Source organism: Adiantum capillus-veneris, chromosome 5, assembly GCF_014529385.1.
Source record: "Adiantum capillus-veneris isolate H3 chromosome 5, ASM1452938v2, whole genome shotgun sequence".
NCBI classification, from domain to species: Eukaryota; Viridiplantae; Streptophyta; class Polypodiopsida; order Polypodiales; family Pteridaceae; genus Adiantum; species Adiantum capillus-veneris.
Genome location: NC_140935.1, coordinates 13,087,659 through 13,231,837, shown reverse-complemented (window position 1 = coordinate 13,231,837; position 144,179 = coordinate 13,087,659). Strand labels below are relative to the sequence as shown.

Below are 144,179 nucleotides of genomic sequence, written 5' to 3'. Positions count from 1 at the left end.
TACCTAGAAATCCTTCTTGTGAGACTTCCAAAAGAGGCCTCGCTCTGATAAGGGAAGAGAAGAGGATCCGATGAAGGGCTCAAAAAATCTACTACTTGATGACGCATCTCCTTCCCAAAGGAGAACTCAAGTTTCAATGGTAGAGCCTCCACAAAAAGAATGAGAAATAAGTGAGTCTCCTGCCACCTCGACGCAAATGGCTCCACGAAGACGTTGGGAAAACTGCACTCCAACACCCCCTAAACAGAGAATACCATCACACACTTATCCACACCATAATTCAAAGAGGCACAGTAGAAAACAAGAGAAGAAAAAGGCAAGAAAGAGGTCACCCTCTTCTCCATCTTCTTAATCCTCTTCCTCTTATGAAGAAAGTGATGGTGCATACAAGGAGGAACAAGGGAAGAAAAAGGCGAGAAAGAGGTCACCCTCTTCTCCATCCTCCTCAAATTTTTCCTCTTCTGAAGAAAGTGATGGTCCAGGTTTTAAACTGGCAAAAAGAAGAGGCCATAGGAAATCCTATGCCGCATGGAAGAGGTCGTTCAAGATCAAAAAGTTCAAAGAGGGAGGAAAGAACATTTGTTTCCTTACCTACGATGGCACCTTTTGTGCTATAGACAAAGTCTTGGCCTTCATTCAACAATTTGATGTGGCATTTGGAGATGAGGGCTTCACTAAGGCCTCTAAGCTATGCCATGTAGCTATGCATTTTCAAAAGTTCACCATACAATGGTGGTCTAACCTACGGGCAAACGGTAAAGCTCCGCGAACATGGAAAGCTTTAAGAGCGTCCATCATGAAGCACTTTTTTGCTACCGATGTCAAAGACAAAGTACTCACCGAATGGCGAAGCTTGAAGCTTTCTCCCTACAAATCTATTTGCAAGTATGAAGACAAATTTTGGGACTTACATCTCAAAGCCATTTTCTTCAAAAAGAAGGATTTTTTGCGGGTCTAACTGAAGATAAGGCAGAGTATGTCAACTCCCAAAGGCCACGCACCATATCTGCGGTCATACACCATACCATAGTGGCTTCACAAATCAATTTCCAACAAGGGGCTAAGAGAAATCTTAAGCACACGGAGAACAAGGGCTGTAATAATGAGCCTAAGGGGAAGGACAATGTCCAAAAGGCTCATAAAGGCAACGTCAACAACAACAAAGCTAAGGAGAAGGGAGTTTATAAAGGCAAAAATAAACTCTCTCCTCAAGAGCTAGAGCACTATTGTAAAGATAACCGTTGTTTCAAGTGCGGGGAGCAAGGGCATGCTTATTGTGCTTGTCCCCACAAGAATACACAAAATGAGCCTCCTAGAGCTACCTTGGTCAAAATCCAAGAAGAGGATGCTCACCACAAAGGATCTCCTCTATGCCATGCTTGGGGAAAGGTAAGAGAACATGATGCTGTTATTCTCTTTGACCCTGGTTCTACTCACATTTTCATATCCACAGAGTTGGCCACCAAGCTAGGCATCCAAGCCTATGAGATGGGAGATGTCCTACCCGCCGATGGTGCTTTCAAGGGGCAAGAAGCCTCAGTCACTCCCTTAAATGCGAAATTGAGGCTCCATGTCCAAAGCTATGTGGACAAGGAGGAATTATTCATCTCTGCTCTCAAGCAAGAAGATGTAATACTAGGGGCACCATGGTTTGATCGCATGGCTGCCAATGTTAAATTCCCTGAAAGGAAAATCTACATTAGGTTCAAGGAAAAACATATATACATAGATGCTAAGGAGTTGGGTAAAACCATACCCATTGTACGTATGCAAGCTTTCAATAAGTCAATAAAGAGCTCTATTTTTGTGTCCATGATTTTTGTTAAAGATTCTCAAAATGAACCTAATGCTTTAGCAAAAAAAAATATAAACAATCACGACAAGGAATTAGAGTTATCCAAGTTTCTCAAGGGATTTCAAGATGTTTTTATTGACGACATCCCTTGTGAACTACGTCCTAAACAAGGCAATGATGACCATGCACTTGAACTTCTTCCAGGAAGTTCACCGCCTAATAAACCTCCTTATAGAGTTTCTCAAGATCAACAAGAGGAGATTATGTGGCAAGTGCATGAGTTAGTTGAGAAGGGCATGGTTAGGCCTATCTCATCTCCATTTTTTTCACCCGTGTTATTAGTGCAAAATAAAGACCACACATACCGTATATGTGTCGACTATAGAGCACTAAATAGGATCTTTATCAAGAATACGTTTCCCGTTCCACAGCTAGAAGACCTATTTGATAAGCTACAAGGGTCGACCTACTTCCGTAGGATTGACCTAAAAGTGGCTACCATCAAATAAGGATAGTTGATCAAGACATTGTAAAGACCGTGTGTCGCACTACATTTTTTCTTTATGAATACATTGTCATGCCTTTTGGCTTGACCATTGCACCAGCCACATTTAACCACTTAATGGAGAAGCTATTCAGGCCTCACTGAACCTTTAATGGAGTGTTCTTTGATGATATAATCATCTACTCTAATTCACTAGATGAACACAAGCAACATCTCCAGGTAATATTTCAAGGTTTACGAGAGAATAAACTTTATATTAATCGAAAGAAAAGTGAGTTTTTCTTACAAGAGATTCAGTATTTAGGTCACATTATCTCTCAAGATGGCATCCAAATGGATTCATCAAAGCTAGAGGTAATAAAAGGATGGCCTAATCCAAGGAATCTACATGAACTAAGAAGCTTTATAGGTATGTGTGTATACTATAGATGCTTCATAAGAAAGTTCTCACAGATCACAGGACCATTACATGACCTAACAAAGAAAAAAATTAGGTATACATGGTTTGCCAAGGAGAACAATGCTTTCAAAAGGCTTAAAGAAAATCTTATCTCTCAACCTGTGCTTACACTACCAAATCCCTCAAAGCCATTTGAGGTCCAATGTGATGCTTGTGGTGATTTCCTTGGAGCTGTTTTGCTCCAAGAAGGGCATGCCTTAGCCTATGAAAGTCAAAAGCTCGACCCTGTTGAGCCAGCTCTATGCATATATGAAAAGGAACTCCTCGCAGTTCTACATGCCTTAGACTCGTGGAAGCACTATTTATTAGGGACTCCTTTTATTCTGCGGACGGATCACCAAAGCCTTAAGTACTTCGTGACGTAGACCAAGCTCTTCAACAAACAAATGAGGTGGGTAAATTTCCTTTCCCTGGCAAGCATAATCAAGTATCCTATGCACTCTCAAGATGGAAGAGCGTGAATGTGGTTTCCATAGCCACTCAAAATTATCTTTCTTCTATGATAGATGAGTACGCTATTGATCCCAATTTTAGAGATGTGATTTTAGTCCTTGCACTAGGGAAGAAAGAGGAACCATTTACCTTACAAGATGGTTATCTTCTCTATGGAAATAAACTATGTGTTACTACCTCACTATGTGAGAAAGTAATGTATGAATCTCATGCTCCTCCTTATGCGGGGCATAGAGGGATTTAGTCTACCCTAAAAGGGGTAGAAAACATATTTCTATTGGCCTGCCATGAAAGAAAACATACAAGAGTATGTTTCTAAATGTGTGGTATTCCAAAAGACGAAGTTTGATAGAGGGAAGCAACCTGGATTGCTTCAACCTTTGCCAATCCCTAATTCACCATGGGAGAGCATATTTATGGATTTTATCTTTGGATTACCTAAGTCTATCCATGGGAATACGGAAATATGGACGATAGTAGACAAGTTCAACAAACAAGCTCATTTTATACCTATCAAAAAGACTATTAAAGCCCATCAAATGGCAACCCTCTTCAAATCACAAATCTTCAAGTACCATCGCTTGCCGATTTCCATAGTGTCGGATAGAGATCCTAGAATGACGAGTAATTTTTGGAAGGGTCTCTTTGAGAATTTAGGGATAAGGCTACACTTCTCTTCAACCTATCACCCTCAAATGGAAGGCCGAAGTTAAATAGCTAACCTAACAATTCGTGATCTACTAAAAGCCTATGTAGCCAAAGTAGATCAAAGATCCCAATGGGAGAAGTACTTACCATTATTGGAGTATGCTTACAATAATAATGTACATACCTCCACGACAAAAGCACCTTTTGAGGTAATTGACGAAATATCCAAAAATCCCCTGCTACTTAAGGTACATGGGAAGATCTTCGCTGCAGAGGAGTATAGCCGTGACCTACAAAAATCTCTCCAAAACATTAAGGATGCTATCTCTATCTCACAGCAAAGGAAAAAAGGTTGTTTTTTATATGAACAGAAGAGCCCAAGCATTTAAAGAAAATGATTGGGTCTTGCTTAAGTTTCACAAGGCTTGATTAAGGCACACAACGGGCAAGAATCCTACGGGACACCAAAAGTACTATGCTAAATTAGCACAAAGGTACTATGGTCCCTTCCAGATTCTTAGACCAATCAATGAGATGGACTATAAAGTTAAGTTGCCCAGTCATTGGCTCATACACAATGCTTTTTATGTGAGCCTACTAAAGCCTTACAAAGGAGAGCCAACTCAAGAACCAACTATTGAAGACCCACCGGAGATCGAAGACCAAGAAGAGGTGTTGCAATCCGAGTCCATTCTCCCATGAAGACAAGGTATTGAGAGGCGGTAAGATTATCCGACGGTATCTTATTAAGTTTAAGAACTATCGTTTTGAAGATGCTAGATGGATGCAAGGCATTCAATTAAAGGGTAACCTAAACCTTGTCAATGCTTACAATGCTTCCCTAGAGTAAGAAAATGTAAAAATGTTTAAAATGAACAAAATTTTGTCTTATAAGACTCTCTTTTTCTTTATTGTGCACAAATGTTAATAAGTATGCATGCTTAGGATCAAGTTTGACGTCTTCCAAACACCGAGTAGAGCTTGTCACTCTACTATGGAAGATTGATGGGACTAATGTGCAAAAATGCTTGCACCAAATGGATTAGTCATCCATTCTAGAATGATGTCATAGGGTAATATAGGGATCCTCTACCCGCTAGAAAAAAGGACTAATGACTAGGCTTTATCTTCTCTACCTCATAGTCGAGGACCACTATGATTTCAAGAGAGAGGTAATGTCATAATAACTAATATCTAATTCTCCTAAATGATTTTCTCATGTTAAATTGATCATTTAATATGGATAAGTATCAGGGGAAAAAGAGCTAGAATATTGGTTAGGTTGGCAGACCGATCACAGTAGGGATCCAAAGGAGAGAAATAGGAATCCAAAGAGGGGGGCCATCTACAAAAGAGCAATGTGCATCAATGGGATTCAAAGACCCTAAGGTTCATCCCATTAAGACTTCCAAAATGCTAAGGTTCCAAAATTCAAAGGTAATGTCCAATGGCCAAAGTGTGGGAGAATTGTATGGTCATGGGGAAGACTAAAAAGTCTTGCCACATCCCTATCTAGGAGGGGTCAAGCCATATTCGTAGGGTATGAGAGAGAAACACACACACACGCTCTCCCAAGCTCCCTTTACACAAATGGCATAGAGGACACATGTCACGTTCCTAACCCATTTGCCCCAAGGTGCATTCAAATCCTATTGGATGGCCATAGAGGTGGACCAAACAGAACTAGGCTAGAGTAAATTTATTTTAATTCATTTAAAAACACTTGATAAAAGAACCAATAAAAATTAATCTCTCTACAAGACTATTGGACAGTCTCCCAAGGGGTCCAATGAGCATTCAGTAGCCCAATGGCTTGCCTGGTTCCTATTGGCCACGAGAAGACTAAGAGGTCCAATGAGATTTTCATTGCATTATTTAAATACCTAAATCTCTCACAAAAGGGAAAAGGGGGACACATGTCACAAGGCTATCACTTTGCTTCTTAAATGTCATTGGCTAAGCTTTGCAGGGGCCAATAGGATGCCAGCATGAGCAAATAGCAAGAGAGGTTGACCAAGAGAGAGAGGGGGCTGATTTTTGCAAGGCATTATCACACACACACACTCACACAATCTCATGTGTGAAGTAAAGAAGAATGTCTCCTTCTCAAGATTTAATGGAAAGCTCATCATCTACTCCAAGCTTGTGAGAAGGGAGGCCTACACCAACAACTCTTGGCTTTGTGATGCAAATCCAACCAAGAGCCAAGCTCCAATGCATTTTCATCTCCTCTACCATGCTAATTACTAAGATATGCTAAGGTATTAAGAGTGATTATGTGAGGAGACATACTTCTTTCTCCTAACATACTCCTTCTTCCTCTCGATCTACTCTCATACCCCGCTAGCTCTCACCATCTTGAAAGGTGTGTGAGGTCTTGGGTTTGAGACTGTGAGAGAATTGATGTTGTGTTTTCAAGTGTAAGCTTGGTTGTTGAAGCTTCCATCTTCATTGCACCAGCATGTTAATGAAGGAACACAAAGTATTGTATTGTAAAATGTCTCTCTTGATGGGGAAAACCTATAATGCAAAGCCTTTTGGAGGGGGCATCGGCTCCATGTAAATCCGGTCCTCAACTATTATCAATAGCTTAATTTCTCTCTCTTTTTGAAGTATTGTTCATGCCTATCTAACTAGGTGTTATGCTTTTGTTGCTCTCTCCATCCAAGCATTCTTGCTATGCTCATTAGGAATCTATTCTAATGAAATGCTCACTATGTCTAGGTTACTTTCCGCTACACACAAGCTACTAGACCATTAAATGTTACACATGTGCCCAAGCTTAAAAGATATTGCTTTCTATAGGGCAATTGGATGATCTTGGCTACACTACAATTTTTGGTAATTTTTCTTGGCTGATCCTCAAGAACAACCTTGTCGTGATGAAAGCTCGTAAAAATGACCCTGTAATCTATGTTTGTTTTGAGTGTTGACAAACACTCTATCTATGTTGCCAAGTTGTTGTTTGACATAGTCGGCTAGGGCATATTAGCCAAAAGGGAATGAAAACACTTCAGCATTTTGGCTACTTACCTCTGTTAGATTACACGAACTTCCCATTGTGTGAGCATTGTCTATATGGAAAACATACTAGGGTGATATCTTTTCCATTGAACAAGAAACTAGGCAAACCCCTAGACTTAGTGCATAGTGATTTGTGTGGTGCAATGCCACATAAAACTCTAGGGGGGGGCAAACTGCTTTCTCATGTTCATAGGTGATACTACCAGAATGGTGTGGGTGTATCTCCTTAAGTGTAAGGAAGAGGTCTTTTCTACGTTCCAGAAATTCCTCGCCATGGTTGAGAACCAATCAAGAAAAAAGATGAAAGATGTTTGAATGGAAAATGGTGGAGAATACGTCTCCATGAAGTTCAATGATTTTTGCAATCAAAGAGGCATTTGTCGGAAATTTCCTGCTCCATACACACTTTCACAAAATGGGATAGCTGAAAGAATGAATCACACGATTCAATAGCGAGTTATCTCTATGATTTTTATGGTGAAGCTTACTCTAGAGCTTTGGGGGGAAGTTGTTCTAACGGTAGTGCACATCATCAACAGGTCACCTAGTTCTCTCCTTTGAATTTCAAAATTCAAATCAAAGGAATTATGGATTGGGAAAATGCCAAGCTATGAGCATTTACATATATTTGGATGTAAGGCATATGAACATGTGCCCAAATACTTTGCTGCAAGTTCGATCCCAGGTCACACAAATTCATTTTTATCGGCTATGGTACAAATGGAGAGATGTGGGCTATCGTCTCTGGAACCTAGAATCTTGCAAATTCATTCATAGCTCACACGTGATTTTCAATGAATAAAAAATGCATAAGAAGCCCATTAAAGAGATTCAGTACATACGCATTCGTTTTGAGGATGTAGCCTCTGAACCAACTCAATTCAGTAGTGTTGCACCTAATCCTCACGTGCAAGATACCACTATTGCTTCAAAGAGAGCAGAGTCCAGCAATCAGGCACTAAGACGCTCTGTAAGAGTATCACATGCACCCGAGAGGTTTGAGCCGGTTATATACCACAATTTGGTAACTGAGAGTGGTATATAACCGGCTACAAAGAAGCTATACAAATGGAAGATAGAATTAAGTGGGAGCAGGCTATGCAATCAGAATACAATGCAATTGTGGCTAATGAGACGTGGGATTTGATTGAATTACCAAAAGGCAAAAATGCTTTACCTTGTAAGTGGGTATACAAAAAGAAGTATAGAATGGAAGATCCCAAGCCTAGGTACAAGTCTTGTCTAGTTGCCAAGGGTTTCAAGCAGCAAAAAAGGTGTGGATTTTGATGAGATTTTCTCTTTAGCAGACAAGATGACTACACTTTGCACTATGCTTGGCTTGGTTGCTATCCAGGACATGAAACTTGTCCAAATGGGCGTGAGCACAGTATTTCTTCATGAGGATCTAGATGAATGTCTACATAAAACAACCAGAGGGTATCGTATGTGAAACCCGAAAGCCAACGAGGGTAGATTTGGTTTGTAGACTTAAAAAGGCACTCTATGGCTTCAAGCAAGGTTCAAAGCAATGGTATCAAAAATTCAACAAATTCATGCAGTCTCAGGGTTACATAAGAAGTCAAGAGGATCACTGCTTATACACAAAGAGGTTGAACTATGGTTCTTTAATCGTCTTGATCTTGTATGTAGATGATATGCTTATTTTAGGCAGATCAATTGATGAGATCAATCAGGTGAAAAAGATGCTAAGCAATTAGTTTTCCATGAAAGATTTGGGAAATTACAATCACTTTCTTGGTATGTGCATCAAGAGGGACATGCAACGTGGAATTCTTGAATTATTTCAAGAAAAGTACATCCACAAAGTCTTGCAATGTTTTAGTATGCAGGGGGGTTAGTCATTGAGTACCCCAATGCAAGCATACTCCTGACTTAGCAAGGAAGATTCTCTTAAGACAGTTGCTGAGAAAGAGGAAATGGTGAAAGTGCCATATTCTTCAGCAGTTGGCAATTTAATGTACGCTATGGTAGCCACAATACAATCCATTGCACATGCAGTGGGAGTGGTTAGTGGGTACATGTCAAACCCTAGCAAGAAGCATTGGGAAGCAGTGAATAAAATCCTCAGATACTTGAAGGGTATAGCTAGCATGTGTCTACGCTTCAAAAATAGTGATGCATTGATTGTAGATTACACTGATGCAGATTATGCGGGGTGTGTGGATCGTAGAAGATCCACATGTGGCTATGTGTTCATGTTTGCTGGAGTGGCTATCTCTTGGAGATCGTGTCTCCAAAACTGCATGTCTTCATCTACCACTGAGGTAGAATATGTTGCTACATCTAACACAAGCAAGAAAGCCATATGGTTAGCTTATCTAGTGGGAGATTTGGGCATAGTACTACATTGTGATAGTCAAAGTGCCAAATTTGCTTGGTCAAAAAATCTTGGGTTTCACTCAAAGTCAAAACACATAGAGGTCAAATATCATGTCATACGAGATGCATTGGCTGGAAAGCACATCGAGTTTGTCAAGGTTCACACTAATGAGAACCTCGTAGATGCTCTCATGAAGAGCCTAGCCTCTGAGCGATTTACACACTGCATAGAACTTATGGGTGTAGGATGAAGTCTAGGTGATGCTTCATCAACTTTGTAAAGAATAACTATAGTGATGCCACTATTGGCGACCATGACCTTCAAGTGGGGGGTTGTTGGGATGTAGGCCAAGCGGCCATGGGAAACCACCCTTACTCTTTTCTTTTCCCTAATCAATATAGGGAGAGAAAGTGAGAGAGTTTACTTCCTCTCTCACTTTGCTCTCCACTAACCCAACTTCTTGTCTGTTTGTGCTTCATCCCCTTCCCCCTTCTCATTCCCTCTCTCTTGCACACTCCGCAGCAACACCATCACCCAATAGACCCTTTGGACAAAAAACTTGAAATTTTGCTCAATTTTATCTTAGGCACACCTAAGATGGCTGCACCTATCTGTGGGGTCTACTTCAACTTTTTATCACACAATTGGGATTTCCACAGCTTGCCAAAGTCACTCCTGGTGTCAAAATGACAAAATTGCTTTTTTGGTGAGAGATTTATCTTATGTGCGCCTAAGATAAATCTTCTCTATTTCAACTTAGTTTTGGCTAATGTGACTTGAGGTGGATTCTACATGTGATTTCAATCTTGTACTAAGAGTTTCACAAGGTTTTAACAATTCACCATTGTTTTATCACTCTTTTTGATCCTATAGCCTGGTTTTTCAGTTTTCCCAGTGTTTCTACCCTTACACAGGTCCAATTAATGAAACTTTCTCAAGAGTTGTATCATGGTTTAAATAGACTCTGTGAGTTGAAATCTTGACAAAATACCCTCTCTGGAGAATTTTCTATCTTCAACGCACCTAAGATAAAACTCTACTAGGTTTTGACATTTTTCTTTTTTTCTCTTCACAGATTGATTTTCCCACAAGTTTCAGGATATATCCACACCCCGGTTTCAAGTTTTAGCATGATTTTACTTTTCCATGTTGGTTTAATCTGAAGTCTATATTTTTTTTCAATTTTGGGCTTGACCAAGTGTTTTAGTGATCCAAATGTTTCCAAAATAAAGGGAAATTCTCTAGTTAAGTTGGTCTACCACCTTGCAAGTTTAGTTTTACCATGTCAGTCCTAGAAACCCCTTGTCTATTTTAGGTGCACCTAAGAAGGATATGATAACTTTTTTGGTTTTCTTCAATGTACGTTAGATCAGATGTAGTCCTAAAGATTTTCTACTTACTCTACTCCTACTGAACATGAAAAAAGTGTATTGAAAGTAAAAGGTTCAGTCTTCAGTCTGAAATCCCTACTCATAAAATTCGGAAAGGTGTTGGTCAAGCCGAACCTAGAGGAAGTAATGGAAATTCAAGTGAATGCTTTGGGTTTTTCTCTAGTCTAAGTTGCCTCTTCCTTGGCAATGAGTTAGGTCTTCGAGTGAGCTCAACGGAGCGAGCTTTGGAGCGAGCTTTTTTTTTTTTGGAGTGTCGCCCTCTCTACCTCCCCTTCCTCCTCTTGCCGCCCATGTGCTTCCTCCTCTTCCCTTCCTCCTCCTCCTCAGCCTCCTCCTCCAAAATCTTTCCTCTCCTCCACCTCCTCTCTCCATCTACTCCTCTAACCACCTTCCCTTCCTCCAGCTCCTCCTCTAGAAACCACCATCCCTTCCCTAAAGTCCTCCTATCTCCTACTCCCTTCTTCCTCTCTCTTTTCTTAGTCGCTCTATAACCCCTCTCCTTATCCCTCCCTCTCTCTCTCTCTCTCTCTCTCTCTCTCTCTCTCTCTCTCTCTCATGCTGTCTTCCCTCTGTGCGTGTGTCTCTCTCTCGCCCGCCACCCCTCTCTCTCGTTGTCTCCCCCTCCCACCCCCTACCCCCCCGCCGCTCCTCTCTCTCTCTCTCTCTCTCTCTCTCTCTCTCTCTCTCTCTCTCTCTCTCTCTCGCCTTCCCTCCCTTCCTGGAGTGAGCTTCACCCCTCTCCCCCCCATGTCTTCTCTCTCTCTCTCTCTCTCTCTCTCTCTCTCTCTCTCTCTCTCTCTCTCTCTGTGTGTGTCACACACACACACACACACTAGGACGAGAGGGAAGGGTGGCAAGGGTAGACTCTCTCTCTCTCTCTCTCTCTCTCTCTCTCTCTCTCTCTCTCTCTCTCTCTCTAACACACACACACTAGGACGAGAGGGAAGGGTGGCAAGGGTAGAGAGAGAGAGAGAGAGAGAGAGAGGGTGCAGAGAGCTATTTAAAAAAAACAAAGCACTAGCAATATCTCTAGTGCCTCCGTTTTTTTTGTAAAAGAGAGAGAGGGGGGGAGAGAAAGAGAGAGTGATAGCGGGAGGGGAAGAGAGAGGGGGGGCATTGGGAGGGAGAGAGAGTAGGAGACTGGGAGGGAGAAAGAAAGCAAGCGCGGGTGGGGGGAGGGAGGGGTTGTATAGGGTGAGCCCGTCTTTCTTTTTAAAAAAAAAACAATACACTTCACCTCTCTCCCTCATAATTTTGTCGCCCCCTTCTCTCTCTCTCTCTCTCTCTCTCTACCCCGATGTGTTCACTATTGTCACCCATGATATTACAGGTGGAAAGGAAAGGGTTTTTTTCTTCTTTTTTTCCTTTACTTTTCCTCTTGAGCCTCAAGCAAGCCAAGGGATCTCTCCACATTCCGTCCAATCCAAACGTTTGGACTACCTATTTTTGAGCCACAACCAGTTTAACTTCAAATACCCGAAGGCTCCTAGACTTCTAGACCTGATTAAGGTAACAAAATCTAGTGATTTAAATGTCCCAGCTCACAAAAGCCTTGGCTATTTTGAGATCTTAAAAGAAGCCAAATCAAGAAGTTGCATTACCTTCTAAGTGATCATTTTTGCAAGTTGCAAATCAAGCACGTTATTTTTGCAAAACTCACCAAAGTGAGTGAGTGACGTTATATTAAACATATCAAAAAGTTACAAGACAAGTCCTGCTCACAATGCAAGCCAAGGCATCCATAGGATCATAGAGAAACACGAGACATCATAGGGCATACGACCAAAAAAGAAAGCCAGAGGTGCCACAAACCTAATCAAGACTACCACCCTTGAATGATACCACCTCCACAGATAGCTTGATATCAAGACCATAGAGGAACTTGATACATCATACGGTTGAGCATACAACCGCCAAAAAAAAAAAAAACAAGAGAGTCACATCAGCCAGACAAGGAGCCACCCTCACGACCAGAGCAAGGAAATAAGCAAGAAGAAGAATACCGCATATGGGGGGAGCCTTGACACTCTATCACAACAAGGAAAAGGAGAAAGGACCAAAACAGCAAGATGACACGGAGGACGATGAGACCACCACCAAACCAGGCCTTTAAGGAGGGCCACGCACCTTCCTAGGGAGAAGAAAGAGGAGCGAGGTGGCCACAATTTGGGATGGACTGCAACCACGAGCCCCGATCTCCTAAGGCCCCATTCCCCAAACAAATAGATCCAAGCCGTGATTTATGTCCTTTTTAAGACCTGGACGGGCAACCTCAACCAGATCCAACAAAATGGGGGGCTCGCAAGGGAAGACTACAGGCACACAAAAGGGAGCCACCCGGCAAGTCATTGCAGAGCCCACTACCCTCCATTGGCTACACACCTCTCCAACAATGACCACTAGCTCTCCGCTATGCAGCAAAACACCCCTCGTGCACCATAGCACTGTGGCCTTGTAGATTGTAGAAAGAGGATGTGCCTTTCTCCAACAAACCTTAGGTCATACGGATATCCCACTTGTAAGAGTTATATTATTGTGTCATGCATGCTATATATGATGAACAAATGATAAGAAAGAATGGGTGGTACACTTTTAAGGGTGGGGAGCTATTTTGAATATCCATTTTCTCAAAAGTAGAGATTGGTAAAAAAATTCCAAACCTATTGAGATTATTATCCCGATGCGGTTGAGGTGTCACAATGGTGAGCTGAAAATGCACTATGGGAGTTGAGGGCCGAGCTCAGTTTGGAGTTTGAGGGCAAGTTGGGCCTTATGGGAGGTTTGGGAGCTGAGGGCGAGCTAGGGCTAAAGGCGTGCGAGATTTGAGGGAGAGCAGCGACTGAGGGCAAAGTAGGGGTCGATGTCCCATGAACGTTGTCAGGTGGGTTGGATGACTCACAAGCTTGTCTCCAACTACCAGTGTGCACTGTAGTCGTTGCTCGCTTAGGAATCCTACAGCTTGCGTACTTTACTAGATCCGGGTAGCATAGCACTTTTGCGATTGTTATCTTCCAGATTGTGTGATTATTACTTTGATAAGGTAGCAACTGGTTTGGTTTGATCTGTGTGAATGGAAATAAGGTGGCAACTGGTTGTGCATCTCTCAGACCGGACATTTTATTCGCAAACATTCTTAAGGGCCCTAACTCTAAAGTCTACTTAAACATTAAATCGGATGAGTCATTAAGGGATGGAGAGATTGAAAAACCAAAAAGTTTAAAGGCTCGTCTTGGACATGAGCTCAAAAATTTCAACAGATAGATGGATTTTGGCCCAAACACTAATAAAAGATCTTTCTCTAAGGCAGATTGTAGTTGGCTTTTTGAAGACATGTTGGCAGATTGGGACTTTAGTGCTTTAAAGAGATCTCTTTCGTAGCACGTTGAGGTCACAGCGACTATTTATGCGGCGATCCTGCTAGTCTAGATTAAAAATTAGTTAGCCATGCAAGCTAAACTTACACTGGTATTTGGATTCAGTGGGAGAGTCCCGAATAGATTTGAGTTGGTTCAGTGGCTGCAAGGACCACGGGTGCTTGGGCGTGAAGGAGAAATTGAGAGCACTTCTTAAGAAACCTTGCCAAGGGGTTCTATTTCGTTAGATTCAAAGAAGACTCCGACATATCAAAGATCCTGGAAAAAGGTCCCCTTATATTTAACATGACTACTGTCTGTTCTGTGCCATCGAAGGCAGCGTTTGACTTGGCAAGATTTCTCCAAGGGTTTCATCCGATCTGGGTGGAGTTTGTGGGATTGCTTGGTTGGTTTTGGGATAATCTTAGGATGCTTCCCAGTCAGCTTGGGACCCTCTTGTTTGTGCCTAGCAAGAGAGTCCTAGGTAGGGCCTCCAACAGCGTTTGTATAGCCAGAAATGTTTCTAAGACACCACCTAAGAGCATGGAGATCAATGTTGGTGTTGGGCTGGTTTCTATTCTGCTCAATTTTGGGTCCTATTTTGGGCATGTTTTGAATGCAACAAATTTGGACACTTTGCCAAAGATTGTTCAGTGAAGGCTAAAGTGACTACAGATCCTACAGAACAGGTAGTGAAAGGGGAACCAAGGTGGAAGGGATTGACAAACAGATAAAGAGTAGCAAAGGGTCAAATTTAGGGGAGGTAAAAGAAGATATGATATGATATGCAACAAGATGATTTTGGAGAAACTAAAAACCTCTCAACAAATCCCCGAGGGCCCATGCAAAGATAATCCATTTGTTTCCTGCTTCGACCCCTAGGTTTATGATAGTGACAATTGCGTCATCTGTGAAAGTCCCAAGCTTTAAGAGGGCCAAAAGGGTGAAGGCAGTGACAATAGATTCCATGGCACTTGATGCTACAAGACCCTTAAAGGGGAAGGGCTCTACTCCAACCCCCGCCCAACTCAAAGGAGGAGCGAGTGTAGTCCCTCTACACAACCCATTTGTGATGCTACAGAAAAAGAAATCCCTAGACTAGGAACCCCCTGATTGAGGGATACGGTGATCCGCCAATATTGAAGAATTTGTCCCTCTCTCCCAATGATGGATTCTCTCGCTATCCAATCTTGAAACATGAATGGATTGAAGACCCGAAAGAAGAGTACCCTCTTCTAGGAGAAAGTTAAAAAAGAGAAGGCAGTCAGTTGTTGGGCCATCCAGGAACACCACTTGGATGCTCGTGCAAGAGAAAGTAGATGTTAGGAAAAAATCTTATTTTTTATGGAGAAAGAAGTGATAAATTCAATGGCGTTCTTCTCATTACAGATAGGGAATTGGAGTCAAAGATGGTCTTGAACCACCCCTCCGACAGAGTCCTTGGGGTTAAGATCAAGTGGGAAGATTTGCCCCTCACCTTAGTGAATATGTACGGCCCTTGCAAGGCAAAGATAGAGCTAAATTGTGGATGCCTCTTAGAGATACTCCTATTGAAGGAGAGTGGCTAATGGTTGGTGATTTCAATATGGTAGAGAAGAGAAGGGACAAAATATGTTCCGCTAGTATACTGACTCACATAGATATGGCTAAATGGCAAAGCATGTATGAGAAATAGGCTATGACCTGCATATAGTTCTTTTGGAAAAGTTGTGTGTCTATGTATCAGCTATTCATTGCTCAAATCTCAGCCAAAAAAAATTCACTAGTTATCATGAGGTACATCGATCGCGATCCATGTTTGGAAGCCAAACCGGCATTTCTTGGTATCATTAGAATCAACATGTTTATTGGATGCTATGGTATCAAATTTTTTGAATTTGGACTAGTTTTTGTCATTCAAAAGCAAGTTTTTATGTCTGTCTGCGGTTTTTGACTAGTTTACGTATTTGGCAAATTTGACCAACTTTTTTCAATTTTTTGCTATGGTCCCTTTTGGCTGAGATTTGAGCAATGGATAGCAATGGGCAAAGTTGTTTCACTAGTTATCAGGGATGTACTTGTCAAATATTAGCCCCAAATGTCAAAAAGATACATGGATTACGATCCATGTTTGGCAACATTTTTTCATGAATTTTGTTCTGCAAGTTCTCTATGCCCTGTAGAAGCCAAATCTTGCCCCTTTTTGAATTTGGATCCCAAAAGATTGAAAAAACCCAACATTTGTGTCTGCAATGCCTGTTTTGTTGTTTTTGCCCTAACAACCAATTTTCATGTGATTTTTGAGTTTTTCTTTCAAGCAAACTTGATCAGACCAGTGTCTCACTGATGCATAATGTAACTGGTCACTTTTTCCCAAAAATGGTCTCTGGGGTACATGTATCGCGATCCATGTTCCTCCACAGATTTTGGCAAGACTTTCCAGATTGCTTTTAGAGAGTATGTTGATGCCTTTGATCCACAAATTTTTGACTTTGGATCACTTTTGAGGTCTCTACCATCAAATTTTTAGAATTTCAGAGTTATGGCTATTTCCGCCAAAATATGGTTTTCACCCTTTTTCCCCTCAATTTTTTAGCCCAAATTTGATAGTGGTAGTTTCTACTTACCCTACTCCTAAGTACTAAAATGAAACATGAAACAAAAACAAACACAACAGTACAAAATAAAGTCAAAACGGAAAACAGTACAGCACTCTGAAAGCATAGAGAAAATCGAAGAATGAAATGTTTTTGGCTATCTCACCCACAACCCTCTTTACTTCTCAAGAATAGATCTAGCAAGTCCTTGACTTCTAGACTATATCAAGTACTAAACCCCGTGTCTAGCTGCTTCATTGCTAAAGTGTAAATGGAATGGAGAGACAAATACTGTCCTAAATATGCACTAGGTCACTCATCATCTAAGGATCATATCCCCGGCATCGGCGTCAATGTTAGTGGGTTGCCGCGAGACGGACGTCTGTAGCATAGCTTTCAGGCACTAACATAATGTCAATACTCAGGGAAGTGACTCGGATGGGGCACGGAGACTCTTTGAGATCATCAATCTCAAGAAGTGAACCTTAACAAGCAAACAAAACAACTCTACAAGCAAACCAACACTCAATGATCAGGGAAATCTGCCTATGTCATTTCTCACAGGTATAGGTCATCACGCCATTTCGGCACTTGAACGGACTCAAAATGCAACGAAACGTTAGGAGGAAGTATATGACACCTAGGGGAACTATCCTACCAAGTCTGGTTGCAATATGACAAAGTATCAAAATCACGATCCATCATGAAAAAGGTCCTGAAATGACAATAGAACATGTTAGAAATGTTGTCCTATGGTCTAAGAACACTCTCCTATGGTCAAAACGACTATAAACAATGATTTAAGCACTCAAATCTGCAATTATAGCTCACAGACGTTGTGAGCAGGTTGGAAACACACACAAAGCCTCTATGATAAGCTGACACACACTGTTGGAATAACACACACACACACACATTATGGGGCATCACTCAGCTTACACAACCCGCCTGGCCGAGACAAGAAACACACAGATGGAGTGAGAAGAGAGAGATTTCCCACTTGCCCACTCAACAATCACACACACACACTCATACACACACTATCAATTCAGCTCAAAGGAGGCAAATTGTTGTTGTTTAGACTCAATGAAGCTCAGCCCAACACCAATGGGGCAAATAGTTTACACAGTAGTGAGGAAATACACCAAATACAACCACAAAGTTAAGCAGAGGCTTCGCTCACCGGAGAAGATTACACAGAAAAACATGTGAAAATCTATGAGGAATTTGGCAAAATGGACAGTGCCATTGCGTCCAGAACGGCCAAAAACCCCACCCTACAATGTCACAGTGCTCAAATCCGACCTCGGATGAGCTATTTAGGGCCAAAAAATGCTCCAAAATGAGCAAAAGCTGAGTTGCAGGTATTGCTCCTCTTCTCCACGTTTTTCCTGGTCTTTCTCTTAGGGTTTTTTAGTTCTCACACTTAGCTTTATTACTTGGGCACCTTTGGCATTTTAGTTGACCTCAAACGGACCCCGAACACAGGCCAAAAAGTGGCCCCGCAGTGCATAGTTGTCACCCTGCTGCATCCATCCACACACCTGGCCCTCAACTTTTCTCAATAATTAGAATGCTTTGGTCCCGCAACCACATGAAGTAGCCCCAAAATATGTTCCTCATGATGACCTTCTTTCATAATTATCACAAGAAAACACCCATGTTGTGTCCGTACTTATCCATGTGCAAATATTGACCCCATTCGATCTCCTGACGCCACTCGATGCCATCTAACGCACCGGCATACCTCATGATGTCGGCCGGCGGATAGCTTCCTTGAGAAGTTTTACGCGCCGCAAACTCCTCTTATTATAGAAAAACACACTAATACTCATGATAATGACAATCGATGCACTATGTACACCTGCCCTACTTGTACACATGTGGGCCCCACGTAACCACCTGGCTCTGAAGAATGGGAAATTCTTTATTTTATGCACCATGCATGTGTATATACATATGCGAAATCACTCCTAACATAGTTTGCCCATCCCCTAGCCTGCTAGATCATTCATGATCAGTAGCAGCAAAAAGAGATATGAGACTCGCCGCGTCACAAGTCTCCTCATCCCTCACCAACATTACTTGCTCCACAGACAGCTGATCTTGCTCCACCATCATTAACCTGGCATGATATAATTTAAGACGCAATCCATTTACCCTTGACTTATGTAGAATCCCATCCAGGTTAGCCAACTAATATGTACCATTTGGAAAACACTCCACTACCTTGAAAGGGCCTTCCCACTTAGCTTGAAACTTCTTTTGGAAGGTGTTGTCGAGCTTACTATTGTAGCGCAAAACCAAGTCATGCTTCTTGATACCCTTACTTTTGACCTTTTCATTTATCTTTGCCAAAGCCTTATCCTGCATCTTCCCATAATGTTCCAATGCACTCATCCTATCCAGTTGAACCTCTTGTAACTGTAAGAGCCTCTCTTTGAATGCATCACTAGGCGGCCCAAGCAACTTCTCTAGCATCTTGACCGTAGGCAACTCTACTTCCACAGGCAATAGTGCTTCCTTTCCATATACTAAATGAAATGGAGTAAACCCTGTGCCTGTCTTCACCGAAGTACGGTAAGCCCATAATGCACTAGGCAATTCCAAATCCCAATTCTTTCCTTGGTGCTCTGTCACTTTTGAAAGAATTTGTACCAACTCACCATTGAATCTTTCATTTAAGCCATTACATTGTGGGTAATAAGGAGTGTCATGCTGGTGCCTAATCTTCATCTTCTCGCATAAGAAGTCTAATAGTTTAGCTCTAAATCCTGGCCCCTTATCCGAAAGTATCTCTAGTGGCACCCCAAACTTGCAACATATTTCATCGTACACAAATTTTGCCACATCCTTTGCGGTGATTTGTTTTACTGCTATAGCCTCTGCCCATCTAGAGAGATAGTCCACTGCAGTCAAAATACAGCTTTTGCCCCTGCTTGTGATAGGTAACGGGCCTATTGCATAAATCCCCCACTTTTTAAACACATCAAACGCCATAATGGTTTTTCGTAGCTCTGGCTTCAACACTCTCTTCCCAAATGCTTGACATCTATTGCAAGACCTACACCAATGGTGAACATCCTTGTGCAAACTAGGCCATACATATCCCTCTTGCAAGATCTTATGCAAGGTGATTTTTAGAGCAAAATGTCCACCACATGCACCTTCATGATTCTCTTCCAACACTCTATAAAGCTCCTCCCGCCAAGGTACACGTCTCAACACTAGATCAGCCCCTTTCATGTACAAGACATCACCAATAAATTTATACTTGGATGCTCTATGCACAAAACCATACTTCTTCATCTTATGAATGTCCTTCGGAATGATTCATGTTAGCAAAAACCTCTCTTCTTGAGCCAAACTTTCCCGGCCATGATAAAGAGGTAAGTTAGTCCTTAACACAAATAGCTCCCCAATCATGCTTTGAGCGCTTCATGTGCCTCTCCATTTAGAGCACGTTCAATGTGTCTGATGGTCCATGCTTTGAACTTCATTAACAGGCCTTTAATTCTAAAACACATTTCCTTCAATGAGGTGTTCTTGCTCTTCCACACACCCAACACTTGCTTGACCACTAACAAGGAATCTCCTTTTATGCTCAACCTTCTAATCCCATGCTTCAAAGAAATGTGTAATCCAGCTTCCAAAGTTGCATATTCAGCCTCATTGTTACTATGAGCATCCAATTTGAACCCTCTCTTGCCTACTAACTCCCCCTTTGGATCGTAGAGTGCTATACCCCCTGAAGCCGCATCATGGCTCTTTCTGTATGAGCCATCAAAGAACAAAACATGTGCATTGTTGATCTGTGGCACTTCTTCGACTACCTTTTTTACCGCCTCTTCCTTAACAATAAGGGGATTCTCCTTGTAGGTCAACAAATCGGCTAGGGTAGCTCTTGTATTGTCTTTCACTAGAAAAGAGAACTCAAACTCTTGCAGCTCATTTACCCATTTCTTGACCACATTTGATATGTTAATGCCATTAATTAATTGTGGCAAAAAAGCATAACTCTTTAAGAAAACAAAAGGTCGTGGTAGCAAGTAATGACGAAATTGTTGACAAGCAAATATAACACTGGCCATCGCTAGCTCTATTTCCGACAATTTTCTTTTTGCTACCAACTTCACTCGACTTGCACAATACATTGGCCTCATATAATGGCTGCCCTTCTCCTTTTGCAATAGCATGGCTCCAATGGCATCATCCCCTACTACTGATGGATTTACATAAAACACTTGCTCCCAATCAGGAGCCTGCATGGCTGAAAACCCCCCTAACACCTCTTTCACCTCTTGCAACACTTCTTCACACTTGTCATCCCATTGCAATGGGTCATGCTTTGCCACTTGTTTTAATGGATAAAGGAGCTGTGAAGACAATGGAATAAACCACGCCATGTACTTTACTTTGTGTATAAAGGTTGCCAGTTGCGTGTACTTGTGGGTGATGGAAGAAGAATAATAGACTTAACCTTGTTTGGATTAGCCTCAATGCCATTTTCTGACACCATGTGGCCCAATAACTTCACCCTTGGCTGTGCTAGATGAAATTTCTTTGGATTTAGTTGTCCTCCACATTCATCATATCGAGCCAATACAATCTCCATCTTCTCATGGTGTTCAGCCCTACTGCTATAGACACAAAAGTCATTCATAAAAGCTTTAACACAACTACCAATGAATGGTGCCAATACCCAATTTTCTCTCTCTTGATAGAAAGATGGTCCATTTGACAACCCAAATGGAAATACCGTGTAGCAATAACATCCCCATGGCGTAATAAAAGTTGTCTTTGTTCGGTCTTTAAGAGCAATCTTCAGTTAAAAATAACCTGGAAAACCATCACACACACTGTACCTCTCATGACCTACCACTGAATCCAAGATCTGATCGATGAATGGAAGACGATATGGGTTCTTCTTAGTGGTTGTATTTAAGGGTTTAAAAGCTACACAAATCCTCCACTTCCCATCCTTCTTTGGGCTGACTACTACTGGACCCACCCATTTTTTGGTCTCCACTGGGACTATGAACCCTGCCTTCAGTAACTTGTCCACCTCTTCCCGCAAGCCTTCCGTTTGCTCTTGACCCATCCTTCTTAGCATTTGTTGCACTGGCTCAGCACCTTCTTTTAGATCTATATGCATCTCTTCTTCCTTAAACCCTCTAATCTCTTCATATGAAGTAATGAGACAAATCAGAAAAACTAGCCAGCATGTGCAAATATATCTCCTTCTCCATAGCTGAGAGGTCTCCACTGATCATTTGTGTCATCAATTCCTACTTCTTTGATAATTCAACCTTGGTTTGCATCATCCCTTCAATCACTTCAATCTCGTTCGCAAATGCAACTAAACCAAACTCCTGGATTTCTTTGTCCATCAAAAGAAATGCAACATCAACATCCTCATCACTACAAGTAGTACTATCACTGTCCTCATCAGTCACTGTGGAATAGTCTTCATCACTAGACTCATCCTCATCTTCATAAAGCTCTTCCAATACTTTCCTTGTGTCCATATTATATAGCTTCTTGGCACCTATCTTTCCCTAAAGGCTAACCATACCACGTCTCCAATCTTGAATAGCTCCCACTGCACATAACCATGGTTTGCCCAGTATAATGGGATATGCTCCCAACCCCATTGGCATCACATGAAAATCAACCACTGTCTTTGCATCATACACCTCCACTTCTAAGCTCTTTACAGCACCCAAATATTTTACTTTTTGATGGTTTGCCAATCTGATCCGAAAGCCTGACACCCCAGTCATTGTTAGACCCATCTTCTCAATGCATGAGTGTGTTATGACACATATTTGGGCTCCGCCATCAACATAACCTTGTCCCAAATCTTTTATTTTGTGCCACACATCTACTATTTGGCAAATATCTGATAGCTCATCCATCGCCAACACCTTCACTGAACCTCTTTTTGGTTCTTTCTCCATTGGGTTAACCATTCTCTTCCACTGTCGCTTTAGCTTAGGCACCATCTCTAGTAACTGCTCAAAAGTAATATCTGCTTTCTTGTTTTTCAGATCCTCCTTCAAGTCATAGCTTAATTGCCCATCCCATAGTGGAAAATCTGAAACATGAAACTTGCGACGAGCCCTTCTTTTCCTCTTGGCCTTGACATCTTCGCCTTCATGGCTCTTTCCCTTTTTCTTACTAGGACATGGGGCACTTCTTCATTCCTTATCATGTGTGGTCCTCTTCCCAATAGGCATCACTAATGTATCCTCCAACTTTGCTGCCTTATGTCAAGGTGACCCCTTTTCCTCTTGGGTTAATCCACTGGTTCCTTCTTCTCCCTTAATTTCGATGCCATAATCATTTGACCTAGTTAGCACCTGTCTTAGCAATGGATACATGTCTCCCCCCATCCTTGGTGGCTTATCACATTGTGGGCTGATGTGGCCCAACTCTCCACAATTATAACACGTGGACGTCTGCCTCCAAGACCTACCATTGCTTTGTCCAACACCATTCCTAGGTTTTTCTTCACCTCCTGGATGATTTGCAAACCTCCCCCGACCTCGATTATTTCCCACATTACCTAGCATGTTTAGGCTGAGATTCTTCATTAAATCTACCACTTGCCTCATGTCTTGTCTTAGCCCATCATCTTGCATTGATGTAGTGACCACTGCTGGCATAACCTGAGGAGTAACAGGAACCACTGGTTCATGATGAACCCCTAGCATGCAACCTTACAAAGAATCCATAGGCTGAAACTCAGACCCCCTGGGCAAAGACGCTACTCCTAGCTGACTCAGTCTTCTCAGCTTCCACTCTTTGTTCCTCGCTACATCTAGTGCATCTTCATATGTCCTAAGCTTCTTTAGCTCCACTCTCCAACGTATATTCTCCAAAAGGCCAGCCAAGAACCTGTCCTTCTTCATCATGTCAAGTGGGGTACCTGTGGTGCTAAGGCCTTGCACATCCACTCCCATGCCAATGAAAACTTGCGTATGTACGCATCTACTGGCTCACCTTCCTTTTGCACCAAACCTTGTACTTTTTACCACACTTTGTCAGGATCTTGTATCTTCATAAACTCCACTTCCAATCCATGCCTTAGATTGTCCCAACTCAATCTTACAAGTGGATCATCCACACATAACTCCTCTTCAAATGCTTTGTACCAAACTCGTGCATCACTCTTCAATAAAATCTGGAGCAGACGTAACATCTGCACCGGGTGATGAATCTGGTTGCTAATGTAGGCAACCTCCATCTTTTCCAAAAAGTCTTCCACATCCTCATCACTTCTTCCATGAAATTCCGGATAAGAGAAAGCCATGGCTACCCAAGTTACGATGTTTTGAGAACCCCTTCCAACAAACGTGCAAGAACCCAAAACTTTTGACTGACTCAACCCCTAGAAACTTCAATGGAGCTTGTCCTTAGATAAGAACAAACACATGCACATCAAATGCATTTTCATAGTTAATCATTGAAATTACAACAGGCAAAGGGCATTCCAGTATCTCTCTTAATCTTCTTGGCCCGAACATACACTATAAGAGGTACTTAATATTAGCAACGCTCGCAGTGCGACGCTCAAATGTGAAAACCCACGGCGTTGCTATAGGCGTCGCTATGCACGTCGCTAAATTATAAGTAACTTAGAGACGCTCATAGCGATGCCGTCAGGGGTAAAAAAATAACCGAGAGCGTTCGAAAACTCAGATCTCAGATCTGAGTTTTCGTTTTCGGTGCGCGCTCAAGCAACCGAAGGTAACGCGCGCTCTCCCTCTCTCTCTCTCTCTTTCTTCTCCACACACACACACACACACGGAGAGGAAGGAGAGCCAGGTATGCTCCTTCCCTCTCCTCACTCTCATGTTCCCTTCCCCTCTTTCTCTCTCTCTCTCTCTCTCTCTCTCTCTCTCTCTCTCTCTCTCTCACACACACACACACACACACACATTGTGTTTTTGAGAGAGAGAGAGAGAGAGAGAGAGAGAGAGAGAGAGAGCACATGCATAAATAAAAAACACAAAGAATGCACACACACATTGAGAGAGAGAGAGAGAGAGAGAGAGAGAGAGAGAGAGAGCATGCATAAACCAAAAACGCACACATGCATAAACAAAGAATGCACACACACATTGAGAGAGGAAAAGAGAGAGAGAGAGAGAGAGAGAGAGAGAGAGAGAGAGAAAGAGAAAGATATAAAACAAAGAGAGAGAGAGAGAGAAGAAGAAGAAGAAGAAGAGAGTCTTAACATCGTAGGAAACTATCCCAAAAGACCTTAAAGATCTAGTCGACGAGGAGTTGAACTCAAGACCTGTTATTCATGAGGGAAATGGCACCAATCCATCACACTTGGGTGATAGAAAACTTATACCATTTTTCTCCTTTTATTGGCGTGCACACACACCCGAGAAGAAGATAGTTTAATTTAACATCGTAGGAAACTAATTCAAGAGACCTTAAAGATCTAGACGACGAGGAGTTGAACTCAAGACCTATTATTCAAGAGGGAAATGGCATAACCAACTGCCACACTTGGGTGATAGAAAGGTTATACCATTTTTCTCTTTTTATTGGCACACACACACCCACACACACACACGAGAAGAAGAGAGTTTTAACGTCATAGGAAACTATCCCAAAAGACGTTAAAGATTAGGTTAGATGTACACTTACGATTAGATTTAGGTTTATTTACGTTAGATTTAGATTTACGTTATATTATATTAGATTTAGGTTTATTTATGTTAGATTTAGATTTAGGTTTATTTACGTTATTTACCTATTATTGAAGAGGAAAATGGCATAACCAATCTACCACACTTGGGTGATAGAAAGGTTATACCATTTTTCTCTTTTTAGATAAAGTTAGATTTAGATTTGAGTTAGATAGATTTAGGTTTATTTAAGTTACATTAGATTAGATTTAGGTTTATTTTGAGTACACCGAAGGATTATACTGCCTACGTGTTTGAGAGTGGTGTCCCGGCCACTGCGTCGGAGATGCTTAGGAGTGATCCGAACACTCTGTCGGGGTCACCTAGAGGCCTGGATGATGAGCATTCATCGGACAGGGTTGCTATAGTTCACGGGAGGGACATGCCAAAGTGATATGCCTACCTCATCAATCGTATGTCCGATGAGACCATTATGACCCCTGAGGCGAAGAAAGTGATGGGCCGCATACAACAATTGTGTAAACAGGTTTTTTGACACACTGTAGTCTGTCATGGTCTCTTGGAGGGATCAGGATAAAGCCTCTAAGGATTATCTTATTGCGACAATACATCGGGGATAATCCCGTCTTGATGCAAACTCTTGCTGCGTCACTTTACTGCCACCATTTGTCTACATTGGTCATCCTCTCCTCCCTAATACATTTGACGATGCTTGGATGAGGAGACGCTTGGATCAGGAGATGCTTGGATCAAGGAGGAGAGGATGACCAATCCAGACAGATGGTGGTAGCAAAGTGACGCAGCAAGAGTTTGCATCAGACGGGATTATCCCATCACCTGGGGAGTGGCGGCTGGGCCAGCTTCGAGGAGGATTTTGTCCCATCACCTGGGTCATGGATCGACGGGGTGGAGAGGTGAGAGTATTAAAATCTTGCATTGAAGTATTTGTATATGTGAGGCCCATTCACATCTACACAGCTAGTAGCCCCATTGGTATGTCTTTTACCCTTCAATGGAGCAAATCACCACATGTTCAATTAGGTTAGATTTAAGATAAGATTTTGGATTGAGTTTTTATATTAGAGTCTACCTTTGAGATTACGGTAAAAAAATTAGAGTTAGACGAACGGTGAAAAGATGTTATGTGAAAAGATGTTAAGATGTTGTGAAATGCTACAGCTAGAGAAGAGGCAAAGGGGTTTTGTCCACTACATGCACTATCATGTAGATGTGGGTGTGTAGATTTCTTGTACCCACAAATATAGGCATTGACCAATAAAGACGAGATTATAACCCGGTGGTTCTTATCTCCATGCACCTCTAGACTGGCATAAAATGTGTCAGGTATGTTCATAGTGGAATATATCATAGTGGGAATTGTGTAACAAATTTGTGTGTGGACTTTAATATCATTGTTGCACGTGTTTTGCAGTTTATTTTATCGGTTGCCAGTGAGGGATGTTTGTCTCTTGACGTCCGTAACACAATCTACAAACTTGCGAAGTTGGTGCGGTGGTGGTTGTTGTGGGGATGCCGCCGCCGATGCTTCGACACCGCCTTGTGTTCGACGAGGCTCTTTACCCTCCCCTTCTTTGCCCGCCCCGACACCAGCCACGGCATCGACATCAACACCAGGTTTTGTGCGGCTGACTGTCATTCCTAGCGGCTACACACCACTAGCTACTCCTCCAGGAGTCACTCTAGTGGACACTCCTCGCTTCGGGGCTCCGACTCCAGTGGAGACACCTGATGTCCGTACCCTCGTCAACATGCTGCTAGAGACCCCTGCCGAGACACCCAGGTTCACGCGTCAGCGGCGAGAGGGCTTGCCTTACTCCGTCGACTTCAGCGGCGACATCATCTTGGATGATGAAGGCAAGAAGGTGATTTTGCGCATGCGCAGTCTTTGCTCTCAGGTGTTTAGACACTACATACTAAACACCTAGAGTGAAGTACCGAATGATTTAAAAGACAGAGTCATCGCATGCTTCATGATGAGTTTCCCATTCCAACACGGGATGACTGCTTCAATGAAGACGTGATGAAGGTTTGAATGCATGAATACTGCAAGCACAAGCGTTCCGAAGTGCAAAAAGCAATCAAGCATGGGTGGAATAGACCAGATTGGTTGGCCAAAGAAGATTGGAAGAATGCGAAGAAAGCATCGCGCGAGAATCCCGACAAGTGGAAGCAACAAAAGGAGGCAGCAAGAGCGCGAGTAGAGACAGGGAGCTTGCACCACTTGGGGAGCGGTGGGTGGGCATCATTTGAGGCCGATTTTGTAAGTGTTTTCGCATTGCTCTCTATGTTTGATAGTTTAGGGTTTATGGGTTTTTAAATTCTAACATAATGGATTCTTTGTATATTTTGACAGTGGTCGATGTGACAGGACGTGATCCCACACCCTACGAGTGCGAGTACGTAGGCAGGAAGGGCTTAAACGCCCTGATGGACATTCTGAGTTCTCGCGGCGGCATGGTTAGTATTAGGGTTTACTCTTTTCTATTTGTTGTATTGTTTTATAAACGTCGCTATATGTTTATACTTACAAAAAGTTGTCTTATTGTTTTTTTTTGTAGAATTCGACAGATACGCCGCTTGGACGTGATGAGACGTCTGATTAGACGACGTCAATCTAGCCTTAGCTAGATAGCATTAGTTTCTTTTTGTCATACCTTATGTATCATGAGACGACTTTTATACATCTTTTTGAAAACCATGTATATTTTTTCACTAATGACAATGGTGTTGTAACTATTACATTTGCAAAGTTTAACAATCAAGTGATTTTGCCTATGATGTGTACAATTGTCATTGATTTACTTTCATCAATTCACGCTTGTCAATTATGTATCTATATTTTGCAAACAGTACGTACTATGGATGATGGAGTTAATGGTTATATTGTCTTGTGGGTGACTATTTTGGGTCTATATCTACCTTTGCACTTTTTTTCAAAGGTGAATCAATTAATGAAACATTCAATATGGTTGATGGGTGGTAGGGCATTCAATGCCCTGCCACCAAAAAAATTTCCTCTCGGGCGTCGCTATGAACGTCGCTATATCAGGCTCTGTAGTGTCGCTATAAACGTCGCTATAGATGGCCTGCAAACGTCGTTATAATTGTCGCTATAGGCGCCGCTATATAGCGAGTTTATAGTGACGCATATAGCGACTGTTATAGCGACATTCCCGTATCGACGCTGTTAGCGACGGTCTTAGCGATGCCAGGGGTTATAAAAACCCAATGTATTTCCGTCGCTAACAGTGTCACAAGAGCACACAACCTCTTGTAGTGATAAAGACTATGCGTTGTTGAAAAAAATTCTTCCTGGACACAGGAACATTTATCTAGATTCTTTGTGTTAAATGAAAAGGAGTGAATTGAGGTCCGTTTTGATCATCCATTAAAGCCAACCATGCAGCTCCTAAGAAGGCACATCTGACTTATCCTTTGATTATGCCAGAATTTTAGCAGCGTAACAGCATAAATGGCTCAAAAGACCAAAAAACCTATCATCACAACTTGGAAAAATTTTGGCAGAGTTTCCCCATAAGTAGAGCAGTAAGAACCCAAAATATAGACTGTATATGTATGAATAGCCTGCCAATAATAGAACCCAAGCATCAAGTAGGAATCACTAGTACATAGCCTATGGCAAGGTTATGAAAAGGTTTCTCTAGCCACCTGTATCACTGAAAGGATCTCACATTTGAGAATCCCCCAGCTCAATAAAACCTCACACTATCGACGCTCTCACGAAAGCTTATGCAAATCTCGTATAGTCAAGTCTTAGAAATGACTATCTTCCACACCAAGTGTCAAAAATGATTGGGACTGCCAAATAAACCAAGTATGGCTCCACAAAGGCGTACAATGGTAGTATCCACAAGTAGCATACAATACAAGACAATGCGCTCAAACAAGTGCCAAATGATGCATACCCACAGCAACTTCAAGTGACTTCCACTGTCAATATATCACTCTACTCCATCTACTTACACCTATGTGAATCACCTCTACCTGTCCCTGTGACCTGTAACCTGTAATCTGTAATCTGCAACCTATAATCCCGAAGTTGAAGGTACTCAAAGAAGATCCTCCATGGGGGCGCCAAAAGAATGTGAGCAAGTTGGAAACACACACAAAGCCTCTATGATAAGCCGACACACACTCTTGGAATAACACATACACACAATATGGGGCACCACTCGGCTTACACAACCCACGTGGCCGAGACAGGAAACACACAGATGGAGTGAGAAGAGAGAGATTTTCAACTTGCCCACTCAACACTCACACATACACATTCAAACACATAGTATCAATTCAGCTCAAAGGAGGAAAATTGATGTTGTTTAGACTCAATGAATCTCAGCCCAACACCAATGGGGCAAATAGTTTACACAGTATTGAGGAAATACACCAGATACAACCACAAAGTTAAGCAGAGGCTTCGCTCACCGGAGAAGATTACACAGAAAAACAACAAAAAATATGTGAGGAATTGGGCAAAATGGATAGTGCCATTGCATTCGGAACGGCCAAAAACTCCACCCTACAATGTGACAGTGCTCAAATCCGACCTCAGATGAGCTGTTTAGGGCCAAAAAATGCTCCAAAATGAGCAAAAACTGAGCTACGGGTCTTCTCCACGTCTTTCTCTCATTTCAGTTCCCACACTTAGCTTTATTACTTGGGCACCTTTGGCCTTTTATTTGACCTCAAACGGACCCCGAACAGCCAAAAAGTATCCCCGCAGTGCATAGTTGTCACCCTGCTGCATCCATCCGCACACCTGGCCCTCAACTTTTCTCAATAAGGCCATAGCTTTGGTCCCGCAACCACGTGAAGTAGCCCCAAAATATAGTCCTCATGATGACCTTTTTGCATAATTATCACAAGAAAACACCCACGTTGTGTCCGTACTTATCCACGTGCAAATATTGACCCCATTCGACCTCCTGACGCCACACACTAGATGCCATCTGACGCACCTGCCTACCTCATGGCATCGGCCCACGGATAGCTTCCTCGAGAAGTTTTACGGGCCGCAACTCCTCTTATTATAGAAAAACACACTGATACTCGTGATAATGAAAATCGATGCACTATGTACACCCTGCCCTACTTGTACACATGTGGGCCCGGCCCCACGTAACCACCCGGCTCTAAAGAATGGAAAATTCTTTATTTTATGCACCATGCATGTGTATATACATATGCGCAATCCCTTGCTCCAAAAAACTCATAACAATGCATAGTCGCGAACCACAGCAAAACTGACAATGCTTACACTTGAATTAAAGAGCAAAGAGAAAGGAACACAATGCAAGTTTCGGAAATGAAATCTAATTACCTAATTGTTAGAAAACTGATCACAAGCTGGAGCAGAGTCATAGCTCAAGCGTACGTACAGCAGAGCTCTTTCTTCTTTAAAGGTAATCCTCCTTTCACATTAAGGTTATTGACATTTATACCTAGGGCATTCTAAATGGCCACTGGCCAATTCACATGGACCTTTACAATTATCATGACAGAATTACCATTTAGGGAATTGATCCACTACTCTAGAATCAGGATTTACACAGAGTATTACTACACTAGCTCGGAAAACTAATAGAGTACAAATGTGGTGTCCGGCTACGTGTCCGACCAATTGGGCGCCCGTTTAATCTGTCCTCAAACACCACCTCAAGCACAGCCCTAGCTTGCCTAAGTTCTAAAGACTTTAAACACTAACCTTTAGAGGTCTTTAATGAAGCTAAGCTTAAGGTCTTTAAGCTCCATTAGATGCACGTTGCGCTTTGATAGACTATCTCCTTTTGGACCCCTATTGAGATGTAACCATTTCTCCTCTTGGTCCCCTATTGAGATAAGTCTAGAAGCACTTATTACACATTGCTCTTTGGTAGAAAATATCCTTTTGGACCCCTACTAAGATGCAACCATCTCTTTTTGGTCCCTTGCTGAGATAGTTCTAGAAGTAACTCTTGTTCCCGTTTATTCTCCCACATTATATGATCATTTAAATATGAGAAAATCATTTGGGTTAGCTAGATATTATATTTTATGATAGTACTGCAAAGAGAGGGCCTCTGTCCAAATGAAACAAGCTCTAGGCTGTTTTTAGTAGTTGCAAAGAGAGGGCATCTCTCCAAATGAAACTTGCACCTTGAAGGCATGTGGCATTACACAAGATGCTGATATGGGGAAAAGAATTCACGATGATATTTTTTGTCAATGATTTTTGAAAGAAAATGTTGTGCTTGGCATTTGTCGTTGGTCGACAAGTATGCCAAATGTGGTGCACTTCATAAAGCACAAAAAGTGCTTGAGGAGCTTCCTTTTCGAGATGTCTTTGTCTCTTGGAATGCACTAATTGCAGGATATGCCCAACTTGGACAAGGCCAAGAATCTTTGGACTATTTTACAACAGACTCGGATGGGAAAATGGGGGTGATCGCAAAGACTATATTTACAGAAATAATCAAAACGGTGGTGAGTATAGAGGTGGCAGAGGAGGCTATGATGGTGGTAGTGCAATGCAAAATGGTGAATTCTCAATACCGCTAGAGGATGAGGAAGGTAGGTTTTTATAGGGGGGGGTCACAGTGGTGGTCGTGGAAGAGGGTGTGGTTAGTTTGGTGATGGCGAGGAACAGGAAGGAAGACGTACTTATGACTGGAGGAGTGGCTCAATACACAGAAGTGAGGTCAAGCAAGATGGTATTGGTCGTGGAAACTAGGGTGTAGAGCTAAAACAAAATGAAAAGGTTGAGGTATCTTGGTTTCATGAACACAAAGTAGCGCCAAGAAAGCAACAATATCTTCCACACAAGTAAACATGGAGGGGAAGAGAACAAGTCATTCTTTGTGAGCTCAATGGGTCCTCAATGAGCATCTTGACCGCAATGTTGTCTCATGGAGTGCACTGATTGTAGGATATGTCCAACAAGGTCAGATCAAGAAGCTTTCATCTGTTTTCAGTAGATGCAAAGAGAGGGCATTTCTCCAAATGAAATGATGTACACACAATTGGACCTTGAAGGCATGTGACTATACACAAAATGCTTATATGGGCAAAAGAATTCACGATGATAAACCCTAAACCCTAAACCCTTAACCCTAAACAATTGTGAAAGAAAGCATCGAGCTTCACATTGCCTTGGTTGATAGTATATGCCAAATGTGGTGCACTTCATAAAGCACAAAAAGTGCTTGAGGAGCTTCTTGTCCTGGATATTGTCTCTTGTAGTGTAGTGATTGCGGGATATGCCCACCTTGAGCTGTTTTCAGCAGATGTAGAGAGAGGGCATCTTTCCAAATGCAATCATGTACATTTTCACCTTGAAGGCATGTAGCATTACACAAGATGGTGATATGGGCTAAAGAATTCATGATGCTATTGTTAGTCAAGGGTTGTTGAAAGAAAATCCATATAGCACCCCCGGCGGTGGCATCATACTAGTTTTATTAAAACCAGTAGCATTGAGAATGTTGTAGGTTTAATTCCAATGTGGGTGTAAAGACATAAGCCCTCAAATATATTGCCATAGAATTGGCACAAATACCTTAATGTGCATTGAGCACTAAAGAGGCTCGAGCTCCATCCACACTTATACTCACCTAAATCCCCCTTCCCCCCGCCTTACAGGTACCACGCTAATGTTTGGGAAAAGTGTGCTCATCTTACAATGGTGATGCTTTGAAATACGAAAGTGCCGGTTGATAGGAAAGAACAAGAAAAATCCCATCTATATTTTAAGAAAATTAATGTAAAATTAGTAAAAATTAGCTCAAATCTTTAAATGGAAACTCCATAAAAAGGAAATGTGTATGCCGGTTGATAGGAAAGCAAAAGGGAAATTCCCGTCAACATTTCATGGAACATGATGTAATATTAGTAAAATTATCTTAAATTTTCCTCTTGGGAAATCCATAAAAAGGAAAGGTGTATGGTTGCAGCAATAAATTTTTCCAGACACCAAACCACGCCCATTTATAGCATGTATATGTTAGATGATTGTTTTGTTGAATCTCACAACATTTAGTATGACACACACATTTGTTATGGTTTTGTCGCATAGACGGTAGACTAGCTGTCTATTTTCCTCAACTCTCTCTCTCTCTCTCTTAGGGCACGCACATGCAGTGCCGTCGGTGTCGAAAAAGGTATAAAATCACCCTTGGCCCACTACCAACAACGCACGCACCTGTCCAGTTCAATCGCAAAGCCATCGGCAGCTGATCGTTGCCATCGGGATTGATTACCCTTGGTCCTAACGGTCACTGGCGGTGAAGCACTGTTTGCTTGGAGGGAGGGTCCTTCATTGGTGAGCCCTTTCCTGCACTGTGTCAGAGCGCTCTCTCTCTCTCTCTTCCTTTCTCTCACTAGAATGTCTGCATGTGCTCACAAGAAACCATGGCCGCCGGCAGAAAGCCACACACACATATCCCAAGGCTACTACTTAGGTCATGGTCACACAATGCACATTTACTATGACACACACATTTGTTATGGTTTTGTCTCATAGACTAGTTTTTTTTTCTCTTCAGGTCTCTCTCTCTCTCTCTCTCTCTCTCTCTCTCTCTCTCTCTCTCTCTCTCTCTCTCTCTCTCTCTCTCTCTCTCTCTCTCACACACACACACACACACACACACACACACACACACATATCCCAAGGCTAATACTAAGGGCGTGGTCACACGATGCACAATTATCAATAATTGATAATGGTGCCTACTAAGCACTTCTGCAAAAATAACAGTGGCTAGTGAGCCTTCAAGGTGGTAACACACGGTTCAGTAGAGTGAAATCACTGCCACCTAGAGGTGTAAGGGGCAAGTTCAACCAGTTAGAGCCTTGAAGGTTTTTTGAAATGTGTGGCATGCAACACGAGAGAGAGAGAGAGAGAGAGAGAGAGAGAGAGAGAGAGAGAGAGAGAGAGAGAGAGAGAGAGAGAGAGATGAAATGAAATGAAATGTTATATTAACGTCTTCAAAAGGCCAAAGTTACCTATGAGACCAGAAAGTTACAATGTGGTGGATCTAATACAAAGTCAGAGTAACAAAAATGACAAAATAAAATATACTATGGAATCCTAAACTGCTAGGTGTGAGCTAAGCAGCTAGGTGGGATAGCCAAATCACAAAATATCCAGCATCGATCGTTGGTGGATCTCATCAATCTCCTCCATGGTCAATAGCCTGATCGGGCATCGTGCATGTCGGGCCAGAGTGATCCAAATCCTCTGATGCAGCCTCCGTCAATGCTGTCTAGTTCTCTGCAGTCGTGGGTGTCTGGATCTCCCTAGCTCGGTCGCTCGATCGATCATTGTGCCTCTGGTGTGAGGCGACGAGCTCTCCTGTGGTAGCAGCTCCTTTGGGTGTGCAGTGTCTACTCTAAATAAGTCTGTGATTTGTCTCTGAGACTGGCTAGCCTCTTGCCCCATCAGGCTCTCTCTATGTCTGTGTAGCTCAAGCAAAAATAGACCCAAGCATCTCTGATCCTCGTACCCCATGACTCTAGAGAGTGGTTTGAAGCCCTCTTTGAACAAGCAGTGGAAGCAGCCACATATATCGTAGTAGATGGGGCATTGGCATGTGTTGTGCAACTCTATCTCAGGCTCCATATCACACAGGAGGCATGTCCTCACCTCTGTCGATACTCCACTGTATCTCCCAATCTCGATCCGCAGCTGGTGTAACGATGTGCGTATCTGGCCAATAGCACATCGTATCCCATGAGACAAGTGGGTGTCCATCTATCTGGGCCTCATCACAAAACCGTCCCCCGTAAGCTGGAGAAGATGCTCTTTGTAGAAAGCCATCTTCATTTCCAAATTTTGTGCTGGTTGTATCCATGTCCTCCTGGTGTCTAGATGAGTCAGGTCCTGGCGGATGATCCTGGTGATCTCGAACTGTGTAAGAGCCAGAGAGGGTGCATCCAGTGAGTACTGGAAGGGGGGCAATCTGTCTAGAACCCATGCGCCTGAAACCATGATGTCACCTCCCCATATCAGCATGTTGTATCTCCCTGCCTGGCTAACTGTCGAGAGGACTCAAGTGCAAGGCGGACATATATGTCTTTGGGAAGTTTCGACATGCGGTGTATGAAGGAGAAAAATTTGGTGAGCGCCTCCACCACTAGTGGGAGGGAAGCTAGCTCTGCCCGGGTAATGGCACGTGGTACTAAAGCCTTGGCATTAATGAGCCGCGAGATCATAGAGACTAGTGGCTTCTCCATGTCCCCTTATCCATCAATGCAACATGTCCTCCTGTGATGGTCCAATGAAGGTCCCCAAATCTCAACTCCATAGAGCAATGCAGAAGCCACCAAAGTGTCAAAGAGCCAGAGCTTCGTCCAAGGCTCCTGAAACTGAACATGTGAACACATCCTCTCCAATCTACCCAATGCTGCATGGGCTCTGATCAGTCTAGTCTCAGCTGCTCTCCTCAATGAAAATATCGGTCCACTGAAAACCAGTCCAAGGTAAGTGTAAGCATATGTATACTCCACTGTCTCCTGGCCGTATGAGAATGTGGGTGCTGACCTCCTGATCCATTGTGGGGTGGTATTAAGTACCATGACCTTGGTTTTACCAAGGTTGACAGACAAACCACTTTCATAGGCGAACCTATGCAAAGCATCCAAGTGAATACATCCCCTCCGGAGATTGGAGATCAACACAACATCATCAGCATATAACATTAGTGGAATCCATGTCCTTACCAGCTGTTGTGCACGTCTATCACCATCTCTCTCAATGCAGTCAGAAACCTCATCCACATACATACCAAATAGAGTAGGAGAGAGCCGGCAACCCTGCTTCACCCCAATAGTGGAGTAAACCGTTGTAGATAGTCCCTCAAAGGTGTGTACATGCCCCACTACTGACCTGTATAATGCCATGGACCCCCAAATAAGCTTTGTGGGTACTCCCATCTCCTGTAATCTACGCATCAAACTAGCTCTGGGTACTGTGTCAAATGCTTCGCGAAAGTCCACAAAGCTACAATAGATTCGTCTCCCATGTGATTTGTCCTCCTCAATGATGGCTCTGAGTGTCAAGATATGGTCAAGGATAGAAAAAACTCTCTTGAACCCTGCCTGCCCCGGTTACGCGTATCCTCTCTCTCTCTCTCTCTTTGCCCATTTGCTCAATTGTTGCTCAAGAATGGATGTGTACAACCGTGCCAATGTGTGTCCGATCATGATAGTGCGATAATTCCCAGGCTCCATAGGGTCTCCTGAGTTGAAGATAGGTACAATAGTAGATAGGATCCAAGTATCAGGCAAGCCCTCACACATGGCACAATTAAACATAACTGCTAGAAGCTTTGCTAGTAGATCTCTCCCATGCATGAAGTGCTCAGCCACTAAGCGATCATGATCATATTCTCTCCCAGTCCTCATCGTGTCAATGGCCTTCCTCACCATCTCATCGGTGAAAAAAGCACATGTGTGGGGGCATGGATCGGGGGGGTCGAGAAGGGGCGGTTGTCCAGGAACTATGTATAGAGGTAATGCGTACTAGCCCCAGGCCTTTGTAGAGGTAATGGCAGGGGGAGGGGGGGGGGAGTGCTCATGAAAGAGTGGCCATGCCTCATGTGAGTCCTGACTCAAGAATAGCTAGTATAGGTCCTACTCTAGGCGAGCCAAAAATGCCCTCTTCTTTCGCCGCACTAGGCGTTGGAAGTCAATCTGTGACTGTCTGTGAGTGATGTCCCCCAAAATCACTCCATCATACCAGTTGTTCTGGGGCATGCTCCCAGAACGGTGTCTCTAGGCTGAGTGTGTGGGTATGCCTCTACTCCTGCATCATGTAATGTCTGTGTCAGTATAGTAGTAAGCTCCTCCAGAGGTCGCTTTGGCTCTTCTGTACACAGGCGTCTGTAGATCCCATCTATGTATACACATTCCGTCTCCCGCGTGAAGGTGTAGCGAGTCGGGGGCTGCTGCCTGTGGCCTGTGTGCTACACTAAACTGGAAGGAGATGGTCAGTGGCACAAGAGCATGATCCACTACCACACCAACAGGTTTGGGTCCAACAGTGAGATCCTAGATACTAGAGATGAGACTCGGTTGTGCCATGGCATAGTCCAGTGTGCTGACTCCATGTCGATGTGGAAAGCATGTAAAACCCCCGCATCGAGAAATCTCTGTAGGCCATTGTGATAGTTTGGGGAGGGTCGTCTCTGCAACATCCAGCTCTCTGAGCGTCTCCTCTGAGAAGTATCATAAAAAACTGGTTGATGATGGGCAGTCCTAGCATTGAAGTCCCCTAGAATGATGATGTCACCATCTCTAGAGAACTCCCAGATGTCATCATCCAAAATAGAAAAGGGGGATTGTCCTCTGGGTGGTACATACATTGACGTACTCAAGGGGAAAGTAGCAAATAGCAATGTAAAGATATATGTTTGTCTCTGCTCTCAATCTCACTCACTTGTACCTAGCCTTCTCATCCCTGCGAGCTATATGTATCAATGGCTGCAACTCCTCCCTGAATAACACGGCCACTCCTCCTAAGCCCCGCCCTCTGTGCTCTGATCGTGTCTCTTGTCTACAGGCGATCTCCCATCTGTACCCATTAATGTGAGGCATAGACTGCCGAGGGGCCTAATGTGTCTCAGAGTAGCAGACGATGTCTCTCTCACTAAAACTTCCCTCAAAAGCACTCACATCAAGACGCATCGATCTTGGCAACCTCAATCCATTTCTCGGCCTCATCTACCTTCTGTTGAGTCTTTGTAATAACGTCCACCCAAGTGCCGCTCTTCCCCCTCTTTGATGGCTCGCACTTGCTCTTCGATCGTATTGAGCTCTTCTATTACTAAAGGTTGCAATTCTCCTTCTTCAAGTGTATTTCGTGATCATGCCTCAGCGAGCTTCCTCTTAAGTGATGCAATCTCTTCGTCTTGGGCCGTCACACGATCACCCAGTGTAGTTATCTTGCTTTCTTGGGCCAACACGCATTCGTCAAGCATTTTTATTGTGCCCAATAAGTTGCGGTTGATCTTGCAAGGCAGCGCGACAGGCGGGGCGAGGGGGGGGGGGGGGCAAGGGGGGCAGCGCGAGGGAGGAGCGCGAGGGGGCGGGGCAAAGGGGCGAGGGGTGGGTAAGGGGGGTGCGAAACCTGGGCAAGGGGCGAGGGGCAAGGCCTGGGTAAGGAGAGAGAGAGAGAGAGAGAGAGAGAGAGAGAGAGAGAGAATCATTGGCGGGCAATGATACTCCATAGGTTGCACAATCAATGAGGCGCCGTTGAAATTGGCAGTTTGCACCGTTATCATCGGGTAGAAATCCATCGCAATCGACTCTTGGTTTGGGTGATGCCATGCAACAAAACAGTTTTGTCGCACTCATTATCATGATCGGCTCCCTTTTGCAACTATGCCAAACAAGTATGCTTAGTACAACTGAGTTGGCTCAGTTATCCCCCAGATAATTGATAACGAAGCCTCGCATGAGCATTGCCTAAGATGGGATTTCCATATAACGGAACTTCTAATGGGATGGGTTCCCACAAGATAGAATGCCAAACAAAAAGTAAAACATGATGCACTTTTGCTTCTAGTAACTATTATAAATAGCATAGTTGTAATCTGTACCACCTTATAGACACAAAATATGGCTACATTATGTGCAATGAAATGGTGTGCTCCTTGTAATCCATGTAAGGAACAAGGTAGGCGTTCTAAAACAATAAAATGAAAACCAAGTAATGTTGTAAGGCCATGAAATTTTTCATGAAGGGACCTTTTTGACAAATCAGAAGCAAAAGTGACTTCGATGCTTCAAATGAAAAGGTCGGTCCAAATCGGTGGAAGAAATGATTTAATTATCGAATCTCTCTTCTTCTCTAAAACTTGAAAGGTAATAAAAATATTTAAATGCTCGATAGGGCAACAGGAGGTTTGTGATGGTTTGTCGTCTTACAAGAAAAACGTGCCTTCATGTCCAAATGTAACTGAAAGAACAAATTGAAACGTGCCTTCAAGTCCAAATGCAACAAATTGGCAGCATCTTTGGCTCCTGTTTTTTTTTTTTTTTTTGGTATAGGAAAAGGCTCCATTTTACTAGTAAAATGGTAGCTCTTTTTAAGTTTTTTTTTTTAAGCGCCTACAAATCTCTCTTTTTTTTTATCCGGTAGTGAGATTAGAGTAAGTGAAAAGTGATTACTACCCCAAGCAAATTCTCGTGAGTGGTGAACATATGGTATCTTCTACCCTTTGTTTGGAAAAACAAGTGCACCTTGCCTTGCAATTACCGCCACTTTTAAAAAAATCAAGAATGCTGGTTGAAAGCGAGAAAAGATATTCCCATCCTGAACCTTAGAAAGTGTAAAGACATACAGCATTATGTCCATTTCTATACAGGCTCCTTCTAGAAAATTTGCACAAAGGAGTTGTGTATGTCTAGGCCCTTAAGACTGGCGAGTGTTATCGAGAGCATTCATAAGTTGAATCCAAGAGAAGCCCAAATCCACATGTGTGTGTGTGTGTGTGTGTGTGTGTGTGTGTGAGAGAGAGAGAGAGAGAGAGAGAGAGTGTGTGTGGGAAGAGGAAATTGATGAGATTCGCCAATGACCGATGCTAGATCTCTTGTGATTCAGCTATCCCAACAAGCCGCCCATTTTTTGCTTAGTCTTTTGCTTGGTTCACATCGATCAACTTAGGACCCCATAGTATATATCTTTGTTTTGTACTCTTGTTAGGTTATTTTGTTATTTTGTTACTCTGACTTTGTATTAGATCCACCACTTTGTGACTTTCGGGTCTCATAGGTCATTATGGCCTTTTGAAGACGTTAATATAACATTTCATTTCATTTCTCACACAAAGGCAGATCATTTGTTGGGGGCATGAGTGCCATCTGATCCTTCGCTCCCCCTCTGAGCTCTCTCTCTCTCTTTCGCTCCCCCACTTTTGGCTTATAGCCCTCATCCCACAAAATGTGACACATGTAAAGGGTCATGGCCTCCGCCATATTATGTTGTAGATTCCGGGCGAAAAAGTAAATTCGCAGTGGCACCCACCTTGGGGCATAGGCTAACCTCTAGAACCCTCGAGGGAACCCTTGAGGGCAAATGTGACTTAGTATTCACTGTGGGGGAGTTGCAAACCTAAGGTAGCTTTGCAATTTGTGAAGAGGAGGAAACACGTGAAAGGTTAAGAGCCCAGGGCCAGACTGGAAAGTGTACCATGTGTGAGGAGAAGAGGAGGGTAGCATGGCCTGAGGAGAGGGGGAATTGGAACTGATTTGAAGCACAAGGGCTAAATGGCAAAATATAGACCTTCTAGAAAGATTTGAAATGTGTGTCCGAAAGGAAGAGAAAATAATCGACCTTGGCGCACTCAATCATCACTACTGATGATACAACTTTTATTGCCTTCTCCCTCCCCCCCCCCCCCCCCCCCCCCTCTCTCTCTCTCTCTCTCTCTCTCAATGGCTGATGAGCTCTTCACTGCACTCAGCTGAGCTCTACTCTCAGCTCCACTGTGGGCGCACATAGCCTCTCTATGGTGGTGACAACTAGGTCGGCTTCAACCTTTTTCCCCTTTCCTACAACGCCCCCTCAGAGCAGCAGGCCTTCCATCCATGACCCTTGAACCAAAACCGCACACCTGCCTGCGCATTTTGCTTGCGAAGATGAGCAAGCCCCTTTTGACATTGTCTCACCACTCTGTGTTGAAATCCGTTGATGTCCTTTCTAAAAGCAAGAAGTGCAGACAAGACACAACAAGTCCTCCAGACGCAGATGATGGTATATTCTACCTACTACTGTAGTAGCAAAAAACAAACAAACAGCTTATTGCAAGGAGAGTATATGAAGGAGAGTTCATATACTCTCGCAGAAGCTTAAGGTATCGCAAATGATACTTAAGGAGGCTCACGGAGTCCCTGAGCAATGCCAACCCTGGTCTAGCCTTGCAAAAACAGGTATATTGAAGCCACAAGCACTTCAGTAGTCGCTCGTCGCCTGATTGAAGCTGCCCCCTTCTTTGTGGTCATGGCTATGGTTGCAAAGTCTGTACTCTCCACATTGTGCGGCAACAATCTTCAACGTCAAGATGCTGAGCACTCCCTGGATGTGAGCTACCATAGTTTCTCTAGCGGCCTCTTGCCTGCTTTGGGTAGAAGCACTAGCCATCTCCACCTCAAGAGGCACACCATCTCACCTTACGACCCTCGGTACAGGTAACCTCTTTCACTCAATACATCATGCCTGCTTTCATTCCTTGTTGCTACTACCTTTATATCACTGAGCAACCATTCAGGTCACATTCATAAATCCTGGCTTGCATTTCATTAGCCTATCTATGAATGTATGAGATAAACAGAAATTCACATATGGACAAGTATGCAGCCCTTCATTTTTTCTGCACTCTCTTTGTAACAGGTGGTGGCAGAATTTCCTCGTAGTTCTGGTAGTATATTCAGCTTGGGTGTCGCCTTTTGAATTGGCATTTGAGAGGGATTTGTCCCACCATTTCGTCCGTGTGGATTATGCAGTTGACACTTTTTTTGCTATAGACATAATCACAACTTTCTTTGTGGCCTACTTGGACCCAACAACATACTTGCTGGTTGATCGAAAATCTCACATTGCTTTACGGTATTTGCAAATGCTTTCCATACATTAATTTTAAGTTCTGTGCTTATGGATGACATTGTGCTAAGAATGAAGAAATTATGCGATATTCATCTCTAAGAATGGTGGCAAAGTAATTTGTTCATTCCATATCTATAACAGGGGGCAGCCTCAAACATATATCTGCATACAATTCTCAGCACCTACAATCCATAAGAACACAAGATCTAAAGGGGTTCTCAATGATCACAATCTGCTTTTTTTTTTTTTTTTTTTTTGGGGGCCGGGGGGGGGGGGGGGGGGGGGGGGGGGGGGGGGGGGGGGGGGCCTCATCACTATATGGCGGGGGGGGGGGGGGGGGGGGGGTTATTGCCCTTTCTTAGATCAAGGATGTGCTTATATCTGCCTTCTTTTTCCCCACCCTCCATGCTTTCGTATGTGTGGGTGTTGTCACCCCATCATTGGCATAAGCTCTTTAAGTTCCTCATCCACATTATCACGATCTTTAATACCGGATATGCGTACATGCATAGACCGCGTCCTTCTCCTTTGTTCTTTCTCCTTTGATGGCTTCCTTGCCGGTGAGTATCTCCCTCTCTTCTTTTGTCATAAGGGTAGCAATAGTGCCTTCTAGAAGAGAAATTTTCTCTGTTCTTCTTCCATCTTTCTCCAAGCTTGCATTTCTATCTCCAATGTCAAAATCCGATGGTTCATGAGCGCAAATTTTGATTAGGGAAGACATTCTCCTTTCCCGGCGCACACACACACACGAGAGAGAGAGAGAGAGAGAGAGAGAGAGAGAGAGAGAGAGACTAAAAGCCAATAAACACAAACAAAACCCTAAAATCAGCAAAAAGAGAACTTATAAAAATAGCCAAAAATACATATGAAGCCTCGTCACTAATTGACACACCCTAAAGGAGGTGGGATCAATGGCCCACATTAGGCGTCGCGAGGCGGGTGCAATCCGGGCTGTCCGATCAATTTTCGAACTAAGTGTGAACTAAGAGTGAACTCGGGACGTATGTGCACCACACCAAACTTGGTGTGAACTTGAGGTGAACTAAGTGTGAGCTTGGCATGAACTTGGGAGGGTATGCACACCACACCAAATTTGGTGTGAACTCAATGTGAACTAGGTGTAAACTCATTTGCGACGATGTGATGTATAAACTTAAGACATACGCACCATTCAATGAACGTGTGACAACTTAGCGTGTGAGCTTGGCATGAACTTGGGAGGGTATGCACACCACACCAAATTTGGTGTGAACTCAATGTGAACTAGGTGTAAACTCATTTGCGACGATGTGATGTATAAACTTAAGACATACGCACCATTCAATGAACGTGTGACAACTTAGCGGTTAGCGTTGATTCCAAGGGGGAGAGAAGAAACGGGTTCAAATCCCGGATCCGAAAACGCGGGAATCCTTATACACTCCCTAGGCAATCCAACGGTCACGATCAACTGGGGATAATGAGCCATTGATCCCACCTCCCAAAAGGAGGTGTCAGTTAGTGAAAGGGGAAAGGGGGGGGGGGGGGGGGGGGGGTACCTGCTCCATCAACTGAGCAAGAGAGAGTGCTTTATTAAAGTCTTCTAGAGGCTGAAGTCAGCCAATGAGATAGGTAGATGCACTATCCGTGAGGACAAAAATACTGAAAAAAAACTTAAGAAAGAGCTACAAAATAAAGTGAGTTGACTGGGGAGGTGGGGCCTCGTGCCTATTTGACACCCCCTTGTCAGGTGGGCTCGACGGTCCATGATCTTTGGATGATGTGGACCGCCCGTTTATTCCCAAGAATAAAAAGATTCTGATCAGGTTTGCCCCCGTGACTTGAACCCACCACCTCCCACACCGGATACGTCGTCTCTCCCATTAAGCTATCAAGCGCCACTTGAAGTGGGGCTGAGAATGTAACAAAATATGGCAAAAGTGACGAGTGGGGATCTTATGGTGTTCACTTGGACTTCACTTTGGAATGGTTGGGGTCACACATTGATCACTTTGGAATAGGTGGGTTCACAAGGTAATCACATCTTAATTGGGAATCACACGAGGATCACTTGATGTTCACATCGAGTTTCCTTGGGGTTCACTTTGATTGTGATCACATGATGATCACTTGGGGATTAATTCGCCATTGGATGGCACAAAACCAATCCTATCGCTCCCAATTAATAAGGAACATTGATCCGAGTTGATAGAAGGGGTGTCAAATAATCACGGGGGAGGTGGGGGCTGGTACATACATGTGTGCGAAATGAGGGGATGCAGAAGCTATATCCTCGGGGAGTACAATCACGATATGCATATATATAGCTAGCCTCATCCGTTCCAAATAAGGGGTGAAGGATATCGTGTATGGGTGGGTCGGGAGTGACAAGTCCATGGAGAATAGCAGCAGCGTCTGAGAAGGCCTCCTCTATCTCCTCGTGTCTGACCTTCTAGTGTTGCATCTAGAGCTCTCTAATTTCTCTTTGATGTACTCTTGTTGCTCAATATGGGGAGTGAGCCTCGTCTATCTCCTCATGTCTGAGCTGCTAGTGTTTCACCCAGAGCTCTCTAACTTCCCTTTATGTACTCTTGTTGCTCGATATGAGAGAGAAGAGAAGAAGAAAAAGAAAAAGAAGAGAATTTTAAACGTCGTAGAGAGAGAGAGAGAGAGATGAAATGAAATGATAAATTAACATCTAGAAAAGGCCAAAATGACCTACGAGACCAACAAGTTACAAACTGGTGAATCTCATACAAAGTCTGTGTGCTGAAAGAAAGACTAACATCCTAAACAAAATCTTGTAGTGAAAGTGAGTGAAAGTGGGGGAAAGACTAGAGGCTGAACTTATTAACGTTCTCTAGAGGCTGAACTTAGCCTATGAGACAAAATTAATGTACAACTATAATATTTCTTCTGTAGTCCCAAAAAAAAGAAGTTGAACGACAAAACTACTAAAATGAATGCTACACTGAAACTGGAAGGGACGTGAGTGACCTTGCAGTGGGCAATTTGTAGCCTGGCTACAGGAACTACCTCAAGGGTCTAGACCAGCCACCCGTTGGCCTTGGCTCAGTCTTACCTTTTGATTCTAGACCAGGTCCACTGATCAAGTACCTCTTGAGAATGGGCCGCTCCACTGGCTAGTGGACTATCTATGCAAAGCGGTAGAGATGGGTGGTGGTAAATTAGTCACCATGGCGGTATCATTCATCGTAGGTCACTTCCTGACGAAAAGTTGCTTTGAATACCATGGCGGTATCATTCATCGTAGGTCACCATGGGCTCAGTTGAGCTTTGAGTGCCATTGTGTGTTGTCTTACTGTTATTCTCTGTCTCATGGTTATAGGTGTGGTTGGGATTGCCATTGTGTCGCGTACTTCTTTGAGAAGGAGACTTTGTGCACACTGCACTGCAAGATACCCACATTGAACACACACCACGTCAGACTTTTCCTTCCACACTCCACACCCTCCTCTAGAAGTGACTTATTAAAGAAGTGAAGTGCACCCGAAGCCTAGGAATCAAACAAAACAAAAAAAATCAAGAGAGTCTCTCTCTATTCTAGACAATAACACTGTGTCTAGGTCTTGCAAGAACCTGTGGGCACTCTTAGTCAAAGTAAAACTGTTGAACAACAAAATGAAAATGAAAAACCAAAAGAATGTTACTACATGCATTCAAAAGTAACTATTTGTGCCCCCCCAAATGTAGCCAGATGACATTATCAAATTTCACGGACACCTTATTATAGCCAAAGAAAACCCTCAGACAGATCGAGCGTCGAGGGGAGAGGATCACTGCTGAACTACACAATGACAATGAGAGACCAGGGGGAATTTACTAAATGCACTCAAAAAAAATTATTTGTGCCCAACACATCTAGCAATATTTCATAATCAAATTCTACAGAACTCTCATTTATAACCAAAGCAAAACCTCAGACAGATAGTGTCAAGGGGAAAGAATAACCCTTATGCTAAGCCAGAGGTCTGCAACTATCCACGTCTCACTGTGAGCACCACCTATAAAATTGGACAACTGCTAATACAATTTTAACATTCATCAGATCGAAAAAACCACTGCTGCAGACAATGCAAATAGTATCGAAATGTCTTGTATAAAAGATTTTATATTCTGGTTTTCCTTTTACTGACAACACCAGTAAGTTGTAAAATCTAGGCTTGTAATCACTTCAGCATGACATTTGTACATGAATGTTTCTTATAAGGTGACCCTGACTTTTGAATGAAGGATTCTTTTGAAAAAATGTGTCTTCTTGGAATCACCCTACGTTCTCGTGTTATGAAAATTTAAACAGATATGTCTCCACCTGGTTGGCATTGGATGTTGCATCCACAACTCCCTTCGAATTATTTCATATTTTTCTGAACGGAAAGCCCGGAACAGGATTAACTTATACTGTACTAAATATGCTACGATTCTGGAGACTTCGACGTGTTAGCAGTTTCTTTGGAAGGTGAGAGTTCAAAAACCTGGGAGTGCCACAAGCACACAATACATGTCTTCAGAAAATCATTTCTGGTATCATGCATTTTACCTGAAATAGGATAATAATAAACCTATTCTTTTGCATTTTGTGCTCTGCTTGACAGGCCTTTTCTTTTACATGAGTACACACATTGACATACCTGATTGTTTTTTTAAATCTTAGAATATTACCTTGGTTGCAGGCTTGAAAAGGATGTGCGCTTCAGCTATTTCTGGATTCGTTGCTTGAAACTACTTTGTGTAAGTTGGGATTGCCCATGATATAAAACTGAAAGTGCTCTCTTTCCTCTCTAACTTTCTAGACAGATGCAACAAATGCCAATGAATTCTTCTATGAGTTTCCAATATGTGTAGCTTCAGAAACAACCTTAACATAGGACTCCATGCTTATAAGGCAAGAAAGGTCGATCCTAAAATTGCAAAGAGATGCACTTGTTAGTAGCTACTTCAACTTAAGAGTGACCCAATTGCAACTATAGTTTTTTGCATGCAGTAAATATGTTACGCACACATTGCACGAATAAAAACAGATAAGGAGCATGTACTTTAACAATAGAAAAGATATTTCATGGACATGAACAGTGATTTCTCCTACTCATGACTCAAACATGGTGCAAGAATAGTCATCATAGTATGAACGTTCAAGGCATACATAGTCATCCCAAATATGAACAGACTTTCTGTAAAGATGGCTGCCAAACCCGGAACCTGAAGCAGCATATGATACCAATATTCTGTATGTTTATATATATATATATATATATATATATGTATGTGTGTGTGTGTGTGTGTGTGTGTGTGTGTATACACACACCCACACACACACCTTCATAAGTTCAGAATAGACCTAACTCACGAATTATAAGAGGGGATAAAACACTCACAAATTATCATGTTTCTCTTTGTAACCAATCTTCTCATTTTCATTTGCTCCCTCATTTTCCTTATCATCTTAAGAATGTTGTGCCCCATAAAGAGATGAATGACACTACAGAAACTACAAGCCGCAACAGAACTTGTATCCTTGGATTTCAAACTCAACTGGAAGTAGCCTATGACCATCCCTCATTGATATCCAAGGTGGCCTCTAACTCCTAAACTCAAATTACCTCTTTCTTTGAGCTTTGAGGTACGAAGATAGAGATTTGTGCATGTAATGACCAATCTCTTCGCACCCAGAGATTTAAGCATCTAACGACTGACTTCTTTGTACCCTTCTCTCGGGATAGTCTACATATCCTGTGTGTCCTGGGGATCTGAGCTGCTTTGCCAACCTCCATTTGAAGGCAGTGTGATGATACTCTAAGCTGACCAATCGCCACCCTTGCACCATGTACCTGGGTCTTCCGTCCCCTGAGATGCCCATGACGCGTTGTCTGTAGTATGCATCTTCGGTGGTAGGGGCTGCCAAAAGTTTTGTCTCAGTACTTTGTTCCTCTCGCTAGGTGAGAGGAGAATGTGCGGGGCATCCCTGCTATTCACTCCCGAGCATCATCTCAGCAGCTACTTCTCGACAAATGGCTTGAACATTGCCCTTCTTTTCTATGTACACCAATCAATTGGATTCAACATGGACGGTGCAGATCTACGCCTACAACACTTCATGTTACAGGCTTGAGCACACGAGCAGCGATAAATCAATAACAACACACGAACAGAAACTGCAAATAATTGAACTGAACTCCAATAGAGATAGAGAGAGAAGAGAAGAGTTGAATGGAACGGCGAAAAGCATCTCCCAAAAGCACTGGCTCCCAAAAATTCGGAACCCAAAGCTGGTCAAAGCTGGCGCTAAAAACTGAAGGCTGTCCGCACCTGCCTCATCAGCATAATTCTGCGATTTGCGGGCTGAGCTGCCACGTCAGCATATTGCCGCAATTTCCGCACTGGGTTTTAGGTCCCTCGGCCGGGCTTCATGAGTTGGGCAGGGTTTGAGTTTTTAAAACTCTAAACCCCTCCCCCCCCCCCCCCCCGGCCCTATGGCCTTCACTTTAAGTTTTCTTGGGTTCAATCATTGTCCTCTCAGCCAGCTCCTCGGTTGGGCACGCCACATCACCAACTCGTGACATTCTCCCCTCCTAAAAGAATTGTAATCGCCCTGGATTACACCTGCAAACAGCCAAAGGACAGAAACCAAATTATCCAGTGGACCTAGCTTACCTTTCTGTTCTTTCCCTGTGACATGTTGGTAGCCCCGCAGGCCTCCCCTGTCCCTTAGAACTTCAATAGAGATAGAGAGAGAAGAGGAGAGTCCACACAGAACGGCGGAGTTCCATCCCCAAACGCACTGGCCCCAAAGAATGGTGCCCCTTTCCGTATTTCTTTATTATTACTTCGCCAAGGTACAACTCCCGAGGGTCCTTCTCCGAGACTTTGCGTCCAAATGCTCACTAAAACGTGGCCCTCTGGGCACACTCATAAGCGTACAATGGATGCCCAAAAGCAGAGCCCCAAAAACTCTCATCCAGAAGCATTACTCCCAAAAGCACTTGCTCCCAACAGTTCTGACCCCTAAAACTGGCGCTGAAATCTGAAGGCTGTCCGTACCTGCCACGTCACCATAATTCCACAATTTGCGAGCTGATCTGCCACGTCAGCAGGCTGCCGCAATTTCCATGCTGGGTTTTAGGCCCCTGGCCGGGCTTCATAAGTTGGGTAGGGTTAAGAGTTTTTAAACTCTCTAGAGTCTAACCCACTAGGCCCTGCAGCCTTAACTTTAAGTTCTCTTGGGTTCAGTCCTTGTCCTCTCAGCCAGTTCCTCAATTGGGCACGCAACGTCACCAACTTATGACACTATATACATTTACAGATGACTTTCTCCGAAACTAATGAAGCCATCTTTGGGCCTCCAAAGGGCCAAGGAAATGACGTTCTTTCTGTTTCTCTCCACACAAAGGTATAGCGACTGCTTATGAGGGTCAGTGGACATCTTTCCCTTGCTACAGTGCTTCTAGGACACCTAGCAGCACTGCATCTTCATCATGTTGGGTAGCACAGAAAATTTGGCTCTGGTTCCTCAGACTCTCTGCATCTAGAGAAGGCAAGCATACTTAAAGCAATGTTGCTTGGAGTACTATCTGGTTGACATTAGAAATTCATAACGAAATACGAGAATGAGAGCATAGTGTTTCAGGAGGTTCTCTACTTTCCAGACGCGAGCCTCATTCCAGCCATTGGACCAGGAAGAGTTTTTTGGACACTTGCTTTATTTGTGGAGACCAATGCACGCTTGGCATTGGTTGCAGGCAGAGACAGGATGCAGCAAAGACGAGAGGCAAACTTTATGTCCCAGCCATTCCTGCCACTGTGCAGAGGTACCCCAGGGCGGAAGTATTAGCCACCTATTTGGCTTTTCTCCACTCCAGCTCAGGTAGCCTAAAGAGGTTCTTTGGGTGTGTCAGATGTGAAGATGCTCTTCTCTCACTGTACTGACATATTACGTATGTTTAATGAGAGAATCCCCTCTGAATGTACTACTGGCTTTTCATCTCCCACAAAAACCACCATTTAGTAGATTGCACTTACTATCTGTATCCAGGCACAGTAATGAAGCTACAAATGATGTGCAATGAAACATTGAGAACAATTTTAGAAATAAACTGTTCCAAGTATAATAATTATTTACACATAGCACATTTTCTCAATTGCAGGTTACCCTTTTGGCAGTACATTGTGCGGGATGTTTATACTACTTACTTGCAGAAAGACACCATGACTCCAACAGAACATGGATTGGAGCAGAGCTGCCAAACTTCAGGCACCACAGTATTTGGATTAGATATGTTTACTCGATGTACTGGTCTATTACAACCCTAACAACGGTTGGCTATGGTGATCTTCACGCTGAAAATTCAAGTGAGATGATATTCGAAATCTTCTACATGCTTTTCAATTTAGGCCTTACAGCTTACCTTATCGGCAACATGACCAATCTTGTCGTACACGTTACTGGGCGAACGCGAAGATTTGTAAGACATATTTCAGAAGGTTGCAGGGATTTTTTTAACAAAGTGTTTTTCTCTTCACATTCTTCTCATTAGTAATGTTTTGCTTTTGATAGAGGGACTCCGTTCAGGCAGTTTCTTGCTTTGCCTTTCGTAACCGTCTACCTCAAAGGTTGCATGACCAGATGATGGACCATATGAGGCTAAAGTTTCAAACCGAGAATCTTCAGCAGGAGGAGACTATGTGTGTCTTACCCAAAGCTATTCGTTCAAGTGTTGCCCAGCATCTCTTCCGTGATACTGTAGATAAAGCATACTTGTTTCGAGGAACTTCATATGACTTCATGCTGCAGTTGGTAAGCATTTTACACAATAATCAGCAATTTTTGTGCTCACAGCACCACAATCCACACAGGTATAAATAATTTTGTAGGTGACAGAAATGAAAGCTGAATATTTCCCACCCAGAGAAGACATAATTCTTCACAATGAGGCTCCCACTGAGTTCTATGTCTTAGTGTCAGGAATGGTGGTAAGCCTTGCCCTTGGTAATTTGAAATTTACAATTGCAGCAGAGCCTCATCAAAAAGTTAATAATGCAATTTTTATGCTCACAGGACCTAATTGCTTATAAAGACGGCACTGAGCAAGTAAGTCAGACCCATTGAATAGCTCTTTAAATTTTCTTGTCTACTCCTTTTACACATATTGTACAATGCAACATTTGAGTAGACTTTCATTCTTGCAATAGATATCCAAACAAACTTTTTTCAAATTTACTACACAATACGTAGCATCTTCGCCCAACTAAAATCTTAAGTTTGTATGTTTTCAAAACGTCCTTGTCCCCCCCCCACACCGTGCCCCAGCTCCCAAAAAGAAAGGGAATAACAAAATAACATTAACTAAGGCACTCTTCTCCCTGTATTGGTACTAGTTCTATGTGACACGTGTTGAGACCTAAAGATTCATGCTATTAACCATGGCTTTTGTTAGCCCCTCGTCGGATCCTTCCTACACACATGACATGACACAAGCCATATTCACACAAAGACAAGCATAGAGAGCAGACATCAAACTCATCTCCCAATCATAGAGCAGATACGGGCTCACCCCCGAGTCTAGGAGCCAACAGGCTAGCCTCTACCACAATGAAATGAATACTCGAAGAGGATCGCCCGGCTGCATAGATCACCTATAGACGCGCGTCAGACGAACCTCCCGACCATAGCCACCATCCGGCAGCACCCCCGTGTTGGGGCTAGCGTCCGAGGATGTAGGCGTGCACATGTAAGACCGAGCATCTCCTACCACCTAGCCTCACCTCCTTGAGATGACCTCGCGCACTCCTAGCCTCACTGGCTAACCACTGGCATTGTGCCAATGGGAATCGATAACTACAAATGAGGCCTTGGCCTCCCTTTCATAAAAGTGGCCGGCCACACCAGCCAGGTTCACACTATGTCCGCCCAGACACCGGACACCCATCCCGACGGTGTCTTAGACTAGATCCCCGATCCTATAAGCGGGAAATAACATCCATTGATGTCCTCATCAACGAAATGGGGATACTAAGCTTTCAAAGCTCTAGCTGATTCCTAAGTGTAGCAAACCTTTCAGATTGATCCTTCCATTTGATTAAGTACTCATCATAAGCTTTTTGGCCGAATGACGGATACGATGATCTAGAACAACCTCTCGTTCTGGAGGAATATACTCACTTTTCATATCTTGCCATACATTTTCCTCAATAGGCACAACAATGTCGACTTCACCTAATTTTTCTTTAAGACAGCTGACTCAAAACACTAGATGTACACTAACATCCGAAGGAAGAGCCAATTTATAGGCAACTTGGCCAAATTTTTCTGTGATCAAGAATGGACCACAAAATCTAGTTGAAAGCTTATAATGTTTCCCAGTTCACATGGTCTTGGTATCCTTGGGTATCTTTAGATAGACCCATTGTCCCACATCTTTTGATTAGCATAAGTGGTAACTCAATCACGAGTTATCCTCAAGGGGAGTCCTAGGAAACTTCCTAGGGGAAGCTTAAACGCCATTGATGCTTAACTTCTCCAAGGGGGAAACTTCCTATGGGGAAGCTTAACCGCCCTTGGAGGGAAACTTCATAGGAAATTTCCCAATAATGGGACAAAAATCATTCGGAAAAATATCTCTCATTCCCTATTCTCCAAAAATCACTTGCCAAATAAATATACTCCACAATGTAAAATCCCTCTTACCATGATGTTCATGCAGAGGGCACTACCATGTCCTAGGGTGGCAGCTCCCAAGGACACCTAAGCTAAAATTTGAAACACACACTAAGCAACTATGTGACTATCACTAGCACCAACCTCCACACACGAGAATCCATGTGCAAATCACAAACACACTTACCATAGATCTTCACCATCGGCTTGCATGTGCCCCCCTTGCTCTCTTGTCTTGCTAGTAGCGTCCCATACCACCCTATGCAAGAGGGTAAAGTGCTTGTAAGGCTAGGCCATCACGACCTCATGAGCTCTAATGGTTTTTTGCACGTTGCCATGACATATGTACGTGCAAAAAGAGGCTTTGATACCAATGTCAATCCCTTGTTGAATCCTTCATGCACGCATGACATGACACAAGCCATACTCACACAAAGACAAGCCTAGAGAGCGGACATCACACTCACCTCCCAACCATAGAGCCAATACAAGCTCACCCCGAGCTTGAGAGCCTGCAGCCAACCAACTAGCCTCTACCACAAGGCTTGGCGTCCATACCATCAAGCCCACACCAAGCGGGTGTGGGTAGAGCTGCCAAGGGCCTAGAGTCCAAGTGTGGTGATCACACAAGATGGCTCACAAATGAGACCTCAGTCCTATTTATGGGACTTCTTAGCCGCCCTCCTTAACCTCCCTTCAACAAAGGGTGCGTTTACATGTAGGTTTGGTTCACACTGACTGGACATAGCTCAAGCGCCCATCCTAATGTCTGAGGACATAACAACTACTTTGTTAATGTGTCTCATATTTTTTTGTATTCATGATCGTGATTCATATGGGTTGAAAGCCAAGAAACAGCAAGTAGGAACTTGGATGCCACACTGTGAATATTAATTGTGACTTGTTTGCTTGCAGAGTTTTGAGACATGGTAAAGGACAATGTGTGGTGGACATGCATGCATGTCATGTCTTGGGAAAAGTTCTCTCCTCTGCTTTAATTAGGCTGAACATGCTTTTCTAGTAGAAGGCAAACATTTGAGGCCATGTTAGTAATGGACACGTTACAAAGAATGCATGAATCTTGAATGAAACATATCTTAGGCACCGTGAGCCCTGGAGCAAAAAATGGAAGTTCTCAAACAGACACTAAAGTGTGCAAATAATAGAAAGTGGGGAGAGGGGCCAACCTTGTCATAAAAGAGGTGGATCCTCTCTTTTAGAAACAAGGCAAATGAAGCGACCTCAATCAAACATCCATTGTAGACCTTGAGGCAAAGACACCCGTTAAGACATCCAAAAACCATCAAAAGAAAAGGATAGGCACGTTCTCTTGAGAAGTTCTATTCTTTCTCTTAGCTACACCAATTTGTGGAAGTACACTTCGAGGAGGACTATAGGGAGCATTAGGTCAGCCAGAACCCTCTAGCATAAATAGCTTGTTACATGTTTGACAGGTAGTATCACACTTTGGTGGGCATCCAGCAACATGAGCATCTAGCTTAGGATAATTCCAAACATGTCAGTCCGACTTATCGATCAAATGCACCACGAGGTTGTGAGATGCAAGCCTCAAATGTAGGTCCAATTTTCAAATCAAATGCACCACTAGGTTGTGAGATACAAGCCTCATAATACCCTAGGATTATGTGTGTGCACATGTGCACATTTGTGAAAATTTGAAGGAAAACTCAATTGACACGCTTCTTGAGATTTAGGGCCACACAATTCGATGTTTTGCTCTCACGAAGCTCGAGCAGGTGCAGTAAACTTAATGGCTGGTTTTCCCTCTCACAATGTGCTGTCATAACCTATGTAATTCGAAGTTTGGCTCACACACAAAGTACACTATGACTTGCATTGTTCTAGGCCCTTAAAACCCCTATAAAAGCAACTCCTTTCGGCCTTAGATTTGCTTGCACCCCAGTTCAGCCCCGCTCCTAGCATTTGCTGTCAGAGATCGCCCCCTCTCTCCCTGGTGTTTTGCTGCAGCCCATGGTACCCTTCCTGCAGCCCATTGCCCACTTCGTCAGCCCATTCTCCTGGCTCCCAAAGGCCTAGGTGGTCTTGTACGGTCGCGTACATTTTGTCCACGACTTGGGGAAGGCTTGAAAGCTATGAGGTAGGGAATGGAGAGCTTGAGAGCAATGCCTCATGAGAGAGCTTGAGGAGAAGCTTAAGAGCTATGAGTTTATGAAGAAGAGGAGGAAAGAGGGTATGGTTCTACAAAGTTAGGGCCTTGAGGCCCTTGAATCTTGAGCTAGAGGAAAGGAGGGAGACAAGGAGGAGCATTATGCATAATGGAGGGAGGGAAGGAGAAAGGGAGAGAGAAAGAAAGTTCTATTGATGTCCTTGTCGAGGCCAAAGCTGGCCTATGGACAAATCAATACATCTTTGATTACAATCCACTTTGGGTATCACCAAAAAAGAAAGGTGCATGTTCCAACTAACTTGAAGGCTTTAATGACTCATGAGAGTTAGATATTACAAATGATAGAATCACTATGTGCATAATGTGACTAGATGTGTGCATGTGTCAAGTCCATGTCTTTCACAAGGGGGGTGTGGTCTTGAAATCTCTGATAATAGCTTTTCCTCCTTTGTAAACTGCCCATTTTCCTTGTTTCCTTGCTTCTCTGAGGCATTGGATTCCTTCTCTAGAGAGAGAGAGAGAGAGAGAGAGAGAGAGAGAGAGATGAAATGAAATGAAATGTTATATTAACGTCTTCAAAAGGCCAAAGTGACCTATGAGACCAAAAAGTTACAATGTGGTGGATCTGATACAAAGTCAGAGTAACAAAATAACAACAAAACAAAACAAAAAAACTATGGAATCCTAAGCTGCTCGATGTGAACTAAGCAAAGTAAGCAACTGGCTAGGATAGCTAAATAGCTAAATCACAGAAGATCCAGCATCGATCGCTGGCGGATCTCATCAATCTCCTCCACGGTCAGTAGTCTGACCGGGCATCGTGCATGCCTAGCCAAAGTGATCCGAATCTTCTGATGCAACCTCCGTCGATGTTGTGTAGTCCTCCGTAGTCGTGGGCGTCTGGATCTCCCCATCTCAATCGCTCGATCGATCAGTGTGCCTATGGTGCGAGACGAATGTGAGCTCTGATGTGGGAGTAGCTCCTCCGGCTGTCCAGTGTCTGCTCTAAAGAAATCTGTGATCCGTCTCTGAGATTGGCTAGCCTCTCCTCTCATCAGGCTATCTCTATGTCTGCGTAGCTCAAGCAAGAACAAACCCAAGCATCTCTGATCCTCGTATCCCATGACTCTGGAGAGTGGTCTAAAACCTTCCCTAAACAAGCGATGGAAGCCGCCTCGTATCTCGTAGTAGACGGGGCAGCATCATGTGTAGTGCAACTCTGTCTCAAGCTTCAGGTCACACAAGGGGCATGTCTTGGTCTCTGATGGTACTCCGTTGTATCTCCCAGTCTCAATCCGCAACTAGTGTGAAGATGTGCATATCTGGCCAATAGCACATCGTATCCCATGAGACAGGTGGGTATCCATGTATCTGGGTCTCGTCACAAAACAGTCCTCCGTAAGCTGGAGAAGATGCTCTCTATAGAAAGCTATCTTCGTGCCCAGCTCCTGTGTTGACTGTTTACATGTCCTCCTAGTGTCTAGCTAAGTCAAGTCCTGGCAGATGAGCCTCGTGATCTTGGACTGTGTAAGAGTGAGAGATGGTGCATCCAGTGAGTACTGGAAGGGTGGCAACTTGTCTATGTTGAACCCATGGCACATGCGCCTGAAACCATGATGTCATCTCCCCATACCAGCATGACGTATCTCCCAGCATGGCTAACTGTCGAGAGGACTCAAGCGCAAGGTGGGCATATGTCTCTAGGAAGTTCCCACATGCAATGAATGAAGGAGGCTGATCTGGTGAGCACCTCAACCACTAGTGGGGGGGCCGCTAGCTCTGCTCGGATATTGGCACGTGGTATTGAAGCCTTGGCTCTAATGAGCCGCGATATCATAGAGACCAGAGGTTTCTAAATGTCCCCCCATCCATCAGTGCGACCCGACCTCCCGTGATGACCCAATGAAGGTCCCCATATCTCAGCTCCATAGAGCAATGCAGAAGCCGCCAAAGTGTCAAAGAGCTAGAGCTTCGTCCGAGGCTCCTGAAATTGAACCTGTGAACACATCCTCTCCAATCTACCCAATGCTGCATGGGCTCTAGTCAATCTGGTCTCTGCTGCTCTCCTCAGTGAAAATGCAGGTCTACTAAAAACCACTCCAAGGTAAGTGTAAGCATTTGTATACTCCACGGTCTCCTGGCCGTATGTGAATGTACTTCTTCATCCACTGTGGGGTGGTATTAAACACCATAACCTTGGTTTTACCAAGGTTGACAGACAAACCACTTTCGTGGGCAAACTTATGCAAAGCATCCAAGTGACGTTGCATCCCCACCGGAGAGTCGAAGATCGACACAATATCATCAGCATATAACAATAGTGGAAACCATGTCCCTGCCAGATGTGCACCTCTATCATCATCGCTCTCAATGTCGTCAGAAACCTCATCCACATACATACCGAATAGAGTAGGAGAGAGCGGGCAGCCCTGCTTCACCCTAATAGTGGAGCGAACCGATGTAGATAGACCCTCTGAGGATACATGCCCCACTACTGACCTGTATAATGCCATGATCCCCCAAATGAGCTCTATGGGTACTCCCATCTCCTGTAGTCTACGCATCAATCTCAGACCGCATCAATCTGGCTCTGGGTACTGTGTCAAATGCTTTGCGAAGTCCACAAAGCTACAATAGATCCGTCTCCCATGTGATTTTCCCTCCTCAATGATGGCTTTGAGTGTCAAGATATGGTCAAGAGTAGAAAAGCCTCTCCTGAACCCTACCTGCCCGGCTACGCTTATCCTCTCCCTCTCTGCCCATCTACTGAGCTGCTGCTCAAGAATGGATGCGTACAACCGTGTCAATGTGTGTCTAATCATGATAGTGCGATAATTCCCAGGCTCCATAGGGTCTCCTGACTTGAAGATAGGTACAATAGTAGATAGGCTCCAAGTATCAGGCAAGCCTTCACACATGGCACAGTTAAACATAACTACTAGAAGCTATGCTAGTAGATCTTTGGCATGCATGAAATGCTCAGCCACTAAGCCATCATGATCATATGCTCTCCCAGTCCTCATCTTGTCAATGGCCTTCTTCACCATCTCAACGGTGAAAAAAGCACATGCGTGTGGGCATGGATCAGGAGGGTCGGGAAGGGGCGTCTGTCCAGGAACTGTGTACAAAGATGAAGCGTACTGCATAGTTACCAGGGAACGTGCTTGGGGGCCTTGGAACGCCGGACGGCATTCTCGCCGGCTGAAAATGCATGACACGTCCCGGAACGGACGGACGTTCCGGATGACTGGCTGTGACCGGAACGGTCGGGCAAGAACGGGACGGAACGGCCGGAACAATCTCTAACGGCCATAAACAGGCAGTGATCAAACGGCTATATGAGGCAGCCAACGGCCAAAAACGGGCAGGGACAGCCAGCAAGAAGGTTATATATTGCCCCCTCTTCCCCCCATTCCTTCACAAATGCATCAAGGTCAAGGCCCTCTCTCCCTTGCTCTCAACTCTCAAGCAATAGTCGGGCCTCAAGGCTCAAGCTCTCAACCTCTCTCTCTAGGGCTAACCCTCAAGGCTCAAGCTCTCTCTCCCTCGGTCTCAACTTTCAAAAGGTGAAGCCTCTCTCTCAAGCTCTCACGGAGTCAAACCTCTCTCTGTCAAGCCCTCTCTCAAGCTCTCTCTCTCTCTAAAACCCTCAAAGATCAAGCTCTCTCTCTTTCACGGATAATCATCTTTATGGTATTTGTCACCTTCAATCTTTTGGTATTGTGGTCACTGCTTTGGCCCCCTTGTAGTCTCGACTCTCATTATGGTATATGTCACCTTTGGTTTTTTTGTAGCGCCTTGGCGGATCTTGTTAGCCAGAATTAAGCGAAAAATGTTATCTCTGACTCCTACTCTTGCAATTATTTGAGAGCTCTAATCTGTAATTACATGTGTTATTGTGTATGGGCATTGTGTTTGTTTAATGTTGTGTATGTACCATCATCCATGGCCGCGGCGCCGCACATCCCAATCAAGTCATAATGAGATTGAATGGTCTTCGAATCGGGTTTTTTGTGGGACTTTAGTACTACTTGTACTCAAACACATAAAGCTAAAAATAGCATTATTTGGGTGTTTTTTAGCCTCCCGTTCCGCGTCGTTCCCGTTCCAGACCCCTTCCCGTTCCCCCTTCCCGCAGGGAGGCCCGTCGCCGTTCCCGTTCCGCGTTCCAGGTAACTATGGCGTATTGGCCCCACGCCTCTGTAGAGGTAATGGCAGGGGGGGAGAGTGCTCATGAAAGAGCCGCCATGCCTCATGTAAGTCCTGACTCAAGAATAGTTGGTATAGATCCTGCTCTAGTCGAGCCAAAAATGCCCTCTTCTTTTGCCGCACTAGGCGTCGAAAGTCAATCTGTGAATGTCTGTGAGTGATGTCCCCCAAAAGCACCTCCCTCTAAAGTCTGGCTCTGGTCTCGCGGTGTAACAAACTTGGACACTCCAAGTCAAGAATCAACCGCGACAGCACCAAATAACCACTTCAAAACAATTCACAGATCACAATAGATTTGCACTGGCCCGGCGGAGTTCCGTGCCTAGAGATATTGGCCCCAAAGACTGGCGCCCCTTTCGGTATTTCTTTTTGTATTAATCAATCATCAAAGTACAAGAGAGCGGTTAGGGTTTCACTCTCAGACTCTGCGTCCAGATGCTCTAAGAAGTGAGGCCCTCACCACTAATTTAAAGGTTACAAGGGATGCCCAAAAGCAGAGCCCCAAAAGCTTTTAAAATCAAAAGCATCAGTTCTCTCTCTCTCTTAGAGAGTCTTTTCTCTTTTTTTAATAAAAAAAAGCAAAAGCAAAATTCGCGTCGCTCATCGTTTTCCAAAAAAAAAAAAAAAAAAAAAATCCGCCTCCGCGATTTCCGGAATTTAGGGTTTTTGGCAAAAATTAGGGTTTGCAGGAATTTTAGGGTTTCTGCTGTCCGCCACGTCATCACTTTGTGACATACCCCCCTCTTGAAAGCATTGTAATCGACCGCGATTACGCCTGCAAAACCGACAAAAGCCATAAACCGTCTTAGCAGACACTGACTGTTAGTACCTACGTACTAGGAACACACATCTAGCACATGTACAAAATCGACAGTCACATCACACGACATCACAGGACATCACCAGACATCACAGGACATCACATGACATTCAACATTCATTCGGATCTTAGACCATGATTTATCGGCAATGTAGCTAGCAATCACATCTAGGTCCAATCGGGACCTCATCGATGTCCGATTGACTAACCCCTATTGCAACCATGTCTATTCGAGATCAATCAGACCAAAATGCTGCAGTCATTTCGGCTATCAGTTCCTGCACTCACAAGAAGTCAAGAACAAATCAGTATCATAATCAGGAATTCCATTTCATAAAGTCATCCAGCAGAATACTGTCAGCTCTCAGTATCCCTGAAGCTCAAAGAGACATCAGTGACTTTAGTATCAAAATCGAGGCATCTGTTGACAAAGGAGTGGAGCGACTCCCCTCTTGTGCATCCCACTGCACCAGATCTTCGGCCAAGCTGAGTTTCTGGGTTCCGTTTGGAGTAGACTATGCTAAACCAAAACATCGAGGTAAAGTTTCACAATCCGAGGAGTATCTGCTAGGTCCTCCTCCTCCATCCACTTCGCATCAAATGCAGGAAAGTTCTTGAACTTAACCAAGAACCGCCTTCGGACTTTACCTTTCTTCGTATCATTATGTGCCAAAATCTGTTCAGGAACAAGGATCTCCTCGTTTTCTTCCACTTCGGGTTGCTCATCAGGCTCCCCATCATCAGGCACATCACCCTTAACAGGGTTCAAGAGACTCACATGCAATGCATTATGAATCCTCCAAGTATCTGGCAGGTCCAATCGGAAGGAGACATCATTTATCTTGTCAGTAATCTGGAAAGGTCCGTAGTATCACATACTAAGCTTTGGAAAAAGCCTCTCCTTTCCCTTTTTTTTTTCTTAGGCGTGCCTTCTCAAAAGTAAGAGCACCCAATCATCCTCCTTCAGTTTCCAGTCGCGACGATGGCGATCCGCTGCCTTTTTCTGTCGTTCTTGAGACTTCTGTAAAGTCTCGTGAACCTTGGCAAAAGCCGTATCCAAATCTCGCGAATATTCATCCGCTTCAAATTTCTAATCTTTCGTGCTCAGGAAGGATGGAACCTTCGCAGCAGTTTCAACAATCTCTCATGGCGTCTTCCCCGTCGAAGAGTGTATCGTGTTATTGTAGGCAAATTCCACCAAAGGTAAGTTCTTTTCCCATTGAGTCTTCTGATGCGAGATACAAGACTTCAATAAATCTAAAATCACTGAATTGGCAATCTCAAATTGCCCGTCAGTCTGCAAGTGGAACGATGACGAGAACTGCAACCGCGTCCCAATGTTCTCCCAAATTGCCTTCCAAAACAAACTCATAAATCTGGGGTCTCTGTCGGAGACAATCGTCTCAGGCGTGCCATGTAATCGGAAAATCATCGTGATCATTCTGTATTCTCGGGAGATTAAAAAAAAATGAAATCCATTTCAATATTTTCCCAGGGGCGGGTGGGTGGGTATGGGTAAAGGCTGTAACAATCCCTGTGCCTTATGCCTGTCAAACTTGACCTTCTAGCATACCAAGCAACTGCGCACAAACTCTTCCACATCCTTCTTCAGTCTCCGCCAAAAGAAATCTCTCTCTACCCCTTTCATGGTGGTAGCAATGCTGCAGTGACCCGTAAAAGGTGGACAGTGGCAATCAGTCATAACCTTTTCCCTCAACGGCTGTGTAACGCACAACATAGTCTTTTTCATCAAGTAGCCTTCTCGAAGGGAGTATCCAGCTACTGTCTCCCCATCCCATATCCGTGTGAAAATATCTGCAAAATCTGTATCTGTGGCACACTGATCGACCATATCCTCGAAGCTCCTATGATGTATCGCGGAAATAGCCAGAACCAACGGTTTCCGAGACAAAGCATCTGCCACCACATTCTTCTGTCCCTGCACATGGACAATCTGGAAGTGAAACTGTGACAAGATGTTCGCCCACCGCATCTGCTTTTTCGAAAGCTGCTTCTGTGACAAGAAGTAGCGCAAACTCTGATGGTCTGTAAAGACAATAAAATCCGCTCCGAGTAGGTAATGCCGCCACTGAGTAAGAGCATGGATAACCGCCAAAAGCTCTTTCTCATAAATCTGTGCTGTCATCTCCGGCCTAGAGAACAAACGGCTCTCGTAAGCTATGACATGGCCTTCTTGCATCAAGACCGCACCCAGACTACGACCACAAGCATCACAATATACTTCGAATGACTTCTGCAAGTCCGGCAAAGTCAAAATAGGTCCCGTAGTCAATTTCTCTTTCAATGTGTGAAAGGCAGTCACCTCTGTGGGTCCCCACGAAAAAGGTACTCCTTTTTGTGTCAAGATATGCAAAGGGGAAGCAACCTCTGCAAACTTTCGTATGAACCGCCTGTAGTATGAACATAGTCCCAAGAAGCTTCTAACTTCATGGACATTCCTCAAATCGGGCCAATCACGGATAGTCTCTATCTTGGCCGGGTCCATTTGCACTCCTGTTGTGTTGCTGACACAATGTGTCCCAAAAAGTGTATCCATGGTAGGAAAAAATTCACTTTTCTTTGCATTAATCACTAGCGTGTGATCTCGTAATGCCTAAAAGACTTGAAGCAGATGATCTCTGTGTTCTGCCTCATTCTTCGAGAAAACAATGATGTCGTCAAAGAAAGTGCCAACAAATAGCCTGTACTCTCGAAAAATCCTGTCCATCATCCGGTTAAATGTCGTAGGAGCATTGGTTAAGCCAAAAGGCATCACCAAAAACTCAAATAACCCAAAAGTCGTCCGAAAAGCTGTCTTGTAGACATCTCCTGGCGCTATTCTGATCTGATGATATCCACTCTTCAAGTCAATCCTGCTAAAGCATGAGGATCCCTGTAACCTGTCGAGTATATCATCGATCCTAGGAATCGGAAATCTGTTCTTGATGGTGATTTCGTTGAGAGTGCTATAATCGATGCACATTCTCCAAGATCTTTCTTTCTTCAAAATCAACAACACTGGAGAGCAATACGGTGAAGTACTAAGCTGGACAAGACCCTTTTCCAAGAGGTCTTTCACTGAGTTCATAATCTTTTTCATTCTGTACTCGGCTCACACAATAAGGTGGCCGATTCGGTGGTTTGCTTCCAGATATCAGATCAATGGTATGATCTTCAGGCCCTCTCAAAAGCAATCGGCATGAGCGTGGAGAAAAAAATCTTGGCGTTCTTTTCTTCAGGTCAAAACATATTCAACTTTTATCCATGGTTCAGTTCTCCCAAAAGAATGAGTAAGAAAACTGAAGTTCATCAAGTACAATCTCTAAGCCCTTCATTTATCAAAGTCGCTTTCTCGGCCCGGTAGTCAACCACGGCGTAGTTCTTGTGGTACCAAGGGATCCCGAGTAGAACGTCACTCACGTGCCCTGAACACCCCTGTCATTGCAAACGAAGTTTGCCAATGCTCGGTGTAATGGCAACATCCCATCCGGGTGCCAGTCGAACTACCTCCGCCAGTGGCGTCAGTCTGTCGGGCGCAGTTCTAAATCGAGCCGCCAATTCCAAGTGAAAAGAAGTTGGCCTTGGCTCCTTCAAAAGAGCTTCTTGATCCTTCACTTTGCCCCAAAAAAAAACGGCAAAGTTTGTACTTTCATTCATTTGATTCGATGCAAGTCCCACGCCATGTGGTACCAGTTCTGCTTTTCTATCTGCCTTTTCTGCCACATTCCTCAGCTGCTATCGAACTCTCAGACCTGTCGTCGTCTTTATCATTCTGTTCTTTCTGTGCCTTATCAGGGCACTTTGCGGAAATATGTCCATGTTTCCCGCATCCAAAGCACTTCCCCTCTCTGATGAAGCGAGCTCTCTCCTCAGGAGTAAGCTTGGGTCGTGCATCCTTTTTTTTTCTCTGGGTTGCTCTTTTTCATTCTACTTTCATTCCCAGAAGTCTGTTTGGCTCGTTGTGTCATGGCCTCATCTGTGGGGTAGGTCAGACTGCCAGAGTGAATGGCAAAGCCCCGCTTCGCATGACTCATCAACTCCTGAATAGAAGCTGACTTCTGTTCCAAGCAGTGATCTCGGATCTCTGTAGGTAGACCCAAGGTAAACCGCTCAATTTGTTCTCTGAACGAGATCTTCTTGAATGAAGAGGCGGGTAGAAAAGAGCTCCAGAATCTTTCACAATAAGAATTCACTGTATCGCTCTTGGTCATCCAAAGATGGTTCCAAGCAGCTCGTATATCTCGCTCAAACTCTTGAGTCAACCAAGAAGAAATAAAAAGCCTCTTGAATTTCAGCCATGTAACTGGCACAGTCTTGCTTAATAGAAGCGTGGACCACCAAGTACGAGCATTCCCCTCAGAGTAAGAGGCAGCTCTCCGAATCTTGGAGTGCTCTGAATAGCGTCCTCCCGCGAAAGCGATGTCAAACTGCTGTATAAGAGACAAAGCCTTCGAAGCATCTGAGTATCCTGAAAAGTATCAAACTTGATCGAGTGGCCACCTTCCTTAAACTCTCGGACTTTCTTGCTGTTATCTTCGAGAAAGTCATACTGGTTGGCTTTGTAAAAATTCTTCTTGTTCGCATAAAACTTTCCGTCATCGGAATCTGAGCTGTCTGTAGACGAGTCCTCAGTAGAACTGTCAGTCTCTGGGCGAGATGTAGCCTTCTTTGCCTTTTTCTTGCCCGTTCCGAAGCTTTGTGTCTTGCTTCGCTTTTTGCTTTTTTTTCTGTCTTCTTCGCTCTAATCCGAGGAGCTAGAAGAACTGTCAGAAGAAGAAGAAGAAGAACTGGGTACTCCTTCAAATCGAACACGCTTCTTCCGTTTCTTTGCTTTGTCGAATGTCGACTGACGACCCAAATATCCCGGGAAGTCAGTACCTTTGTTCGGCTTTTTGCCGTGCTTTTTGCCTTTCTTTTGCACGTCGAAAAGCTGAGCAATCCGTGCATCAACCAAGTTCTCCAGTTCCTTCTCCGTATATTTCTTGGAGGTAGAAGGTTTCTTGAGAGCGGGTTTCGGGAGTGGTGTTGTGGTTCTCTGCCACTCCATCTGTACCTCTTTCAAAGAGGTCTGGTTCATATATTTTACCATCTTCGGGTCCTTGGCAAAATTGAGCATCATCTTTGTTGCATCGCCAATCAATTGACGACGCTCCATCTCTGTTTGCTCCGCCTGAGTAGGCTGAGGCGGGCCATACTCTCTGCCTGAATCTTCGTTGTGATCCCAGCCCGCATCTCCAGATGCAGAGGGAGTCGACTGATCATTGCCTGAAGCCATAGGTGCCGCGGAAAAAAAAAAATTCGGGGATCGGATTTCCCGTAGAAGAGAAATCGGCCGTGCTCTGATACCACTGTAACAAACTTGGACACTCCAAGTCAAGAATCAACCGCGACAGCACCAAATAACCACTTCAAAACAATTCACAGATCACAATAGATTTGCACTGGCCCGGCGGAGTTCCGTGCCTAGAGATATTGGCCCCAAAGACTGGCGCCCCTTTCGGTATTTCTTTTTGTATTAATCAATCATCAAAGTACAAGAGAGCGGTTAGGGTTTCACTCTCAGACTCTGCGTCCAGATGCTCTAAGAAGTGAGGCCCTCACCACTAATTTAAAGGTTACAAGGGATGCCCAAAAGCAGAGCCCCAAAAGCTTTTAAAATCAAAAGCATCAGTTCTCTCTCTCTCTTAGAGAGTCTTTTCTCTTTTTTTAATAAAAAAAAAGCAAAAGCAAAATTCGCGTCGCTCATCGTTTTCCAAAAAAAGAAAATTTTTTTTTTTTTTTTTTTAAATAATCCGCCTCCGCGATTTCCGGAATTTAGGGTTTTTGGCAAAAATTAGGGTTTGCAGGAATTTTAGGGTTTCTGGCAGAAATTAGGGTTTCTGATGTCCGCCACGTCATCACTTTGTGACACGCGGCATTCCACATCATACCAATTGTTCTGCGGCATGCTTCCAGAACGGCGACACTACTCAGGCTGAGTGTGTGGGTATGCCTCTCCTACTGCATCATGTAATGTCTGTGTCAGTATAGTAGTAAGCTCCTCTAGCGGTCGCCCTGGCTCCTCACTGCACAGCCATCTATAGATTCCATCTATATATACAAAGTCCGCCTCCTACGTGAAGGTGTAGCGAGTAGGTGTTGCTGCCCGTGGACTGTGTGCTACATTAAACTGAAAAGAAATGGTCATCAACAAAAGGGCATGATCCCCTGCCACCCCAACAAGTCTAAGTCCAACCGTGAGATCCTAGATACTAGAGATGACACTCGGTTGTGCCATGACATAATCCACTTTGCTGGCTCCATGTCTGTGTGGAAAGCATGTAAAACCTCCCGCAGCGGGAAGTCTCTGTAGGCCATTCAAGATGGCCAGTCCATGTGCAGTTCCCATGTCTATCAAGTGTCGTCCATACTCAATATATTCCACATAATGTGATAGTCTGGAAAGGCCCGTCTCCACAACATCTAGGTCTCTCAGCATCTCCTCTGAAGTATCATAAAATATTGTCTGGTGATGGGCAATCCTAGCATTGAAGTCCCCTAGAATGAGCACCATCTCTAGAGAACTCCCATATGTCATCATCCAAAATAAAAAAGGGGGACTATCCTTTGGGTGATGCATAGACTTACGTACTCTGGGGAAAGTAGCAAAGCAATGTAAAGATATTTGTCCGTCTCTGCTCTCAATCTCACCCACATGTACCTAGCTTGCTCATCCTTGCAGGCTATATGTATCAATGGCTGCAACTCGTCTCTAAATAACAATGCCACTCCCCCTGAGACCCGCCCTCTATGCTCTGATCCCGTCTCCTGTCTGCGGGTTGTCTCCCATTTGTATCCATTGATGTGAGGCATAGAATGCCCAGGGGCCTGATGTGTCTCAGAGTAAAAGATGATGTCTCTTCCACTAAAACTATCCTCAAAAGCAACCACATCAAGGCGCATAGATCCATTATGTTTCCAAGCGACAACTTTGAGTGTGGTCCCATAGGTCTCGCACCATCATGTGGATTGTTGCTCGAGTATTACCACTTCCATCTCGGTAAAAGGCAATCTTGCCTTTTTTCCTTGCCGCTCTAATCTCCGGTATTACCTCCTGCATATGAGCGATCTGCGAGAGGGTAAGATTATCCTCGAGAAAGATGCCCGTCTTTTTAAGAGTTGGCCTTTTCTTCAAAAAGTCCTTCGCTTCCATGGAGGGAAAACGAAGGATGAGTACCCTTTCTTTCGAGGTTTCCCCATTGCTTCCATTTTTCTTGTTGCCCACTTTCCAAGCTCTTGTGTGCATCGGCTCATGAACCCCATCAAAGCCATGAGTTCTTTTACCTCTTCGTCCACATTATCTTTGTCTTTAAGTCCGCAAAAACTCACATGTAAAGCGCGCACACGTCTTCTTTGCTCCTCCTCTAGTGTCAGATTAATAATAGTGGGTGTGGACGTGGACGTTATTTCCTTGCCTTTTCCTTTCTTCGCAACCTCGATCCATTTCTCGGCTTCATCCGCCTTCTGTTGAGTCTTCGAATAACATCCACCCAAGAAATCGTCATTTCTTTGTGTTGCTCTTCTCCCTCTTTGATGGCCTGTCCTTGCTCCTTGATCGTGTTGATTTCTTCCATTATTGAGGGTTGCAATTCGCCCTCTTCAAGTGTGTTTCTTGATCGTGCTTCAGCGAGATCCTTCTTGAGTGACGCAATCTCTTCATCTTGAGCCGTCACACGATCTTCCAGTGCATTTATCTTGCTTTCTTGGATCAACACGCATCCTTCGAGCATTTTTATTGTGCCCAATAGGTTGCAGTTCATCTTGGTAATGGTTTCCGTCATTTCTTCTTTGCACTTTTAAATGGCATCCTCTAAGTGGTCGACCTTATCATTTTGCTTCCTCATGCTTAATCGCTGCCAAAGAAAACGAGAGCCACACTATGTGCACATATGTTTCCACATTATGCATACATTTTCTCCCGCATCAAGCATACATTTTGCGTACTCTTGCAATTTCTGCAAAAAATCTGCAATCTGAAATTTTTTGTATTTTCTGAATTTCTTCAATTCTGCCTTCAATCAAACTCTGAAACTTCTGAAAATTTCCCTGCAGTTTGATTTCTGACAATTTTGAAATTTTGAAATTCTTGTTGCAGACTGTCTGTGTCGAACCTGTACTTGCGAGGGGCGGCCAGGGGGGGGCGCTGTGGGGGGGGACAGGGATGGGGCTGAGGCGCGCACAAGGCTGCGGGCTAGGCAGCGCGAGGGGGGGGGGGGGGGGGGGGGGGGGGGGGGGGGGGGGGGGATGCAGGGGCAGCGCGAGAGGGGGCCGGAAATGCAAGGGCAACGCAAGGGGGGAGCGGGGCTGGAGAGAGCAGCAGACTTGCGCGTTGAGAGAGAGAGAGAGAGAGAGAGAGAGAGAGAGAGAGAGAGAGAGATTTGATTTGATTTGATTTGATATTTACGTCCTCGGGGGGCCAAAATGACCCATGGGACCCTCGAAAACTCTAAGCAAACTCCCCTTGCGGGGGTGTGTGGTGTGTAGCACCCTTTGCCTTTTCCACGAGTAGTGTGTGATGTCCTAGAATACTGGCTAGGTATATGCCTAGAGCTGTAGGAGATGGGTCGGTTTTAGAGAGCAATTCCTCAAGAGTAGTGCATCCCCTTGTAAGCTGCTGAAAATCAGCGCGTATGTCGGTGTATCCGGGGCATTCTAGAGTCACATGTGTCTCATCCTCAATCTTTTGTAGACTGCATTGGGTGCATTCTCTTTGGCTTGCATCAATTTTCAGCCATCCTCCTCTCTCTACTTTTAGCCTTTGAGCTCTCATACGCATCATAGTGATGGCTCTTCTTGCTCGGTGACACATAGGAGTTCTTATGTGAACTTGTGTTTCTGACATTTTGTATGCCTCCCAATACTTTGTGTGTACATATTTGCAGTAGTATTCAAATTTAGATCTGTGTGTAGCCGTCTTCCATTTGTTGTGGAGACTGTCTGGCGCTGTCAGCTCAAAATTCAGCATATAATCTCCTTCTTTTCCTTCTTCGATAGGCATGTCTACATATGCTTCCACATTCCATCTTGCAAACCATCTCTTGATGTCTTGTACCAGACTTGAGGAGAGGATTTTGCTCTTGTTGGCTTTTTGTGATGCACAACCGACTCCCCATGCCACTTGTGGTATTCTATTGGGAGACATCTTCTTCACTTTCATAATGTATTTGTACATTCTCTGCAATGCTTTCACTTCTAATGGCCTGTTGCCTGTTTCCAACATCATCACGGAGTATGGTGTCGTCGTTTTGACCCCAAGATGTCTACATAAGAACTTCTTTTGTATCTTTTCTATTTCGTTCCATGTACTGGCCGATATGCTAGCACCCCAAACTTCCACCCCATATAGTATGGTCTGTACTACGCATGTTTCAAATACCATTGCTTTGATCTCCCATCTTCGGATATTGCTTTGTGTACACATATTCTCAAATTGGTAGTATTTGGCCTTGCCCGCATCAAGTCTGCTTCTTACACAACTTCCCCATGCATGATTGGAAGGAATATCCACTCCCAAATATTTAAAACTATCCACCACTTCGATTGCTTGGTCTAGGTACATCACCTTGGGCTGATTTTCTATTTTGTGTGTTCTTATGGACATAATCTTCGTCTTTTTCACATTGACGGCTAAGCCTGTAGCTTCACAGAAAGCATGCACGGCATCCATTGATCTTTGTAATGACCTGAGGTTATATGCAAAAAGGACTACATCATCCGCATATATGAGAAGCCAAAGTATGAAAGCTCCAATACTTGGTCTATCTTCTTCTTGTGCGAGTGCTTGTTGTATGAAGTCCTCAAGTTGATCTATGCGTAATCCAAAAAGTGTTGGGGACAGAGGGCAGCCTTGTTTCACTCCCATGTTACTTTCGAACTCTTGGGAGATACCCGTTTGCATTTTCAACATGCATCTCACCTTTTTGTAGAGACGAGCCACTGCCGCTCTAAGGTGTATCGGTACTCCAATGTTTTCCATTGTTTTCCACAAACAATCTCTGCAAACTGTGTCGAACGCTTTTTTGAAGTCCACAAAACAACAATACAAAGTTTTGCCCTTCAATCGGCTTTCTTCCATCAATACTCTGAGCGACATGAGGTGATCTATAGTGCTGTATTGACATCTAAAGCCTGCTTGACCAATTGCACGTTTGTCATTACATTCAGCCCATACACTGATCTCTTTTTCCAAAATGCTACCCAAGAGTTTTGCCATGCATGAACCAACCATAATAGTACGATAGTTTTCTGGCTGATTTCTGTCCCCACTTTTGAATAAGGCCTTAATCCAGTTTTCTTGCCAATCTGCGGGTAGATCTTGCGTGGCTGCTTGATTTAGGAGTCTATGGATCCATTCCTTGGCCACCTTGCCTGACCATTTCAGCATTTCCGAGCTCATGTTATTGGTGTCTAGTGCTTTCCCATTCTCAAGCTTTTGTATACCTTTTAGAGTTGCCTTCATAGTCAAGGGTTCTTTCGTTTGCAACTCGGGTTGATTTCCAATCATTTCCTTAGCATCTTTGTGTACATAAAGTTGTTCCACATAAGCATACATGTCTTCTTGGCTGATGTCTCCCATGATATCCTGTCGTTTCCCTTTCATTTTCCGCCATGCCTGAAACCGGCCTGTTCAATCCAAAAAGGGCGGTAGACTTTACTTCAAACCTTGATTTAGCTTTCACCCATTATTAGTCGTCTATTCTACCTGTACTTTCAAGACACAACAAAGGGGAGAGGGATACAGGCTGCTAGATTGCACCTGTATGAGTAGACCGACACCAGATTGGCCCCTAACTTAGGCGCCCCTTTCGGTATTTCTTTATTGCTTAAAAGAGGGAATAAACGCTCTGATTCCCTACAAGCTGCCCCGCACAAGCTCGGCTGAATTTCAACTGTTCCAGCCCGATTTCGGTAGCATAACTGTACTAGGACCCTTCACAGTCAGTATTCCCACGCATTGACTGACTTTCCCAACGCATACGGGCACTTTACAAAACCTGGCAAGAATCTGCAGCACGCTGAATTCTCTGTTTTCTGCGGTCCCCTCGCGTCCCCGAACCTCCTGGGGGTATTAGGGACCGTTTAGGGCCAAAACCCTAAACCTGCAAAAATACATAGCAGGCTGTAATTTACTGTTTCGGGCTCCGTTTCGCGTGCCGGTCGCATCCGTAGCAAGTCCTCGAGCTCTCGCACCTGTAGGGCTACTTGCCCTTTGAATCGGACGAGATTTCTGGCGTGAAACCTCTCTGAATTCACCTATACCTGCGGGGGATTAGCCGCTAGCTAATCCAATACCTGTGCAAGAGGCTCTTGCCTCGGCAATCGCGCATGAACCCACACAACTGTACATTGGTCAAATGAAAAGCCCACTAGAGGGGCATAACATACTACCATAGGGGAGAGAGAGGGCAGTGCGTAACGTGCAGGGCATCACTCCTGGCACCGCACTCTACATAGGAGGGAAAGCAAGCACTCCATAGCTCTTAACCTGTGACAAAATCTGAAAATGAGCCTCTCCCAGCTTAAAGATCAGCGCCACTTCTTGTTGCATGAGGAAAGTGCACCAGACGGTGCCACTTGGCACATTTACAAGCATTTTCCCGTTCCGGGGTTTCCGCCTAAAAATCTCCCAACCGGTTGCCGAGTTGACTTCACGGCAGAGTAAGAAAATGTTCTCCTTGTCATTCCGGAAGTAATGACGCAAACACATTCTCAGGTCTCAAAACAGCAGTTCCCTAAATTTTAGGAGATGCTGCCATTGTATCTTCCTAGGTCATCCGACCCCCTTTGTACACTGCAACCACACCCAAAACTGAAATGTAGCCTCTGTAGCAAAGGATTCCACTTTGGCTAGTCAATGACCCCACTTTGGCTAACCATAGTCCTTGTCCAACCTTAGTGCTCTCTTGCCCTCAGGCCTGGACTCCCTCTAGACAGTTCCACACTAGCTATGCAATGCAGGGCAGTTAGATTTCTCGAGGGGTGTTTCCAAAAAGTGAAAGTAAATAGATAATAAGAAAGAAATCAACAAAAAGGATAGATAGTAGTCACACGCTGGTGACATACCCCCCTCTTGAAATCTCAAACGTCCTCGTTTGCATCTATGTCGTACATGCTCACAGTCAACACTGATGCATTCAACACCTGTCGACACATGTACGACACATACATGCTCATTGTCAACCCTCGTGTATTTAACACCTTGTCGACACATGTATTGCCTGCGTGTGAACCTTGTCCCAATGACATAGTGGTAGCTTCGCACTCTGCCATTGCTTTGAGTCACTAACTTTCCAATGACAAAATGGTAGCTTCACATTTTGCCACTGTCTTATAGTACACGTTGGATCCCGTAACACTTTCGAGCATACCCAAACCGACAGTTTAAGAATGCAGTTACACATGTACTCTTTAATAGAAGCAATTACTGTATTCTTGATAAACTGACAAGAGATACTCACTTCTATAGCACTAAGCACACTTTTGGACATTCCATAAGAGCAATTGCCAAACTGACAATCTGTACAACTCTAACATTCATGTAACAGGTATTTCATTTGAGCTCACTTTAAATACCATGTACATCATTTGTTTCAGAAGCCATTGTCACACTGACAATCCATGTAGCTTTGAAACTCGCGGGGTCAAGGTAGGTTGCAAATCGAAGGCTTCAAGGTAAAGTGATAACACAGTTGGTGACTCTGCAAGTTCACCTTCTTCCATCCACTTAGCATCCATTGGTGGATAGTTTCTGAACTTTACCAAGTAACGCCTAGCAACCTTGCCTTTCACTTTCCTTTCTTTGTGTGCCAAAATTTGTTCCGGGACCAAGATCTCGTCAAGTTCCTCGACTTCCGGCTGATCTTCAGCTAGCATATCTTCTGGCACATCACCCACATAGGGTCTGAGAAGACTCACATGAAACGCATTGTGAATCTTCCAACTGTCAGGCAATTTCAGCCTATATGCAACATCACTAATTATGTCGCACACTTGAAAAGGCCCATAGTAACGCATGCTGAGCTTTGAAAACAATCTTTCCTTGCCCTTCATCTAACCTTGCCTTTTCAAAGCGTAAAAGCACCCAATCACCAAGTGAATATACCACTTCACGTCGGTGACGCTCAGCTGCTTTCTTTTGCTTTGCCTGAGTCTTTTCCAAGGCCACTTTGACCTTCTTGTACATTTCATCCATGTCCTGAACATACTTATCTGCTTCAAATATCTTGTCCTTTGTATGCAGTATGGGAGGAACTTTCTTGCCACCTTCAACTATCTCAAAGGGTGCCTTGCCAGTTGATGAATGCATTGTATTATTGTATGCATACTCCACCAATGGCAAATACTGCTCCCACTTTCCTTTATGCTCTGACACATAGCACTTCAGCAGATCTAGGACACTAGAATTTGCCTCTTCTGACTGCCCATCTGTTTGAGGATGAAATGACGAAGAGAATTTGAGCGTGGTGCCCATATTCTCAAACAAGACTCTCCAGAACAAACTTGTCATGCGTGGATCACAGTCGCTAACAATCGACTGTGGCATGCCATGATACTTGAAAATATTGCTCATAAACAAGCGTGCCATCTGATCTGGCTTTATCTTCTTCCTGACAGGAATGAAATGAGCATGTTTGCTGAATCTGCAAATAATGGTCTAAATACCATCGTTTCCTGTCTGCGTTCTCGGAAGATCAAAGATAAAATCCATAGCAATACTTTCCCATGGTTTATCTCGAATAGGTAGTGGTTGCAATAACCCTGGTGCCTTTTGCCTGTCAAACTTGACCTTCTGGCAAATTAGGCATTCTCGCACAAAGGCATCCACATCTCTTCTCAATGTAGGCCAATAGAAGAATGTCTCAACCGCTTTAACTGTAGCATCGATACCACGATGCCCTGTATACGGTGGGACATGACTCTCTTCTATAACTTTGCGTCGCAATGGCTTTGTGACACACAATCTGCCATGCATCATCATGAACCCGTCTTTAAGAAGATAGTGTTCATGACGTTGTCCATCCATTAGCTGCTCGAAGACCCTTGCAAAATCTTCATCATTTTCATAATGTTCCCTCATATCATCAAGTGCATGATGATAAGGAATCGACACAGCTGAAATTTGTGGCTTCCTTGACAAGGCATCAACCACAACGTTCTTCTTGCCTGCCACATGCACAATCTGAAAATGGAACATGGACAAGATATTTGCCCATCGCATATGCTTCTCAGATAACTTTGTCTGTGTCAAGAAGTATCGCAAGGTCTGATGGTCCGTTTGGACAACGAAATCTGCACCTAGCAGGTAGTGTTTCCAACTTAAGAGCGCATGAATCACAGCCAGTAACTCTTTCTCATAGACTTGCATGGTCATCTCTGGCCCTTGCAAAATTCTGCTTTCATAGGCTACTACCCTGCCATCTTGCATTAGCACTGCACCAATGCTACTACCACAGGCATCGCACTGGACCACAAATGACTTCCTAAGATCTGGCAACACAATGACTGGATCTGAAGTCATCTTTTCCTTTAAGAGATTAAAAGCTGAAATCTCTTTCTGTGTCCATTTAAAGGTGATTGCCTTCTTTTGAAGAGCATGTAAAGGTGAAGCAATCTCAGCGAAATTTCGGATAAACCTTCTGTAATAGGAGCATAGTCCCAAGAAACTTCGGACATCGTGCAGCGTCTTCAAATTTGGCCATGACTTGATCGCTTCAACTTTTGCAAGATCCATTCTGACACCATCCTTTGAGACAATGTGTCCGAGAAAATGAATCTCTTCCAGAAAAAATTCACTTTTCTTTGCATTGATGAGCAACCTATGACTGCGTAGCTCTTTGAACACAATGGCCAAGTGATGCCTATGCTCCTCTTCATTCTTTGAGTAGACTATCATGTCATCAAAGAATGTACCAACAAACTGCTGGTGTGGACGGAAAATTCTGTCCATCATCCTATTGAACGTAGCAGGAGCATTTGTGAGACCAAAGGGCATCACTAAAAATTCGTAAAGGCCAAACATCGTTCTAAAAGCAGTCTTGTGCACATCCTCTGATCTAATGCGGATCTGATAGTACCCACTCTGTAGATCTATCCTGCTAAACATAGCTGCTCCTTCTAATTTGTCCATAATATCATCAATTCTAGGTATAGGGAACCTATTCTTGATGATATTCTTGTTCAGTGCACGGTAGTCAATGCACATACGCCATGAGCCATCCTTTTTCTGCACCAACAACACTGGAGAACAGAATGGAGATGAACTCGGCTAAATCAGCCCCTTTTCTAACAGCTCCTGTACTTGGCCCATTATCTCTTTCTGCTGAGCCGCACTAACCCTGTACGGAGGCTTATTTGGTGGGCTACTGCCTGGCACCAAATCTATCGCATGGTGCACCAAATCTATCGCATGGTCCTCGGGTCTCTCTGGCGGTAATTGAGACGGTAATGAATCGGAAAAACAATCACTATACTGTTGTAAAAACATTGACCTTTCTTTATCTAGCACATATAAATTTGATTCATCACAATCTGACACTTCACATGCAAAAACCAAGTACGCAAAAAGATGCTTTTTCATTACAGAAGTAATAGCAGAAGCTGATACAGTGGGAATAGACTCCCCTTTAAGCTTTACATCCAGAATGTGAGTCTTTCCCCTGCTCTGTACAGTGATTTTTTTGTTGTAAGCATCCATGATTCCCTGTACACGAAATAACCAAGGAATACCTAACAACACATCACATCCGTCCAATGGCATGATGTAAAATTCTTTAGCATCTACATAGGACTGGATATGTAGGCGCAACTTTCCAATGATGGGTGTCACAGCCTCTGTACGGCCAGGAGATGCCAAACCTGCCTCTGCTGTATACCCCATCTCTTCAGGTTTGATTCCCAACTTTGAAGCCAATTCTGAGGAAATGAAGTTGGCTTTGGCACCTGGATCAAAGAAGATAAGCATTGTTTGATCCCTGACCTTTCCCCATGCTCTACAAAGCTCACTTGCATCTGAATTTGGCTTGTCGCCCACCATATCTGGCACTAGACCAGCCATGGGTTTCTTTCCTTTCCTGTCCTCCTTGTCTTCAGAATCAGCTGGCCTTTTCTTTGTAGGACAGTTGTAAGCAATGTGGCCAGGCTGCTCACAAATAAAGCATTTGTTCTCTGACCTCAGGACCTTCTTTTGCTCTTCCGACTTGCGAGGAAAACGTCTTCCATTTCTTCGCTGGTCCCTTTTCTGATTCAGCCGTAGCTTTGCCTTTCCCTGCATTGACTGGCTCCTGAGTCCCTTTAGGAACCTCATTGGGAACGTGCTTCTTCGTTGAATTTTTCTTGGTTGATCCTTCCTTGACGCCAGTATTGAATTCACAATCTTCTCCCTTGAGTAAACCATTGCTAGTGTTTGCTACCTCGATGAGCTGCGTCAAAGTAGTGACTTTGGTCTTCGTACAGTACTTTCTCAATCGTTTGGGTAGGCCACAACAGTATTTTTCAATCTGTTCTGTAAATGGCACAAACCTATAGGAAGTTACTAGAAGTAGAGCTTTCCAAAACTTCCGATTGTAGTCATCCAAATTCTTGCAAGTAGCAACATTAAGCTGGTGCCATTCTGTCATGACATCTGCTTCAAAGTCATCAGATACCATGCTGCTACAAAAATCTGCTCGAGGTAAATCCATGTGGACGGAGCTTGCCCTTGAAGCAATAAAGTTGTCCACCATTGTCCCACATTCCCTGTCAAGAAAGTGGCTGCCTTGCGGACCTTTGAAGCCTCTGTAAAGTTTCCCCCCTGCATAGGCCTTGTCAAACTGCTGGAGGAATAAAAGAGCCTTCTTCCTGTCATCAAACCCTGTAAAGGTCGTGAATGTCACACCTTTGCCACCTTCTTTGTACGGAGTTGGCCTCTCCAGCAACGTTAAATTGTCATATGGAAGTGACTGGAACATGGGAACACTGTTAGGGTTCATTTGTGTTCCCTACCCGCAATTAAGTTGACCTAGAAATGCCATATTTGGCTGCTGATTTGTAATTCCAGCCATACCAAAATTTGCCTGTGGCATCCCAATTTGGCCCTAAGTGCTTTGAAACCCTGGTAGCATGCCCGTGACACCATACATGGGGTTAGGCATCATCGTTTGAGCACCCCCGAACACTGTTCTTGGCGTGTAAAACTGATTTCCAGGTGCATGACCAGCCATGCTCTGGAATACCGATCCACCTCCAAAATAGCCAGGGTGTACTGAAGGTGGTGGGAAGACTTGTTGCATAGCCTGTAGGTTGCTTCCCTGCCCATTTGAACCAGCTATAGGCTACTGAAAGGTGGCTGGCTGAACTGGTACAGCTTGAAAGACTGGCATCTCAGCCACCTGTTCTTGCACCTTAGGCACATGTTGTGGAGACTACATGTTCTCCGTCAAGTGTACAGGTGTTTCCATTGACTCTGCAGTATGAATCACCTGTGCTTGAGCCTGAACAGGCTTTTGAATATGATCCAGTGACCCAACTTGCTGAGACGGAACAGGAGGTTGCAGAAAGGCTAAAAACCTCGGGTTTTGCATTACTTGTGTGAACATAGCCACAGCAGTAGCCAACTGGGTCTTGAACATATCATCATCCGTCTGTGGTGGTCTTGAAGACTCACTTACTTCATGTGTCTCTTGACCCTGTGAAGAGGAAACCTCTTCAGTCACATCATCTGGTCTGTCAGCCATAATTACCATTTCCTGTGTCTGGTCTATGATCCCCTCTATCTTCAAGCCCAACCTGACCAAGGCTCACTTCTATGGGAAAAAGTGATTTAATCACGTCGATGGAACCATGAAACCGGCCTGTTCAATCCAAAAAGGGCAATAGACTTTACTTCAAACCTTGATTTAGCTTTCACCCATTATTAGTAGTCTATTCTACCTGTACTTTCAAGACACAGCAAAGGGGAGAGGGATACAGGCTGCTAGATTGCACCTGTATGAGTAGACCGACACCAGATTGGCCCCTAACTTAGGCGCCCCTTTCGGTATTTCTTTATTGCTTAAAAGAGGGAATAAACGTTGTGGTTCCCTACAAGCTGCCCCGCACAAGCTCGGCTGAATTTCAACTGTTCCAGCCCGATTTCGGCAACATAACTGTATTAGGACCCTTCACAGTCAGTATTCCCACGCATTGACTGAGTTTCCCGACGCATACGGGCACTTTACAGAACCTGGCGAGAATCTGCAGCATGCTGAATTCTCTGTTTTCTGCCCCGAAAATGTGCCAGATCACCTGTACAGCGGTCCCCTCGCGTCCCCGAACCTCCTGGGGGTATTAGGGACCGTTTAGGGCCAAAACCCTAAACCTGCAAAAATACACAGCAGGCTGTAATTTACTGTTTCGGGCTCCATTTCGCGTGCCGGTCGCATCCGTAGTAAGTCCTCGAGCTCCCACACCTGTAGGGCTACTTGCCCTTTGAATCAGACGAGATTTCTGGCGTGAAACCTCTCCGAATTCACCTGTACCTGCGGGGGATTAGCCGCTAGCTAATCCAGTACCTGTGCAAGAGGCTCTTGCCTCGGCAATCGCGCATGAACCCACACAACTGTACATTGGTCAAATGAAAAGCCCACTAGAGGGGCATAGCATACTACCATAGGGGAGAGAGAGGGCAGTGCGTAGCGTGCAGGGCATCACTCCCGGCACCGCACTGTACATAGGAGGGAAAGCAAGCACTCCATAGCTCTTAACCTGTGACAAAATCTGAAAATGAGCCTCTCCCAGCTTAAAATTCAGCGCCACTTCTTGTTGCATGAGGAAAGTGCACCAAAAGGTGCCACTTGGCACATTTACAAGCATTTTCCCGTTTCGGGGTTGCCGCCTAAAAATCTCCCAACCGGTTGCCCAGTTGACTTCACGGCAGAGTAAGAAAATGTTCTCCTAGTCATTCCGGAGGTAACGACGCAAACACATTTTCAAGTCCCAAAATAGCAGTTCCCTAAATTTTAGGAGATGCTGCCATTGTATCTTTCTAAGTCATCCGACCCCCTTTGTACACTGTAGCCACACCCAAAACTGAAATGTAGCCTCTGTAGCAAAGGATTCCACTTTGGCTAGTCAATGACCCCACTTTGGCTAACCATAGTCCTTGTCCAACCTTAGTGCTCTCTTGCCCTCAGGCCTGGACTCCCTCTGGACAGTTCCACACTAGCTATGCAATGCAGGGCAGTTAGATTTCCCCAGGGGTGTCTCCAAAAAGTGAAAGTAAATAGATAATAAGAAAGAAATCAACAAAAAGGATAGATAGTAGTCACACGCTGGTGACAATGCCCCTTTCGGGTTCTCTTTGAAATGCTTGATCTCTTTTTGTTCTTTTTCCAGCTCATATCTTCTTCTTTTCCTTCGTAGGAGTGCATTATATTCTTTGACTAAAGGTGTCCAACTTGAGTGTCATTCTCAACCTGTGTTTGGATGCCTTACATTCTTCATCAAACCATGAATTATGTGGCATGCCTTTTGCATCTTTCTTCTGTTTGCGAGCTCTACCCATTACAACTTCAAGGGTTGTGATCATTGCTTGTTTGAAAATTAGCCACGTGTCTTCAACATTGCAGGGCATGTCATGTACCATGAGTATGCTATCAAGAAAAGTCGCATATTCCTTTTTCTTTTCTATTTGCATTTTGTATGACCAAGTCGGCTCTACTGCTATCTTTTCCTTCCTTTGTGAGGGCACTCGTAACCATACGTGAATGGGTGTGTGGTCCGAGTTTGGGGATCGTTCTCCCACCACAAAATCATGTATTATGTGTGATCCATCGTAACTAACCAACATGTAGTCAATGGTGCTCATCCCTTTATTGGCCGTGTAGCATGTGTATTTACCCGAGTTTGCAAATTTCCGCGATCCATTTATGACTAACATTTGCATGAAGTTCATCATGCTAATCAAGGCTGATCCTTGTGGATTTGTTATTTGGTCATGAGAGCACCTCTCCCACATAGGATCGGGGGTGTCATATCCCTCCTTATTGGCAGGATGTAGTGTGAAATCCACAACTTGCATTTGAGTGTGTGCTATACGAGCATTCAAGTCTCCCATAAGCATGACTATGCCCTCTTGTGTGTAGGTTTCAATATCTGCATACAATTCTCCATAAGGATCTCCTTTGTCTATTTTGAAGGCATTATAGAATGACGACTCTCTATGCGGTATGTAGCATCCAGCAAGGAATATTGGCTTATCCTTTGTCTCAATTTTGACCCAGATATATCTTTTATATTCATCAACCTTGCTTATTTTAATCACCTTCTGCAATTCCTCCTTGTACATCACTGCAACCCCGCCTCGACCCCTCATTTTCATACTTGGCATCCATATGGATTGTGTCATATATCCCTCAATGCAAGGGATACGGCATGCATCATGTTCCCATGTTTCAAGCAAAAAAAGTACATCTGCTTTAGGCAAAACTTCTATCAGACCATCTCCTTTGTGCCAGGGGAAACCCTGACAATTCCAACTTGTTACGTGTATATTTGTGATCCCATGGGTCCCTACCTGTCATGCCTCCTATGATGTCCCCGTATAAGGGGATGCGTTCTTCTTTATGTGTTCTTCATATGCCTGTCTCCGTTCTTTTTGTTGCATGGGAGTCCTGTCCTCACTAATGTAGATTGTGCTATCTTTCAAGAAAATCCGTGCATTCTCAAGGATGATGGCTCGTTTGCGCGCATCTAACAATGTGCATTAGTGAGGGAGGGGGATAACTTATAATGGGCAATGAGAATTGACTCTTGAGGTAATGTCACAAATGTATTCTAGGCTAAATGTGTGCAAAAAGTCCCCCTCAAAAAGGCAAAGTCAAATAGTCAAACTGTTAGTTGTTCGCAGTCAACATGACTGTTTTGGTCGGACGGAACGGACTAAACAACCGGACGGGATGAGACCATACGAGACCGGACTAAACGTATCGTCCAACGGACGTGAACTACCCCCAAAGGCACCCCTGTTGCTGCCCAAGCTCACCAAAGTTATCCTCATTTGCAACCACAAGATTTGCTACATTTTCTGTAATGGGATGGGCACCACGTGCCAACAGAAAAGAATAGACTGAACAACTTTAAGCACTTCAAATAACAACCGAACTGGAAGAGATGCACAACACACGAGACGGGGAGTGGCAGAGTTCCGCCCCAAGAGAGCACTGGCCCCAAACCTTGCACCCCTTTCGCTATTTCTTTGTATTGATTCAACAAGGTACAACTCTCATGGCTCTGCTCTGCATCTCCCGCAGATAGACTGTCAGACTGAGAGCCCATGGGTCATATTTAAAGGCCCTTGGCCTTTAAAAGCAATTTACATGAAAAGCTTTCAAGTTCTAAAAGCATTTGGCCTCCCAAAAGCAGCCAGCACGAAAGTAGGAAATCCATACACTTGAAACGTCAACAACGCGAGTTGCGTAGGTCCGTACAATTTGCCACGTGGCACTGCCATCGCAAAACACGAACGTTCGTACAGTTGCCACGTCATCATGCTCAACGCAAATCTTTGTGTGTGTGTGTGTGTGTGTGTGTGTGTGTGTGTGTGTGTGTGTGTGTGTGTGTGTGTGTGTGTGTGTGTGTGTGTGTGTGTGTGTGTGATCCTACCTTATTTTTATTTTTTAGGTCACTTGGGCCCCATCAAAAAGGGTCGGATAAGTTGGTAGGAACTTCTTCTTCTGCTGCTGCTACTTCTTAGGGTTTAGGCTCCTGGATCGAGATCTGCAAGTCTGATCAGACCTTGAATGGCTTGACACGTCAGCAATTTGTGTCACAAAACGGGAGCGTACACGAGCAATTAGAAATCTCAAAAATAAGATACTTTGCAAATGTGAGAGAAGGGAGAAGATCGACACAGTATTGGGGACCAGAAGATGGGCTGGTCCCCCCCCCCCCCCCCCCCCCCCCTCGTCAAGAGTATTCTTTATTCAAGGAGAATTCATATACAAGCACGAGAACCCGAGGAAACCCCTCTATTCTGTAATCTTATACCCGAAGGTCATTCTTTCCCGTAAAAGGGCTTGGGCACAAGGCCGTTCTTTCCCGTAAGGGACTTAAGCACGAAGTCGTACTTTCCCGTAAGGGATTTAGACGCAAAGGTCGTACTTCCCGTGAGGGACTTCTCGTGAGGGGAGGATTCTTGCAAAACAACCACACAAAGCAATACTCGCGATGTGTAAACGACAAATTATACATGTTGCTCCTCGCTCGAGAAAGCAACTTTTGCACTCCGTCGTCACACGAACTCTCGCAGATTTCCGTCGCCGGTACTTGCTCCAGAATCCTCAGCACTAACTCCTGCTGCTCCTAGCCTGCCTAAAACTGGAACGCTTGCTGCCTTTTTATAGGCCCGGGCACCCGACGGAAATAGGGCACAAAAAGCAGAAGCTCTAGCGCTTCTAGAGAGAGGAGAGAGAGAGAGAGCTGTTTTCAGCCCTGCGTAGCTTATTAGCGCTGGTTTTTTTTTTTAGAAGAGCCTTGCTTTATTTTATTATAAGAGGGTTGGTCACTTAAAAGTGACCAGCCACTTTATAAAATAAAGTGTGAACCTGTTCAAACTTTAAAAACCACTCAATGAGTTAGAAACAATGCGACACAAACACATTCTAGGTGTCCCCGGGTGCAGAACACGGCCACAGATGCAATGCAGACACAGACTCCTCGCGGGAAAGCATCTGCCCTCCCGCGAATGTTCCTGCTTTTCGTAAAAAGCTTCATTGAACCCATCTTTATTCTTGTGCTTGCGTTCTTACGCGTATTTTCTTACTCAATTCGGATTTCCTCCTTAGCCTACGGAATGCCCCCTTTCTGATGCACCCGTCACCCATCATGTGACGCATCAGGGGCACTCGTAACCCGGCTCTTTCCACCGAACTTACGGAAACTCCTTCGCGATGTTTACCGTCACCCATCAAATGACACATCAGAGTTGTCCGTTCTTGATGGCACTTCCTGTAGCTACAATCTTTTAACAGTTCTTAGTGTACACAATAAAATATCCTAGAAAAAGAGATTAATCATTAAAAATATTCAAGAAAATAGTCCAATTAGCAACATCCCTCTGGCTTCTAAACAATTGACCTCAACTGTAGTGCTTGAACATATACCTCCAGTATCTCGGGATAAGCTGCTAATTCCTCCTGTGTCATCCACTGAGCATTTAGATTCGAATAGTTCTTAAACTTAACCAAATACTTCCTTGTTATTTTTCCGAACTTGAGGGGCCGCTCCTGATGACTTACTATCTGCTCCGATTGGAGTATTTCTTCTGTTTCCTCAACCTCAGGAGGTTCCTCAGCAATAGGCTGACTCGAAGGCGGCCCCACATACGGCCGGAGTAAACTGACATGGAAAGCATTATGGATCCTCCAATTAGGCGGTAGCTCTAATCGGAATGTGACATCATTCACTTGCTTAGTGATCTTAAACGGCCCATAATAACGAGTAGAAAGTTTTACCACCTTCCCCTTATGAGACGCTTGTTTCTTAAGTCTTGCCTTCTCAAACTTGAGTAAGACTAACTGTCCGACTATTAAGTCTAGATTCCTCTTGTGCTTGTCTGCAGCTTTCTTATGCTTTTTCTGAGAGCGTAGAATAGCTCTCCTAACTTGCCCGTAGGCTGTGTCCAAATCCCGGACAAGTTCATTTGCTGCAAAGATCTTATCCTTAGTTAAAAGGATCGGCGGAAGCAAAGGCTTACCATAGAGAATCTCAAAAGGTGCTTTCCCTGTCGATGAGTGTGGTATTGTTATACGCATACTCGACAAGGGGCAAATATTTCTCCCAGTCAGATTGCCGGTCTGACACATAAGATTTTAACATATCCAATACTGTGGAATTGGCTATCTCACTTTGCCCATCCGTTTGAGGATGGTAGGTAGATGAAAAATTCAACTTCGTACCAAGATTATCCATCAAGGCACGCCAAAAATTTCTTGTCATGCGAGGATCTCGATCACTCACAATAGACTTAGGCATTCCATGATGCTTAAAGATCTGTGCCAGAAAAACCCTAGCCATATGATCTGCTTTGATCGTTTTCTTGACTGGTATAAAGTGTGCTTGCTTGCTTAACCTGTCCACAATGGTCCAGATCGCGTCATTTCCAGTCTGAGTTCTAGGGAGGTCCATGATGAAGTCCATGGCAATACTTTCCCAAGGTTCATTAGGCACAGGCAATGGTTGTAGCAACCCAGGCGTCTTATGCCGATCATACTTCACTTTTTGGCAAACCAAGCATTCCCTGACATACCTATCAATGTCTGCTTTAAGGCTAGGCCAAAAGAAATATCTTTCCATTGCTAAGGTCGTAGGGAGAATACCCCGATGACCCGCATAAGGCGAAGCGTCTGCTTCATCCATGATCTTCTTTCTTAATGGTTCCACCACACATATGGCCTGATGGTGGTAGAGATAACCGTCCCGAATGGAATAGGGAAACTCATTCTCTCCACGATGTAGCTTTCCCCAAACGGTGGAGAAGTCTAGATCATTCGGATACAAATCCGGTAGTGCTTCTAATTCTTGATGATACACCGAAGTGATAGAGTTCACCCTTGGCCGCCTAAACAATGCATCCGCGACCACATTCTTACTCCCAGCCGTGTGAAGGATCTGGCAGTGAAACATGGACAAAAAGTTTGCCCATCTCATCTGCTTCTCATATAGTTTCCTTTGCGTAAGAAAATACCGCAAACTCTGGTGATCAGTCTTGATCACAAAATCCGCTCCTAGAAGATAGTGCTTCCAGTTGGATAAGGCGTGAATCACAGGCGTAAGTTCCTTTTGGTAGATTGATGCATGCAACTTTTTCATCCTTAAGCCGTCTGCTTTCGTAGGCCACTGGATGGCTTTCTTGGTTTAACACTGCTCCGATGCAATCGCCTGAAGCATCGCAGTGAACCTCAAATGGTTTCCTTAAGTCAGGCACTATCAAAATAGGTCCATGGCTTAGCAAGTACTTGAGCCGATCAAAAGCTCCTTGTTGTCTCGATCCCCATCTGAAAGGAGTCTTCTTCTTTGTCAAATCATGAAGTGGTCCTACTACATGGGCAAATCCTCGGACAAACCTTCGATAATACGAACATAATCCCAAGAAGCTACGTACATCATGTACCGTAGTGGGAATAGGCCAATCTTCTACCACTCGGATCTTGGCCGGATCCATACTCACTTGATTGTGAGAGACTATATGGCCGAGATAGTGTATCTCTGAGAGAAAGAACTCGCTCTTCTTTGCATTCACATGCAACTCATGCTTTCGCAATTCTTCAAACACTAGGTCCAAGTGCTTCCGGTGTTCCTCTTCTGACTTAGAGAAGATGAGTATGTCGTCAAAGAATACTCCCGTAAAAGCTCGATACGGGCTGAAAATGCGGTCCATCATGCGATTGAACGTCGCAAGAGCATTGGTCAAGCCGAAAGGCATTACCAAAAATTCATGTAGTCCAAAGGTTGTGCGGAAAGCAGTCTTATGGACATCCTCAGGGGCGATCCGTATCTGATGATACCCACTCTTTAAGTCTATGCAACTAAAGACACTTGCATCCTGCAACTTATCAAATATATCATCAATCCGAGGGATCGGAAAGCGATTCTTGACCGTGATCTTGTTTAAAGACCTATAGTCTATGCACATTCGAAACGTGCCATCTTTCTTCTGGACCAGTAGAACTGGAGAGCAGTAGGGTGAAGCACTTGGCCGTACTAACCCTTTCTCTAGAAGCTCGTTGACTTGCTTCAAAATTTCCTCTTGCTGAGCAAGACTCACCCGATAAGGGGGTTGATTGGGAGGCGAGCTACCCGGTATAAGATCTATGCGGTGATCTTCAGGGCGTACCGGAGGTAGTTCATCAGGGAGTGTTTCTGTGAAACAATCTTTGTACTTTTCAATAAATTGAAAACGCTTAATTTCCAGACTAGAGAGTGAATCCCCACTAGTTTTATCCTTCTCACGTGCAAAAATCAAGTAAGCAGAAACACACTTCTTCATTTCTTTCTTAATGGAGATATGACTTACAATTGGGAACTACCAATCTCCTACATCAGCATGAATCTTTATTTTCTTACCCCCATGATCAAAAGTGAGGGTCTTTTCCACATAATCGAGGATAGGTGTCATGTGGAAGTGCCATGGCATACCCAAGATGATATCACATCCCTCGATGGGTGCCATCAAAAATGATTCGCGGTCCTTGTACTCGCCAATCCGAAGATTGAGCTGTCCTTGCACGGGAGTTGCATTGGTTGTCAACCCCTCGAATGCCGATCCGGATGTAACCGGTGTGCCAAGCTGAGCCGGTGTGAGGCACAAAAGTTCCGCAGTATCCAGGGAGATGAAGTTATCCGTGGATCCCGGATCATAAAGAATCAGTACTCGCTGGTTGTTCAAAGACCCCCAGCCCTTCAGAAGTTGACGCTTCCCTTTCTCCGTTTCTGTGTTTCCTTGAACATCTGGAATTGAGTTCGAGCTTGGTGGAGCGGGTTCCTTCCTTGTTTTCTCTTGCCTTGTAGAGGCTTGTTCTTGCCGTTGCTGCTTTAGCGGGCAATCCGGTTTCATATGTCCTTTCTCGCCACAGTAGAAGCATCTTCCTTCTCCTCTGAAGGTTTGAAGTTGAGTAGGAGAAAGATACTTAGTTCGCTTGCCATTGCCCTCTGGCTTCTTAGAATGATCATAGTCCCTAGATGGAGGACGTTTTCTTCCTTGGTCCCCTTGGTCATCGTAGACCCCTCTTATTCTCGCACGGTAAGTGCTATGCTCCATTTTTCTGGGCGTCCCAGTTGAGTGCAAATCCTCAGCAATGATTGTTGACTCCATCATCCTCTGAAGACTGTCATGCGGATATACTTTCATACTCTTTCGAAGCTGCGGTTGGAGACCCGCTTCGAACTTTCGTTTCTTTTCCTCATCGGCAATCTTCATGAAGGGAGTGACCTTCAGAAGAACCGACCAATACTTGTCCACATAGGTTGTTACTCTTTCATGTTCCTTCTGGGCGAGCCAGTCCCATTCCTTCCGTATGTCCTGCTCGAAGTCAGACGGAAGAAATTGTTCATAAAATTCAGATTTGAATCTCTCCCAAGTTCTAGCCTGAGAACCTTCCAGAATCTTGGCTAACCACCAGTTACTGGCCGTTTCCTTGAGGTGCATCCCCACATGGCGCAATTTGGATCTTTATGTGAAGTGCCCATTGGTAAAGGCGACTTCAAACTGTCTGATGAAGGACAGTGCTTTGGAGATATCTCTCCGTCCGTTGTAGGTTTCGAACTTGATGTCCTTGTCGCCCGATTTGAAGACTCTCATGCGATGTTGAGACTTGCGACCATGCTTCTTGAATCGAGGCTTATCTTTAGGTTGATGTAGGATAGTAGTAGTAGCGGCTTCCTTCTTCTGACGAGACGATCGAGAAGTAGAAGTATAATCAAGAGAGTAAGATGGAGATGAGATAGAGATGTCCTTGCTCTTTCTAGCAAAGAGAGCGCTTTTTCCTGGCCTTTCCTTGGAGTATGCCGTTCATTCCGATCCGATGATCCTTTGTGCACCTCGGCACGTACTTCTTCTCTTTCTTCCTGTGGTCTCACACCAACAGTGTGGTCTGGATGCCCGGCTGCATCGGTTCCATTCGTTCTCTTCATTCCGCCCAAGAGCTTTTGGACATCTGGCAATAGTAAGATTTGTTGCAAATCCGCAAGCTGAGCTCGCACTTGTTGAAGCTCCTCTTCAACGCTTCTCCCTTGGCTCGACATGGTTCTTCCCGTTCTTTCCGGAATCGTCCTTCTTTGCAGAGAAAGAGAGGAGTCCGAGCTCTGATACCACTGTCACAAAACGGGAGCGTACACGAGCAATTAGAAATCTGAAAAATAAAATACTTTGCAAATGTGAGAGAAGGGAGAAGATCAACACAGTATTGGGGACCAACAGATGGGCTGGTCCCCCCCCCCCCCTCAAGAGTATTCTTTATTCAGGGAGAATTCATATACAAGCACAAGAACCCGAGGAAACCCCTCTATTCTGTAATCTTAGACCCGAAGGTCGTTCTTTCCCGTAAAAGGGCTTGGGCACAAGGCCGTTCTTTCCCGTAAGGGACTTAGACGCGAAGCCGTACTTTCCCGTAAGGGACTTAGACGCAAAGGTCGTACTTCCCGTGAGGGACTTCCCGTGAGGAAGGATTCCTGCAAAACAACCCCACACAGCAATCCTTGCGATGTGTAAACGACAAATTATACCTGTTGCTCCTCGCTCGAGAAAGCGACTTCTGCACTCCGTCATCACACGAACTCTCGCAGATTTCCGTCGCCGATACTTGCTCCAGAATCCTCAGCGCTAACTCCTTCTGCTGCTCCTGACCTGCCTAAAACTGGAACGCTTGCAGCCTTTTTATAGGCTCGGGCACCCGGTGGAAATAGGGCACAAAAAGCAGAAGCTCTGGCGAGAGAGGAGCTCGCTGTTTCTGGCGCTTCTAGAGAGAGGAGAGAGAGAGCTCGCTGTTTTCAGCCCTGCGTAGCTTATTAGCGCTGGTTTTTTTTTTTAGAAGAGCCTTGCTTTATTTTATTATAAGAGGGCTGGTCACTTAAAAGTGATCGGCCACTTAATAAAATAAAGTGTGAACCTGTTCAAACTTTAAAAACCACTCAGTGAGTTAGAAACAATGCGACACAAACACATTCCAGGCGTCCCCGGGTGCAGAACACGGCCACAGATGCAATGCAGACACAGACTCCTCCCGGGAAAGCATCTGCCCTCTCGCGAATGTTCCTGCTTTTTGTAAAAAGCTTCATTGAAGCCATCTTTATTCTTGTGCTTGCGTTCTTACGCGTATTTTCTTACTCAGTTCGGATTTCCTCCTTAGCCTACCGAATGCCCCCTTTCTGATGCACCCGTCACCCATCATGTGACGCATCAAGGGCACTCGTAACCGGGCTCTTTCCACCGAACTTACGGAAACTCCTTCGCGATGTTTACCGTCACCCATCAAATGACACATCAGAGTTGTCCGTTCTTGATGGCACTTCCTGTAGCTACAATCTTTTAACAGTTCTTAGTATACACAATAAAATATCCTAGAAAAAGAGATTAATCATTAAAAATATTCAAGAAAATAGTCCAATTAGCAACAATTTGACATTTTCAGCCCTTGAATGCGCCACGGATCTACATTCTTGCAACCAACATTCAGCCCCAAACTCTTCTTAAATTGATTGTGCAAATTAGCCCCACCACTCCCCTTGGTCGCCATCCACAGCCCACATCGAGCCAAATCTCAACGGTGCATCAAATCAGCCCCGGAGGTGCTTCATCTTGAAGAGTTGCCACAGCTACATAGTCACCACAAGAAACAGAGACAGAAAATCTGAAGCTTCGGAGTTTCCGTCGAGGTCGAAACGGTCAAGAAACGGCATTCCTTTTAATCAAAAAATTAAAAAAAACTTGCACATTGTAGGATTTAAACATACACAAAAGCCCACACAATAAGTGTGTAAAGAAGGCCACAAGAGTCACTCTCAAGTGCCCGTTAAGTGTGTGTGTGTGTGCGAGAGAGAGAGAGAGAGAGAGAGAGAGAGAGAGAGAGAGAGAGCAATATGCTCTGTCTATAGAGAAATGCAAGTACATAAAAATGGTACTTGCTCTAAAAGATAAGTAATTGAGAATAAAAAGTTATTTACTCCCCCCAAAAAAAGTTCAGAAGCGCCGTTTCTTCGGAAACGGAAGAGTAGGGAAACAGCCGGTCCGTTTCTTCAAGGAAGAAAGGGCGTTTCTTGTTAGGCATGGCTGTAATCCTTTCGAATTTAGTCAAGTCTTGCATTGAGGTATAGAACTGGAAACTGGAAGAACTGAAAAAACAGCTGGGAGAAAAAACCTCCTAAAGAGAGTAACAAGCACCCTAAACCAGCCCCTTTTGCGAGGAAATCTATTCTCGATCGGTAGTATGTAGCAGTTTGATATGGAATTCATATGGCAAGCTTGATGCACATAGGGCGACTCCAGTGGCTGAGGTAGCAAGAGACGTGGAAATAGCACTCGTGAAAGAAAAAAGAGAAAAGGAGGGGAAATGCATGCCTTTCTAAAGAGAGTAACAAGCACCCTAAACCAGCCCCTTTTGCAAGGAAATCTGTTCTCGATCTGTAGTATGTAGCAGTTTGATATGGAATTCATCTGGCAAGCTTGATGCACATAGGGCGACTCCAGTGGCTGAGGTAGCAAGAGACATGGAAATAGTGCTCATTAAAAGGAAAAAAAAAAAAAAGAAGGGGAAATGCATGCCTTTCTACAAGGTGTATACAAAGCACAATCTGTTGGTTTCAAAGAATGCCATCATGCTCCAATTATACGGTACAGCTAACATTTAAGGCACCATTGATGCATATTTCAAGTGGTGCAATACCTTGTCTCCTTTAAAGTAGCGAAATGAAAACTTCGCATCTCAAAAGTTACGGTTTGATGCCATGACTCAGAATTTGAAAAGCTCTCTCGTAGCTTGAATGGTTCTATCGGTAATTGACAGCATAATTTGTACAATGTCTATCAAATAGGGGTTGTACATGACTTGGCTCTCTTTCATGGAGTCACTTAAGTTAATGAGGCTGGCGAAGATCCTTGCCCCAAACAGTGCACTCCCTTGCACACTTCATACCCAGGCTAGTCTTCAAAGCAATGTCTGCACAAACTCACAACCTGTGTATTTACAGCTTACTGCCACTACCCGTCAAATAATGCTTCAATCATGTAGCACTACCCCATCTGCAACTTTCATGGCAATAAATGTATTATCACCTGAATCTAGAATACGAGCTAGCTGTTCATTGATGTTAAAAAAACAGGTAAAGGCCCTATTCATAAAATGCAGACACCAACCAACAATTTTCTCTCACTACAACAATCAACTACTGTCGTGCCAGGAGAAACTTGCAAAAAGAGAAGGTTGAAAAGGCAATCAGCATGGATAGGTTTGGCAAACTAGTTGTCCACTTAGTCCAATGTTATACTTTCAACAGCACTCATAGCTGCTGCTCTTTAAACATAGAGTAAACAGACCATGACTCTGTACTGACTATCCTTAGAAAGTGATATACCCACAACTAATGAGACAAAGTTTGATACAGCCAAACAAAAGAGGTTAAATTTAACTCGTTACCTTCTATTTATGACCTTCAGGTGATTGGAGCTGCAAGATCGGGAGATGTGATTGGCGAAATCGGAGCATTGTGTTATAGGCCACAACCATACACAGCACGGAGCAAGAAACTGTCTCAACTATTGCGCATAGATCGAAATACGTTTCTAAACATAGCTCAAGGAAATATTGTGGATGGGCAAATCGTAATGGACAATCTGTACCAGGTTATAGCATTTTTCGAATGCATTGTAAATTTTGTAAGCTACAAGAATGACATTATGTTTCAATAAGGGAAGCAATACACATCTTTCACACTTGGTAGTGAAATAACTCCATCTAGGCCTCTCAAACAGACAATTTGACATGTGGCAGTATCTAAAGGACTCCAAAATTTCCTCACTGCTGAGACTCAACCTGGAGATTGACTCCATCGTTGCCCAGGTTGGGACTGGCATGACACTGAGCCTCTGTTTTGTGGCATCAAGAGGAAACAGCCATCTTCTTCAGCAGTTCTTGAGAAGAGGAAGGGACCCAAACACTACTGATTACTGCGGGCGTACACCTTTGGTTCGTAGAATGTCAATATTTCATGAATTACCTTGTCTTTGTGATTGTACTTGGCTGCGTGTGGTATTGCAACTCATAGTTGGCATCTTAAGGCTTTGATTGTCAAAACTCATAATCCAGCACATTGCCGCTGCAAATGGATACATGGACTGCGTGGAGATACTTTTGCTTCATGGAGGAGACCCTAATATAGAAGGTATGCCAAATAAGATCAACCATGTATGGGTATATCATTATCATTATTATAGTAAAAAAACTTAATTTTTTCATAAAATCCAGATAAACAAAGGCAGAAAGTCATTGATTCATGGATCTTATTGCTCTAATCAACATCATAGATTGCACTTATGGAGGCATTGTAGTAACATGCTAGGTCACGATGCCTCGAAAGTTATTTAAACTCTTACAGCTACAACAGCCCAAAGAAAAAGCTAAATGCACATTGCACTGTTTTGTGACAGATGATGATGGCATTGTGCCTCTCTGGGAAGCAATACAAGCTCGACATGAGCATGTTGCTGAATTTCTATGGAACACAGGAGCCCGCTTAACCTACGGAATGGCAGGGGAATTCTTGTGCAGAGCAGTCGACAATGGCAGCCTTGAAGTCTTGCAAGACTTGCTGAAGTATGGAGCTGATATCAATGCCACAAATAAGGATGGCTCTACTGCACTCCACACTGCAATTGCCACAGGCAATCTTGAAATAGCAAAATTTTTGATTGATCATGGAGCTGACCTTGAAAAAACTGATGCCAGAGAATTAAGGCCCATAGATTTAGCCAAAAAACTAGAACAGGAGGACGTCATTAATATTTTTCTTGGGTGGCAACATGCTGATAATGGCAGTAAAGAACAAGAAAGAAAAGAAGAACCTCACGAAAAAGTTGCAAAACAACCATGTAATGGACATATTCAAGCAGAACCCATATCAACACGACCAAAAGCGAAGCGTAGGTCACAAATTTTAACAGTCAAGGGTGACAGGACAGAAGCAAACTACGACAGCTCTCTCATGAGGATGGTTTCGGTCTCTTTGAATTCCCGGATTTTAGATCAAGAGAAAACACATAGGACAGACTCTCCAATAAGGGTGAGCATCCATCCTCACCATCCCCAGAGCAGCTGCTCTAAGAAAAAGCTAGGGAAGCTTGTGCATCTACCACGGTCCTTAGAGGAGCTGCTACAGCTTGCCCGTAAGTGGATGTATGTGTACTACAAAAACACAATTGCACAATCACGTAGCTACTAGGTGAGTGCCCTGCTTGGATATGCATTCTGAAATGTAGATAATTGGCAGCACATAACTCACACACACACACGTGTGTGTGTGTGTGTGTGTGTGTGTGTGTGTGTGTGTGTGTGTGTGTGTGTGTGTGTGTGTGTGTGTGCGCGCGCGCGCGCGTGTGCATGCACCAAACTCGTTAGAAATATTATAGCTTTATTGTCACTCCTTTGCATGTCTCGTGAATCTGTACGAGCTGATGCTGATGAACTTACCATGCTCTGTATAGGTGATGAGTTCAAATACTCTCCTGTGAAGATTCTGAGTGAAGGTTTGGCAGAAATCAATACTCTTGATGTCGTGAGGGACAATGACCAGTTATACGTTGTAGACCAGCAAGAGCTGGACAGGCTACTTGTTTCTCCATGAATGGCTGTAGCAAGCTGTATACGTGTAAGCAGATAAGTCTGCCAGCTCTGCCCACTCCTGGCATGTAAGCAAACACAAGTTGCCAATGTAAAATCGACAATCAACAATACGAAAATTCAAAATATCAATAGCTCAAGTTCAAATGTGCACATTGGTTGGAGTCTTCAAGGACATATTTTGCATTTAATAAATCACAAGCAAGACACAAGCACTCATTACAGATGGCAGTTCAGGGGCTCTCTTTAGGACTGAGCCTGGCTCATCTTCTCCCAACCTCTCTATGTGTAGGCCCTTGCTTATAGATAGCCCCTGAGCTGCCAGCTCCCTCACGGTTGCCTCCCACAGGACCCTTGTCCTCACACTAAATAGTCCAAAAGTAAAACACACGCAAGACCCCCTTACGCATGGCAGTTCAGGGGCTATATATAGGACTGAGCCTGGCTCATCTCCACCCAAAATGGGCCCTTGCTTATAGATAGCCCATGAACTGCCAACTCCCTTAGCCCATAATACCCATATCCTCTCACTGAAATGTCCGAAAATTGAGCAGAAACACTTCCTCTCCTGAATCGCGATGTCATCTCGATTCTCATCTCCTATGGTAAGAGCTAACCTTAAGTTGGTTGACTCAATTAAAAAGAAGCCTTCATTAAAAGTATCATGGACTGACCATCTCACCAACAACACAGAGCGACAAGAGAAACCCTACCTGCAGAGACATGAAGAAATATTGAAATGAAAGTCTGAATGAGTGAAGAGTGCATACCTTGTAGAAACAGAGATGTATGATTGTCGTCATTGCCCCGCTACAGCAACGTTGGAGTCTCCACGGACTATCTATATCTTCGTCACTGTTGAAATTTGAACTATGAATTTCGCTGTATATCGGCTAGCTAAGACTGAGTTCACACAGAGACTCAAGGATTACCGCCACTTGACTCGTGAGTGATATGTGCACACACACACTTGGTAATTAGATGAATGTAACCGCTTCATCACCAAAGTAGTGCCAATTGAAGTAGAGACTAGTTTGCCTCAATTGCTTCCCTATGCTTAAAAGAAATAGTACTGTGGCTTTTACCTCCTGGTGTAGCTTGTTCTCAAGGCTTCGTAGCATCGCTCCTTGAAGCTTTTCACAAAAGCTCTATGACCTCACATCACGATTGGAATTTGGAGTTAGTGGATGTGTAGAGAATAATAATTACAATGTTTAAAGATGTAGAGATATGTTTCTTATAGAGGGATGCGTGTACCCATATAAAAAAAGACAAGATCATACACATGTATGGCGAGGAGTTGACACCATCCTCCACGATGCTAATAAAAGGAATGTGCCTTCCTAGGCAGCTTTTATTCCTGTGAGTGTTGGAGGGGGGCTTTTTTTTCTGCTGCAACGGTGCAAGGAATTTCTTATTGTAAAAATATTGTATTTGCACAAGGAAGAATTCATTATCGTGGATTTTACGTAGACTTGTCGATGCACTAACAAGTAATTAGCAGATAGCAAAGAACAATTGAGTTATGGGTTAAGAAATAAGCCTATGGAAATTTTATATTTGAAAATTATTATTTTATGTCTAGGTAAACAATTGTAATTATTTTTTAGTATTGAATGAAATCTATTAAAAAATACATGCAAGAGGCAAAGCTCACTCTTGCACGGGGGGAGATTGTACCTAGTGCTCCATGTCCTTCTTCTCTCCTCTCCCTCTCCTATAAGTGCCACGCACATGCGTAGCACTTTGTTCTCTAGGAGGTACACGTGTCATGGCTCTTCTCCTCTCTCTCTCTCTCTCTCTCTCTCCCCTCTGTTTGTGTGCTTGGATGATTATCATCTACATGCGATTGCGTTGTAAGGCTTGGATTTTAAGGTATGTGCACTTGATTTCGCTTTTCCACATGGATATTTATGTAATTTGACAAGGCATCGCATTTCCACCGATTGTAGTGGCATCAAATATATGGCTATGCTCTCGAGTATACAATGTTCGTGGCTATAGAGAACTTTCTACAAGAGCTAAGTCTTTTTTTTTTCCTCTTTCTTTGCTATCAAAATTTTATTTACAATGCCGAGTCTAAATGCCCTTGTATGAGATTTTTCTCTGTTATCATGCATGGCTTTGTCTCTTGGCCGGTGAGGATAGTATAAAGAAAAGGTAAAGTTTGGCATGTAGATAGGAAACGGAAGCAGATAGAAATTAAGCAAAGAAGCACTACTTGTAGTATCATGAATTAGAGAAAGAAAGCAAGAGATATTAAACGGAGGTGAGGCAAGATGGTGAAGAAGAAAACGGAGAGAATTTTGTTTTGCATAGTTTGATGGAGGAGTAAGGAAATTTTTTAGTGTTGCAAGAACATCCCAAGAGACCGCATAGTGTTGTTCGACGAGTATTGAATTCAAGATCTCCTATCTAAGCTATCTCCAACATAATTTGTTTTCATGAGAAAGAATCCCAAGGAAGCCTCAAGATTTCTTGCCTTGGGATTGTAGATGTAATAGAATTGTAGAGCAGATCAGCAAAACCAATCTCTAGAGCAAATCAGCATAGCCAATCTACCTCACTCAAAGATGAAAAAGGCAGAGAAGGAGCTACATTTTTACTTTATTTCTTTCTTCTTCTCTCTTTCGTTTCTTCTTTGCTCCCTTTTATTGTGGGAACCACCTCTATGAGATAAAGGCTTTATAAAAAGATGGTATATGCCCATCAACCTTGACAAACCACTATCACTACAATTGCTCGTAGGCAGCCTTATGGAGAAACATATCGATCAAACCCAGTGTGTAGGATTCGAGAGTGAGGAGTTGAGCTAAGCTAAGCACCATACGGGCTCTGCTTTCAAGGCATGCAAAGTTATTATTCTCCCTCGCCCCTTTTCCCCTTGTGACTCCGTGTCTTTCTTTTTGAGTGTGTTGGGTGCCACCTAGTCCCATACCCTCTTGGGGGGGAAGCATGGCCTTACAGGACAAGCTTATCAATGGACTCATTTGTAACGACGGTAAATCAAACCTCCATAGCTCGCTTTTTTCGTCAGCTACATCACCACAGGGTGAAACCGCTGGCCTCGTGCGAAACCTAGGACCAAGAGTCTCCGTCCATCCAATCTTTTTCTTTGAATCGTGAAGGGTCGATAGATCCTGTTAGAGTTCTCAATATAAAAATAGGATGCTTGACTTACACCTGCAAGTTGATTTTATATGTCTTCAAGAGGTTAAAGTCAAGGGTTTCCTTTTGGATTCTAATTTGCAAAAATTAGCAGAAATCGTAAGTGGTTCTACACTAACCATACTGCAGGTAAAGGTAGGATTGGTGGTTTGCCCAATGAATTTTATTATTTTTATCAATATTTTTTTACCCCTTATTTAATTTTGGTATGGCAAGAATGCCTGGGTGTAGGAGCTCTTTCCTCTTCCATAAATGCTGCAGTAGTTAAATTGATTCATAAGAAAGGCTCAAGGGATGACTTGTCTAATTGGAGGCCAATCACTTGTTTGACTTTTGTGTATAAGATCTTCTCCTTGTCCTTAGCTAGAAGACTCGGTCCACCTATGGATCAATTTCTCTTGAAAGAGAAAAAGGGCTTTATTAAAGGGAGGTTTATTATTGATGCTATAATTTCAAATTTGTTTTTGATAAGGCTTATAACAAGATAGAATGGCAATTTATATTGCAAAGCTTATATGACATGGGGTTGTGCAAAATTTTATCAAATTTTTTCAATTCTTTTTGGTAATGCATATGGCAAAATTTCTATTAATGGCACTCTTACTAAAGCTATCCCCCTTCACAAATCCATCAGACAAGATTGCCCTCTATCACCTCTTTTATATGAAATCTCCTCTAATGCCTTAGGCTAGCTTGTCAAAGATGCTTTATATCGAGGAAAATTGAAATCCATTGACATCATTGATTATGTTGACTAGTTATGCTTATAGTAGCTTGTTGATGACACTTATGCAATAGTGAAGAATGACCTACAGTCTGTGGAGAACTTTTGGTTGTGCCTTAACATTTACTGCTTGGCTAGTGGTTTTGTCATCTACCATGCTAAAATTGGTTATAGAACTTTAAAAGGTCCTTGTCCTAGTATCATTGTCTAGTCTAGATGCAAAGCTATTGAAGATGGTCAGATTTTCAAGCTGCTAGGTATTCCAATGGGCTTTAATGTCTCTTTCAACCACATATGGAACTGGGTCTTGGAAAGATTCTCGAAAAAAAGCTACTATCTTGGCACAAACCCAACACTTCTGCAAGAGTTTTTGTTTAGAATCACTACTTATTATCTTCTTTGCTGTTTTCTTGTCTTGTTGTTCCCCTTCACAATACCAATTGAGCAAAGTTTTCACTCTAGCAAAAGAGGATTCTTTGGGGAGGTTGTCAGGACACCGGCAAGGCCGGACTAGATAAGGCAAGGCCGGGCTAGGCGGTGTGGAACGGGGAGTCCAACTAGGACAAAGGGCCAAGGGCATGTCTATATAAAGGGTGGTTGGGTGGTGGACTCTCATGCTCTAGTCACCCCTGTCTTACATTTGTATCAGAGCATGGTCTATTTTGGGCAAGAGGGCGTGGAGCTTTTTGCATGCTCCTCTCTTTGAGGGCGTGAAGAGCCGCCTGCTAAGGGGGACGACAAGGTCCCACTGTGTGAGATGCGCCACTTGTGCCGGGAGGGAGGCGACCTTGACCTCCGGCAAACGCTGTGTGGCTTAGCCCGGCAGATGCGCGCTGCCTTGGGGAGGATTTTACGTCACTGGAGCGACGCCCAGAACGCAACGCACGGGGAGTTCTCTCTTTCCCTCACCCTCACGGCACTGCCGTGGTCCCCATAGCCGACTACAGAGGTCTTTTTTTTCACACAAGGAGCCCAAAGGCCTTTGGCCTTGGGCAATTCATCCAAAAAAAAATCTCAATCTAGGGGGCGTGCCCACCCAGGCACACACCCCATACCCAAGCTAGGGTGTTCAAAGGTTGTTGGCAAGGCCGAGATCCAACACAAGCATAGGCAAGGGGCCACCGAATTCTAGGCAAACTGTCCGAATTACAGAAATTGCAGAAGTTGATCGAAGTTAAAGTTTGACGGAGTTGAAGTTTCGGAAGAATATCTATTGCAATTTCTTCCTTCGAGAAGATTCGAGAATATTATAGCTTTATTGTCACTCCTTTGCATGTCTTGTCAATCTGTACAAGCTGATGCTGATGAACATACCATGCTCTGTATAGGTGATGAGTTCAAATACTCTCCTGTGAAGATTCTGAGTGAAGGTTTGGCAGAAATCAATACTCTTGATGTCGTGAGGGACAATGACCAGTTATACGTTGTAGACCAGCAAGAACTGGACAGGCTACTTGCTTCTCCATGAATGGCTGTAGCAAGCTGTATACATGTAAGCAGATAAGTCTGCTAGCTCTGCCCACTCTTGGCACGTAAGCAAACGCAAGTTGCCAATGTAAAATCGACAATCAACAATACGAAAATTCAAAATATCAATAGCTCAAGTTCAACTGTGCACATTGGTTGGAGTCTTCAAGGACATTTTGCATTTAATAAAGCACCAGCAAGACACACAAGCACTCATTACAGATGGCAGTTCAGGGGCTCTCTTTAGGACTGAGCCTGGCTCATCTCCACCCAACCTCTCTATGTGTAGGCCCTTGCTTATAGATAGCCCCTGAGCTGCCAGCTCCCTCACCGTTGCCTCCCACAGGACCCTTGTCCTCACACTGAATGGTCCAAAAGTAAAACACACGCAAGACCCCATTACGCATGGCAGTTCAGGGGCTATATATAGGACTGAGCCTGGCTCATCTCCACCCAAAATGGGCCCTTGCTTATAGATAGCCCATGAACCCTTAGCCCATAATACCCATATCCTCTCACTGAAATGTCCGAAATTTGAGCAGAAACACTTCCTCTCCTGGATCGCGGTGTCATCTCATGTCCTATGAAGAGCTAACCTTAAGTTGGTTGACTCAATAAAAAAGAAGCCTTCATTAAAAATATCATGGACTGAACAACACAGAGCGACAAGAGCAGGAAAACCCTACCTGCAGAGACATGAAGAAATATTGAAATGAAAGTCTGAATGAGTGAAGAGTGCATACCTCGTAGAAACAGAGATGTATGATTGTCGTCATTGCCCCGCTACAGCAACGTTGGAGTCTCCACGGACTATCTATTCCTTCGTCACTGTTGAAATTTGAACTACGAATTTCGCTGTATATCGGCTAGCTAAGACTGAGTTCACACGGAGACTCAAGGATTACTTGACTCGTGAGTAATATGTAACCGCTTCATCACCAAAGTAGTGCCAATTGAAGTAGAGACTAGTTTGCCTCGATTGCTTCCCTATGCTTAAAAGGAGAAATAGTAGTGTGGCTTTTACCTCATGGTGTAGCTTGTTCTCAAGGCTTCGTAGCATCGCTCCTTGAAGCTTTTCACAAAAGCTCTATGACCTCACATCACGATTGGAATTTGGAGTTAGTGGATGTGTAGAGAATAATAATTACAATGTTTAAAGATGTAGAGATATGTTTCTTATAGAGGGATGTGTGTACCCATATAAAAAAAGACAAGATCATACACATGTATGGCGTGGAGCTGACGCCATCCTCCACGATGCTAATAAAAGGAACGTGTCTTCCTAGGCAGCTTTTATTCCTTTGAGTGTTGGAGGAGGACTTTTTTTTTTTCTCTAATGGTGCAAGGAATTTCTTATTGCACAAGGAAGAATTCATTATCGTGGATTTTACGTAGACTTGTCGATGCACTAACAAGTAATTAGCAAATAGCAAAGAACAATTGAGTTATGGGTTAAGAAATAAGCCTTTGGACACATTATATTTGAAAATTATTATTTTATGTCTAGGTGGACAATTGTAATCATTTTTTAGTATCGAATAAAATCTATAAAAAAATACATGCAAGAGGCAAAGCTCTCTCTTGCACGGGGGGAGATTGTACCTAGTGCTCCATGTCCTTGTTCTTCTCTCCTCTCCCTCTCCTCTAAGTGACACGCACATGCGTAGCACTCTGTTCTCTAGGAAGTGCACATGTCATGGCTCTTCTCCTCTCTCTCTCTCTCTCTCTCTCTCTCTCTCTCTCTCTCTCTCTCTCTCTCTCTCTCTCTCTCTCTCTCTCTCTCTCTCTCTCTCTCTCTGTGTTTGTGTGCTTGGATGATTATCATCTACATGTGATTGTGTTGTGAGGCTTGGATTATAAGGTATGTGCGCTTGATTTCGCTATTCCACATGCATATTTATGTATTTTGACAAGGCATCGCATTTCCACCAATTGTAGTGGTATCAAATCTATGGCTATGCTCTCGAGTATACAATGTTTGTGGCTATAGAGAACTTTCTACAAGAGCTAAGTCATTTTTTTTTCCTCTTTCTTTGCTATCAAAATTTTATTTACAATGCCTAGTCTAAATGCCCTTGTATGAGATTTTTCTTTGTTATCATGCATGGCTTTGTCTCTTGGCCGGTGAGGATAGTATAAAGAAAAGGTTAAGTCTTGGCATGCAAGTAGGAACAAAAGCAGATAGAAATTAAGTAAAGAAGCACTACTTGTAGTATCATGAATTAGAGAAAGAAAGCAAGAGATATTAAACGGAGGTGAGGCAAGATGGTGAAGAAGAAAACTGAGAGAATTTTGTTTTGCATGGTTTGATGAAGGAGGAGTAAGGAAATTTTAGTGTTGCAAGAACATCCCAAGAGACCGCATAGTGTTGTTCGACGAGTATTGAATTCAAGATTTGCTATCTAAGCTATCTCCAACATAATTTGTTTTCGTGAGAAAGAATCCTAAGGAAGCCTCAAGATTTCTTGCCTTGGGATTGTAGATGTAAAAGAATTGCAGAGCAGATCGGCAAAACCAGTCTCTAGAGCAAATCGGCATAGCCAATCTACCTCACTTGCAAAGATGAAAAAGGCGGAGCAGGAGCTACATTTTTAATTTATTTCTTTCTTCTTCTCTCTCTTTCGTTTCTTCTTTGCTCCCTTTTATTGTGGGAACCACCTCTATGAGATAAAGGCTTTATAAAAAGATGGTATATGCCCATCAACCTTGACAAACCATTATCACTACAATTCCTCGTAGGCAACCTTATCAATGGACTCATCTATAACGAGGGTAAATCAAACCTCCATAGCTCGCTTTTTTCGTCGTCTACATCACCATAGGGTGAAACCGCTAGCCTCATGCAAAACCTAGGACCAAGAGTCTTTGTCCATCCAATCTTTTTCTTTGAATCGTAAAGGGTAGATAGATCCTGTTAGAGTTGTCAATATAAAAATAGGATGCTTGATTTACACCTGCAAGTTTCTTTTTAAAATATGTCTTCAAGAGGTTAAAGTCAAGGGTTTCCTTTTGAATTCTAATTTGCAAAAATTAGCAGAAATTGAAAGTAATTCTACACTAACCATACTGCAGGAAAAGGTAGGATTGGTGGTCTGCCCAATGAATTTTATTATTTTTATCAATATTTTTTTACCCCTTATTTAATTTTGGTATGGCAAGAATCCCTGGGTGTAGGAGCTCTTTTCTCTTCCATAAATACTACAGTAGTTAAATTGATGACTTGTATAATTGGAGGCCAATCACTTGTTTGACTTTTGTGTATAAGATCTTCTCCTTGTCCTTAGCTAGAAGACTCGGTCCACTTATGGATCAATTTCTCTTGAAAGAGAAAAAGGGCTTTATTAAAAGGAGGTTTATTCTTGATGCTATAATTTCAAAATTGTTTTTGATAAGGCTTATAACAAGATAGAATGGCAATTTATATTGCAAAGTTTATATGACATGGGGCAGTGCAAAATTTTATCAAATTTTTTCATATTCTTTTTGGTAATGCATATGGCAGAATTTCTATTAATGCCACTCTTATTAAAGCTATCCCCCTTCACAAATCCATCAGACAAGGTTGCCCTCTATCACCTCTTTTATATGCAATCTCCTCTAATGCCTTAGGCTAGCTTGTCGAAGATGCTTTATATCGAGGAAAATTGAAATCCATTGACATCATTGATTATGTTGACTAGTTATGCTTATAGTAGCTTGTTGATGACACTTATGCATTAATGAAGAATGACCTATAGTCTGTGGAGAAGTTTTGGTCGTGCCTTAACATTTACTGCTTGGCTAGTGGTTTTGTCATCTACCATGCTAAAATTGGTTATAGAACTTCAAAAGGTCCCTGTCCTAATATCATTGTCCAGTGTAGATGCAAAGCTATTGAAGATGGGTCAGATTTTCAAGATGTTAGGTATTCCAATGGGCTTTAATGTCTCTTTCAACCACATATGGAACTAGGTCCTGGAAAGATTCTGGAAAAAAAGCTATTATCTTGGTAGAACCATCAACCCAACACTTCTACAAGAGTTTTTGTTTTGAATCACTACTTATTATCTTCTTTGGTGTTTTCTTGTCTTGTTGTTCCCCTTCACAATACCAATTGAGCAAAGTTGTCACTCTGGCAAAAGAGGATTCTTTGGGGAGGTTCAGAGGAGATCAACAAAATTCCTAAAGTCTATATGCAGACTTGTTGTAGTCCCAAAAGCAAGGAGGTTCAAAGGAGATTAACAAAATTCCTAAAGTCAACACCTTCAACACCTCTTACTTTTGGGTTGTTTTGATCAAAAGGAAAATCAACTAGTTTCACCATAAAGGATACAGAGCCTCGTCTACACTTTCACTACACGATGATTTAATTACAATTGCTAACTTCACGCCTAGAGGGCTTTATCTTGTTTACACGTTCTGGAATGCTTGGCATATTCAAAAGGCAAAGTAGTCTCCTCCCAAAATCTGGGAATTTTTAGCACAATTTTGGATATAGGACTCTATTTGGTTTAAATAGTTTGGTCAATCATAATGTTGTTTGCTTTCTAGAAGAGATCACAAATGTTTTAAAGCAAGAATTAGATATTAGAAAGATGTTTATAAGGATGGAAAATGGTTCACTGCAGAAGATATCGTCCACAAATTCCAAATCTCTCAAGTGTGTGCAAACTTGGTCTTAAAAAAGGTGCAAAGATTCCAAAATTGGTTTCAAAGATGTGCCAAAGGTCAACCTGTCTCTGTCTCTCAAATTTGTAAAAATGGCTATTTGTCTAAAGTTTCAGCCTCCAGCATGGATCCAATCATAATTAGAAAGCTTAATCACTAATGGAGGTTATCCTAAATTGCCAAACAATGGGAATACAGGTTCAAGTGTATTCGGGCATACCCTCTTGCCATTAAACACAGTCGTGTTATGTGGATAATTCTTCACCAAGGTGTTTGGACAGGTACCAAAGACAAAAGTATTGGGGTATCAATTGGAAATTGCCCCAGGTGCAAAGTCCATGAAAATCACTGGTTCATATATTTGTGCATTGTAAATTTAACCTATTGTTCAAATGTGACCTTCAAAAGTATGCAATGTAGAGGCTTCCTTGCTCAATTGGAGGTCTTTGTCACTAGGGGAATGCAATTTTATGGATGTGCTCTATTGACCTACCTTAAGGGGGATCTCTTATGGCAAATCTAGCTAGAAAGAAACAAAGCTCTATTTGGCCATGCTCACTCTCCATCTACAACTCCTTTGTCTATCAGCTTCATTGTACTGATGAAGGAGGTGTATGGTATGGTCATTGATGCTTCAATTATGGAAGTCAAAGGTCTTCAAAAAGTTCTTAGATGGAAAAGATGGAGACATGTAATTTTCTCCTTTTATGAATCCTCTAGGATGTATCTGATTCTCAGATATTGCTCTCTTTTTTTCATCCTTTTTCTAATGTTTTTTGATGTACTTTCATCACTCCCTTGTTGGCCTATTTTCTCCCAGGCAGGATGACCCCTATCCACCTTAGGGATGTTTGTACTTTTCTCCTTTTATTAATTCAAACAGTTATTCCCCCAAACAAAATCCCAAGCAGCCCTCTCTACCTACTGGCAAGCCAATTTACAAGCGGCATCAACCAATCGGCTCTCTATATAACTTTTGTTTTTTCTCCCTCTCTTTCTCCCTGGGGTTTTTCCCGTTTCCTACTACTAAAGATTATTGTCAATCAATGCTCCACCCTTAATGAGTGACAATTTGACGAGTGCACATCCGATGAAACAGCTCGCGGTGCCATCCGGCAACATAGGAAATTTGTTGTGATATTCAAAATTTATATGAAAGCAACAACTTCAACCATACAATGAAATTTTATTAAAATCCACCCCATTGTGTGGCAAGATCAGCTACAGTACCAGTTGTCTGCAGCAATGTGTAGTGTAGCTACCATAGCTGCACAATCACATCTAGTTTTAGCTTGCATGAGGCTTGCTCTTGTCTTACAGCTAGCTGTTGGCCATTTAGCTATTCATGTGGCTCCAGATGTCCATGTAGTCCCCTTTTGTGTAAGGGAAACTCATTGTGACAACCCCCTTTCAGTTCTCTCTAACTCTTTCATATTTGCATCACTCTGCAGACCTATATGCACATCACCCCATTTACCCCAATGTCTTGTTCACAAAACTCTGTTACCATATACATGTGGTAGTGATGTGTGTGAACACACTAGGACCGTCGAGGCATTTTTTCCCTCTTTAGGAGGTTTTTTCCCACGTGCATTGTATATACGCCCATCACTCTAGGGCTATCGATTTTTTCATTGCACACTAAGTAACACACTCTCTATTGTGTGCCTTGAGCTTCCTTCGTCTTCTCCAAGCTGTGTGTGTTTCTCTGCAACCCTAATTCCAACAATTGGTATCAGAGCAGGTCACGTCCTCCCGGGCTTAGTCGCCAACTGCTCCAGCACACGCCTGCTCATTTTCTCCGATTTCAGTGAGCTTTGGCGAGCGTTCGCAGGTCGACAAAAATTTTGGGATATCTCGAAGAGCTTGGTCTGCTCAGAATTTTGATTTGGGCTCATTTCGGCCTCCGTTTCCACTACAGGCAGTACTGCACAGGCTATTTCGTCATTTTGTGCAGAATTTCTATCAGTGCCATTTTTTGCATAACAGGTGCCTTATAGTCTTCTACGGTTTGTGCTATATAGCACAGGTTGTTCCTGCTCCATTTCTCCTATTTTCGGACAGTTTTCACATCAGGTCAGCATTTACCATGGCTGGCAACAACAACACAGATGTGTTCAAGATGTTTACTGCTGAGGACAGGTTGGATGGGGACAACTACCCTATGTGGGCTTATATGATGCAACATTTTCTTGTGTCAAAGGGTCTCTGGAACATTGTGCAGGGCATTGATGTACGTCTTGGTTCTGAGGATGTAGGCGATGTTGAGGATGTTGCAGGTCTTGCTGCAAGGATTGCAGCTGTTAAAGTTGTTTTGCCTATGGCAGAACAAGCTCGTTGGGATGTTAAGGATGCGCAGGCTCATGCATTGATTGCGTTGTCTATGAAGCGCACCATTGTTCCTCACATCCGTTCAGCAAAATCTGCAAAACAGGCTTGGGATATTTTAGCAGGTCTTTATGCAAGCCGCAATGAGGCTAAAATTGCTTTGCTGCGTAAAGAGCTGGAGTCGAAGATTATGCATGAGGAAGATGATATGGACACTTTCCTTGCTAGTGTCAAGGATATCAATGAGCAGCTTATTTCTGCAGGTGAAGTCATTTCAGACAGTTCCCTTGTGCAGACTGTTCTTGATGCCTTACCAGATTCCTACCAGACTTTTGCTAGTACTTGGAGACTGATGACCCAAGGAAATCCTGAAGTTGTCAAGTTTGATGCATTATGCGCATTGCTGTTGCAAGAGTCACTTTCCAGAAAAAACAGGACTAGGCAGCATGCAGTTGAACAGGCTTTTATTGCTTCTCAAGGAAAGGGTGGTAACAACAATGCAACCACTTCTTATGGTTCTGTTGCGAGCGGAAAAAATTATGTTCCTAATGCTTCTGCTGGCAGTACTTCGTCTGGTAATTCTGGTGATAAGGGCAAAAAGAAGATGCGTTGCCATTATTGTAAAGCCAATGATCACTTGATCAAGTTGTGTCCTAAGTTGAAGGCCAAAGAGGCTAAGAAGAAAGAGGGTGGTTCCACTGCAAATGTTGGTTCCACTACAAATGCAGCCATTGTTGAGTCTTCTGTGAAAGGAGACTGTGTTGCTGATGTTGATGCAAAATGGGCTTTTAGCGCAGAGTGCACTTACAATCCTGTTGTCCATGATGCATGCTTGTCAGTTGCTGCAGATTCACATGTGTGGTATTTCGACAGTGGTGCTACAAAGCACATTACCTCACATCGTGAATTGTTTACCTCTCTCGAGTCTGTCCCTCATGGGAATTCAGTCACTTGTGCCAACAACGCCTCTTATCCAGTTCAGAGAGTTGGAAAGATTGTGCTCACTGCTGCTAATGGCAGTTCCTTCACACTTGTTGATGCACTCTATGTACCTAGGATCAAGAAGAATCTCTTATCTGTATCCGCACTTGCTAGACTTGGACTTGTAGTCAAATTTGTGGATGACAGATGTACAGTTCATGATCTCAGTTTTGGAGATGAAATTGTTGCATCTGGGCTTCTGTGCCGTGGGTAGTATAAGCTCACTTTGTATGACAAGTGTGGACAAAATTTTGCAAATGCTGTTGCAGATTCAAGGGCTATTTTAGATGCAAAACTTTGGCATGCACGTTTTGGTCATCTGAATTTTGCCAGTTTGCTGCGTTTGCAAAAATCTGATATGGTTGCTTCTTTGCCGCCTCTTGAAGCACCTGTCAAACATGTTTGTGAAGGCTGTATTTTGGGTAAGATGCAGCATTCTAAGTTTCCAAAGGATGGTTCAGTTCGGGCCACATGCAGGTTGCAGCTTGTGCATAATAATATTTGTGGGCCCATGCAAACTCCGTCCTTGGGCAATTACCTGTACTTCGTGACTTTCATTGATGATTACTCCGGGCATGCATGGGTATTTCCGCTTAAAGCAAAGTCCGAAGTCTTTATGTGCTTCAAAAAATTTCTGGCTATGGCTGAAAATGTCTCGAAATGTACTATGGGCACCCTCCGTTCAGATCGAGGGGGGGAGTATATGTTTGATGAATTTAATGCATTTCTGGCTAGTCGTGGGATAAAACACCAATGTACAGTGCCTTATACACCTTAGCAAAATGGTGTTGTTGAGAGGAAAAACAGGTCACTAACGGAAATGGCATGATGTATGGTCAAAAGTCAAGCTTTACCGCATTCTTTTTGGCTTGAGGCCATCATGTGTGCCACTTATGTACTTAACAGGTGTCCTACGAAAGCTTTGCAGTCTATTACTCCATATGAAGCATGGCATGATATAAAACCTTCTATTGAGCACATGCGTGTTTTTGGCTGTTTGGCATATGCTTTGGTGCCACAAGTGCAGCGTAGAAAATTGGATGATAAGGCTGTCAAATGTATTTTTGTTGGTTATAGTGCTGAAAGCAAAGGTTACAGGTTGTATCATCCGCAAAAAAAATGTATTCTGGTTTCTCGGGATGTAGTGTTTGTGGAAGATTCTGTTCAGCCCTTGCTGTCATGTACTAGAGACAGTAATGTAAGCTCACAGGACATTTATGACACTTTGTTGCCTCTTTTTAGTGGTGGAAATACGAATGTAAGTTCGAATGAGGCAAATGTACAGCCTATGGGGGTTTCTGAAAATGTTTTAGATCAACCTATTACTGATGCAGATGTACATGATGTACTTGATGAGGAAAGGGCTGAAAATGAGCAGGCTAGAGGTATGCCACTCGTTCAGGCTCTCGCCATGCATCTTATGCATCAGATTGTTATGCTTTGGCTGTGTCTAGTTTACATGATGTTGAGGAGCCTCTGTCTTTTGATGAAGCACAGAATTCAGAAAATTGGATGGCTGCCATGCAATCAGAATATGATGCACTTATAGAAAATGACACATGGATTTTATGTGATTTGCCTCCTGGCAAAAAAGGCCATTGGTACAAAGTGGGTTTACAAGTTGAAACGCAAACCGGATGGTGAGATCAATCGCCATAAGGCTCGACTTGTTGCAAAGGGTTATGCAAAGTAAAAAGGCATAGATTATGAAGAGACTTTTGCTCCCACTTGTCGTATGACTACTGTGCGTTTTCTATGTGCATTGGTAGCTCATTTTGTTTGGGATGTACATCAATCAGACATTGTTACTGCTTTCTTGAATGGTGACATATTTGAGGAAGTTTATGTAACGCAGCCTCGAGGTTTTGTCATAAAAGGACAAGAGGACAAAGTGTGCAAATGTAACAAGGCTTTGTATGGGTTGAAGGAATCTCCTCGTGCTTGGTATGAGAAAGCTGACACTCATTTGGTCAAACAAGGCTTTCGTAACAGCCCAACAGAAAGCACATTGTATGTAAAGCGTGAGGGTGATGTATTTCTCATCGTGGTTCTTAATGTTGATGATTTGCTGATCACTGGACCAAATGAGAGACATATTGCTGCATTTAAGGCTGATTTGAATGCTACTTTCAAGATGAAAGATTTGGGGCTGTTGCATCATTACTTGGGTATACAGTTTAAGCAGTGTGATGGTGGTATTGCCTTGTGTCAGAAAAGTTACATAGAGACATTGCTATGTAAGTTTGGACTTGAGGATTGCAAACCTATTGCCACTCGCATGGAAACAGGTTTGAAGTTGAGTCTACATGATGCTGGCGATCCTGCTGATGTCACTCTTTACCAAACTGCTGTTGGCTGCCTCATTTATGTATGCAACACAAGGCCGGATATTCAGTTTGCAATCTCACAGCTCAACAGATTTATGCATAGCCCAGGGTCTAAGCATTGGCAGGCTGTCAAGAGGATTTTTCGCTACCTTAGTGGCACCTTACATCTTGGCTTGTTTTATCCCAAGGGGGGATCATTGCCGCCAGACTTACATGCTTTTTCGGACTCAGATTGGGCTGGTTGTTTTGACACGCGAGTGTCCACAAGTGGTTTTTGTTTCATGCTTGGCAGTTCATGTATATCATGGTTGAGCAAGAAGCAACCTACTGTGGCCACTTTGAGTTGTGAGGCTGAGTACAGGGCAGTCTTCACAGCTACGGTTGAGTGTGTATGGCTCAGACGCCTTATGGCTGATTTGGGTGTTGGACAGGACACTGCCAACACTATCTACACTGACAGTCAGAGCGCATTGGCAGTTGCGAGGAACCCAGTTTTTCATGCTCGCACAAAACACATTGAGGTGCATTACCACTATGTCAGGGAGAGGCTCTCAGCATGAGAGATCAGCTTGGCTTATGTGCCAATACAGGACAACCTTGCAGATCTTTTCACAAAGGCATTGTCTCGTGAGAAGCTTGAAGCTTTCCGCAAAGCTTTGGGCTTACTCCCCTTTGTGGACTGATCCTGTCCTCAAGGCATGGCACTTCCCTTTACTCATGTGCCAGCTCTCGTTCACCGCATCACTCTAGGGGGGATTTGTTACCATATACATGTGGTAGTGATGTGTGTGAACACACTAGGACCGCTGGGGAATTTTTTCCCTCTTTAGGAGGTTTTTTCCCCCGTGCATTGTATATACGCCCATCACTCTAGGGCTATCGATTTTTTCATTGCACACTAAGTAACACACTCTCTATTGTGTGCCTTGAGCTTCCTTCGTCTTCTCCAAGCTGTGTGTGTTTCTCTGCAACCCTAATTCCAACAAACTCAAACTCAAGAACCTCACAACTTCCCATTTCCACCAAAGGCCTAAATCCTTTCTAAAAAAGACACGAACATTGTCCTTCCTTCCCCCTCCATAAAATGGATGGTCTCTTGTAACATCATAGGCGGGAATGCCTGTATTGCTACAAAAATGGACGGTCTCTTTTTTATGGATACACACACATCGCGCTGACTACTCCCCCTCAAGAAAGAGGTGCAACAGTGTGCAAAGCGTGCACAACATGCAAATTTTGGGTAAAGCCTTTATCCCAAACATGCGCAATTTCTTTTACACCAATCTAAGCAAATTTTTGTAAATTCTTAGCTATATTCTTGAAAAAATATTTAAAAAATGAACCGGAATTTTTCCTTTTCACTCTCTTCTCATCCACTGGCTCAAACTTCTAACCGACTAAAACTACTTAGCTACAAACTTACGCAATTGGAAGCAGCTTGATAAACACAAATGTGCAAAAGAGTGCAATGCAAATCCTCCAATTGTCTTTGGCCTCATTTTCAACAATGTCCCTTGCAACATTTTGATGGCCACTTGCATTGTCAAGGTTGGACATTGCACACCATCATGGTTTTTTTAATTAGTTTAAATTTTTTTAGTGAACCCTAGACTCCCACACACTACTGTGGACCACTTGCTAAATTAAGGACCCTCTATCGTTGGTACTTTTTTAGCACAAAGTAGTTTTAGCCTTGACAAGCACACACAAGTTTCTATGATCCTCTTTGATGTCCTGTGCATGACACTAGATCGTCTACACGATTAGGCTTCTTAGTGCAAGTGCTTACCACGCTTCCAAAGTGGATTGACCCTGACATCATACTCACGACATAGATGACTTTCTTAGAAGTTTGACACTTAGCAATTCCAAATAAGCGCTTTTCCATAAACCAACATATGGCATCTTTGTCACTTCATTGTCCAACAAAACAACCTACACACACACACACACACACACACACACACACACACACACACAAAGGTGAGATAGAGTCAAGACTAGATCGTCCTCAGCTATACATGAACTTCCTATTTTACAGTTATTGCAACACTGAAAGAAAATAATAGGTTATTTTTAATTTTTTATTACTTTATTTTGGAAAAGAACCCCCAGAATAGCATTGTAGCACCCTCTCCCACTCCCAGCATTGTGAAGGGCCTCATTTAACAATGAATTGGGCTCAACTAGATTCACAATCGAGTTTCATTTTATTAAAAGACGCTAACTGCATTTGAACATGCATAAGGAGATTACACAACTGTTAGGGTTTAAACCTACCTCCATCCTATGCCTATGTGAACTACCCCTTATGGTGTTACTCCCACACTTTAGTGGGAAACATGCCTACAGCTAGCATGCCACATGGAGCAGACACTTGTCCTAAAGCTCCTCATGCACATTACACCTAGCTACCTGTGTGGATGCATTAGCATCTGCCCCCTCCACCCCTTGCATGTATTACTTCATCTATAAATGGAGAAGCATTGTACAAATAATAAAATTTATCAACCTACATAGGTGTTATTTTGTACTTGGCTTGCTTACGTCAATTTTAAATTAGCACATTAACGTATTGTCCTAATTATGAATGCGAGTAATTATTTTCCGTCCTAATCGAGCCTTACAAGTGGTATCAGAGCGATTGTGAGGCCTCATTATGATTATTATTAGCATTAGCATTGTAAATATTGTTTATTGTCTCTTGTTTGCATGTATGGAATTTTTAATTAGTTGTTCATCTCATTGTGTTTATTTTTAGCCTACTTTGCCGAATCGTAACTCTTTTGTGCTTAAATCACATGTTATTTGGATCATCTATAAAGCCCTTGAAATATTTTTATTTTTAGTTTTTTCATAGTTTGTCTAGTCTTTGGGTTTGAAGTTCATTATTGTCCTTATATTAGGCGTGTGTGTGTGTGTGTGTGTGTGTGTGTGTGTGTGTGTGTGTAAAATAACCGTGTGGGAACCATTTTCTTTGTCTTTTGGAAGTTTTTATATTTTAGGATAATAAAAAATTGGGGCAACTCATGGAGAAGGGAAAGTGACACTCATTAATGCTACCAGCTATCCATTCTTGGCCACACAACCGTCATATGCTCGCAACAGTGTCGAGTCACGATTGCTGACCACACTAATCCTTCTCATCAATCGCTACTGCAATTCCGTCAAAGCATGTGCCCCTTATCACCACTGGCTTTCTCAGCTCCCCCTTGTGAATCATAGGCGAGCTTGTGCCCTAGAATGTGTAGTCTATACTGCCATTGTTGAGCCAGCCTTATCATCACCTGGTATTGGTTTGCTCCTACTCGCCATCAAAGCACGCTCGCTACTCGCCTTGCGTTGGTCTCATCCTCTTCATATCCTCCTGGTTCACCAACCTAGCTACCCGTGGCCATTTTCAAATTGACCGTCTGCCATTATAATTGCCCAGGCTCCAGCTCATCAATAATAATCAAGAACCTTCAGAAGGTGCAGCTAGCAAGTCACCAAGCCCAAGGCAGCAAGGCTTGCCTCGACCATTGTTGCGGGAGCAAATCACACCACCCATAAAGTGCATGCAACACAACCTAGATCATGTTACCATATACATGTGGTAGTGATGTGTGTGAGCACACTAGGACCGCCGGGGCATTTTTTCCCTCTTTAGGAGGTTTTTCCCCCCATGCATCATATATATGCCCATCACTCTAGGGCTATCCATCTTTCCACTGCACACTAAGTAATACACTCTCAGTTGTGTGCCTTGAGATTCCTTCATCTTCTCCAAGATGAGTGCATTTCTCTGCAAACCTAGTTCCAACAATTGGTATCAGAGCAGGTGTCGTCCTCCCAGGCTTAGTCGCCAGCAGCTCCAGCACACGCCTGCTCACTTTCTCCAATTTCAGTGAGCTTTGGCGAGCGTTCGCAGGTCGACAAAATTTTTGGGTGAGCTCATAGAGCTCAGTGCGCTCAGATTTCTGATTCGGGCTCATTTCGGCCTCCATTTCCACTACAGGCAGCTGCACAGGCTATTTCATCATTTTGTGTAGAATTTTTGTCTGTGCCGTTCTGTGCATAACAGGTGCCTTACAATCTTCTATGGTTTGTGCTATATAGCACGTGTTGTTCCCGCTTCGTTTCTCCTCTTACGGGTAGTTTTCACATCAGGTGCAACATTTACCATGGCTGACAACAACGTAGATGTGTTCAAGATGTTTGCTGTTGAGGACAGGTTGGATGGGGACAATTACCCTATGTGGCCTTACATAATGCAACATGTTCTTGTGTCAAAGGGCGTCTAGAATATTGTGCAGGGCATTGATGTACGTCCTGGTTCTGAGGATTCAAGCGATGTTGAGGATTACAAGAGTCACTTTCCAAAAAAAACAGGACTAGACAACGTGCAGTTGAGTAGGCTTTTATTGCTTCTCAAAGAAAGGGTGGTAACAGCAATGCAACCACTTCTTATGGTTCTGCTGCGAGTGGAAAAACTTCTGTTCCCAATACTTCTACTGGCAGCACTTTTTCTGGCAATTCTGGTGATAAGGGCAAAAAGAAGATGTGTTGCCATTATTGTAAAGCTAATGATCTCTTGATCAAGCGGTGTCCTAAGTTGAAGGCCAAAGAGGCTAAGAAGGAAGAGGGTGGTTCCACTGCAAATGCTGGTTCCACCACGAATGCAGCCATTGTTGAGTATTCTGTGAAAGGAGACTCTGATGCCGATGTTGATGCAGAATGGGCTTTTAGTGTAGAGTGCACTTACAATCCTGTTTTCCATGATGCATGCTTGCCAGTTGCTGCAGATTCACATGTGTGGTATTTCGAGAGTGATGCTACAAAGCACATTACCTCACATCGTGAATTGTTTACCTCTCTCGAGTCTGTCTCTCATGGTAATTCAAGTCACTTGTGCCAACAATGCCTCTTATTCGGTTCAGGGAGCTGGAAAGATTGTGCTTACTACTGCAAATGGTAGCTCTTTTACACTTGTTGATGCACTTTATGTACCTAGGATCAAGAAAAATCTTTTGTCTATATCTGCACTTGCTAGACTTGGACTTGTGTCAAATTTGTGGATGACAGATGTACAATTCATGATCTCAGTTTTGGTGATGAAATTGTTGCATCTGGCATATATTAACAAAGGGAATAGAACCTGTGCTTGGATGACATGAAAACAAGCAGCTCGCTACTGCTAACACCCCCCCCTGCGCCATCGTTGCCCCCCCTCCTCTCGCTGCCCTTGCGTTGCCACCCCCCTCTCGCGCTGCCCCCCCTCCCGCCTGTCCTCGCGCGCGGCAGCCTTGCCGGCCCCCCCTGCTGCGTGCTGCATTTCCCGCAGGCTGCCCTCTCGCACTGCCACCCCCTCGCCCGCTGCCTCTTGAGCTGCTGCCACCCCGCCCACCTTATCCCCCCCCCCCCTCTTTCTCAAAGTCTCCTTGCAATTGGCTCTAGCGGCATTGTTCTTTGGATAGTGCTTGGCGCGCTCTGTTTGCAGAGGTTTTTTCTCTGTCCGCTTCTTCGCCACATCAGTAGACACAGATGGAGGCTCCAACTCCGCCACAAAGGGAGTTGTCCGAAGCCCCCTCGCCCGACCCCTCTAAGCCCACCATTCGACTTGCTCTTTCACTCATAGAGAAAGCGAGCCTTGCTGCTGTAGAGGTAGAGCGCTTGCTTGACTTGTGTCATCTGCAAGATTCTGGGCATCCGACCTAGCAGGGGAGAGCTGCGTGACCTTCTCCAGGCCTGCCTTCTCGCTGAGGTGGGCAAGATCTTGGACGTACAGATACTCGGACGAGGTTACTATCAGATCCAGTTTGAGACGTCCGAGATGGCGTCCAAGGTCATCACATGAGTCCACTGACCATCCGAGCAGCACGAGCCCACTTTTGACAGTGGAGACATGGTTTCGACCCTACTTCGGATATTCTAGTAGAGGAGGCAGACATCCCCATCTCCGTCTGCTTTCCGGGTTTGCGGAGGGAGTACTTACCACTTTTGTCCAAGATAGGATCAGCCATTGGGACTGTCTTGGAGACACCTCGCACGGCAGCCTCTGTAGCTGCCAAGGCGGCTGGCATTCCCTCAGTTGGCATTTTGGTCAGAGACACTCACACGCTCTCGAAGGTCATTCTTCTGCCCCGGGTGAGTGGGGGTTGATTTAGATAGAGTGTGGAGTATTCGGGCCTCCCGAACCAGTGCTTCGTTTGTCGAGAGATGGGCCATCTTGCGAAGGCCTGTCCACGGAGGAGGCCTCGACCTACACCACAGACTCAGCCCCAGCCTGCAAGGGCTGGCCAGCAGCACAACGCACACATGCAGAGCCACCCTCTGAGCCTGGGGCTCCAGCGGAGGAGGGATGGCAGCAGGCCCGTGGTCGACGACGAGAGGGACCACAGTGACAGCCTGGCACTCAGAGTGGTCCTCAGGCACCTACCTAGCAATAGTGGGTTCCCACGGGGAACCAGTTCGGTCCTCTTGAGCAGGATGAGGTCCCTGCTCTAGCCCCCACCCCAGTCTCACCCTCGATAGCCCCTCCCCCCCAGAGTTCCCCCCCTCCTCATTATCCTCCCCCTCGCCTCCTGCTCCCGTCGCCTCTTCCCCCCGCCCCTCTACCTCTACCGCTTCCCCTGCCCCGCTTCTACACCGCTCCCCCCTGCTCCTACTCCCTCCCCTCTCGCTCCAGTTCCACATTCGACCCAGGGGGCAGGGCCCTCTCGAGCTTCTAGGAGATCTCTTGGCAGCACCTTTCCCACGAGTCGCCTAGTGAGAGAGGGACAGCCTTTCTTGCGACCCCCTCTACAGGTACAAACGTCTCCCCTTGCAACTATCCCTCGTGGTCTGACGAGCATCGACATCCGACACCGATGGGACTTCTTCGACTACGACTTTACTCTTTTTCTGGGCGACCCCTCAGCAGACCATGAGGTAGCCTACTTCAGGGTCCATGTTCTGTTCCTTGCAGCTAGGGGGATAGAGGCCTTGGACTCAGAAGTTGGCTTCTCCTTTCCCCTTTGCGGCAGGGACCAGACTGAGTGGATCTCGACTCAGTGTTGGGATGGTTGCACACATAGGTCCTAGAGTTCTCTCACCACATGGGAGAACTAGGAGTTACAGACATGCTTCAGACTTTGTGGCCATTGGCCAAGTTTGCGGTGACACCTCCAGATACAGCAGGATGTAGACACATTGTGGTTTACTTCTTTGCCGATACATAGTGCTTGCCATGCTATGTACACATTCATGAGGACTCCTGGACAGAGGAGGCTGCTTTGCATACGGCTCGCTCTGCTTGGGCTTGGGCCAGGCACTCGTTGCAGTCACGTCTATCTAGAGGACGCTCAGATGCGGATTACTCCCCATCCAAGCCAGTCTCGAAGATAACCCATTTAGCAGTGGCGACAGCATCTGTTCACTCTCGCTCCCCATGAGGATCGTCTCATGGAACGTGCAGGGACTTGGTGGGCCCCAGTTTCAGCATCGGCGGGGCCGACTGCGTCAGGAGCTTCAGCGCTGCCTTGTGGGAGGAGAGATTGATCTCCTTATGCTTCAGGAGCACCATCTGTGTGAGAGCCACATTAGACGTTGTGGTCAGCTCTTGCGTGGACGATATGATACTTTTTGGTCAGCTGCTTTTGGACCTGGAGGCATTCCGTGTGGGGTATGTATGACTATTGCGGACTCTTTGCAGCAGGCCATTGTGGGCAGAGGGATTATTGTGCCAGGCAGGGCTCAATGGATTACTATGCAGGTTTAGGGTTGCCTTGTGGGATTCCTGAAAATCTATGCGCCCAATGTGGCGAGTGCTCGAGCAGAGTTTTGGTCACAGATAGTTGAGTCTCTGCCACAGGCAGAACACTAGTGCATAGGGGGGGACTTCAACATGTTGGAGGACCCTTCTGACAGGATTGGTGGTAGCCATGCTAATGTGCATGGGGTTGAGCTGTCAGCTTGGGAGAGGTTTTGTACAACTCTGAGGGTCTCGGATGTTTGGCAGCACTCTAGTTTTGTGAGGCCCCCAGACATCCTTGCCTTCTCTCGTTCGGACCGCAGAGTGGGAGGAGCGAATCTATCGCGGATAGATCGCTTCTACACTAGTGACCATTTTAGTGACTTGGGAGGGACAGTTGGCATTCTGGTAGGGACTTCCTTCTCGAACCATGCACCAGTGATCCTCACAGTGGGGTAGATAGGCAGAGGAGAGGGAGCACGATGCTTCGCATCCTAGAGAGGGTCTTGTTGGACTCTGCACTCAGAGAGCGAGTAGAGGCTCTCTAGACAAAGATCTTGGACAGGCAAGATTCTCTTGCTGATAGAGTGGCCTCATGACTAGCTTAGATTAGCCATTTCTTTCTCTAGGAGTCTTTGGCTCGCCGGGCTGCAGCGAGAGAGGAGGAGTAGCATCTCAGACGGGGCATTGCTTCATTATAGAGGATGCAGGAGCAACATCCAGATAGTCCTTGGTTGGAGGAGAAGCCAGTAGGCTCGATAGGAGCTTCTTAGCACAGAGGAGAGGCGACATGAGTTTGCTTTCCACCGACATGCATCTCAGTGGACACAGGTGGGCGACAGAGTGATTGGTGCTTTCTTTGCGGCAGTGGGACCTCGGAATTAGCATGCCAAGGTCAATTAGTTGCATAGGGCCGACAGGTCAATTTCTTCTGAGCTCGAGGATATGCGTACAATTGCTACTTTTTACCGTGAGTCACTGCCTGCAGAGCCTTAGTCAGAATGTCAGGATGCATGCAAGGAGCAGGTTTGGGCACAAATGCCTTTTCTTGTGACCGAGGAGATGCATCAGAGGCTTGAGCTACTACTTCTGCTTGAGGAGCTGCACACGGCTCTTAGGGTCCTCCCCCGTGGTAGCTATCCAGGTGAGGATGGGCTGACTGTTAGTTTTTTCTTGGAGTACTGGGACCTGCTTGGCCCAGATCTTTGTAGTGCTTTCCAGTACATTTTGCACACAAGAGTGATGCCTGACAGCATGAGTGAGGGCTTGATCTACCTCATTCCCGAGGAGGGTGGCTCCTTGGATGAGATTCGACAATGGCGCCCCATCACCATCCTCAACTCAGACTACAAAATTCTTGCCAAGGCTCTGAGTTTGAGGATTCAGCCACTTCTAGAGAGCCTTATACATGGGACTCAGACAGGTTTTGTCAAGGAATGCAATATCCTTGACAACATCTTTAATTTTTGGGAGGCCTCTGCCCTAGCATGGCTCCGTGGTGAGGACCTAGTGATTCTTCTTCTCGATTTTGAGAAGGCATACGACAGAGTTGACTGGGACTTTCTAGAGGGCACTCTACGCAGGATGGGCTTCTTAGATGCTTGGATCAGAGGGGTGTCAGCTTTGTATAGACAGGCTCACAGCCAGGTAATTTTGGTAGGAGGTAGAGGTGATCGCTTCATGCTCACACGTTCAGTCAGACAGGCTGTCCTCTTGCCCCCTTCCTCTTTCTGTTCTTTGCGGAGGCGATGAGTAGGTTTTTGGTGTCGCAGCAGGTTGGTCTACGAGGCTTAGCACTCCCTATTCGGGGAGATGAGCTACTGGGCGGTGAGTTTGCCCATGACTTAGCCTTGTACTTAGATGGCCAGGAGGCCAGCCTTCACAGGTGTGAGCAAGCTCTGGAGACCTTCTGTTGTGAATCGGGCGCACTGATCAACTGGAGAAACATAGTGGCTTTCTTGGTTGGTAGTGCTCCTGTTTCCGATTGGATGACAGAAGAGGTTTTAAGGTGGATTCCTCTAGGGACTGTAGTTCGGTACTTGGGCTGTCAGGTTGGTTTGGACTTGTCTCCCAAGCAGCAGATTGCTCCCCTCCTCCTGTCTATCAGGAAGAAGTTGTTACACTGGAGCTCATCACGACTTTCTTTGGCTGGTAGAGTAGTAGTGGCCAACCAGGTGTTGTTAGCGACTATGTGGTACATCACTTCTTGCTAGATCTTCTCGAGTTCTTGTATCAGCCAGGTAGAGAGGCTGACCAAGAACTTCCTTTGGTCAGGACGTGACACTCAGATAGACCGAGCCAAAGTGGCTTGGCTGGTCATCACTCTTCCTTGTTCACAGGGAGGGCTTGGGATCATTGACCCAACACAGCAGAGCAGAGCCCTTCTTGGGAAGTTCATAGTTAGAGGACTTCTTCCAAGTGAGGAGCCCTGGAAGGAGTTCTTGCTACAACGGCTTCGTGCTAGTGTACCTCAGGCTGGAGGCCCTTGGCGACCTTCGACCAGATGGATCTTCACAGAGATGCGCAGAGTTGGTTTGAGCAGGAGACTGGAGGGCCGCTTCGCTGTGAGTTTGCTTTGATCTTGGGAGCTCTTGTGGCGAGGCTTGGAGCAGAGATAGCCTACTTGCACGGAGGAGTGCCTACAGTAGCCCCTTGTCTGGAACCCCATGGTTAGCACTCAGAGAGGCCACTTGGTTGGTAGTCAGCCTCATGTTTCCTGGGGTCCCATGGCAGCGTGTCCAGCGCGCTCTTAGGTGACTGGTTAGAGTGCTTGTTAGAGGAGGTGCAGGGTTTCCAGCTGCTGCTGCTGCAGGGCATGAGAGGGGTGCAGAGCATGTGTCAGGATATCTCAGAGGCAGTTATAGGTGAGCGGCTCACGCCTCTCGAGCCAGTAGCACCCAGGTGGATGGAAGCCTTCACACGACTGGAGGTTCTCATCTCAGTCAAGCCCTGCTCAGAGACTGTTCCATCCCTTTTCTTCGAGCTTCAGGGTGGGGGACGCTTACAACGAGTTGCAGTAGAGGCCCCGCAGGTGGCAGAGTGCTGTTTTCAGAGGATCCGAGTAGTGGGCATCTGTGGGAGGACTTGTGTCATCGATCCTGACCTAGCAGCTCTTGAGACTGGACATTGGAGGCTGTGGGCTTGGGAGTGCTGTCCACTGGCATGAGTACAGTGGGATCCTGGTGAGTGGCTCTGGAGGGACCCTTTCTCTTCTGCAGACCACCCAGGTGTCCTGTTCTTTCAGTATACTGTTCAACTGGGACGTCATATAATAGCAGCATAGAGAGAGGCCCGCCCTGCTGCAGCACCTCATTGGCAGGAGGAGGGTCTCACACCTGAGTTCTTGGCAGCCTTATGGGAGAGGTTGTGGGACTCTAGACAGCCGAGGCGAGTCACCTTGTTTCAGGTCGCACACAAAGCTACAACAGTTGGGAGCTGGCTAGTGGACAAAATTTTGCAAATGCAGTTGCCGATTCAAGGGCTATTTCAGATGCAAAACTTTGGCATGCACGTCTTGGTCATCTGAATTTTGCCAGTTTGCTGCGTTTGCAGAAATCTGATATGGTTCCTTCTTTGCCGCCTCTTGAAGCACCTGTCAAACATGTTTGTGAAGGTTGTATTTTGGGTAAAATGCAGCATTGTAAGTTTCCAAAGGATGGTTCAGTCAAGGCCACATGCAGATTGTAGCTTGTGCATAGTGATGTTTGTGGGCCCATGCAAACTCCGTCCTTGGGAAATTACCTGTACTTATTGAACTTCATTGATGATTACTCTAGGCCTGCATGGGTATTTCCGCTGAAAGCAAAGTTCAAAGTTTTTATGTGCTTCAAACAATTTCTAGCTATGACTGAAAATGTATCGAAATGTACTATGGGCACCCTCCGTTCCGATCGAGGGGGGGGAGTATATGTCTCATGAATTTAATGCACTTCTGGCTAGTCATGGGATAAAACACCAATGTACAGTGCCTTATACACCTCAAAAAAATAGTGTTTCTTAGAGGAAAAATAGGTCACTTATGGAAATGGCACGATGTATGGTCAAAAGTCAAGCTTTGCCGCATTCTTTTTGGCTTGAGGCCATCATGTGTGCCACTTATGTACTAAACAGGTGTCCTATGAAAGCTTTGCAGTCTATTACTCCATATGAAGCATGGCATGATAGAAAGCCTTCTATTGAGCACATGCATGTTTTTGGTTGTTTGGCATATGCTTTGGTGCCACAAACACAACGTAGAAAATTGGATGATAAGGCTGTCAAATGTATTTTTGTTGGTTATAGTTCTCAAAGCAAAGGTTATAGGTTGTATCATCTGCAAACAAAGCGTAATTTGGTTTCACGAGATGTAGTGTTTGTGGAAGATTCTGTTCAGCCCTTGCTGTCATGTACTAGAGACAATAATGTAAGCTCACAGGACATTTATGACACTTTGTTGCCTCTTTTCAGTGGTGGAAGTTCGAGTGTAAATTCCAATGAGGGAAATGTGCAGCCTATGGGGGTTTCAAAAAATGTTACAGATCAGCCTATTACTGATGCAGATGTACATGATGTACTTGATGAGAAAAGGGCTGAAAATGAGTAGGCTAGAGGTATGCCAAAATGGATGGTGCATACATTGCGTGACAGTAAAATGGATGCACCTTTGTCTAGTCTTACTCATTCAGGATCTCGCCATGCATCTTATGCATTAGATTGTTACGCTTTGGCTGTGTCTAGCTTACATGATGTTGAGGAACCTCTTTCTTTTGATGAAGCACAAAATTCAAAAAATTGGATGGCTACCATGCAATTAGAATATGATGCACTTATAGAAAATGACACATGGACTTTATGTGATTTGCCTCATGGCAAAAAGGCCATTGGTATGAAGTGGGTTTACAAGTTGACACGCAAGCCAGATGGTGAGATTGATCGCCATAAGGCTCGACTTGTTGCAAAGGATTATGCACAGCAAAAAGGCATAGATCATGAAGAGACTTTTGCTCCCACTTGTCATATGACTACTATGCGTTTTCTATGTGCATTGGCAGCTCATTTTGGTTGGGATGTACATCAATAAGACATTGTTACTGCTTTCTGAATGGTGCCATATTTGAGGAAGTTTATGTAACACAACCTCGTGGTTTTGTCATAAAAGGACAAGAGGACAAAGTGTGTAGATGTAAGAAGGCTTTGGATGGGTTGAAGTAATCTCCTCGTGGTATGAGAAAGCTGACACTCATTTGGTCAAACGGGGCTTTTGTAACAGTCCAACAGAAAGCACATTGTATGTAAAGCGTGAGGGTGATGTACTTCTCATTGTGGTTCTTTATGTAGATGATTTGCTGATCACTGGACCAAATGAGAGACATATTGTTGAATTTAAGGCTGATTTGAATGCTACTTTCAAGATGAAAGATTTGGGGCTGTTGCATCATTACTTGGTATACAGTTTAAGCAGTGTGATGGTGTATTGCCTTGTGTCAGAAAAGTTACATAGAGACATTGCTATGTAAGTTTGGACTTGAGGATTGCAAACCTATTGCCACTCCCATGGAAACAGGTTTGAAGTTGAGTCTACATGATGCTACGATTCTGCTGATGTCACTCTTTACCAAACTGTTGTTGGCTACATCATTTATGTATGCAACATGAGGCCAGATATGCAGTTTGCAGTCTCACAAGTCAGTAGATTTATGCATAGCACAGGGTCTAAGCATTGGCAGGTTGTCAAGAGGATTTTCTGCTACCTTAGTGGCACTTTACATCTTGGCTTGTTTTATCCCAAGGGGGGATCATTTCTGCCAGACTTACATGCTTTTTCGGACTCAAATTGGGTTGGTTGTTTTGACACACGAGTGTCCACAAGTGGTTTTTGTTTCATGCTTGGCAATTCATGTACATGTCCTCAGGGTATGGCACTTCCCTTTACTCATGTGCCAGCTCTTGTTCACCGCATCACTCCAGGGGGGATTTGTTACCATATACATGTGGTAGTGATGTGTGTGAACACACTAGGACCGCCGTGACATTTTTCCCCTCTTTAGGAGGTTTTTCCCCCCGTGCATCATATATACGTCCATCACTCTAGGGCTATATATCGTCTTTCCACTTCACACTAAGTTCTACACTCTCAGTTGTGTGCCTTGAGCTTCCTTCGTCTTCTCCAAGCTGAGTGCGTTTCTCTGCAACCCTAATTCCAACAGATCAACATAATGTCAATCGAGGACACATATGACACGATAGGCACATGGAGGAAATATCTTTAGCTTGTCAAGTTGAGACCATCCTACACATACAACACTCTAGAAGGCCAACTAAACCACAATCTAGAGTCTCACTACTCTCAACTACACCACCTACCCACATACACACAAACGGAAGGAACCTCACTAAACCATGCCAGAATCGTACAAAACTTAAGGAACACCATCCCTTGACTAGGATACACCTGTCCCAAAGCCTCTACACCCAAAACCCTAGCTCTAAACCCATCTACGGAAAACATGTATAAAGACAGAGCCGAATTTCAGAAGTGCCGAAAGTGAAGTCTATGAGTACCTATGCGTAGCTTATGTCACCGTGATTCTAATGACTACTTGCAACAAAAAATAGACATCATTTGATATACTTACAGCCACAATAGCTTATAGATGCGTGAGCATGTTTGCTCCATTCCGCGAGGAATGCTTGGTGTTGTTGCATAGCTCTTGCCAAGGCTAGCGCAATGGTGCAATCGGATCTACAATGTGATGAACGAGCGAGGAGTAGCGCCAAGATGAAGCTCACGCTCTCTCTCTTCCTCTCTCACACACAGTAGACGGCAACACTAAACTTTGATTATGATTAAGTTGTTTCACAAAAGTGACCTAGGTATCTTATATACTAAGGCTACCATAGGTTAACCAAAAATAGAGTTTGAGGGGTCAAATGGTTGGTATTTACAATCTGGAAGTGCCATTGCACACTGGCTTCTGGAACTAGACTACCTACTTATTACAATTGATGTTTATAACCATAATCCGCAACGTAGAGAATAAGGATTTGTCGAGCTATGTCGTGTTGTTGACCCAACGTCAACATTCTCCCCCTCCGCGTTCATGTTGTCCCTGACATGACCTGGTTGTCGATGTCGGCGCGGTCCATGTTGTCGTCTTGCTGATGTGAAGAAAGTATAGGCTGTAGCCTTTGCACGAGCTTGTCTTGTTCGTCCGATCTGATGTACATAGTCTTCACATGATTCAGGAAAATCATAATTGATGACGAACTTTATGTCCTTCACATCCATGCTCAGATGCAGTATTTGTTTTTGTCATTATAGGTCTATTGGCATATCTAAATTTACAAAGAACCCAATCTAAATTGATGAAGAACTTTATGTCCTTCACATCCATGCTCAGATGCAGTATTTGTTTTTGTCATTATACGTCTATTGGCATATCTAAATTTACAAAGAACCCAATCTCGTTCAACTTGACTCTTATCATCATGGATAGAGAAAGCTCCATCCATCACTTGCTCCAACAAATCTATCAATTTTGTGTATTTGTGATTCTTAGAACAACTTCTAAAATCTGTAGAATTGAGTGATTGGCTTTCAGATCTTGTGAAGCAATGACAACTTTGTAAGGATTCTGTAGAAATTTTCTGGCTAAACCTTTAACTTCTTTAGGCCAATGCAAATTTGTCTGCCAGGTCGAATCTGGGAGATAATTTTTTTTGACTTGAGGTTCAAGACCCATGTCCAACATTCGATTTTCCTCATCAAGGACAAGATATGTTAGTATGTCTACCACTTGTGTTTGCTCTTCTTTGTTGATGACTCCTTTGTTCATGCATTAAGGTGATCAAAGCTGCATTTTACACTGTCAACTTTTTTGTGATTTGTAAATCATTATACTGCTTCTACTTGATACATGACTTAATTAAAGCCTGACAAACCCCAGTTAATTCCCAAGTTAGTAACTTGCTTCAAAAGGGCTTATCCGACATCATTCGCGATAGACGACCATTTATGAGCTATCATGGTCCATTTGTCCCTAAAATTCATATACATGATTTACAAGGTATGCAGATGGCTATCATGGCTTCATATTTGAAGAAATTCCATGTTTGGCTAGCTAGGGGTTACACCTTTATTTTTTTTGGTGAAACCCCATAGCTTGTACTCTCTATGCATAGCCTCCTGACAAAGTTGAGTTTGATTTGGACTTGTATTTGGTACTTTTTGGACTTCAGTCTCAAAAATGACTGATGGGCATCTCTGGCACCTTTTGGCTACCAAACACATCTAGAACCAATGATGATGACCAAAATTGGGCTTGATCCCTGGTTGCTCCTGCAAACATCTATCACAATAGATGACTAAATTGTCATTTTTGCCGCCCTTATTTTGTTTATCAGTACTATTAGTTCCTTTTGTTTGTGAGGCTTCATTAAGTCACATACAAGATAGAAGAATACAGTATAAAGATCTACTTCTTGTACCCGGCCTTGTCGTCATGAATTGTTTGATGAGAACTTTACACTTGATGGGTGCTTTCGTTTAGTCGATCACCAACTTTCTTTGTCCTTATACTCCATCCCGGAGTTTTATGACCATTCTCAGTCATGTTTGGCCTCATGTTGTTGTTGAAGACTAACCAGTATTCTTTTCTTACCTTTGACATTCTAGCCGTGTGCATATGTCTTTTAAGACATGCTTCATGAAGTGTCGTCATTTTCTTGGACCTTCTTCTCTTTGTGTTGCTCTATATCTCTTCAGTCTTTTCTTCATCTGGATAATGGATTTTTCCTATCCCTTTTTTTTTGAAAATCTCAAAAATATAGAAATAAAACAAAAAATAACTCAACTCAAAAAGCAAAATCATTTTAACAAAATTCTAAACGCTATGTACACTGTACAATGTTTCTTGGGGCTCATATATGGCTTTTGTCCCCATACTTCTCCTATAACGCTATTATGAGGGCATATACTCTGAATTTTGTCAAAAAATGTCACAATCAATTGCAAAAATTCAATACGAGTCACAAAACATTGCCCTCTAATACTCATAATATTAGGTCCGCGTTTAGAATGCCTCCCCCCCTCCTATTTGGTGTCATCCTTTGGCGACAGGGTATGGCCAAGGGTATGTGTTGTGCTTGGGTAATCAAAAAAATGTGCCTATGCAGGCCTTGTAATGTAGCCCTATTATTCATACACAGTCAATGCATGGAAAAATTTATGATGCGCAAGATGTGGGTATAAGCAATTTGCTTATTGGTATTTGCTCCTATTCTAAGCAATGTGATGTTGTTTGAAGCTCCTGTGTCATTTGCTTGATTGAAGGTTGTAGAGCTTTTTTGAAGGCTTACTTATCTGTTTGATGTTTCTTTGTAATCCAGTTTAGCCTTGTGGTTGGTTGTCGTATTTGGCATTGTTCCTTAGCTCTTCTAACTATACTGTAACCGTAGGAGGAATTGAAAGCATTCAAGCGGCACTGCAGTGACATCAGTGTTATTGGTTTCCTTTGGGATCCAGTTCCCTTGTTCAATGGCACTGGCCTAGTGTTTAGCTGAGGCATTTCCAGCTCTCTGATCCCTTCCTCGATTTGAGTCATTGGTTTTTTAACACCAAATTTCTCTAGGCATTTTCCCATAGTAGCCCACATGTTTGGTCTTATTCTGAGCAATTTGGCTAACATTATTGTACAGGTGACTGGTGTCAACAAAATGTCTATCAACCCTTTTGAATCAATAACCTTGTTGGGAGACAGTCTCTGTGATGGGACCGGAATAACATCTGACTTGGCCTTGTACTCTCCCGTATAGGATGGTAGTATTCTTAGTGAAAGGGGTTGACTGTCTATAGGCTCTACAGATCCTTTGTCTCCCCAATACAATTCCACTTGTAGATTCATTTGAGATCCAACCTCAAACTCCTCTATTGGTGAAAGAGACACTCCTCTTCCATCACCCATCTGGTTGACTCGTCTGCTTATCTCAGTTGCTTCATTGGCCACTCTGACTTGTTTCCACAATTTGTCAAGCCCATGTATTTCTTTAGAACTCTCAAGGATAGCTATGTGAAATCCCTCGGAAGAGTTATCCGTGGTATTCAACACTATCCTTGGCTCTAATGCTGGGTCCTTGAGCTTTTGTTCGTGCTCATGATTGGAATCTAGCTCTTTTTGTACTTGGATTGGTGGGATTACCGGTATAGGTGGGACAAGGATCACACCCTCACTGTAACATCTAATGGCCTAGTAACTTGTGTGTAGCGGAAAATAGCATAAACATAGTGAGCATTTCATTAGAATAGATTCCTAATGAGCATAGCAAGAGTGTTTGGATGAAGAGAGCAACAAAAAGCATAACACCTAGTTAGATAGGCATGAACAATACTTCAAAAGTGAGAGAAATTAATCTATTGACAACAGTTGAGGACCGGATTTACATGGAGCCGGTCCCCCCTCCAAAAGGCTTTGTATTATAGGTTTCCCCCATCAAGGGAGACATTTCACAATACAATATTTTGTGTTCCTTCAATAACTTTCTGGTGCAATGAAGATGGAAGCTTCAACCACCAAGCTAACACTTGTTAAACACAACATCAATTCCCTCACGGTCTCAGACCCAAGACCTCACACACCTTCAAAGATGGTGAGAACTAGCGGGGTATGAGAGTAGATTGAGAGGAAGAAGGAGTATTCTTATGAGAAAGAAGTATATCTCCTCACCTAATCACTCATAAAAGCTTAACATAGCTTAGTAATTAGCATGGTAGAGTAGATGAGCATGCATTGTAGCTTGGCTCTTGGTTGGATTTGCATCACAAAACCAAGAGTTGTTGGTGTAAGCCTCCCTTCTCACAAGCTTGGAGTAGATGATGAGCTTTCCATTAAAGATTGAGAAGGAGAGAGACTCTTCTTTGATTCACACATGAGATTGTGTGAGTGTGTGTGTGATAATGCCTTGCCAAAATCAGCCCCTTCTCTCTCTTGGTCGACCCCTCTTGTATTTTACTCATGATGGCATCCCATTGGACCTTGAAAAGCTTAGCCAATGATAATTGAGAAGCATAAGTGATAGCCTTGTGACATATGTCCCCCTTTCCCCGTTTGTGAGAGCATTAGGTAATTAAATAATGCAATTAAACTCTCATTGGACCCTTTAGTCTTCTGGGCAATAGGAATCAGGCAAGCCATCGGGCTGCTGAATGCTCATTTGGACCCCTTGGAAGACTGTCCAATAGACTTCTAGAGAGCTTATTTCTATTGGTTCTTTTATAAAATGTAATCAAATGAATTAATTAAATATACTCTAGCTTAATTCTCATTGGTCCACCTCTATGGCCATCCAATAGGATTTGAATGCACCTTGGGGGCAACTGGCTAGGGAGCTGACATGTGTCCCCTATTCCCTTTGTGTAAGGGGAGCTTGCTAGAGTGTGTGTGTGTTTCTCTCTCATCCCCTACAAGACAGGATCACCCCCTCCTATCTAGGGATATGTGAAGACTTTAGGATCTTCACATAAGCATCCAATTTGCCCTAGGTTTTGACCATGGGACATAACCTTTGAATTTTGGAACCTTAGCATTTTCGAAGTCTTAATGGGCTGAACCTTAGGGTCTTTGAAGCCCATTGTTGCACATTGCTCTTTTGCAGATGGCCCCTCCTTTGGATCCCTATTTTCCCTCCTTTGGATCCCTACTGTGATCAGTCTGCCAGCTTAACCAATATTTTAGCTTTTTCTCCCCTGGTACTTCCCCATATTAAATGACCAGTTTAACATGAGAAAATAATTTAGGAGAATTAGATATTAGCTATTATGAAATTACCTCTCTCTTGAAATCATAGTCATCCTTGACTATGGGGTAGAGAAGATAAAGCCTATTCATTAGTCCTTTTTCTAGCGGGTAGAGGATCCCTTTCTTACCCTATGACATCGTTCCAGAATGGATGACTAATCCATTTGGACTAAGCTGCCGCAAGCATGTCTGCATTAGTCCTATCAATCTTCCATAGTAGAGTGACAAGCTCTACTTGGTGTTTGGAAGACATCGTCTCCACAAACTTGATCCTAAGCATGCATACTACTTAACATTTGTGCACAATAAAGAAAAAGAGAGTCTTATAAGACAAAAAATTTGTTCAATTCAAACACTTGTACATTTTCTTACTCTAGGGAAGCATTGTAACCTTTGACAAGGTTTAGGTTATCCTTTAATTATATGCCCTGCATCCAGCTAGCATCTTCAAAAGGATAGTTCTTAAACTTAATAAGATACTGTTGGATAATCTTACCGCCTCTCAATACCTTGTCTTCATGTCGGAGAATGGACTCGGGCTGCAACACCTCTTCTTGGTCCTCTATCTCCGGTGAGTCTTCAATAGTTGGTTCTTGAGGTGGCTCTCCTTTGTAAGGCTTTAGTAGGCTCACATGGAAATCATTGTATATGAGCCAATGACTAGGCAACTTGAGTTGACAGGCCAACTCATTGATTGGTCTAAGAATCTGGAAGGGACCATAATACCTTTTTGCTAACTTAGCATACTACTTTTGGTGTCCCATAGGATTCTTGCGTGTCGTGTGCCTTAATCAAGCATTGGGAAATTTAAGCAAGACCCAATCATTTTCTTTAATGGCTTGGGCTCTTCTGTGCTTATTAGTAGCAGCCTTTTGCCTTTGCTGTGATATAGAGATAGCATCCTTAATCTTTTGGAAAGATTCTTGTAGGTCTCGACTATACTCATCTGTACCTTAAGTAGCAGGGGACTTTTGGATCTTCCCTCAATTACCTCGAAAGGTGCTTTTCTCGTGGAGGTATGTACAATATTATTGTAGGCATACTCCACTAAGGGTAAATACTTCTCCCATTGGGACCTTTGATCTACTTCCGTTACATAGGCTTTTAGTAGATCAAGAATTGTTAGGTTAGCTATTTCACTTTGGCCATCCGTTTGCGGGTGATAGGCCAAAGAGAAGTTTAGCCTTGTCCCTAAATTCTCAAAGAGACCCTTCCAAAAATTACTGATCATTCTAGGATCTCTATCCGACACTATGGACATTGACAACCCATGGTACTTGAAAATTTGTGATATGAAGAGGGTTGCCATTTGATGGGCTTTGATAGTCTTTTTGACAGGTATAAAATGAGCTTGTTTGCTGAACTTGTCTACTATCATCCATATTCTCGTATTCCCATGGATAGACTTGGGCAATCCAAAGATAAAGTCCATGGATATGCTCTCCCATGGTGAATTAGGAATTGGCAAAGGTTGAAGCAATCCAGGTTGCTTCCCTCTATCAAACTTTGTCTTTTGGCATACCACACATTTAGAAACATACTCTTGTATGTTTGCTTTCATGGCAGGCCAGCCAATAGAAATATGTTTCTATCCCTTTTAGGGTAGACTGAATCCCTCTATGCCCCGTATAAGGAGGAGCATGAGATTCATACATTACTTTCTCACGTAGTGAGTTAGTAACGCATAGTCTATTACCACAGAGAAGATAACCATCTTGTAAAGTAAATGGTTCCTCTTTCTTCCCTAGTGCAAGGGCTGAAATCACATCTCTAAAATTAGGATCAATAGCATACTCATCTATCATAGAAGATAGATCATTGTGAGTTGCTATGGAAACGGCATTCACTCTCAGCCGTCTTGAGAGTGCATCGGCTACTTGATTATGCTTGCCAGCAATGTGAGCAATATGAAAATGAAATTGCGAAAGAAAATTTTCCCACCTCATTTGTTTGATGGAGAGCTTGGTCTGCGTCATGAAGTACTTAAGGCTTTGGTGATTCGTCTGCAGAATGAAAGGAGTCCCCAAAAAATAGTGCTTCCACGAGTCTAAGGCATGCAGAACTACGAGGAGTTCCTTTTCATATATGCCTAGAGCTTGCTCAACATGGTCGAGCCTTCGACTTTCATAGGCTATGGCGTGCCCTTCTTGGAGCAAAACAGCTCCAAGGCAATCATCACAAGCGTCACATTGGAACTCAAATGGCTTTTGAGAGATCTGAAAATGTAAGCACAGGTTGAGAGATAATCTTTTCTTCAAGCTTTTCGAAAGCATTGTTCTCCTTGACAGACCATGTATACCTAACGTTTTTCTTGGTTAGGTCATGTAATGGTCCCGTGATTTGTGAGAAGTTTTCTATGAAGCGTCTATAGTATGCACACATACCTATAAAGCTTCTTAATTCATGAAGATTCCTTGGATTAGGCCATCCTTTTATTATCCCTAGCTTTGATGGATCCATTTGGATGCCATCTTGAGAGATAATGTGACCTAAATATTGAATCTCTTGTAAGAAAAACTCACTTTTCTTTCGATTAATATAAAGTTTATTCTCTCGTAAGACTTGAAATATTACCTAAAGGTGTTGCTTATGTTTGTCTAGTGAATTAGAGTAGATGATTATATCATCAAAGAACACTCCAATAAAGGTTTGGTGAGGCCTGAATAGCTTCTCCATCAAGCAGTTAAATGTGGCTGGTGCATTGGTCAAGCCAAAAGGCATGACAATGTATTCGTAAAGACCAAATGTAGTGTGAAATGCGGTCTTTACAATGTCTTGATCAACCATTCTTATTTGATGGTAGCCACTTTTTAGGTCAATCCTACTGAAGTAGGTTGACCCTTGCAGCTTATCAAATAGGTCTTCTACCCGTGGAATGGGAAATCTATTTTTGATAGTGATCCTATTTAATGCTCTATAGTCGACACACATACAATATGTGCCGTCTTTCTTTTGCACTAATAGCACGGGTGAAAAAAATGGAGATGAGCTAGGCCTAACCATGTCCTTCTCAACTAACTCATGCACTTGCTGCATAATCTCCTATTGTTGAGCTTGAGAAACTCTATAAGGAGGTTTATTAGGCGGTGAACTTCCTGGAAGAAGTTCGATTGCATGGTCATCATTGCCTCGTTTAGGAGGTAGTTCACAAGGGATGTCGTCAATAAAAACATCTTGAAATCCCTTGAGAAAATTGGATAACTCTAATTCCTTGTGATTGTTTATATTTTCTTTTGCTAAAGCATTAGGTTTATTTTGAGAATCTCTAACAAAAATCATGTACACAGAAATAGAGCTCTTTATTGACTTATTGAAAGCTTGCGTATGTACAATGGATATGGTGTTACCCAACTCTTTGGCATCTATGTACATATATTTTTTCCTAAACCTTAAGGAGATTTTCCTTTCAGGGAATTTAACATTGGTAGCCATGCGATCAAACCATGGTGCCCCTAGGATTACATCCTCATGCTTGAGAGGAGAGATAAAGAAGCCCTCTTTGTCCACATAGCTTTGGACATGGAGCCTCAATTTCCCAATTAAGGGAGTGACTGAAGCTTCTTGCCCCTTGAAAGCACCATCAGTGGGTAGGAAATCTCCCATCTCATAGGCTTGGATGCCTAGCTTGGTGGCCAACTCTCTGGATATGAAATTTTAAGTAGAACCAGGGTCAAAGAGAATAAAAGCATCATGTTCTCTTACCTTTCCCCAAGCATGGCATGGAGGAGATCCTTTGTGGTGAGCTTCCTCTTCGTGGATTTTGACCAAGGTAGGTTTAGGAGGCTCATTTTGTGTATTCTTGTGGGGGCAAGCACGATAAGCATCCCTTGCTCCCCACACTTGAAACAGCGGTTATCTTTACGATAACGCTCAAGCTCTTTAGGAGAGACTTTATTTTTGCCTTTATAAACTCCCTTCTCCTTAGCTTTGTTGTTGTTGGCGTTGTCTTTAGGAGACTTTTGGACATTGTCCATCCCCTTAGGCTTCATGAAGCCACCATGGTATGGCGTATGACTGCAGATATAGTGTGTGGCCTTTGAGAGTTGACATACTCTGCCATATCTTCAGTTAGACCCGCACAAAAATTGTTGTTTTTGCTCTCCAAAATCCATCTTTTTGAAGACAGTGGCTTTGAGATGTAAGTCCCAAAACTTGTCTACATATTTGTGAATAGATTCGTAGGGAGAGAGCTTCACGCTTCACCATTCGGTGAGTACTTTGTCTTTGGCATCGGTAGCCAAAAATTGCTTCATGATGGAAGCTCTAAAAGCTTTCCATGTTCGTGGAGCTTCGTTGTTTGCCCATAGGCTAGACCACCATTGCCTGACGGACTTTTGAAAATGCATAGCTACATGGCGTAGCTTAGAGGACTCCGTGAAGCCCTCATCTCCAAACGCCGCCTTGAATTGTTGAATGAAGGCCAAGACTTTGTCTGTAGCACCAAAGGTGCCGTCGTAGGTAAGGAAATAAGGAAACAAATGTTCTTTCCTCCCTCTTTGAACTTTTTGAGGTTGGATGACCTCTTCCATGCGGCATAAGATTTTCTATGGCCTCTTCTTTTTGGTGGTTTGCAAGTTGCACCATCACTTTCTTCAGAGGACGAAGAATTTGAGGAGGATGGAGAAGAGGGTGACCTCTTTATCGCCTTTTGCTTCCCTTGGTCCTCCTTGTCTGCACCATCACTTTCTTCATAAGAGGAAGAGGATGAAGTAGATAGAGAAGAGGGTGACGTCTTTCTCACCTTTTTCTTCTCTTGTTTTCTGTCATCCCTCTTTGAATTATGGTGTGGAGAAGTGTGCGATGGTCTTCTCCATTTAGGATGTGATGAAGAGCGTTTTGCCCGTCATCTTCGTGGAGCCATCTTTGCCGAGGTGACAGGACACTCACTTCTTTCTCGTTCCTTAGGTGGGGGCTCTACCAGTGTAACTTGAGTCCTCCTTTAGATGCGCCGTCAAGTAGTAGATTTTTGAGACCTTCGTACGGATCCTCTTCTTATTTCCTTATCGGAGAGAGGCCTCTTTGGCAAGTCTCACAAGGAGGCTTCCTAGGTACTTTTTCTTCTTGGCTGGGAGGTTGGAGAATCCCATGAGCATGTAGATGCCATTGCACTTCACTTTGGAGAGATGGATTCCCATGGCTTGTTGAAGCCTAGAAATAAGGTAATTAACAAGCATAGGGGCATCATTAGTAGCCTGCTCATTAGCAAAATCAAAGCTATCAACATTAATTTCACTCTCTTTATTAGTGTCAGCCATTCTAACAACTTATAGGTGTAAATATTTTTAGATGTACTTTGACACTTCAAGCCCTAGTTGCTACTCCTCTTAACCCCTTTAGAAAAGCACTCAAGCTCTTGTACCCACGACTCGAATATCATCAATTGCAAGGAATAGAAGAGAGGGTCTTTCAACACCAAAACAGTACCGGCTCCTGTCAAGCTTCTAATAGCTCAATAGTAGCCGTAGGAAAGCCCCGTAGGACTCCACTATTAAGACCATAGCTCTCGACGGTGATTCCCCGTTATCTGCACGAAGCTGGCGCACTCCAAGGCTGAAAATCCCCTATTCTACTTACTCAATTGCAATTAATAATACCAACCATTTATAGTTAGCTTGAGTGACCTCCCTTCTTGAGCAAGAGAAGAGAAACCTTGTGCTTTGATACCAATGTACCATTTAATGTCCTAGCAACTTGTGTGTAGAGGTAAATAGCATAAACATAGTGAGCATTTCATTAAAATAGATTCCTAATGAGCATAGAAAGAGTGTTTGGACCGGGAGAGAGCAACAAAAAGCATAACACTAGTTAGATAGGCATGATCAATACTTCAAAAGTGAGAGAAATTAAGCTATTGACAACAATTGAGGACCAGATTTACATGGAGCCGATCCCCCCTCCAAAAGGCTTTGTATTATAGGTTTCCCCCATCAAGGGAGACATTTTACAATACAATACCTTGTGTTCCTTTAATAACTTGCTGGTGCAATTAAGATGGACGCTTCAAGCACCAAGCTAACACTTGTTAAACACAACATCAATTCCCTCATGGTCTCAGACCCAAGACCTCACACACCTTCGAAGATGGTGAGAGCTAGAGGGGTATGAGAGTAGATTGAGAGGAATAAGGACTATTCTTACAAGAAAGAAGTATATCTCCTCACATAATCACTTATAAAAGCTTAGCATAGCTTAGTAATTAGCATGGTAGAGGAGATGAGCATGCATTGTAGCTTGGCTCTTGGTTGGATTTGCATCACAAAGCCAAGAGTTGTTGGTGTAGGCCTCCCTTCTCACAAGCTTGGAGTAGATGATGCGCTTTCCAGTAAAGCGTGAGAAGGAGAGAGAGTCTTCTTTGCTTCACACATGAGATTCTGTGAGTGTGTGTATGATAATGCCTTGCCAAAATCAGTCCCCTCTCTCTCTTGGTCGACCCCTCTTGCATTTTACTCATGATGGCATCCCATTGGACCCTGGCAAGCTTAGCCAATGATAATTGAGAAGCATAAGTGATAGCCTTGTGACATGTGTCCCCCTTTCCCCTTTTGTGAGAGCTTTAGGTAATTAAATAATGCAATTAAACTCTCATTGGACCCTTTAATCTTCTGGCCAATAGGAATCATGCAAGCCATTGGGCTGTTGAATGCTCATTGGACTCCTTGGAAGACTGTCCAATAGTCTTTTAGAGAGCTTGTAGATTTCTATTGGTTTTTTTATCAAGTGCTTTTAAATGAATTAAACTAAATGTACTCTAGCCTAATTCTCATTGGTCCACCTCTATGGCCATCCAATAGGATTTGAATGGACCTTGGGGGCAACTGGGCTAGGGAGCTGACATGTGTCCCCTATTCTCTTTGTGTAAGGGGAGCTTGCTAGAGTGTGTGTGTGTTTCTCTCTCATCCCCTACAAGAAAGGATCACCCCCTCCTATCTAGGGATATGTGAAGACTTTAGGGTCTTCACATAAGCATCCAATTTTCCCTAGGTTTTGACCATGGGACATAACCTTTGAATTTTGGAACCTTAGCATTTTGGAAGTCTTAATGGGCTGAACCTTAGGGTCTATGAAGCCCATTGTTACACATTGCTCTTTTGCAGATGGCCCCCCCTTTGGATCCCTACTGTGACCCTGCCAGTTTAACCGATATTCTACCTTTTTCTCCCCTGGTACTTCCCCATATTAAATGATCAGTTTAACATGAGAAAATCATTTATGAGAATTAGATATTAGTTATTATGACACTTGTAATGGAATTTGCCTATTCAATTTGAGAATAGCGGAATTTAATGAGAGTACTTTCAAGAAATGATTTTGTGAGCATAGCGGGTATACATAATTGAAGATAGCAACATAATCATAGCAATTAGTTAACTTGGCATAGAAAATACTTTTGCAAGAGAGAGAGTTTAGAGAACATGACAACAATTGAGGACCGGATTTATGTGGAGCCGGTCCCCCCTCCAATAGGCATTTGTATTATGATTTCTCCCATAAAGAGAGACTTGTTACAATACAGTCTTTGTGTTCCTTGTGACCTAGGTGATGCCATGAAGATGGAAGGCTTCATGCACCACAAACATAACATAAACTTGAAGAAAGCTTTAACTATCCCAAGCCTCAGTCCCAAGACCTCAAACACCTTCGAAGGTGGAGAGAGCTAGCAGGGAATGAGGGTAGGGAAGAGGAAGAAGAAACATTTCGTAGGAGAAAGAATTAGTTCCTCACTTATCATACTCTTGTTGCTAGCATACATAATAGCATAGTAATGAAGAAGAAGGAGATGGCAAGCTTAAGCATTGAAGCATGGCTCTTGGTTGGATTTGCACTCCATAGCCAAGAGTGTTGGTGTAGGCTCTCAACCTCTACTTGCTTGGAGAGGGAGCTCTTGCACTTTGCATATCACACCATGAGAGTGCTTGTGAGTGTGTGTGGGTGAGTATACCCCCTAGGCACCCCCCTAGCTTGCTTGGGTCGACCCCCCCTTGTAGCTCATGCCTGAAGCTCATTGGACCCCTCCAGGCCTAGCCAATCACAAGCAGGAGCCATTACAAGCAACATGGGTAGCCTTGGGACAAGTGTCCCCCTTTCCCCTTTGAGAGAGAGGACTTGATAAATGCTAAAACAATTAGATAATTCATGTAATTTATCATTGGACCCCTTTGAAGCCTAGCCAATAGGCTTCAAGCAACACATGAAGGTAACATGGGTAGGGGCCTGACATGTGTCCTTGCTGCCTCTTCAAGATGGGCTTCCCTTGTGTGTGTGAGTGGGTGTTCTCTCTCTAGGCCCTAGGAAAAGGGCTCGCCCCCCCTCTTGTAGGAATGCTTTTGACTTTTAGGTGATCAAGCACCTTACTCACCAAGCATGACAAAGCACTTGAACTAGGGGGGGTTCCCACAAGCATCTCAGGCAAGCTTCTCAAGGCACCTCAAGTACTTTAATCATGCAGCAAGTCAAGCACCTCAAGCATGGAGCCAGTCAAGCACCTCAAGCATCTTAATCAAGCACCTCAAGCATGAAAAACACCTCAAGCATGACAAGCACCTCAAGCAGGACAAGCACCTCGAGCTTGGGCCGGGTTCCCACCTCAAGCTCAGCCCTAGCTTACTTAAGGTCAAAAGGACTTTTACACACATTTATTGGAGGTCTTCAATGAAGCTAACCCTAAGGTCTTATGCTCCATTGGTTAGCCTTGCTCTTTGATAGACCATCTCCCTTTTGGGCCCCTTTACATTGGCCCCGTGTTGAGATAGATCTAAAAGCACATACCTATATCTTAACACTTGTTCCCGTTTATTCTCCCACATTAAGTGATCAATTTAATATGAGAAAATCATTTGGGTTAGTTAGATATTAGATTTTATGACATTACCTCTCTCTTGAAATCATAGTCGTCCTCGACTATGAGGTAGAAGAGATAAAGTCTTAGTCATTAGTCAATCGTACTTAGCGGGTAAAGGATCCCTTTTTACCCTACGACATCTTTCCAAGATGGATGACTAATCCATTTGGTGCTTGGGAGACATAGCTGCCGCAAGCATGTCTGCTCATTAGTCCATTTCATTCTCCCAAAGTAGAGTGACAAATTCTACTTGGTGTTTGAGAGACGTCGTCATCACAAACATGATTCTAAGCATGCATACTAGTTAAATTTGGGCACAATTAAAAAGAGGACTAGTCATATAAGACAAAAACATGAGTTATTTAAAAGAAATTTGTACATTTGCTTACTCTAATGTAGCATTGTAAGCATTGACAAGGTTCATACTATCCTTAAGTTGTACTCCTTGCATCCATTTAGCATCTTCAAAAGGATAATTTTTGAACTTAATAAGATACCGTCGGATAATCTTACCATGTCGTAGTACCTTGTCTTCATGCCGAAGGATAGCTTCGGGTTGTAGCACCTCTTCTTGGTCTTCAACTTCGGGAGGGTCTTCAATAATTGGTTCAATTGGTGGCTCTCCTTTGTAGGGCTTAAGTAAGCTTACATGAAAGGCATTGTGTATAAGCCAATGGTTGGGCAACTTGAGTTGATAAGCCGTCTCATTGATAGGCTTCAAGATTTGGAAAGGACCATAGTATCTTTTTGCTAGTTTAGCATAATACTTTTGATGGCCCGTAGGATTTTTGCCCGTCGTTTGCCTTAATCGAGCCTTAGGAAACTTGAGTAAGACCCAATCATTTTCTTTGAACATTAAGGCTCTTCTGTGCTTATCAGCAGCAGCTTTTTGCCTTTGTTGAGAGATGGCTATAGCCTCCCTAATCTTTTGAAAAGATTCTTGTAGGTCACGGCTATACTCATCGGCGGCGAAGATCTTCCCATGTACTTTCAGTAGAAAGGGACTTTTAGGTCTTCCTTCTATGATCTCGAAAGGTGCTTTGCCCGTAGAAGTATGTACAGTATTATTGTAGGCATACTCTACTAGCGGTAAATACTTTTCCCATTGTGAGCGTTGATCTACTTCGGTAACATAAGTCTTGAGTAGATCGAGTATCGTAAGATTGGCTATCTCTCTTTGGCCATCCGTTTGTGGGTGATAGGCCGAAGAGAAATTCAATCTTGTTCCTAGATTTTCGAAGAGACCTTTCCAGAAATTACTGGTCATTCTAGGATCTCTATCTGACACGATGGATGTGGGTAATCCATGGTGTTTGAAAATCTGAGATATGAAGAGAGTTTCCATTTGATGTGCCTTAATAGTCTTTTTGACAGGAATAAAATGTGCTTGCTTGCTAAACCTGTCGACTATTGTCCATATTCCTGTATTCCCATGGATAGACTTGGGTAATCCAAAGATGAAATCCATGGATATACTCTCCCATGGTGAATTTGGAATAGGCAATGGCTGGAGTAATCCAGGTTGCTTCCCTCTATCATACTTGGTCTTTTGGCATACTACACATTTTGAAACATACTCTTGTATGTCCACTTTCATGGTAGGCCAATAGAAATACGTCTCTACTCCTCGGAGAGTAGGTTGAATACCTCTATGCCCTGCATATGGAGGAGCATGGGATTCATACATAACCTTCTCACGAAGGGAATGGGTAACACATAGCCTATTGCCGTGGAGAAGATAACCATCCTGCAAGGTGAATGGTTCCTCTTTCTTCCCCAAAGCAAGGGCTGACATTATGTCTCTAAAGTCAGGGTCAGTAGCATACTCATCTATCATAGAGGATAGATCATTGTGAGTAGCTATAGACACCGCATTAACTTTTGGTCGTCGTGAAAGTGCATCGGCAACTTGATTGTGCTTACCAGCTATGTGAGCAATATGGAAATTAAATTGCGAAAGAAAATTTGCCCACCTCATTTGTTTGTCGGAAAGCTTGGTTTGCGTCATGAAATACTTGAGACTTTGGTGGTCGGTTCGTAGGATAGATGGAGTCCCCAATAGGTAGTGCTTCCATGTGTCTAGGGCATGTAGAACAGCTAAAAGCTCTTTCTCATAAATGCCCAAGACTCGTTCATCACCATTGAGCCTTCGGCTCTCATATGCTATGGCATGCCCTTCTTGAAGCAAAACCGCTCCAAGGCAATCACCACAAGCATCACATTGGACCTCAAATGGCTTTGAGAGATCCGGAAGCACGAGGACTGGTTGGGAAGTAAGCTTCTCTTTGAGTTTTTCAAAAGCATTTTGCTCCTTAGCAGTCCATACAAACTTAACGTTCTTCTTGGTTAAGTCGTGTAGTGGTCCTGCTACTTGAGAGAATTTTGCTATGAAGCGTCTATAGTATGCACACATACCAATAAAGCTTCTTAGCTCATGTAGATTCCTTGGGTTAGGCCATGATTTTATTACCTCTAACTTTGATGGATCTATACGAATACCATCGTGAGAGATAATATGGCGTAGATATTGAATGTCTTGAAGGAAGAATTCACTTTTCTTTTGGTTGAGAAAAAGTTTGTTCTCCCTCAAGGCTTGAAAAATCACTTGGAGATGTTGCTTATGTTCCTCCAAAGACTTGGAGTAGATGATGATATCATCGAAGAACACTCCAGTGAATTTTCGATATGGTCTTAAAATTTTCTCCATCAAACGATTGAACGTAGCTGGTGCATTAGTCAAGCCAAAAGGCATGACTAGATATTCATAAAGACCAAATGTTGTGCGAAACACGGTCTTTAAGATATCCTCATCCACTATCCTTATTTGATGATAGCCACTCTTAAGGTCAATCCTACCGAAGTAGGTAGAGCCTTGTAGCTTATCAAACAGATCTTCTACCCGAGGTACGGGAAATCTGTTTTTGATAGTGATATGGTTTAGTGCTCGATAGTCCACACACATACGGTATGTACCATCTTTCTTTTGCACTAAAAGGACTGGAGAACAAAAGGGAGAGGAACTAGGCCTCACCATCCCTTTGTCTACCAGCTCTTGTACTTGCCTCATGATCTCCTCTTGTTGAGCTTGTGAGACTCGATAAGGAGGTTTGTTAGGCGGTGAGCTTCCTGGAAGGAGCTCAATACGATGGTCATCATCCCCTCGTTTTGGAGGTAGGTCCATAGGGATATCATCGATGAACACATCTTGGAATCCTTTTAGAAAAGTAGACAAGTCTAACTCTTCTTGATTCCTATCATTTTCATTTGATGAAACATTATTAGCTTTTAGAGACTCTTTGACATAAATCATGTACGCAGAAACTGAGCTCTTCATTGATTTATCAAAAGAAAGAGGATTTACAAGTGGAATAGTGCGACCACGCTCACTAGCATCTATATACATGTTCTTTCCCCTGTAGGTGAAGTAAATTCTCCTTTCAGGGAACTTCATGTTGGCAGCCATGCGATCAAACCATGGTGCCCCTAGGATAACATCCTGATGTTGGAGGGGAGAGATGAAGAAGTCTTCTTTGTCGACATAGCTTTGGACATGAAGCCTCAACTTCCCAATCAAGGGAGTAATGGAGGCTTGTTGTCCCTTGAAAGCTGCATCAGCTGTTACTATATCTCCCATCTCAAAAGCTTGAATGCCCAACTTGGTGGCCAACTCTATTGATATGAAGTTGAGAGTAGAGCCAGGGTCAAACAAGATGAAGGCATCATGCTCTCTTACCTTTCCCCAAGCATAGGAAAGTGATGATCCTTTGCAATGAGCATCCTCTTTTGGAGCTTCGATGGTGGAAGCCCTAGGAGTCTCATTGCGAGTATTCTTCTTGGGGCAAGAACGATAGCCATGTCCTTGCTCCCCACACTTGAAACACTTATGGTCCTTGCGAAAAGCTTCAAGCTCTTCAGGAGAGAGTTTGTTTTTACCTTTGTAAACTCCCTTCTCCTTGGACCGATTGTTGTTGTTGTTGTTGGAAGTGCCTTGGGAATTATTTTGAGCATTGGATTTCCCCTTTGCATCATTTTTATCTTTGTTTTCCATGGGCTTGACATTACGTCTAGCCCCTTGATGGAAATTGATGCGTGAAGCAACCATGGTGTGGTGGATTACTTCGGTAATAGTACCGGGCCGTTGAGAGTTGATATATTCGGCCATCTCTTCAGGTAATCCCGCACAGAATTGTTGTCTTTTCTCGGCAAAGTCTATCTTTTGAAAGACAGTAGCTTTGAGATGTAAATCCCAAAACTTATCTACATACTTGTTGATAGACTCATGAGAGAGGAGCTTCAAGCCGCGCCATTCGATAAGAACTTTATCTTTAGTATCGCTTGGAAGAAATTGTTTCATGATGGAAACTCGTAGAGTTTTCCATGTCTTTGGGGCTTCTCCATTGCCACGAAGGCTAGCCCACCATTGACGAGCTGATTTTTGGAAGTGCATAGCTACATGGCGTAGCTTGGAGGACTCTGTGAAGCCCTCGTCCCCAAAGGCCGCATCAAATTGCTGGATGAAGGCCAACACTTTGTCGGTAGCACCAAAGGTGCCATCGTAGGTGAGAAAAGAGATACTCTTTCCTCCCTCCTTGAACTTCTTTAGCTTTTGTGACCTTCGCCATGCAGGAAATGATTTGCGATGCCCTCCCCTCTTGTATTCTCTAGGAGAATAGCCATAACTTTCATCGGAAGAGAAGGAAGGTGAAGAAGAAGGAGAAGAGGGTGACCTCTTCCTAGCCCTTTTCTTCCTTTGTTTCCTCTCTTGCCTTTGAGAGTGATGAGGAGAAGGACTATGGGTTGCTCTTTTCCTCTTGGGAGGAGTAGGCGATCGTCTAGACCGCCTTCTTCGTGGAGCCACATCTTCAGAAGAACTTAGACTTTCATTGCTTTCTTTCTCTTTGGATTCCTCCTCTCGAATGGGAGAGAGTCTTCTTTTGGGGGTCTCTTCAAGAGGCCTCCTAAGCTCTCTCTCCTCTTGGAGAGGAAGGGAAATTCCATAGGCACGAAGTTGTTGAGTAACTTCGGCTTGCAAGGTAGGGTTGCCCATAGCTTGTTGCAACCTAGTCACAAGATAATTCACAAACATGGGAGCATCATCATTAGCACCTTCATGTGCAAAATCAAAGCTATCAATGTTCATTCTACTCTCTTGATTATTGTCAGCCATGTTAACAAAATTTTATGTATGTACTTAGTGTATGCTTTGGCAATTCAAAACCTTAGTTGCCACTCCTCTTAGCCTTTGAAAATCGGCTCTTAAGTATCTACACCCACGGCTCAAAGTGGTTAATTATAGAGAGTAGAGGAGTAGGTCTAACATAGCAGAGTTGCCAAGGGCTAGCTCCTTTCGGACTTCTTATGGCTCAATAATGGTAAAGCCGTAGGCAAGTCTAAAAAGACTCCATTATTAAGTCCAAAGCTCCCGAGGTGTGCACCATCCCCCACATAGTGGGCTTAACAAAACCGGTATTAGATCCCAGTTCCACTTACTCTATTATAATTAACAACATCAACCATTTATAGGCTACTTAAGGACCTCTCTTCTTAAGCAAGAAAAGAGAAACCAAATGCTCTGATACCAATGTAATGGAATTTGCCTATTCAATTTGAGAATAGCGGAATTTAATGAGAGTACTTTCAAGAAATGATTTTGTGAGCATAGCGGGTATACATAATTGAAGATAGCAACATAATCATAGCAATTAGTTAACTTGGCATAGACAATACTTTTGCAAGAGAGAGAGTTTAGAGAACATGACAACAATTGAGGACCGGATTTATGTGGAGCCGGTCCCCCCTCCAATAGGCATTTGTATTATGATTTCTCCCATAAAGAGAGACTTGTTACAATACAGTCTTTGTGTTCCTTGTGACCTAGGTGATGCCATGAAGATGGAAGGCTTCATGCACCACAAACATAACATAAACTTGAAGAAAGCTTTAACTATCCCAAGCCTCAGTCCCAAGACCTCAAACACCTTCGAAGGTGGAGAGAGCTAGCAGGGAATGAGGGTAGGGAGAGGAAGAAGAAACATTTCGTAGGAGAAAGAATTAGTTCCTCACTTATCATACTCTTGTTGCTAGCATACATAATAGCATAGTAATGAAGAAGAAGGAGATGGCAAGCTTAAGCATTGAAGCATGGCTCTTGGTTGCTAGCATACATAATAGCATAGTAATGAAGAAGAAGGAGATGGCAAGCTTAAGCATTGAAGCATGGCTCTTGTATCATACTCTTGTTGCTAGCATACATAATAGCATAGTAATGAAGAAGAAGGAGATGGCAAGCTTAAGCATTGAAGCATGGCTCTTGGTTGGATTTGCACTCCATAGCCAAGAGTGTTGGTGTAGGCTCTCAACCTCTACTTGCTTGGAGAGGGAGCTCTTGCACTTTGCATATCACACCATGAGAGTGCTTGTGAGTGTGTGTGGGTGAGTATACCCCCTAGGCACCCCCCTAGCTTGCTTGGGTCGACCCCCCCTTGTAGCTCATGCCTGAAGCTCATTGGACCCCTCCAGGCCTAGCCAATCACAAGCAGGAGCCATTACAAGCAACATGGGTAGCCTTGGGACAAGTGTCCCCCTTTCCCCTTTGAGAGAGAGGACTTGATAAATGCTAAAACAATTAGATAATTCATGTAATTTATCATTGGACCCCTTTGAAGCCTAGCCAATAGGCTTCAAGCAACACATGAAGGTAACATGGGTAGGGGCCTGACATGTGTCCTTGCTGCCTCTTCAAGATGGGCTTCCCTTGTGTGTGTGAGTGGATGTTCTCTCTCTAGGCCCTAGGAAAAGGGCTCGCCCCCCCTCTTGTAGGAATGCTTTTGACTTTTAGGTGATCAAGCACCTTACTCACCAAGCATGACAAAGCACTTGAACTAGGGGGGGTTCCCACAAGCATCTCAGGCAAGCTTCTCAAGGCACCTCAAGTACTTTAATCATGCAGCAAGTCAAGCACCTACTTCAGTAGGATTGACCTTAAGAGTGGCTATCATCAAATAAGGATAGTGGATGAGGATATCTTAAAGACCACGTTTCGCACAACATTTGGTCTTTATGAATATCTAGTCATGCCTTTTGGCTTGACTAATGCACCAGCTACGTTCAATCGTTTGATAGAGAAAATTTTTAGACCATATCGAAAATTCACTGGAGTGTTCTTCGATGA

General features: G+C 43.7%; 1 protein-coding gene and 1 long non-coding RNA gene across 11 annotated transcripts; one reads left to right on the top strand and one right to left on the bottom strand.

Moving 5' to 3' along the window:
* The first annotated feature begins 40,629 nt into the window (after positions 1-40,629).
* On the top strand, positions 40,630-93,198 carry LOC147456890 (potassium channel KAT3-like). 3 transcript variants are annotated; one of them, XM_086511990.1, is made up of 15 exons: positions 40,630-40,987; positions 41,057-41,087; positions 41,164-41,421; positions 41,624-41,839; positions 46,137-46,295; positions 46,510-46,567; positions 49,978-50,295; positions 50,388-50,627; positions 50,705-50,803; positions 50,889-50,921; positions 90,867-91,052; positions 91,201-91,395; positions 91,516-91,591; positions 91,857-92,591; positions 92,910-93,198. In XM_086511990.1, exons 1-15 carry the CDS (start codon positions 40,822-40,824, stop codon positions 93,047-93,049), a joined length of 2,910 nt encoding a protein of 969 aa, XP_086368116.1. In that variant the 5' UTR covers positions 40,630-40,821; the 3' UTR covers positions 93,050-93,198. The 3 variants fall into 3 exon arrangements, with proteins under 3 accessions (XP_086368116.1, XP_086368115.1, XP_086368114.1); XM_086511989.1 differs by lacking the exon at positions 40,630-40,987 and having other exon boundaries at positions 41,013-41,421; positions 91,857-92,601; positions 92,910-93,049; XM_086511988.1 differs by lacking the exon at positions 40,630-40,987 and having other exon boundaries at positions 41,013-41,421; positions 91,857-92,647; positions 92,910-93,046.
* On the bottom strand, positions 44,073-99,536 carry LOC147456889 (uncharacterized). Of its 8 annotated transcripts, none has more exons than XR_015188050.1 (8): positions 99,148-99,536; positions 94,329-94,437; positions 94,131-94,193; positions 93,816-93,900; positions 92,896-93,106; positions 91,427-91,579; positions 46,499-46,737; positions 44,073-45,227 (listed from the first exon to the last, which is right to left on the bottom strand). It is a non-coding gene; the product is annotated as an uncharacterized LOC147456889 (long non-coding RNA). The 8 variants fall into 8 exon arrangements; XR_015188051.1 differs by lacking the exon at positions 44,073-45,227 and adding an exon at positions 46,175-46,311 and having other exon boundaries at positions 93,816-93,948; XR_015188046.1 differs by lacking the exon at positions 44,073-45,227 and adding an exon at positions 46,175-46,311 and having other exon boundaries at positions 99,148-99,534.
* Positions 99,537-144,179: the final 44,643 nt, after the last annotated feature.

Bases quoted from the DNA above. Each gene is read 5' to 3' on its own strand.
- LOC147456890 (XM_086511990.1), top strand. From the start codon at position 40,822: ATGACCCTTGAACCAAAACCGCACACCTGCCTGCGCATTTTGCTTGCG. The intron at 46,568-49,977 runs GTAAGTTGGGAT...TCTCAATTGCAG, and splicing joins GTTGCTTGAAACTACTTTGT to GTTACCCTTTTGGCAGTACA. The intron at 91,592-91,856 runs GTATGCCAAATA...GTTTTGTGACAG, and splicing joins AGGAGACCCTAATATAGAAG to ATGATGATGGCATTGTGCCT.